This window comes from Serinus canaria, chromosome 11 (genome assembly GCF_022539315.1).
Source record: "Serinus canaria isolate serCan28SL12 chromosome 11, serCan2020, whole genome shotgun sequence".
NCBI classification, from domain to species: Eukaryota; Metazoa; Chordata; class Aves; order Passeriformes; family Fringillidae; genus Serinus; species Serinus canaria.
In genome coordinates, this window is record NC_066325.1 from 2,979,670 (window position 1) to 3,116,221 (window position 136,552).

Genomic DNA, 136,552 nt, shown 5'->3' on the forward strand with positions numbered 1-136,552 from the left:
CAAAAGGAGGAGAAATAGAAACAAGAGGTCCTTGCCTTTCCTTTGCTTTTTCCCCCATGTAGCAATGATCTCAGAGAGTACAGGTTTTCTACTGTCATTATTCAAGGTGCAGAAAAAGAGAGAAAGAGAAGCAAAGATCCACTCTCAGCTTCCAGTGACACTAGATAAAACAAGTAGCAGTATTTGCTTCATAGTCCTGAACACACCAAGCCACAGTCTGGGTTTGGTTTCTCCCAAAGTTCTTTGCATAAATATAAAATGGATCAGCCTAGTGGGACCATGGACTGGGCTTTTCTTTCCATAAGAAAGAAAAGTTTCTGAGTTTTTCTCAGTTTCCTGAAAAACTGAGAAAACTTGCTGAACTGAGTTACTGAGGTGTTTTCAAGTGTGGAAATCAAAGGTCATAGGAATGGGCTGCATTTATTGAAGATGCATTGTGTTAACAATGAGATCCAATCTCTATGCACAGAGTAGGTTCTTGTGTTCTTGATGGCCAGTTGCATCTAGTTGAAAAATTGGAATATTTAGTTCCTGTATTTGCACTGGATATTACAGTAAGCACTACTGACAAACAAATAATAGGATGCTAAGACAGCATATGTTTTAGACAGGCAAAATCCATGCCATGCATTTTTAATAGTGCTTAGTGATTAACCAAGTCATTAGGGATGTGGTATTAAAGTCTTTACATCAAGGTCAGATATCTTAGCACGTAACTGGAGGATACTGCTTTCCTGCAGGTATTGCTTGATGAAAGCCTTGGCCTTTGCCATGCAGGTCAGAGCATTCCTCCCAGCCCAAAGAATGTGCATAATAAGGGCAGTAACACAGTTCTTAAAGGACAGAACAGAGATGGCCACTGGCAAAAGCAACAATTAATAAATAATAGTTTGCAACACTTTAACGTAGCCCTTCACATGTCCAGTGTGATAACTAATTAATCATAGCAACAACTTTGTACTCCATGTGCCTTTCATCCAGCACCTCAAAGTGCCTTGCAAATGTTAATTAATACAGAAGCTGTACTTTGAGGAATAATATTATGGCACTGGCCCCAGCCAATGTTAATTCGTTCTTCAATAGCACAGCTTGTGAAATCTGGTCGACTTTCCCAATGAAACATAAAATGTGCAAATCTTCCTGGCACAAATCTGAAGCTGTGTTTCTCCATTCAAATCTAAGCCATTCCATTGTATTGCTGACAATATGGCATTCTCCACTCCTTCGTGTTTTACTCCAGTATAACCTCACATAACACAGCATGGTTTAAACGTAAGAGAAGATTAACTTTTCACAAGAAAATTGGATAACTGGTATTTTAGTCTGAACATCTGGCACATTTTTAGCTAAACTGTTTCTTTAAAAAGCTATTGGTTTGGTTTTTTTCAGTGCATTCACATATTACAAGCATTTGACTAACTTTAGCTCAACAGCTGAGATGAAAGCTAATTTCTTTGTTGCAATGATTACACTTGGGCTGCCCAAAAAGTCTGGAGGTCTGCATATTTTAGAGTTATTCAATTCCTCTATTTAGTATTGTGACTTTGCATGACATTTTGTATACATTCAATCATTTTCTGTTCATACAATCAGTCTTCTGGCTTCAGAGGGGTGTGTGCTCAAATAAGATAGACAGGATTTATCCAACATCTCCTTTTAAAAATCATAATAGATTGCTCTTTAAATTCTTTGAGTGTGCTCATACTGTTGCACACATCCTGACCACAGAGCTGCTGAATTTGGGCCCCAAAACTTTTGGGCCCCCATGAGAAGAGTTTGAAAAAGCCAGCTAGTTTCCCTCTGTTACACAGGTTAAGCAGAAAACAATTAATAGCTGGAAAGCTTTTACCAACTGTCACAACTTATTCTTTCTGGTCTTAAAATCTCATAATAGCAAATCCAGGAAACCTTAAATTTACACTAGAAAACTAAAACAATAAAGGAAGGACACCTTCTGTCATTCAGGTTTTGAATCAAAAACATCTTTGCAGAGACATTTGAAATCCACAAGCACACATTCAGTTTGGTGGGAGGAAATGCTAAGGAGAAGCAATACCAAACTAATCTAATCACTACATTAAGACATTAAGATCACAAAAAAGGACTCCCTACAGTTCTTCCTTTAAACATTTACCACATTTTTTGGGAACCACTATCCATGTTCATGCTCTAGAAAAATACTAGCTGTGCAGGACAGAAAGACAACCAGCAATCCTTACTTCTGAAATTAAAAGTGTGCACAGCAGAGCCAAGTTTCACCTTTTAGGCTGAAAAAGGGAAGAAAGAAAGAAAAGGGGGGAAAAAAGGGTGTGAAAGAGAAAAGTACAAGAGCTATCATAGAACAGGTGTCTGCATAATAACAATATGAGTAGAACTAATAAAGTTAATTTCAGTGAGCCTTGAAGCCAGTTGCAGGCTATTAAGAAAAACAGTGGGTTAGCATTTCTGGGAGCAGGTTTACTAATAGTATTACACAAATAAGAAGTAATTTCTTTACATCTTGAATGGTCATAATAAGCTAGGGCTTACAGCTTTATTTTATCAATTAAGTGATTAAGACAATCCCAACAGCAACGTAAACTGACACACTTTGTGTCTGACTCTGTGTCTATACATGTGCAGCAAGTGCTTATGAATTATGCAAAACATCTACCTGTGTTGCCCTAATTGGTCTAGAACTATAAAAGGAAGATGATGTAAACTAGAAAAAGATGAAAAACCTTTGCCTAATGACCAGTATCATGTTTCAATACATCTGAGGAATTTGAGGGGTACACTTACTGCTGAGAAAGAGGAAAGAGTTAACAAATCAAACTGGTGCTGGGATCATGAAGCAAGCAGTCTTTTCCTGCTCTTTAATCAAGCTATATTTCAACTTCTCATTATTTCTCCCATCCAGGGACCTGAGAAATAATTCCCTAGCTACCACTTGTCTTAAAAGAGATGGAGGGCAGGTTCCAAGGACACAGAGAACCTTTTGACACATTTCTCTTTTGGGAGCTCACACATGATTTTTAGTAAAAGTAAGAGCAATACTTTTAGCTTTGGGATATTAAGAAAGTTATGAATGAATGCAACTTCCATCTAAACACATTTCAGTGTGTTGGTACAGCATTTCTTTGAATTCTTAAGGGTACACCAACAGCAGCCTCCTGACTTCAGCAAAATGCCGCCTTTACTTCAATGAATTCAATGTTTCCTTCAATGACTACATCATTCAGATTCTTTTAGACTAAACATAAAGACTGTACTCTTCATAACTTAGCATATGTGGCATAGCTGGAGATAGTAGATGTTTCTGTTAAAACAACATATTCTTCCATATATCTTTCATTTCACCAGAAACCCTGAAACTTAACAAAGAACCACGATTGCATCAGTTTGTGACACACTGCTTTTCTAGCTACACTTTTTTCTTTTAAACCCATACTAGATACCCATTGTCAAGGTCAGGGATATTAAAAGTGATTTGTTAGATGTAAAATAATGTTTATTATAGTCTAAAGAGCAAGCCAGCTTGAAGTAATAAATTAGCGCCAGATGAAAAACTGCCAGAATTCTCTATTATACATACGTTTCCCTGGAAAGCATCCCAGATTTTTTTTCTTGATAGGCTCTTTTACTAAAGACTCCCTGACTTATGGAGTGTGAGCAAAAGTTATAGCTCATAAAAGGGTCAGTGAGGAGCACCAAGGGGCTCTGAAAACAACAACAACAAACAAAACTCCTGTATAAACTGAGCTGTGGTTACAGCCTAAATAGTACAAACTGATGAACTGCAATAAAATGCTAAGAAAAACTTATGGAGTTTACCCACATAATTGCACTGGGTCAGAGCATCATCAGAAATCTGAAATTTGCACAAAGGAAAAAATCCTGAATTATTCTCCTCTTCCCCACTGTTCTGTTCTGTGTTGTTTTACAGACAAGAGTCATCTCAAAGAAACAGGTAAGTTGTTGAATTATGCGTTTCATTCTTAACATGAACTGTAGTGGTTTGGGAACTTCGTAACTTGATACTATGAAAAAGAAAAGCACTATTGATACCAGCAGGAAAGCTGGACTGCAATAGAAGATTGTTTCCTGTGCCAAGGTAAATGTTGCCAGGTATACTGCAAACTGTTATCTGTTACTATTCTTCAAAGGAAAATAACATATTTCAATTTTTTTTTTTTTTTTGTGACTGTGAGAACAAGAGAAATGGAAACATCAACCTCTTTCTCACTCTCTCATACATGATTATTGATTTCACCACAATATGCTGAGAAAGCAAGGTGGGACCATTGATCACTGGAAGTGAGCATTAACAGCAGGGGCATAAGGAAGTGCTTAAACCCAAGCAGCTGGCTGTGCCTGGGAATCTGGAGAGAGAAAGGGATGACTAGAAGTTTTCATTGTACATCTTGCAAATGCCATGTAGGTCCAGGTCTGTTGGCTAGCTGCATCATCACACATAAGCCAAAAGGTGCCTTCAAAAGCAGTCTGCCAGCAATAAAGCAATAGAGAGACCCCCACCGGAATGGTCAATGCTGAAAAGAAAAGTCATGTTATAAATGTTTACATGATGTAAGTTTGGAGTGTGGAGTCCAATAATTCTCTCTGGCTCTCCTCTCTCACTTCCGTTCTTGGCAGCTAGATAACAAGTTCAGCCAAGCAACTTACTTAAAATGTACTGACATGAATCCCCATAGTGTAAATAACATATCTTACCTAGGAAGGGTGACTATGTTCCTTTTATTCTTGAAAATACTATCTTCCTAGCCTTTTCATGAAAATTGCTTGCATTCCTCATGGAGTTTATAGTCTACAATCACAATACTGACTATTGCTGTTAAGAACTAGACTGACCTGGGTGCAAATCTGAGCTATGGAGCTGACACCCCAGAGCAGAGAGGAAGTTTGAATCTGAACATTTCATCTCCCTTCTGTCTCTATGGGAAATGAATTCACAAAGCAATAATAATACCATAAACAGCACTTAACGTGTTAGGGCTGATCCTGTCAACCCCAACTCCTCCAACACAAAAACTCTTGGCAGATCTCACACGCTGCAAAAGTCTCACTGAAACTCTCCAAATGGACCTTATGTGGGATTTAAAATCACACCACTGCCAAGGGGTGACATTAACCATTGCAGGTACCCCTGAAATCAGTCATCATACTGGCATAATCAATACATGTGCTATCCAAGCAGATCTACACATCACCTCTGCAAGCACACTAGTCATCAGATTTTTGTCATCCTCACTTTTGGGATTTTATCACTAAGGCAGATAAATCTCATGAGCACAGAAGTCATGAACCAGATTTGGGTCATCTTCTGCAACAGAACAAGTGCTGTTGTTTGCCCTTTAGGATCAAGCCCTTCTCCCTGACCCTTTGTGCAGCTGACAGTCCTGCTCAGGCTGGCTGTGTGTCTGTCAGGGACTGGCCTGGAGGATGTTGTACAAACTGAGAAGGAAGCCAGCAAAGGTAAGTGCTGTGTTACTGCAGGAGGTGCAGACATGCTGAACATGTTGGAACAACACAGCTCAGCTAGCTGAGATCTGTCCCCTGTCCTCACAATGCTGGCACTGGCTGCAGCTTCATTCTCCAGCTGGCTACATGTGTGTCTTCCACAACAGAGCAGCATTATCCTCCTGAATACACATATTCTTGACCTCAGGATTTCTCTGCTGAGATTTTCTTTTCTCTTAACACATCACAGAAATTCAAGTTTTGTCTGTATCTTAATGCATTTTCAGAATATTAATTCCTGGAGCAATTCTTTACCTTTTACTCTTCTACAATCTCCAATGAAAACATCAAAAATAAGAGCATAATGTACAAATCTTCCAGACAGTGAAGAATGCTTTCTCTGCAAAGAAAAAATTGGCATATGCAAATACCACATATGGATAAGATTATCTGCAGGGACAGGTACCATAAAGGTACTTGCATAGACAAGCATACAAACACATGTACTGTACCCAATTCTGTCACACAATGTTTGCACAAGAAGTTCAGAGGTATGTCTGCTTTAATTTATTTACTGCAGCTACTATTAAACTACTGAATTTTTAATGTGTTTCTTCCCTCTATTGTTAAACTGAACTTCAGAGTTTTGCCATGAAAGGAAAATGACTGTTTAAAACTGTGGAAATTGCCTTAACGACACTTAGTTATTATCACCTTTCAATCTAGGCAAGAATTAAAAGCTTAAAAATAAAAACAAAGAAAAAATCTAAACACTGAGACACTCTTTTCAAGTTGAAGGTGAAGAATGCCAAAAAGTAATACTCAATTGCAGCTGCCCTAGGAAACTTCGTTGAAGAAAAGTCAGACTGAGTTGGTGTGGATTCTTTTCACTGCATCAAAGGAAAACCAGCAGTACAGATTGAGATCAACAGGGTGTGTGGTTCAGTAGTGTGGTTCTCAAAGGATCTTTGTCTCACACTGGTCTTCAACTGCAACTTCAATAGCTCCATGCCCTGTTGGAAGTTATCATGGACAGAGGAAGATAAAGAGCCCTCAGATGGAACCTCCCTGGCAGTCACAGGACTGATGTGACACGAGCTGCTGAGAAAGAACTGCTCTCTTTGTCATACTTACCTGCTCCCTTTGTCACACTTAGCCCCTTATCTGCTCCAGGATACCAACCAGAGAACTTGTAAGGACAACAGAGTTGACAGGAAGGAGACACAAGTTTCCATGTTTGAATAATACACAAACACCCACAGCTGATCTCTTTCCTCCTGACATACTCCCAATGGGGATTTGGAGCATATATCACAGAATTCATACAATGTGGGATGTATTTACATGCTGCCTTAAGGCTTTCCTTAAGGTAACTTGAAAATAAAAGACTTTAAAGCTAACAAACTATAGCATGAAAAAACCCAAACATCTCCAATGGGATAACCCATGTCAGCAAAGAGAGCTAACAGCTGACTGTCAAGCACAAGTAATGCATGTCATTGAGGATAATATACAGAAGATGTACTTACTAAAACATATCTTTATGCTATATACTTAATTTGAACAGTTGGAAGCCTTTCCTAGCAGAACCATAGCAGGTAGCCATTGAAACAGCTGCTGGAACACAGCAATACAGAAGATCAGCTTGGAACTCATCCTCTCACACACTGAGTGTTAAATGTGGCCTTTGCTTCCTCTATCAGACAAAATTCTCAGAAATTCTACCTTTCAAACTGGCTGCTGAGCCATTACACCCTTCCCATCCCTCAGCAAAAAAGCAACACAGCTCAGGATAAATACATAACTACTAGTTGTACCATCATATTGCCCATTACTTTTAATAATGTTACCTCCATTATTTGTAATAATGTTTTCATTTGTTTCTGCTGTCTGGCAACCTCTGGCAATTTTCAAAATTAAGTCCTGTCTTCATACAATGATGGAGAAACTGAAACATTGCAGCACTATAATATTGTTATAACTTCACTGCATCTGAAATGAATTCACCTAAACAGTGAAGAATTTTTTGGATGTATTTTCAGAGCTTATATCTGAACTCAGATGGTCCCACAGTGTGAACAGCAATTTATAAGATTTGCTTAGCTTTTCATCCACAAATGTTTTGCCTCAAAGCAGGGGCAAAACTTCTAGCTTTATTTCACAGACAAGGGAAAAGACAGCAGACAAGTACCAACTCTGCAGAAGTGCTTGTGGTGAAACCCAACACATGGAACCCTGTTCCATGACTTACTCACTGGGAATATATTCCTTCCATTCTCTGGGCATCTCTCTACCTTTTCAGTAACCTCCAGTAGCTACCATTACCTTGCCTGGAATTACTAAAAAAAGGGAAGCTGAAGGTCACCTGTGGTTTTGAGGAGATGGGCTGGAGGCCCAGGAGCAATCTGGTATCTGCTCACTGCTGGCAGGGAGCATTGCCACATGGCTCTTTCAAATCTTCTCTGGCAGCAGGAAGCTACTGAAATGCAGAATACAGCCAGGAGACATGAAGTCTAATGAAGAGGCAGAATGAATTCCTAGCCTTTTTCCACCTCAGCTCCTTTGATACAATGAAGTGATTCCCAACAAGGAGCACAATCATTCCGAGTGTCAGAGCATGAATCAGCACATCAGTCCTCTCTGACCAAGGATCTTCCAATGGTTATCACACTATTCTCTAAGGCCTTTGCTCTGCTCATGGTTTCCTTTGCCAACAAAATGAAAGCTTCCATGTTTTATTTGTAGGAACTGTCATAGCACCTCATTCAGGGCAAAGAAGTCTTGCACTAGCTTATACTGCATATTTCAGTCCTGTACAGGCTCAAATTAGTTCAGACACTACAAGAAATCCTACATAATTTATCCTAAAGCACCAGTGGAACCATGTTAATATGCTGCCAGGTACAGTAATTGAAGACATGCTCCTCTCAATTTCTGACAGTCAGTGTTCAGGGACCACACTGTCATCCCATCTTGCATTTTTTCTTGCATCCTTTTTGCCATTTTGTAACTCTACCATGAGCCTGTCACTCAAGGCTTTGCAATAACTAAGTATAAGGTATTTTGTGACCTGTGTGTATTCTAAAGGAACTGAAGTAAATTAAAGCAGTAGATACAAACATTCCAAATAAGATGCCACTTTAGTTTCCAAAGATATGTAGGGATCTAAGGATTAAGATGAGGCTTGGGCAGCCTCACCTTGAATATTGTGTGTAGTTTTGGCCACTGCAATATAAAAAAAGATTAAACTATTAGAGAGAATCAAAAGATGGAAGAGGGCCTTGAGGGGAAGCCTTATGAGGAATGGCTGAGAGCACTTGGTGTGCTAAGCTGGACAGGAGGAGACTGAGGGGAGACCTCATTGTAACCTACAACTTGTTCATGAGGAGAGCAGGAGGTGTAGACACTGATCTCTCCTTTCTGGTGACCAGTGACAGGACCAAGGGAAGAGCCTGAACTGGAGTCAAGGGAGTGGTAGGTTGGGTATTAGATTAACATTCTTCCCCCAGGGGGTGGCTGGGCTCTGGAACAGGCTCCAGGTCAATGGTCACAGCACTAAGCCTGACAGAGCTCAAGGAGCATTTAAAAAATACTCTTGGGCTCCTGCTGTGACTCATGGGGATGGTCCCCTGCAGGGCCAGGAACTGGACTTGATGGCCCTTGTAGGCCCCTTACAACTCAGCAAATTCTGTAATTCTGTGGTATGCCCTCATCCCAGAAGAACCCTTGATTTTTACAATATTGTCTTGTTCCTAGAGTTCTGCTCAGCATGTACACAACTGCTAACATGAATCAGGATGCAAGAATTCCCTGCCTGCCCATCAAAGTCTCTTGATCTGGCAGATGTTCTCACGCATGACAGCAATCAGAAGATGCCATTCTTTCAAAATGCAGTCAGAGAGCATCCTCTGTTAAAGTGTTCATGTGCAAGAGGGAATTCAGAATTCACTGGACCAGAAAAGAAAGAGAAGCCACCAGGAGCCCACCTCCCCAGCCATGTGGCCAAAGACCTCACCTGGGAACTGTTTTGAGCTGGGATGAAATCCCGACTCCTGGTGAATTCTTTGGTCACTAACTGACAGATTCATTTCTTTCCCTGCACTCACTCTCCCACACTAAGTTGTATTCTTTAGAGGCATCAACACAGCTCTCCCAGGAGAAGAAAGGTGGCTGAAGACTCTCCTACCTGAGGAGGCTCTGAATATTGGCTTCCTCACTAAACTGCTAGATTATTATATACAAAAGTGGCTAAAATCACTTTTAAAACCATATTATTTCTACTTAATTTTTAGAAAGAGTTGCATCTTTAGAAAGAAAGCAACTGTCCTTGGGAAGGTTGTTTAAACAATGAATCCACAGCTCCTGCCTCATATAGGCCCAGTGAACCACTTGCCTGCATATCCCCAGCTGAAGATTCAGTGCCCTGCACTCTTCCTGAAGGTTATTACACTGTTTTCCATGTCCAAACTAGCTTGTGCAGCCTTGGTAGCACTGTACAGCCCTGTGCTGCTCCACACAGGGCACTGAGCCCCACTGCCTAGGAACCACACCCCTGCCTGTTCTACCCTCCAAGGCTAAAAGCTGTAGACAAAGGACACCAATCAGCAGCTCCTCCCATCTCAGTAAGCACCCACATGAACACCAAACCCTCTGCATTTCCCTTCCAAACTGAGCTGGCCATGATCCTTTGCAAACTGATCAATTCCTCCATTCTGCCCACTGTCCTGAAAAGATGGCATGGCAGAATTTCAATGAGCACATGGAAGAGCTGGAAGGATCAAGCCTAGAATAAGAAACTGTCCAGCTGAAGAGTGTCTAGAGTTGACTGAGAGGAGATGGGGACAGACAAACTCATCTGTCTTTAAGGTCAAAGACAGCTTCATCACCCAGACAGACAGACAGGGAACTTCTTTACTTCCTCAGAGCTGCAGGGCAGCAGCTTGTAGAAGAACCTTGAGCCTTTCAGGGGTGCAACATCAACTCAACTAGATTAAAACACATGAAAACCTTTCTGTGTATGTCATGTGGAGCGGCCATTGTCAGCTGTTAGGAAACTAGTGTCCTTTTGCAATCACAAATCAATTCTGTACAGAACCTAGCACAAAGCTACCTGAATCCAGCTGTGACTGACCAATATGAAAACCTGACACTGCTATCTTTCCTTTTTTTCATATGTTGTGCTTCTGTGGTGAAAAGATTAGGTATATCTTTTAAAATAAGCATAAAATTTATACTAAAATTGTGTGAATGGGGTGAAAAAACTTTGACAGAGAGAGCCAGAATTCTGCAAGAGTAACTGGCAGACATTTTGCAGTTTTACAGTGGTTGTAGCCAGCACTTCTGCAACAAAGGGGAGTTTCAATTACTCTGGGGCACCAGGCACAGATTGAAACTCACATTTTCTTATCTATTTAAAGTTGCTCAAATAAGCATAAAGCAGTGGTGTAATCAGAGAAACTGTTTCCATTAATCTTTATTTAGATTTTTTTTAAATAGGCCATAAAGTTAGTTTATAGGGATGATCTTTCCTTGCACGCAATCTCACAATGCACACAATACCTGTGGGTTTACCCAGGCACTATTCCCACTGAATCTATAGGGATTTTTTTTCCTGATTGTAGAGTACAGAGTAATTTCCAGTATTTTATATTAGTTATCTCTGAGATGAGTATTGTCAGTACTGGAGCAACTTTAAACAGAGAAGCAAGACTATAGTAGCTTTTGCCTGAATTTTGCTAACTATGACATTTTAGAAGTCCAGAACCAGCTGTTATTAAGGTCCCTGGGTACATGTTAGGGCAGCACAACTTTTGATATTCTACATTTAATTAGAACTTTAGCTGAAATATATTGAGACAATAGTCAGGATAAAAGGTCTCCCTCTCCTTCATTCAAAAGAAATTATACTCTCCAGCACAGATGTTAAAGACAAAGTTATATTGTTCCAAATTTTAATTAGGAAAAAAATAGAAAAACAATTCAATTACCTCACAAGTATTCCTGTAAGTTACCCATACAGAGCACATGAATGTTGTATCTTCATTACAAATAGTACAGACATGCATTTATTCCTGCTGTACCAACAACTGCAGCAGATGATGTAATGTATATAAAGCAGGCTGCTAAGAGGAGAGACTCATTTGGGTGGTTTACCTGGAAATAGGAAAAAATGCACTAACCCAAGATACTCCCATTAACTTCAGCAGGCTTTGGATCAGGCTCTACTTGCCTGCCTAATTAGGGCTCTTCTGGCTTCCTGGCAGCCAAATTCCAGCTGGCCACCCTGCCAAGAGCTCTCCTGCTTGCTGCTGACTCCACTACTCTACCCCCCAAGGAGGTGGGGAGTTCTACAGCACAGAAACCAAATACACCCTTTACTAAACAAAAACACGTATGACTCCTCCAAACGTGCAATCCAAAATCGCTGTTCAGCTTTAACAGTATTTCCTTTGCCATATGGAAATTATTGCATGCTCCAGTCCAAGGAAAACACAGATATCCCAGAGGTTGCACCGAAGCCCAGCTTTCAGCACTTGGGAGCAGGCTGGAAAGCACTGGCGGTCCAGCCGTTTATTCCAGCGGGGTTTAATTGCCATCTAGCGGGAACCAAGTGCAACTCCCGACTTTCCTCACATTACAACCTTCCACAGGGAAGTCCTGCCCTCTCCATCCCAGAACAACTTGTATATAGGAGGACATAACTACCCAGAAGGTGTTCCAACTGGCTCGACTCACCCGGACAGACCTATTTTTTCTGGGCCAGGGGGTGTCTATGAAAACAAAGCACTGGTGATGCCCTTCTGTCCCCAGAGACAAAGCTATGCCTAATCTGAATAAGCCTCACACTTTTCTGAGGTCTGAGAATCAAGCTATTCCTGTATGCCATTCCTAATGTGAGGTTTTCAAAACTCTGGAAAGACTTAAACTAAAGTATCCAAAGCCTAGATCAAGGCACTGGTAAGAAGATACTGCAATGCTTGGGAATCATCATTAAATCTCAAGTACTTATAGGGAAAGAAAAAACACAATTTTTCACTTATGAGTTATTAAATCCTTAGGACTAACTCAACAAGTAGGCTAACGCTAATTTACAAACATATAATCAAAAATATTTTCTTATTTTCCAAGTGTAAAGCACTGAGCCTACCAGCAAACTCATTAAGCAAAAGCAATTTCCATTTATAAGAGCTTAGATTCAGCTTTCCAAATACCTCATTTCTATTCTTCCAATTAGCATGCCACATATGGAAGATATTATACCAGCTACCCTTCACCTTTTGTCCTCAAAGCTATGAGAAGGACCAAGTGTTCCTTATTTCCTGATGAATCCTTAATTACCTGCAATATGACATATTCCTCCTTTTCTCTTTTTGATCTCCTAAAATCTAAAAGGCAAAGCCAACAAGGCACAATGTCTTACTCTGACCTTCCATTTTATATATTTCCCAGTAACTGACTTTAAATAATAAACATTTGGAAGCACATATTACCCATCTGCATTTCCTTTCAGTCTGTCAGTGTCTTCACAGACCTGGTAGTCTCTTTGTTAAGGGCTCAGCTAGGTTCATGTCCATGACCTGTTATTCCTCAAAGGGCAGCAGAGATGTGCCAGAGAGCAAATTGCTGACTGCTCAGTGTGATGCCAGACCCATCAGATCCCAAATATCCAATGGCCATCAGGCACCAGAGCACAACCAGCACTTGGTTTGTTACATGACTTCAGGTCTCACATCCCATGTGCCAGCGTGGGCATCCCAGGCTGACACACACAGGAGGGGAGAAACAAGGAGTGCTGGAGTCATCAAATGTGCCTGTGCCTAATCCCTGCTCTGGGAATGTTCCAGTTCCACAACACTCCTGATAATACCAATGTCAAATGACATTTTTTATCTAACAAGCCCTACAAAACCCATATGCTTTTCATTTAGCATCCTATCCTACATCTACACGAGTTGCCAGATAAACCAAAACCAAGATGCCTACTTACAAAAGAAAAGCCAACTAGATGTGGCTTTTAGCTGTGTGCCTGGAGCTCCCATGCTAATGTACCTTAATCAGGGCTGGATTAGCATTGAAGATACACATTTTCTGTAAGTTTGGAATCTAGACGTTACTGTCTGGTTTATGCTGGTAAAGAACTTTTGCACAGAGTTGACAAAGCTCACATTTGTTTCTACATCTGTCAGGATTATCAAATGCTGCTTTATGCTTAGGTCAGTGGGGACAGTGGCACCAGTAAGACTGCCACTCTGAAGGGCTTTGCTTCACAGTGGCTTTATTAAAGCAGAATAAAAATGCAGCCTCAGTGGATGAGTTAGGTCTGTATTTTGCTTAGGTGGTATTGTGGTATGCATCTGCCTGCTAGATTTAGAAAGTGTAAGAATAGCATAAACCTATTCATTTCCTTTTGATTTTTTGCTCTAACCTACTTTGGAATAGGATGGCACCAAAGCAGCTCAAGCAGTTTTCCAGTGAGTGTTTTCCTATGGGCAAGGTGAAGACTGTCTCTCCAGACACATTTATCTGATTGCAATTAACACAGAAGTCCTGTGTGTTAAAATCATACTTTATAGTACATGGCAAGTGAGGACAAAAAGAATGTGACCTGCTGATAAAACAATAACCTTATTGAAAGAAGTTCATTATCCCCAAATGATCTGACCTTATTTGTTAATGCTGCCTTTCTACTTCAGGCTCCTGAACTCTCAGCTACAAGAAAAGCCCAATCACATGCTCAAATCCATGTTAAAGTATAAGAGCAGTTAATAGCTCAACACTTTCTGAATTATTGTGTCCTTTGGATGTGGAGCTGCTGCTTCAGTCAGTATTTTTATTTCTCATGAAGCCGTGATTACACCTGGAAACAACACAGTTATCTCATATCCACCAAGACAGCGAGAGCTTCCATGTGCTTCCTGTCACCCTCTGGTATCTCAGCTTTCCCTGCACTTCAGTGCTACAGTTGAGAAATAAAAAAAGAGAAACAGGAGTGGCCTGTTGCATAAGGTGTGCTCAGCTCCCCACAAGGCTGGCAAAGGTTAAGGCTGGCACCAGGCACCAATTGCCAGGACAATTTTCTGAACGATTGCTCCACAAGCCTGGCTGGGTCAAGCCTGACACGCTGCAAGGAAGCTCTCAGCTGAGACTCTCCAGGCTGCTATTGCTAGGCTAACTCACTTCTTTTAGAGGCAATATGACCATCCTACACCTGAGTGAATGATTTAAAGTGCTCAAAGCACTTTAAATCATTCAGCCAGACATTTTGTGACAATCTGCTAATAGTCGTTAACGTTCTCAAATAAAACCACCTCCCACCTCAATGCCAATATTAGTTTAATTATTTACTGGGCTCATAGGGACTAACTTTATACCATACAAACCAAACTGAAAAGCAGTAAGTACCGTGGTTTTGGTGTTTTTTTTTCAAAACATGGTTAATAAAATAGTAATAATGTATCAGAAAAACACAGACGCAACATAATAATTATCCTTCACGCTGGAATAGCACGTTTCATCTCAGAAACACAAGGTACTTGAAAGACTAAAATTAATTCTAATTAAACCTGGCAGCATCCTGTGTAGTTATATGACATTTACAGAGTGGTAGGTGAGACTCAGAGGTTTGGTAAGCTGCACAGGATGATACAGTTTGTCATTGGTGGAGTCAGAACAAAAATCAAGATCCTGGCTTCAAGTTCTATTTTAACTGCTGAGCTACCTTTACTCTTCTGTCCAGCACCAGATTTTCTGCTATAGTAAAATGACAGATGAGGCAAAGGGAAGAGCAACCTATTTATATTCCAAAATTTGAGATTTAATGACGAGCTAAATTGTTTTAATAACTGACTATTTTCTTCAGGCTCTATATATGCTTCTCCATTCCCCAGGTTTTAATCTCATACATAGTCTAAGCATGTTGAATCAAGCACTGTAAGGATAGAAATTACCTCTGGAAGGGAAAGAGGTTTTGTCTGTCCACACAAGATGCATTTTCCAAATCAAGAAAAATTTCAAAATACACATAATAGCAGCAGCCATCACAAGTAGTGCTTTCCATTAGAAACACTTGTTAAAACATACATATTTAACTAACTGTATTTTAATCAGATTTTTTTTCTTTTAATAATTATTCAGTTCTCAGGAAAGAAAGAGAGAAACTGAAGAATCCAGACGAGAGAAAAGATAGTGGGAGATGAAAAAGAAAGAAGGTGCCAATCAGATAATTGCTTAGACTAAAGATAAACACTTTCTAAAGCATAAGAATAACATTTCACATTACAAGAGACGTAACATCTGCAAAAGAAAAGATTTTTGTCTTCTTTTTCTTAGCTCATAGTCATTTAAACTGTAAGGTAGAAGAAAGTGCTTTTTTCAACTAGTGAATCTTGTTAAATATCCCTCAAATCTATTGTTTGAAAAATATCAGCAAACTTAATAATTACAGCGATTATTTGAAGGTCATCAAGGAAGAGATTTCATCTGCAAGAACCAACTATTCTCGATGCTTAGTTTCACCAATGTAATTCAAACTGTCATTGATTTTCATTAAGAATATCATATATAATTTGGGAAATGGGGAGAAAACTATTACTAACTTCCAAAGAAAATTCAATTTTCATGGTCCTACATCCTACATAATTCCCACTGGCCAAACAGCTGAAGCTGACAGCATTTACATGCAGTTTGACACTACTGGCCCTTTCTATATGAAGGAAAGCAGGATAGAAAATTACAAATCTGATTGGAACCACTCATAAAAGGACAAGATCAAGGAAATTACAACAGACAAGACAAATCATTATGCTTAAAATTATTAAAACACATAACACAGTCTTAAGTCTACTTAAAAGCATGTCTGCTGAATTTGCCTTTTTTCATAGAAAAATTACCTATTCCGACGAGCTGAAAACCATCTATTATTTTTGTGTCACAGTATTTAAAAATCTGGTCCATAATAAGTCATTTCTGGCACTAAGATATGCAGGATGAGATACAGATCACAGAACAGCTGAGGCTGGAAGGGATTTTTGAAGCCCCCTGGTCCAACAGCCTTGCTCAGCACAAATCTAGCCGCAGCAGGCTGGTCAAGGCTCAGCTTTTGAACAGCCCAAGAGCAGTGACTGCCATCTCTTTGGGTACCCTGTTCTAGTGTTGGACCACCACCCTAGTGAAAAAAAAAGCTAATTCTCATATCTGGTTGGAACACCTGTTGTTATAATATGTGACCATTGACCTTGTGTTTTGTTGCATCCCTCTGAGCAGAAAGAGGAATGAAACAATTCCTTGCTGAGGCTCCCTTTTCACAATGACATGATTAGTGTTTGGTATCTGAACTCCTGCATCTTGTCCATGTAACCCACAAGAGTGAGGATGTTTGGTTTTCTCTTTTTTCTTAATTTTTTTTGAGTTGAAAACTGGGTATTTTGTGTGGCTCAGGAGCAAACTGTAGCCCATTAAACTGAACAGCTGGAATCACCAACAGAAAAACCTTAGCATTCATTCTGGAATGAACAGGGAAACTAATGCACAAAAACCTAGGTGGCAAAGTACTGCACCCAGAAATGGTCACTAAACTGCTACAGAACCCCCAGCTGCCACCCAGACCATCATATAGGACTTCCCTCTTTCCTGCTATTGTTTGGGTTCCAGGTACCTGAGGTACAGAGCAAAGCTGTGACCCTGGAGGAACTCTGTGCTTGGATGGGGGAGGTGAGAGGTGAGAGCTGCTGTATTGCAGTAGCAGATCACCTTGCCTCACATCTACCAATCTTTTCCTGAGGAAAACATCTCTCAGATGAACTTCTACTTCCTAATTTAGCAATAAAACCTTCCTCTTTCTTTTACTCTACCAGCAACATTTCCTGTTGAAAATATATTTTGCAATTTTGCCGAGTCTTTACATCACAGGGGAGGGGGGTGGGGATGTATTTATTTTTTAAGTGCAGAGGTTTTATCTGAAATTGTAGTGTTAGGATGGTACAGGACACCATGAGGAGTAGGATAGGATACCATGATGGACAAAGGTGAGATAGGATACCATTCTACAAAGGTGAGAAAATTGCTTGTTTGCTGCTTGTGCTTGCTGTACCTGAACACTTGCATGACAGAGCTAATCCTATTTAATAAGCAGACACTCATTTTATGAGAGTTCTGCTTTTACAATCTTCAGTTTCTCAGAGTCTATAATCCAATTTTTATTCACTTCAGTCTACAAAATAATTGAAACTTCCACACACTGGTTTTTGGTTTGGTTTAGTTTGGTTTTTTTTAATGGAGAGACAGGGAAAAAGAAGCACAAAAATTGGATTAATTCCATTTGAAATATCCTAGTTTCACTGACCAATGTTTCTTTTTCTTTTCAGTGTCAAAACTCAGGGGATCAGAAAGGAAATTGTGTGATAAGCTTCTGTTTTGCCACAAGGGCCTGCTTTATTACTTTCCATGTAGCCATTAACCTCTGAAGCAATGGATTGGCATGTCAATCATTTAATTGGAGCAACAGGAGGAGAATGACTCTATGGTTAGCACAGAGCACTGAAAGGCAAAGAGAAAAGTTCCTGTTCATGTCTGATCAACAGTCTGTAAGAATCCTGGGTAAATTTCATCAGGGTGAGGCTAAGATCCACAGAAGTGTGGATGGTGTCCTTCATGGTATCCTGCCCAAGACATCTAAACTCTCAGAGCTACCAAGCACCAGTAGTTCCTGTGAAGAAGATTGTGTTCCTGATTGTCCATCATGGGCATCATCATCCAAAGCTAGGCGTTCAAATTTTCAAGATTTACTTTGTAAATATAAAGGCCTCAGTCTTTAGGACTCAAAATGTGTGCTTGAAATATTTACATGACTCTCAAGTTGATTTAATGCCACTGTGATGCTAGGGTGCAAAATGTGTGATAGGATCAGGATCATTGGCTAAGTTATCCAGCAATACAGGTAAATATGTTTCCTATAAACACCTGCCTGGCTCTCAGATACTTTCAAATTAAAAACAAACAAACAAACAAACCAAAACAAAAAAGCCATGATAGTGTTATGAAATAAAAATAACCAAAGGTTCACTATAATAGGCATTTACAGATTCTATTTATGAAACAATACAGTGCAAGGCCCAAGGAATGCACAGAAGAGAGCAAGGTATATATTTATATAATCACATGTGTGCAACTTACAACATTGTGCAAGAAAACATCTAGGAGGTTTTGATCTGTGTGCTGGTTTGGGCTGGGTAAAGTTAATTTTCTCCACAAGGGTACGGGGCTATGTTTCAGTGTTGACAACATAGAGATGTTTTTGTTATTGTTGAGCAGGGCTTGCACAGAGCCAAGGCCTTTTCTGATTTCTGTACTGCCACACTGGGAAGGACATTTCAGGTGCACAGGAGGAGGCACAGCTGGGACAGGTGACCCAAACTGACCAAAGGGATACTCCAGACCATCTGACATCATGCTCAGTGTATAAAGTGGGGGGAAGAAGGAGGAAAGGGGGATGTTTGGAGTGATGGAGTGTAGTAATTACATATCCTCTGAACAGAGAGAGACATGGTTCTCCCAGGAAAATCCTGGGAAGCTGTGTAGAAACTGTAGGAAGCTTAGAAGAAAGAATTCAAACAATTATTATCTCTCTTTCTGTGATCATTGTTTATAGACATGGTTCTCCAGAGTGTGCTATTCACAGGTCACCAACAGTGAGAGAGGTTTTCACTTTGAGACCAATCAGGTATCAACTTAGTGAGTCGGACTATAAAAGTCAGACTTCTTCCTAACAAAGGAATTCTATTTCACCTTCTGATGACTGGAGTCATTCACTCCATCCCTGACTCAACAATGTCTTCCCAAGTCACTGTTATGCAGGATGTGGCCCTGCTCACCTGGAGATGGCTGAACAGCTGCCTGCCCATGGGAATCTGTCAGTTAATTCCTTGTTTTGCTTTGCTTCTGTGTGCAGTTTTTGCTTTACTATTAAACTGTTTTTACCTCAATCCACAAGTGTTCCAGTTCCTACTGTTCCAATCCTCTCTCAGATCCACTGGTAGGAGAGTGAGCAAATGGCTGCACGGGCCTTGGTTGCTGGCTGGGGTTAAACCACAACCACCTTCTATTTTAACTCTTAGCATTTTGCAAACAACCACAGATCATCTGTTACCAATTGCTTTTGTACCACTTTCCACTTCCCTATTGTGTAAAACACTGTTTATTTAGTGTATTTCTTACAGCTCCACTAACCTCAGTTCGAGGAGGTCCCAAATACTCTGGTAGTATCAAACACTGAGTTGTTGCCCAACCCTCCACACACCCACACACTGCATGGCCAAGAGTGTCCCATTTCTGCTGGGGGGCACACTGGAGCAGGTGGATAGAGAGACACAGTTACTGAAAGCCTTACAAGATTTTTTTTTTCCAAGCCACCAAGGTGTTTAAAAATAACAGTCCTGCTTTGAAGAAAAAAAGCAAGAGGATGAACAGAAGCAGGCAAAGATAAAGCTCCACTAACAAAATGGTCAGGATTTGAAAAAAGAATTGCCCTGTCCAGGCTGCTTGGATAGGAGCTCTCCCATTCTTTACAGGCCTGGATTCTTACTGTTATTTTTTTAAATTCAGTGACAACGCAAAAAGACTTTTTGCTGGAGTTGAATTAGCAGAAGTAGATTTGGTTTGGAGTTTTTTTTAACATGAAAACAATTTGTTGCCCATTAAGATATCCAGCAGCTTGTTTCTTTTTCACCTTTTGTTAAAACCAGGTTTTGCAACTTAAGAGGATATCTCTGAATAAATGACACAAACCCTAGTGCAGGGTTAGAGCACCCAGACGCTGCAGCAGCACAGCACTCACTGCTGAAAAGCCTCCACTAGATTCTAAGAACTTGCTAACTAATATAACTATTTTGTTTTCAAATGGTTAGTCTCACAGATCTGCTCTCCATACTTCCCAGCATTGCAACATAGTTTCCTTCAGAAAGTTCAAGTTTCAATTTACTTCTTCCCTTATCACAAGTCTGTCCAACTCTCCACTCTTGTCAGTGTTTCACCTTAGCAAATGCACCAGACTAGAACTATTTCAACTCTGGGTTCAGAACACACCATGGTCTTTTTAGAATGCCATCTTTGCTCACACCCTCTCCACTAGAACAGAAAAATGTTAAATGCAATTTCCACACAAGATCATAAGCTCTTGCATAACTCATCAGATGACTCATTTAGAATTTATTAGAACTTTACTGATACCATATTGCAAATATGATCAAGTGGCAAGAAAAAAATTGCAAGAGCAATTGCAAAAATTGAAAAAAATTGCAAGAGCACTAGGCATTAAGCTTATTTTCACATTTAAGATATATCTGGGATTACAAACTCAGAACCATCTGGTTGATCTCATTCAGAAAGCTCATTGTCAGATCCCAGAGCAGACTTACCAGATTGGACCTTGAAGAAGACACATCTGAAAACAAACAAACCTGGTATTGTTGCTGATCCCCTTCTATCCCATCAATTCAGTGCACTGAAAATTCATCTGCAATGTAAGATATGTCACAGGTACCCCAGCCTGTGTGAGGGCCTGAGCTAGAAATACCTTTACAGGCATAAGCTCCATTACATTCCACTGGACAGTCACAATATGATGCACAAGAAACAGAGAATGAACCCTTAGCCTGTGGTTGCAGAATTAAATTGCCAAGAACAGCAAACTGAGTGACTTCAGTAAAAACCAGCAGTGACAGTGACAGCGACAGTGTGTCCCTGGCAAGCCAGGCAGGAGAGCACTGCTGAGCACACTGCCCTTGCTGAATCACCCACCCCTTTCACAGGGTGAGGGCCCCGATGTGCAGGGCAGGGTTGGGGTTTCCAACACAGTGTAGGAGGAGCTGCCCTAAATTATGGTTATGCACAGGTGTGCAGAGGGCCTTTGCCCTGCTGTCAGCACAGGTTGCACATCACATCACAGGCCAGGCACCCTGCCCCACGTCCTGCAGCAGCCCTGATTTACTGAGTGAGTAAATGTACTGAGTGAGTAAATCAGAGCTGCCATGCAGAACCAGCCACAGAATATCCCAGGCAATGGTCCCCAGTTACACATATAAAGACAGAGCCATTTTTGCAGACTTCATTCCCAGATTCTGAAACACTGTATTAGGTTCAATCTGTCTGAGATCTGAACTTTTATTCAGAAGCATTCCAGCTCTGTCTGTTCACCTGTGTAACATAAGTTCACTGGTCATGCCTTGTCACCCAAAAGCAGCTGATGGTTAGATATCTATAGCATATAGAATACCAGGATGGCTCTTGGCATTCCATAATAATATATTCCATAATAATTCTTGTTCAATAATAATAATTCTTGTCCTCTTCATCTCTGCTCTGCTGGTTGTTTTTTGTCCTAGAATAGAAGTGAACAGAAATTTAAAGAAAACCAGATAATTTGAGAATTTCATGGAGAAACCTGTCCTGTGTGGAGAATACATGTGTTTATGAGTGCCAGAGTGATCTTCTTTATCCTTGAAGGCATAGGAGAAAATGAGTCTTTATTTTCTTCTGGTGCTGGCCTCCCTGATTCATGTTACCTTTTCACCCCAGTTAACATTCTTGTTGCAAGGAGCATGCAAAAATCAAAGAAACAACCATGTACAACTAGGGCTAGTGCCCTGTTTTACAACACAAAGGAGACGGCTGTAGGCATTCTTCAGAAATTGAAAGGCTAGGAAAAATGGGTGTGTTGGGGTATATGAATTTTAACTTCATAATTACCCTGTTATTTAAAGCTAATGAATAATTACTACAGCAACCTTGCTGTCATACAGCATACACCTACTCACCCACAGCTCAAGATGAAACCAGAGAATCACATTTGGGGCCCCAATCCTCCAAGCACATCTTGTTGAGTTTAACACCTGGTTTGCCAGCGTCTCATGGCATTACTCTCCATTTACCCAATCAGGTCCTTCAGTGGCATTCATTGGTCTCACTTTCAGATCAGAAATCACAGCAGGGGTGTTATTCTTCAAAATTATTGACATTCACGTTTACATTCATCCTTCAATTCTTCCTTGGAATTACTTCTAGCTTTTTAAGTGCTGAACTTTCCCTCAGAGGTGCTGCTGACAAGGAAAGAACAAACCCAAAGCCCCTCATTTAGTACATGTGATCCACAATAACTGAGGAATCCCAAAAGTGAAAGTGAATCCAAGCAAGCTGTGATGAGAACTTTTGCAACTCTTCTAACACTAGAACTTTGAAAAATTAGGGCACCAGAGTTCTGTGTTCTCCTCTGCAAATCCTATAATAGAACCAGTCCTAAGGAAGTTAAAATAGCTCTCCCATAAGCAAGCTTTATCTACATTTGCCACTAAATAAAACAGATTTTCTGACAAGTGTGGGCTCCTGTATGGGAATCAGAGTAAAAACAATGTTTGAAGGAAAAAAAAAAAAAAAGATAGAAAATACTAACCTCAAATATGCTTTCCCCCTATTATCCCCTCTCCATGGAAAACACAGGAGAAAGGCTGATTCTGGTAAAGAGTGGTGCAAAAGCAAATGAAATGCCACTACAACTCTGGGTTACCACGAAGAAATAAATACTGTATTACCCTAATGGAAAGCAGGTAGACTTTATTCAGCTGCCTTATCAACAGTGAAATCACTCTTTCATATACCACAAAACCCGAAATAGGCCTGCTTTAGGCAAATGTTGGGTTTTGTAGGGGGAAGGGTTGGGTTTTTGTTTCAGGTTGGTTGGTTTTTTTGTTTGTTTGAAAGACAACCGTGGAAGAGTGCAGGAAAAGAATGCAAGCTGTCTCACATAGCAAAGTACTGACCCTAGCCTACTTCTGAATATTGGGAAAAGAAGGTGGGCAATGTCTCTCTTGCCAGAAGAGAGGAATAGGCCAGCCCTTCTCTTACCAGCACAGGAAGAGATGCAGAGAGATAAAGTGAGGAGCAGAACCCAGCACAGAGACTTAAATTCACCCCATCTCTTATGGTTCCTGTCTTAACAGTTCCAGAGTTCTGGCAAAATATGCCTATTTGTGCATTAGCACACAAGATTATCTGGGTGATCTAATTGTCTAAAATTGAAATGTGGATATTAACTAGGACTACTTACAGTGTAAAATAATTTAGGACTAATTTCTAATACCCACCTTAAAATCTGTGTTCAGTACTCATCCTTCTCCTCATCAATACTGTTTTGATGATGCTTTTCAGCTAGAGGAAACTGTCTGTTGGTACAATGTAAAAGAAAAATGATCAGCAGGATGTACACTGCACCAACATAAAGCAGAGTCAGTTAAAACATATGAGATTATATTGTTTTCCTAGTTAATCTCAGAAGTATTTTGATATTTCTAATGCAAGAAGCTCTACAGAAGGGTTGCAGAAAATAGCCATTATGGACATCCTAGCAACCTGCACCACCTGCAGGCCATCATTTCCAAGGTGTTTTGCCCATTTTTAGCAATCTTTCTAGAATCACCTTGACAGGGATATCAAATTTTACACAAAAAATAATTACACATGATCCCCATTTTAATGCTGAGAAAGTGACCTGAGATTTCCAGTGACCAGAAAGAGAATAAATAAAAATTGGGCAAATTTCCTGGACTACATTACTGCCATTAAAACAATTCCCTTTAACAACCAAATGTAGATCCAAACCTCCTCAGCTCTATTTCTCTAACCATGTGAAGCACAAGCTAATGCATGTAAATGTTTGCCATCTTTGGAACTAAAACACTGAGCATGATTTGCTTTGGACATTGAATTTATTTGGTTCTCATTCAACCCCAGCCATAAGAAAACTTTATCCTCAGAAGGCCTTCCTTACCTGAAAGGGAAACTTACTATTATTTTAAACATCTGAAGTATGTTTGACACTAGAGTACGTGAAGACAGGAATACATGTATAATGTTAGGTCAACTGTCTGCTGAAACCTTTCTTTTCTTAACCTCTGTATTAAGGAGTTCAAGTTCTCCACAATAACCTGACTGTTCACTGCTTTGCAGGTCTGAGCCCCAGGACAGGATTAGCCAGAATCAGCTGGACAGACACAGGCCTAAACCACTAAGGATTTATATGTATATGGTATTTCCAGAATGCACAGCAAGAATTCTGAGTGGAAACATTTGTTCTAGCTGTCCTCCCTTGACAGCTTCAGAAAGAGCATGAGCTGTACCTTGTCATCAGTTCTGTTATACAGACTAAAATGAATTAAATCCCCTCTTTGTGGATGAGAACCAAGCAAATGAAAATTCAGGAAAGGACTGAAGTCCCAGCCCCTTAACTGACATCACTTGTGATATGCTGAGGATGGCAGACAGGTGCTAGCATGGAGATAGGCAAGAAGCCAGCCTAAGCCAAGCAACTTCACATGTAGGTAGCAAAAAAGCACCAAAACTTCCAGGTAGGCATTGGACACTGCTCTAGTCAGGTTTACTGGGTCACAGGACAGAAATTCATGGTTATGAACACAGCAGAATACACAGGCCACCAAAAAAACCCACAGAAGGAGAGGTCAGGGTGTTTTCTCAGGAGAACACAGTGAGGGAAGTCTAGCACTCCAAGCTGTTTCACTTTTCAGAGAGCAAACAGTAAAATAAGTCATTATTAGGGTGGAAACTGTTCTGCTCTTGGCTTCCTTTTAGGACTGCTTTTCCCCCTAGTCTGGGCATCATGCAGATGAGCAACAGGTCCAAATAAGAGTCTATCAGACCACAGAGCTACTCTGCTGTGTTCTGTGCTACCTCTTCCCTGGGAACTGTTGCAAAAAAATGCTTGTTGGTCTTCAACAGGATGGTGGAGTAACAAAAGACAGACCCTGACAGCTGTACCACTGTGGACTTCAGAAGAGGAAATACTGTATCTCTTCACAGGCAACCTGATTTATCATGGTGTTAGTCACCCCTGGGCTTCACCACCTCCTCCTCCCTTCCTTGTCAGGAAGAGGATGGAAATTATGAAGAGAATAATGAATGTAAGTCACAAAGACAAGAAGAGAGCATTTTCCACTGAAAGGGATGGAGGAGGAGGGAGAACAGCCTGGGGATGTAAGGAGCAGTCTAGAGCTTGTTTGCAGGAAAAGAATGGTGAACTAAATGGGGAGAGTGAGCATAGCTGCCAGTGACCATCAAATGCCTCTTGGAGGTGCTGTTCCAGGAATAAAACAGCACTGGTGTTTGCCATCTCACAACACACTTTTGGCTACCTTGCTTCCATCTGTTTGGGCCCTGACACTCTTTGCATGTTTGACTCTCAGTGTTAGTTGCCTTACAGACCAGGCTCTCCTGAGATACCCTGCTGAGACATGGGGAAAGAGAGGCAAAGATCAGGCAACTGAAGACAATGATTGTGCATCACAAGCTTTGGTTCTCAATTCACTTACGAGGGAAAAAATAGACAGCTGGATAGCACAAACATTGCTGAATCTTTGCTATTAAATGAAACTAACTTTGATTATTTCTGCACCTGCCTTGTAATCGTGACAAGCAGGGTAAATGCAAATGCATTCTAGTTAATATTAGTTTTCTGAAACCACATAAAAATGAAACAAAATTCAGATTTGGAATATCCTCCATGTTGAAACAAAGCTTTATAACACCTTTTGCAACAGCTATAAAGCTGTTGCTGCAAATAAAAAGACAGCCTGGTGTGTGTTAATGTGGCAGTATTACAGTACATTACACCTCTTAGCTATTTTTATAGATTTATAAGAACTGAACTTCCCAGTTATTCTATCTTCCCACAGGCCCCATTGTCACGGATATAAGTCATTCACCCATTCACTGTATGCAAAATGTTAGATACTGAGTGCCCAGGACCAGACCAATTACTGACACAAAGAAAAGGACCATGAACAGCTTCCCTGTGGATAAACACCCAGATTCTATTATTTACTTCCCTTAATTCACTTCTTTTCAGAAAGGCAGAAGCTCTGACAAACCACAGAAACAGAAAGAATGAAGCAGCCAGCATTTCAGTTCCACAATTTATCCTACAATAACTCAGGACCAAAAGAGGTGGGCATTGGAACTTGAGTGAACAGTTTCAGAAGTGAAAGGGGCCTGTAACAAGCCTTGTGTTTGTACAGTGAGCAAATCCATTAGTCAATATCTGCCATAGAATATGCTAGATCTCATGGATTAGGAGGTTTTATGAAGTTTATGTAACGTGTTTCCCTCAGATCTATTTCTATCATTAGTTTTTGTTTCCATGGGAGCTCTCCAGACATTAGCCATAGAAAAGTCACCTGAATTACTGATAAACAGGGAATAAAATACCTGTAGGGATTTCACAACTGTGTCCAGAGATTTAAACCATCATGTACATTATTTTCAGATGACTCTCAGTTTCCAGGTATTTCGTCTACATGGGGGTATCCTGTTGATCTAATGTGTCTTTCAAGAGCCAGTTCCTTGCTCTGTTGGGTTTTTTAATTACCTGACAGGAACTTTTATTCATTTCTTAGCTGTGAAGCAGAAGACATCTCATGATTTAATGAGTCTATGGGTAAAATAATTTTAAAATACATGCAGTCCTTGGAGATCAAGTGGACTTGCCATAGTTTAAGATCCTGAAAGGTTTATTAATCAGAGAATAATATGTGTCTAAAAAGACATTAGGTATAAGAAAAATGCTATTTGAATGATTTGTGGGTGGTCCATCAGGAAACTTGTAATGTATTTCTGATGATGGAGCATTATTTAATCCACGTTCAAAAACAGACAAAAAGTAGGTATATAAAAAACCTACTGGACGTCATCCACTACCAAAAGTCCTCACCACCAGAGAATTGTTCTGTGAATGGAATGTTTGGTGGCAGCAGAATTTTAGACTAACAGAAGCCTACGTCATAAAAATATCTTTTTGAGTGGTGCCTCTATGAGAAAATTCAGGAAAAAAGCTACAGCAAATCTGTCATGAAGATTTTAGCATCCTCTCCCTATAGAGCAAATAGGAACCTCCTGACTCACCTGCTGCATCAGACCTTCAGGCTGTAGTCTCTGAAGCACCTGTTCTTTGAAAAGCCAAAAGAAATTAAGATGACCTGGATAAATGTGTGACAGGAATGGTAGAAAGTCCTGAAGCAGAGACAGATCTTGAATATCAGACTGTTCCTAGAATACAGGCGGAAGGGAAGGGAAGGGAAGGGAAGGGAAGGGAAGGGAAGGGAAGGGAAGGGCAGGGAAGGGAAGGGAAGGGAAGGGAAGGGAAGGGAAGGGACAGGGCAAGGGAAGGGAAGGGACGGGACAGGGAAGGGAAGGGAAGGGAAGGGAAGGGAAGGGAAGGGAAGGGAAGGGAAGGGAAGGAGGGAAGGGAACGGGAAGGGAAGGGAAGGGAAGGGAAGGGAAGGGAAGGAACGGGAAGGGAAGGGAAGGGAAGGGAAGGGAAGGGAAGGGAAGGGAAGGGACGGGAAGGGAAGGGAAGGCGGGAAGGGAACGGGAAGGGAAGGGAGGGAAGGGAAGGGAAGGGAAGGAAGGGAAGGGAAGGGAAGGGAAGGGAAGGGAAGGGAAGGGAAGGGAAGGGAAGGGAAGGGAAGGGAAGGGAAGGGAGCAGGGTGGGGGGAAGGAGTTGGAAACTGTAGCCAGAGGTGCACAGAGGAATTTTACTGGTATGATGCCAGGCTCCAGTGGAGTATTGGGTCAGGAATCAGTTTCTGTACATTCAGCTCCATCCTAGGGTGAGAGAAAATGGCAGATTATGTGCTGTATTTTGAGCAAGGAGTCCTGGTACTTGTGTGATCAACAAGTATAATCTAAAATTGAAGACGAAAAGGAATTTCTCAAGCTTCAGTCAAGATAAAAATACTTTAATTTAGAAAGCCCAAGAAAGAAAAGAACTCCACCTATTTCCCCAATCTACAGAGACCAAATACTTAACAAAAACATGGTCTTGTAGAAAATTCCTTTTTAAATGGAAACAACCCACTTTTCTAATTAGTAAATATAAACAAGTCTTCTGCCTTTTACTTTCTTTTTCTTTCTCCCCCTTCAATCTCTATCATCTTCTACCTCTTTGTGACTGAGTAACACTTCTCACTTTGCTGGGGCAAAGCTGAAAATTGTTTATTTGCTTGAAAAAGGACAGTAGCTGTATCAGGAGTACCTGGAAAAACAGGCCAGAAGCTAGATACAGGACTTAAAGAGAACTTTTCTGCCCCCCTCTTCTGAGTTGTCTTCTGCAAACTTGCCTCGTCAATCCTCCCTGGAACCCAGCCTGCCCCAGAAGGCTCTTGTACAGCAGCTGTGGTAAAGACTGAGGAATACTGAGGACAAGGGAATGGATGCCAGCAAGGAACTGTTCTGTCTGTGCACTCTGTTCCTTTCCCTTCAAGTTAATAGCGACTAGAGCAAACCCTTTTGTAATGAACATAACAAAAGATGATGAGTTAGCCTCAAAGCAGTAATAAAAAAAAAAAAAAGAAGAACTCTTATAATAAAAAATGCATTCATATAACTGGGTTTTATTATTTCCCACAGTTTTATTTTAATATATGACTCAGGGTGTGGAGATGAAGGTGTGATTCAGAGCAATAATGGGACTTTAAAAGCTTGTGCCACAGGGGTGGGCTAGGCCCTCTGGTTGCCATTTACAGGAAGCCTCTAGTCAAACAAAACTACTAGCCAGGTCCACTTATACTTTGTCCATGTAAGATAAAATGCACATAAGGCATGGTGGGTATACTGGGAGGAGCAGACAGGAGATATGTACATGAAGACAGAAAATAGTGTGACTAGAAACTAGCAGAAATGAAAGCACTAACCTTTAGATGTTGTTAAGTATTGGTAGCACTTAACATCAGATAGCAGAAAGAACACCCAGATGCCTGTTGGTTCTTAGACCTTGCCATGGTTTAACCATGCCAGTTAGATTTTAGGAGGTGAGCAGCCTGTAATCCTGCACCACATGGTGCCATCAGTAGGTGAAGCATGCAGGTGTTCATCTTGGCTCTGGCCTTCTGCGCACACCTGTGACTGCTCCACTGAGAATCACCAGCACAGCAGAAAATTATGCTTGCTGCCTTTGCTTCAAGAGGTCATCTTAGGAATTGTCTGTGGAGAGAAGCAGATGTTGTTGGTGAATTAAAGGAATAGATCAAGCCTCAGAAGCAAGTGCAGCATTCAGCTACAATAAGATTCTTTGACTTGTCACTGGCTTCCCCAAAGCCCCAAAGATCTGGTGTGAGCTCACTTTGAATGGCCAACAGCCCAAGTAGAAAAACATCATTTTTTCTGAGTTGTCAGCAGCTTCCTGAGCTATTCCTAAAACACTACAGGACTTGACTCAACAATTTGAGACTTTGCAGCTGAAAAGGCTCCATGTGCCACAGTATGGACCATGGTTCCAGCTCAGCAAAGCACTTAGGCACATTTCATTAACAGCACTTGCTGAACAGTCTGTTGCCCTATAGTTCCACAGGTAATACAAGGTCTAAGTTATCAATATTTCCAACCCTATGCATCATGTAGTGCCAGATTCTTGCACCTCAGTACTTTAGGACTAGCTCCTCTTGAATACTTTTGAGCAAGATTTTCCAAGAAAATGGGAATTTGCAGTTGTGCTATGTGCATGCCTGTCTGTCCACATCTTTCAAGTTTGAAAGGAGTATGAAGATGGTCAGGAGGCATGTAAACACATATGCAGGGTATCAAGAAAGGAGTACTAAAGGCAGAATACTGAAGACAGAAAGAAGCCACTGAAATTACAGTGAAAAAGCAGCAGTCTTTGCTCTGTTAACATACAGAATACTAGCAGACAGATCAGTGAGATTACCAGTGAAGGAAGATCTCCAGATTCTGGTCCCCCTTTCTGTTAGGGACACAACCTTTCATAGTTTACAAACTCCTCTTCCATTTTCTTACTCTGATGTACCAACACCCAGCCAAAACTGCATATTTCCATGAGACTGATGTGATCATGGCCAAATGCACACACACACAGAGAATAGCCCAGCTGCTTCCAACATAATCTTCTTATCTATTGGTGAGTTGCTCCAGAAATAAGAAATGTGCTGCCTTGGAGAATCTTCTGATTCTACTTGCATTTGTTCAGGCTGCTCCCTATTTGGACTGAGGACCCTCTGCACTCTCAGTAACTCTACAGAGAGGTGCAGCCAAAAAAATCTCATTGCAGCCATCCACCTCCTGAATTTCATCAAGCAATACCCAAAGAGCCTAACCTCTTCCAGAGGAAAAGGGAAAAAAGGAGAAAAATCTGATGCTATCATCAAAAATGTTTGCAATTATGAACTCCACAGCAAATCCCCTACCCCTGCAATGATGCTGTCAAAGCCTAACACAAAGAAAAACTGTCCTGTGCCTCCTCTTCTTGAAAAGGTCCACCACTGATAACACCAAAGGATAATGTAATACATACAACTCTCCAGGCAGATTGCAACAGGAAGGAAACATCTGGTTTAGAGGTAGGCAACCAAGTTCAGAGAGGTAGGAACCTAGATCACATTATGCACCAGTATCTGAGCTTCATTCACTGTTTTGTGGGCTGGTGCACATAGCAGATGTGAGTCAATGGGCTCAAAGGCAATCCTACCTACACACAACATCCCTGCTCCCATGCAAATCATTCCTACTGGGAAGCACTCACACTCAAGATTGACATCTAAAAATGGCCACCCAGAACTGACAAAAAACCAACAGTGCTGCAGCACTCTTGCAGTCCATATTCTTCAAGCACTGTGAGGGAAAAAAGGTCTGGTGGTGCTGGTCTAGTGTACTTGAACAGGACAGGTGTATCACATTATCTACATCTCACTCCAGCTTTGCTTTATGTGCTAGCAAAGAAAAAGCAACAAAAAAGCTCAAAAGCAACCCCAGTCCTTTCTGTCTGAGTGCACCTGTACCCTGCAGCAACCAGAAAGGAGGGGTAGGTGGATGACCCAATGTACTTGCGAGAGCCTGTCATCTCTGTCTCAGCAAATTTTGGGGCCTGACTTTGTCATTAGTGGGGAAGCCAAGCCCAGGTTTTAACTTCCTTGCAGCTCTGTTTTCCCTCTTTACCAGAGAAAATTATTTCATAAAAATTATTCCAGCAGGTTTACAGTGTAGTTTCTGTGAACTCATTTAAGTAAGTAAGTACTGGAGGGGACATGTGTGAACTCTAAGTACAATGCACTTGTTATGATCTGATTTAAACCCAGAGGAACAAAGAAAGCTAAGTCTCTATGTATAAACCAGAAAGAACTTTGAAGGTTCCAAATATTCCCATAAACTACATTAAAACCAAATGAGATTAAATGTTGATGCCAAAAAATTAATATATTTTTATTTAATAGCAAGGGAAGCAAAGAGAAAGAAAGAGAAAAGTAGAGAAAAGTTTAGGAAAAGCCAAGTTTACTTTAAAAAGCATAGGATAGGTCACCACCACACTCTACTACCTTTGGTGCTGCTGAGAAGGGATGCGGGGAGCAGAGCAGTTTTTCTCTTTTTTTTTTTCCCCCCCTGCTGTTTGAAGCGTCTTATCTGCCGTCTCCGATCTCTGGAGCCGTTTGGCTGGAACGGGCTGCCCGTCCTCCGAGATGCAGGAGCGATGCCAGATCGCTGCAGCGAGCCTCGGGCTGCTCTCACCGCCGGAGCAGGAGCAGGAGTTACACAGCTCGCTCATCACTCCGGGCCAGGGCTGCAGCACCGGGGGCTTCTCCTCGGGCGGGCGGCCTCGGCTCCCTGAGGCTTCAGGCGATGAGGGGGTTGAAAAGGCAAAGGTCCGGGATTCTGCCCCTCGCTTTCCCCTCCACATTTTGCACCGGTTTTGCCTTCCTTTTCATGAGCCTCAAGGCGAGATACCCACAGTCCATACCACACACAGTTTTCAGGTGTTCAGGAGTGGTGATGATAAGCAGACTTAATGACGAAGCATTTTTGGAAAAAGCACTTCTCAGAGCCTTTCTCTTATAATTAAGTTCTTACATCACTTAAACCAAATATAGATTTCTCTCTGTAAGACAACTTTTCATCTTGCAGATTTGCTCCTGGACAACAGGGGAATCTACTTTATTTTTGGTTCTCTGTGCACATACTCACCAATATTCACATTAAGTGAAGAGTGCGACACATGTTCTGTCACTTTGTTATTCTTCTCAAAAATTACAATGTTGTGCAGATAAAAAGTGTTATAAATTCCTTACTATTCCATGATCCAATAGATGCACCAGCTTATTAACAGAATTGGGAACAAACAGCATTTTTGTATTTCAGAGGCTGTTAGAAAACTTAGTGTGCCAAACTGCCTTCCCCATTCTCTGAAGTACACAGCAAAATAAGGCTCTACATTGGAGCCTCCACCACAGGCAGCCCTGTAAAGCACATTGTGTGGCTCCACTGGACACCTTGGGTACAGGATTGTCATCTGTGCTGCACAGGTAAGGAGCACACCTTTGCAGGAAAGGTACAGCTGAGACACGACAGCTTTTTATTGAACTCCTCAGGTGGAACAGGCCATGGAATCACATCTTATCTCTCCCAGGGAAAATGAACAGGCTAATAGAAAGCCTCTCACCCAGGGCACACAGTTCACAGGCCTTTTAAAAAGCTGTTCCTTTCTGTTTCTCTGCTGTTAACATCTTACAGCTGAGTCCTAGTAACTGGCTGTGTAAGCACTTCTAGTCAGTTCTAGGGCAAAATCAAACAAGTTCATTCAAACCACTGTCAGATGGCTCAGCTAACTTGTTTTATTTTGTCCTGGAAGACTCAGGACTGTTCACAGGTCAGGAAGAGTTGAGAGGGAGTTCTAAAATACTAGATGAATGAAGTTAACTTGGCATCCTAAGCATTGCCCTTTGAAGGCAAAGCCAAGACAGGGTAAGTTAAGCACCATTGACTTTGCCTTAACAAAGTCAGCTATCAGAAGACAGTATTCAAAAAGGCAGGAGACAGCAGTGTACCCCATCATGTCTCAGAGTTAAAAATCATTGAAGGAGCACTTTGGAGATTTCCTCTGGCAGCTGAGTTGCCCCCTACATACAGAGAACTGCCCTGCCCCAGCACCTTGATTACAGGCCTACAGCACAGCCACACAGCCATGCCTTGGGCCCCACAGAAAGCAGGGTCCAGACTCACCTTCCCAAACCAAAGCAGGGTCCAGACTCACCTTCCCAAACCATTGTAGGAGCCTACAGAGCACCCAGCATGAGCAGAGTCCATAGATCCAAGCTGTGGTTACATGATACTAGCAAAATGAAGCAGTAGGTATGGTTTCAGGCTACTTAATCAGACTCAGTCATTAACTACAATCAGAAACACAATTCCAGAGCTATTGCCATTAGCAAAATTAATGTTACTTAAAGTCTTAGCACAGACTATACCTTTTCTATAGACCCATGGATCATGGGTCTATAGATAATGGCTGGTCTCATCAACCTTCATGCCTTCATTCAGATTATATTCGAGCCATACTCAGACTGGGAGAACACATGGCAGAATGATCCCCTTCCTCTGCTCCTCCTATTTTGCTTCTTCATGCATCGAACATGGATACACAAGTGCACAGCCAACACTGGAACGTGTGCCAGCTGCCCTCACAGAGCTGGATTACTCCCTCAGTGGCACACATAAAATTGTGCTTTAGAAATAGATGCTGAAGGATTACTGGGGGGGAGGGGGGGAAAGTTAATGACAACATGAACCCAAACCCACGTACACAAGACTTTTACTGCTACAGTAATTTTAATCTTAAACTTAGATGCCAAACTTCAAAAAGTAAGTACTTACAAGAATCGTCAGAGGAGGCAATTGAGATCTCATTTAGTGTAAAACACAGATCCAGAGTGCCATCTAGTGCACTTCTGTGACAAGAGTTCTGTGCAGAGAGGGCATTATGTGAGTCGTGGTTTTCGTGTCTGATGGAGAACTTTCAGTAGATAAACAGGAAGTGGTAGAGATGAACTAGCTTCCTTTAAACTAGAGCTTTTAACTCTGCCAAATGTGTTATGCTCATAAGCTAGAAGATATGAAATTAGAGCCAAGTTTTAAATGTGATGCTACCTGTGTAACTAGTTTTTAAAAAATAATAATAATAAACCCTGCCCCTCTTGATTTAATCATTCAAAACTGGCAAGCCAGAAAGAAATTTCTGAGTGATTCTCCTGGGATCTATCCAGGGACCAATATAATTCACTTTGAGTGACAAAACAGAGACTAAAAATTCATGGGTTCACCAAATGCAGAAGTGAGGGATAAAATTCAGGACAATCTCAGCTGACCGGTGTAAAGTTAGGATGCTAATGTTTAGCTGAAAAAGTGGTGCAAGAAGAAAGAAAGGATTAGCATACATATGCAGAATGGGGAAGGACAGGGTAGGTAGCAATCAAGAGGAAAAGGACCTGGTGGCTCTCTTCCTTCTGTAAAGGATATTAAAAGTTCCAGTGAACCTTAAGCTAAATGCCTGAGTCAACAGGCATGATTTAGATTAGTGATTTAAGATAATCTTTTTGCTTTTTATAGTGGTGAAATGTTAAAATACTACAGTGTTGTCAGAGAGCTTTAAAAAGATGAATAAAACAAGTGCTTATTCTGAAATTGATCATCCTTTCATTCCCTTTCACCCTGCATTTCCAGATACTCTCATAACACACCAAATGAACCAACGCTTAATTCAATCTAGGTTCTTTCAATAATTCTGCCTCCAGAAACCTCATTCATCAACAACCCACAAATAACTCTACACATAATTTACTTCCATTCATCTGCTTAGGAGTTGTCATGAAATGTCTTTGAAGGGAGGATAGAATGATAGAATTTGAACATTAAATGATCCATTTCATGTAGATGGAAATTTAGAAATATCTTTTTGCACAGATATATATGTATCTAATGGTATCTAAGTATCTAGCAGTTCATACCTGATGAATTATCTACCTAAAAGACAGCAAACACTCCAGCCACCAAATATACAGATAAAAATGCTGTTCAAAGGATGCGAAGCAGCTGGCCCTGAATTTTCTCCACATTGCCAAAATACTGTCCTTTATAGAAGCTACAGAGTTATCAACACCAGGCAAGCCCCTGCTGTGTATAAGACCAACACTCCTGCTAGAGGAGCACAAAGCACAGTGATACTGCCCGTAGAATCTCCGGAGATTCCTAAATTATGGAATTAAAGTTCCCAGATCCTGCAGAGGGCTGTGGAACCATTGCATCAGTCAGTGCAAACAGTCAGCCCTACCTGTGCCCCTTCCCAATGCCCAACAAATGCAGTACACAGTAGAATTCAGAAGGTATACACCATTGCCTGCCAGAGTCCAAGCATTTGGACACTGCTCTCAGGCACGTGGTGGGATTCTTGGAGTGTTCTGTGCAAGGCCAAGAGTTGGACTCCAATGATCCTTTGGAGTCCCTTCCAACTCAGCCCAGTCTGTGATTCCATGAGCCTCTTTAACATAATGCCAGAACAGTTCCACTGTTGAGGGAACCTCTCTCCTGTTGCCCTTATTACAGACAAGAGTAGCTACCCACAATAAAAGCTACTCTGGACATTTTCCTTCTTTACTGAATTAGAGAAAAATTTCTGCTTTTCTTTTTCAAATATACATCCCTGTTTTCTTGTGTAGGTACTGGGGAGTCACACAGGAGTCACACACTCCTCTTGTGTAGGTACTGGGGAGTCACACAGCAATCACATACTCTTCGTGTAGGTACTGGAGAGTCACACAGGAGTCACACACTCCTCTTGTGTAGGTACTGGGGAGTCACACAGGAGTCACATACTCATGTGCCTTCTTCTTCTATAGCTTTCTGAAAACAGATGTACAATAGAAAACAATACCAGAAATACAAAGGTCACTGTTTTCCACCTTTGTCTTAAAGACTGAACACAACAGGGAAAGGTGATGGAGAGTAGGATGCTTTCAACAAGTAACTGATCCATCTGCACCTGGACTTGATTTAGAGTTACCTGTTGTGACTCATCCTATTAAAGTGGAAAGGCTTCCTATGAGTCCCTCCCCTGATGTCACTTTCCAGTAATGGGTGGCCTTCTCCTGTTTGTGTTCTTGGTTAATCCTAATGCTCTACAAGTTCCTGTCCTGCTACAGAAGTGTGATGGGGGTAGCAGCAATCCCATTGCAGGGGTAGCCCAAAGGCCCAAATCAGCTGCAAGGGTGGCACATCCTAACTAAGCCCTCTAACACATTGTGCAGGGCACATCCAAAGGACACCTAAGATCAGTGTCCCACATTTCGTATGAGCCTTCCACAGACACAACATTTAAAACCTCATTCACAAGTGTATTACAATTAAGAAATGCTTTACAATCCAAATATTCTCCAAATTTCCTTTTGCTAAAATAGCCAGCCCACTGTTTTATTTACCAATATACAACAAACAGGTTATTCTTGCAAGTAACTGTTTCCCAGCTGCTGTTCATGGACTTCATTAAGTTCAAAGCTGAATTATGTTTTAGTAACTCTTGTAAGTTTTGGTTTTGTAAGGTTGGTTACATTTTAGGAGAACAGAAATTTGTGCAGATAGATACAAAAATGGAGTGAGACTGGGAAAATATCTACTATCATGGAGAATCTTTATATTTCTTTAACCTTGCTTCCTTTCCATATATCAAAGATCACATTCATTTGAAAACTCAGTCACAGCATTCCTTCACAAATAGCATATTAAATTTCCTTTTTTCTTCCCAAAATACAAAACTTAAATCGCATTATTTGCTTCTCTTTTTTTAGAGCATAAGTAGCAATGAATGAAATAACTCATTCCAACAACTTTAAGAATTTCTGTACATTTCAGAACGTGAAGGTAATAAGGACAAAAATAGCAACAAAGGAGAATACATGCAAGCTTCACTGCATCCTCTCTATGCAGTTGCTATGCAGCAATTGCCTTCCGACAAAGAACTTTGGCTTTTTTGCTTTCTAACGTTTTGTCACTCAAGTAGATACAGTATGTTCAAATCCAAAACAATTTAAATGAGTTTTCTGCTCCAAGAGTTGCCTCAGATAACTACTAATGAGAACCTACACGCCCTCTCACTCATTTTGAAACTATATTAACAATAGGACAAAATACACAGCCTAAATAAGCCAACACTACCACAAACAGAGAATAGTCCTCTCTTCACCCTCATGCAAAAACCACAGTGTAGCAGGCAGGCACTCAGCCTGAAAAAAAAAAATAGGAAGAAAATAAAGAAAGAGAGTTTTTTGGCAGTTAATGTGGGCAACCTTTGTCACTGCTGTCTTTTCCAACAGGTTTCTGGCTCACTGCTGTTTTACCCTCCAGTGTTCTGCTATGGATGTGGGCATATTGAAAACTTGTGTTGTAAACAGCCACCTGCTTAATCCTTCACCAGTAGTAAAACACTTAGAACTTTGAAAAGGAAATTAAATTATTACGCACACCCTGCGAAAAGAATCAGTGAATCAGTGTTCTTTATATGGATTTATGGAAAGAATTTGTCCTGGGACAAATGAGAAAAATTAAGTTCTCTACAGTGGTCCAGGACTACAATCCTAAATTAAGTTACTAGCACAGATTTCTTGGCTGCACCCCTTGCCCTTTAATCCACAGGGCATGAAGTCAGTCTCATGTGGCAGGAAGGGACTGTGCTGCTGCTGCACAGCCACATCCTCCCTCATCACCACCACAGCTGCACCCAGAACCCTACATGCCCACCAAGCAACCAGGCCAAACTGCCCATAGGGTTCTGACCTGCATTAGGAAGGACATGCTGGCAGAGATGCCACAAAGGAGCACCTATGAAATTAATGCTAAGCTTCCTGAGAAAAAGGCAAGGGTATAGATTTAATTTCAGCTCTCAGGGCAAAGTCCTCTCAAATGGACATTTTTAAGGTCCCTGCTTGGGCAGGCAGCTGAGTGTTGGGTCTGCTGTGTCAGAAGGCCTTGGAAGCACACCCTGCCCAGCCACAAAGGCTGCCTATTCCTCCTGGGAGCAGCCCCACACAACGGCAAGGGCACAATGCTGCCCTCAGGGATCAAACCCACAAACCAGGATCTGGCACTGAAACTGTAAGGTGTAATAGACAATATCCTGCCATTCTCAGCTACAGTGAGATGTGGCAGCTCATTAATGTTTTTTGCTGCAAAAGGTTTCACTGGGATGAAGCTGAGATTTCACCCCATGGTTCTTCAGTGCCAGCTCTTTTAGCCTTGTTCAAAAGGCACCCGAGGTGAAACTGGATAGCAAGACAAGATGCTTTAAGGTTCCTCTGCTTTTCACAGCTTTAATGGTTTGTTGACTGCCTCTCCTAAGGAGAGATTTCTGGTGCCTTTCTGTTAGGTTTTTCCTTATTACCTGTTAAATAGGTATAGTCACTTAGTTGCTCCCCTTGGCTTTCAGTAAGGAAGAACAATTACAGAACAAAATATTCCTATCAGCAGGCAGAGTACACACAGGTACAAATGCCTAGCATTTTCCCTGGCAAAGCCCTATAAACTGGCCAGCATATTAAAAAAAAAATCCTGCAGCTAGTGATCAATTGATTTGAAAATTATTAGAGTTAATTGGATTCTAGTATTTATTTCCATCATCCCATAGCCAGCAGGCTCTGTTGCTCACTAATCAGTAGAAGAGGGCTGACTGGGATTTCTATCTTCCTTACAATACCACAAAGATACATATTTCAGAGCAAATAAACACTTTTACCACGGCCAAATAAAACAAGTGCAGTGTTATCCTTCTAAACATCATTCATTTAACAGATTGTGTGGTTTTTCTGTAATTAAGCCTAAATTTCATTAGGCTCTTGAAACTCAGTAGAGTTAGAAACACCATTCATTCACATATTTCTTGACTTTTGTACTTTTAAAAATGATGTTCAATCTAACTTTTTTTTAGCTTTTACAAAAGAAATAGACTTTCATAGAAAACTTTCCCAAAATATATTATAATGCCTGTATAAGGCTAGCATGTAGAGACTTTCAGAGGTACCTAATAGAATATACATGAGTTACTAAGAAACAAAGCTATGAAGCAATCAGTTGGGCACCTGGAAGAAACACCTAATACATCAGGTTACATTCGAATTCCTGAAACTTTTTTTCCAGTCTTTGCATATATTTCCTAGTCTTTAAAAGGAGAACAGTAGTACTGTTTATATAGTTCAAAAAGTAACTCTTCTTGTAGACTCTCTAATAAAAATCACATAGTCATTCAATAAAAGGACATTTTAGAAGTGGTTAGTGAGGCAGTTCATTCAGAAACAGAGCAGTAGATCAACTTAGGAAACAATCCTCAGCCTCTGAAAATCAGTAAGCCTTTCTATAAAAGCAGCAGAATAAAGCAGCAGTATAAAGTAAAATCACTTACAATTATTAGCTTTCTAAGAATAATCCACAGATTTTCTCAAAAGGCTTACCAGTTGTCAGGTCATACTTTTCATTGAGGAGACAAAGAAAATCAGATTGGTGTCACCACAGAAACCTCCCAACTTCCTTCCCTGAGGTGAAAAACCAGACCTTCCCAGTCTCACCCTGCCACAACCAGTTTCCACTGCCTCGCTGATGCACATTGTCAGTTAACTCAAAATCTTCTTAGGAAACTTTTCTAACCTGTGCACTTTCAGAATAGGTCACCTACGGGGGTCTTCTGTGAACACAGAAATGGCCTCAGGAAGGTGTTCATCTTAGAAACAAGTTACGAACAGGGCATTCCCTTGGCTGTTACAACTTGAGGGAAGAGCCCAAGCTCCCAAGCTACGATTTCGCTTTTTGATATCCTATGAGAGCAGACTTCATTCACTGATACTCTTGTGAAGGCAGTTTGTTCACAGAGCAAAAGATTTGCAGAACGCAGATCCCAACATTTAAGCTCCATCCCCTGTGTGAGGAAAGAAAACATTTCTTTCCTTACGCTCCCCGGCAGATACCCTCAGCTGGAGCCCGTCAGCAGCCGCTGCCGGCCCGGCGAGACCCGCGGGGCTGTGAGGGACAGAGCCCCGGCCACAGCCCCGGCAGCCCCTCAACACCGTGGGGCTGTGCGGGACACAGGAGGGAGCCACGGCAGCCCCTCAGCCCCTCAGGGCTGTTGGGGACACAGGAGGGAGCCACGGCAGCCCTTCAGCCCCTCAGGGCTCTGCGGGACACAGGAGGGAGCCACGGCAGCCCTTCAGCCCCTCAGGGCTCTGCGGGACACAGGAGGGAGCCATGGCAGCCCCGGCAGCCCCTCAGGGCTGTGCGGGACACAGGAGGGAGCCACAGCAGCCCCTCAGCCCCGCGGGTGCCAAGGAGCCGGTGCAGGGTTCCTTCAGAAGTGTCAAACAACGTGGGAAGAAAGAGCGGAGAAACTAAAGTAAAAAGTAGGGAAACCAGCCAATCTTGGGCATTGCGGTCACGGTTGAACCTGGCAGCACCGGCAGCAATACAGGTTGTTTGGTACGGATCGCACTACCCATCAGCCCGAGAGCGGTTCCCCAGAGCCCGCACGGGCCGGCCTGCCAGGGGCCCGACGTGGGCAGGCGGGCTCGTGGCAGACCTGGAACCTGAGCCAATCGGGCATCGCTCGGTTACCTGGCGCACGTGACAGCTATGTGTCTGGACGTGACGCACACCTCAATTAACAGCCCAAGAGGAGGCGGTCTCCCCAGAGCCCGCACGGGGCCGGCTCTGCCAGGGCCCCGGACCCGGCGCCAGGCGGGCTCGTGGCGCCGGGCAGGACCCGCTGCCCGACACGCCGAATGTCCGAGCGCAGCGCTCGGCGTTGAGCCCTCGCCGCACAGCGCTGGCTCTGCTGTCCCCGTGGCCCCTCGGGGACGCACCCGCAGGTGCGGAGGGCGACTGTGCCCCGAGTGACCGCAGCCCTCAGGAGTCCCGCGACCGCCCCGGCCCCGTCCGGCGCGGCCCCCCCGGTCCCGGCCCGCGGGGCGGCGCATGCGCGCGGGGCCGCGGGGCAGAGCAGCGCGGGCAGCGATGGCCGGCGGGGAGCAGCGCTTGCCCGGCGGCCCCGAGCGGGTGGCGCTGAAGAAGGAGATCGGGCTGGTGAGCGCCTGTGCCATCATCATCGGTAAGGGCACCGCGGGCCGCCCCGCCGCTGACAGCCCTGCCATCGGCTGTGCTGCCGCAGCGGCGGGGGCTCGGGACCGGCCGGCGCGGGGACAGGTGGCGGCGCGGCGATGCACGGCTCCGCGGGCAGGTGTGCGGCACCGGCATGCAGCGCGCGTGCAGGCGCTGGCCAGCTGCCAGCGGTCCGTGCTGAGGTGCCAGCCGGAGTGATCCCCCTCTGCCGAGTCGTTCAGCTGAACGCCAAATCCTAAGGTTTCCTCAAGTCTTTCCTGATGGCCGGTGAGCTGCTGAGGCTTCTGCAGCGCTCACTCATCAGGCTAAACCAGATTGATTCGTTTATCTCTCTGAGATCGGGGCCCTGCAAAATGCAGGTGGCAGCGTGGGCTCTCGGAAGGCGCTGCCGGACTGTCCCGGAGCCGCGGTGGCGGCAGCGCCAGCTGGCAGCGGTGCTGTCCCGCCGCAAGCAGCGGTGCTGTCCCGCAGCAGCCGTGGCTGACACAGACGTGCTGTCCCGCAGCGAGCAGCGGTGCTGTCCCGCAGCAGCCGTGGCTGACACAGAGGTGCTGTCCCGCAGCAGCCGTGGCTGACACAGCGGTGCTGTCCCGCAGCGAGCAGCGGTGCTGTCCCGCAGCAGCCGTGGCTGACACAGCGGTGCTGTCCCGCAGCGAGCAGCGGTGCTGTCCCGCAGCAGCCGTGGCTGACACAGCGGTGCTGTCCCCAACAGCCATCGCTGGCGCCGCGGTCAGCAGCGGGGCTGAGCTGCTGCTCCCGTAACAGATCAAAACTCGGAAATTGGGGCAGGGTGTGCTCAGCTCTGTCCCTCCGTGTGCTGCATCACTGCTGGGGATGGGGGCAAGAGTGAGGCAGGAAGATTCGCCCAGGTGAATAAAAGCAGCCTGTACTAACCCAGTCAGCCTCAAAACCCCGCAGGAAGACCCAGCCGTTCTGTCACCAGGACCTGGGGACAAGGCTCGCAGTGACAGCTGTGTCAAGGTGCACGGCAGCTCAGGGAGGTAACAGCGGGCACAGCAGGACCTGCCACATCCATGGGAATGCACTGCTCAGTGGCAGAACTGCTGGGACACCCCCATGTGTCTCTGTGATTGATGTCACCAAGCTTGAGGAAGAGAACTTCACTGCCTAGGTGATCATAATGCCCTGCTGCAATTTTATGCTCTTAGTCATGTATGCCTGTATGTCCAGTGTAGGTGGATATGGTCTTGCAAAAAAAAAAAAAAAAAAAAAAAAAAAAAAAAAAAAAAAAATCAATGCCATTGAACAGGATCATTGTGAACAAGGCTGTTAAATGAAAGGCAAATATTCCATTCCATAGTCCATTCCCATAGTGAAACACTGAAATCTGTATCTGCACTTTTTGGGGAGATGTGTTCTACATATCCAAAGATACCTTTATTTTGAATCCCTCAACATAATTAAGGGGAAAAATCTCGGTTCTGGATCTCAGTGGAGCTCAGATGACCTTGTGTTAGAGTGAGGTTTTGAGTGCAGAACATTGCTGTAGGTAAGGCACTTCCAGGGTTAGGTATTCCCCGAGGTGATGTTGGCCATAGGGAAGATTTATGGCATCTCTGTCATTTATTAGGTATGACAGAATGGTACCTTGAGACTGCTACCCTTCTCTCCCAGTCAACCTTCCATCAACCTTATTTGCAATATCCTGAAAGCAGAATTCATATATGTCATGCCTGTCCAGAATAAATCTTGTGAAATAGCATCTCATCTAATCAGGGACATTTGTGCAAGGAAAAGCACTGACATTTTTGATAAACTGTAGTACTCTCAAGTGGTCTAAGTGTTAGAGAAGGTTATCACATAAAGCCTGAAAATTCTTCTGCCAATTTCCCCATATTTTCATAGAAGACATTTGAAACACAACAACCAGAGGATCCTATTTTTAGTTTGATTTGTTTGTGTGTGGATGCATGAAATTACATCACGTATCAAAGTCTTCTGTAACAAAGTGGTATGTAGTAGGAATAGTCTGGCTTTGTAGGTTTCACTGCATAAAACATGACAGCCTCAAATCACAGGACACTGTGAGTTACATCAGATAGGCTTGCAAGCCATTACTGGAGCTAACTAAATGAAATCTTATTTAAGACTCCTTTATTTAAAAAATAAACTAGTTGATCCAAGTTGATATTAGGCAACCGGTTGACTCACAAATTTTCTGTTTGACAGAATTTAACAGAGGTGGAAGATTTATTTCCAAGTGATTTAATAGCATGGAAAAAACAGATGCAGTCAGTGTGTCAGAGCCTGTGGAACAGACCAAAGGACAGACCAGGACTTTTATGTCAGCCATCATATTGGATTTCGTGGTTTTTAGTGGAGGAGGAAAACCCATTTCAAGGGTTTAGACATCGGATTCTGATGCGTCCCACAGCAAAGTCATACCGAGAACACCAAGAAAACCAGAAATCACTTTTGAAAAAAACTCTTCTTGCTCTGTATGGACATAAGGCTTATGCTTTCTTATTTTTCTTTAAATGTTATTGCAGGTACGGAAAATGTATAAGCATATTTTTATATTATCAAATAGAAGTTTGATGCTGTGATCTGCCAGAATTACACTAAATGTTCTGGTTTAGCTGACTGTTCTACAATTCCAATCAGCTGCAGGATGGATATAGAGAATTATAATCTTCTAGTAATGATGAAGAGGAAACATGAGGCAGTATTTGAAAAATACTATAAATATGAATTTATAAATACATGATTAATAAGTTTGTGGGTGCCTTCTATAGACTAACTCTGCTTGTTTGAAATAAGGTATTCTATGAGTTGCAAAGCTGGGGAGCCTGGGGAGCACTCAGCAGGCAATGACATGGAGTGAAAGAGGAGGCTTGGGGGTGAGAGCATCTTTGTCACCATTACCCTGTACTTGAGAGTATTACACTAAGGGCAGGATGCAGTCTGTAGAATTTGCAGTTTGTTAGTAGTAGTCCATCAGAGTTGCAACCAAGAGAATAAAACCAGCTTCTCAAGGTACATCAGGTTAAACATGCATGGCAGTTAGAGCTCAGGAGGGCTCAGCCTGCCCTGTGGTACAGGGCACATCCTGCTCCAGGGAGCAGGGAGGGCACAGACAGACTGGATCCTGCCAGTTGTCCTGAAGCTCCTGTGCCCTGTGCTAATTCCCTGGAAAACAGGTCTTCCTTTTCAATCTTCTTGACATGTTTTGAATTGTAGGGGAATTTTCTTAATACTTTCACAACCGAGATACTTATCAACACAATAAATTGCTATGCTGTCTTAATGCACTCACAAAACTCATCCTTTCAATTCTTTATCCTCCTTTTATAGAGGTTTGAAAGGTTTTGTTGTAAGAAATACCAGTTCATCTAACAAAAAACTATGCAGAAAAAAACCCCCGATAATAAACTACATCAATTAGGAGTATGTCTTCCCTATAACCCCTACAGAACAGTCTCCTGATCTCTTCCAGCAGCCTAGCATTTGTACAACATAGGTCTGTCTTTCATTACTTCATTTATATTCTTTTACTTGTTTACAAACAAGCCTGATTAGAGAAGAAGGCTATTTCCAAAGTTTATTTCACACTGAGGCAGAAGACAGCTCTTCTGAGTGTCCTGATGTAAATACAGGTACTAAATACAAAACCTTTTAACTCTAAATAGAAACTGGTAGTTAATGACTGTAAAACTGAACAGTGTTTAGTAGTAGTAACAAATCTTTCTGGCAATTCATCTCTGTCACAGAAAGAGCACTTTTGGAAAGTGCCTGAGACATGCTGCAAAAACACCCAAACTGCTCTGTCTCAAACATGGTTATGTATAGTGAAAACAAATCTCACAGGCTCCAGATATTAATAATCCAATGCACTCACATGCACTGCAAATCAAGCTTGCCAGTACTTAAATGAAGTGATACAGCTTGAAAAGTAGTGACATACATGTGTTATTATGTCCTAGATAATAATAACATATAGATAGTATATCATTTGAAATCCACACTAGGTTTTATTTAGCAGACACAGAAATCAATGCTGTATTTAACTGAACAGTTATTTCATGCACATGCTTTCATAGGACTGTGTATGTAATTAAGATTTTTGCATGTGTATTTTCTTTGAGCACATGCATCTTAGGTATACAGTGCCTTCCTTGGAGTCTTGCCTGTGTAGATAAAAAGCTAAGTAAAAAGTTCCATGACTTGATGTAATTTCTACCACATTCCTTTGTTCTTTAGAAAAGTACATGAACTGGAAAGTGCAGGCTGATTAATGTCTTAAAGCAGCCTGGTTCTTTGGGTCTGAACAACAAGATTCACCATTCATGTACTAGAAATGTATATTTAACTGTATACACAAACTGTATATATAACATGTAAAAAGGGTTGTTTGACTGTTTAATACAGATCAAGTAACATTATTTAAAACAAACAGTTAAACATCTCTTAAAACCTTTATTTATGTGGTTGTAGAACTGCATGAAAGTAGCCATAGGGTCATACAAGCATTGTGATGAAACCTGTTGTATACTCGTGAATGATTTAATATCAGGTTATATGAGACCTACTAGAAGACTTACAAATTCGACTACGATTAAATATTTCAGCTAAAACTAAATACATCTCCTTATTTTGCTGAGCACAGGCAGGCAAGTTATCTGCATCAGCTGACTTGGTGTTGCTTAAAAAATGCTTGTGGTGCTTACTCTGCTCACACACGAAATTGATGTGAGATCCTTTATAAACTGGTTCCTGATTCAGGTCCAGTGATAGCACCAAAAGTGTTCAGCTGACCAGTGAGCAGTGTGTTCAGATTTTGCAAGTCCTGAAAGTAACTTTCTAGAATTTGTCTGTCCAATTGCCCAGATGACAGCACAGGCTTTACTTCCATCGTAGCAGACCTCAGTCAGCCACCCAGTGGATGGTCTCAGCAGAATGCCCACAAGCTGGAAAGCCTCCTTCCATCAGAGATCCTTCCTTAGGCAGAGTTGTCCTACCATGTAGTGCAACTTACTGCCCACACCATGGTAATCCATCCAGAGAACAACTGAGTTGCCTTGGTTGTCATTATATCTGCCTGTCATCATACTTACATACAAATAATTGCATATGCATGTACATGGAAGTTTTTATTTGCATAAATATCACTTCCCAGTGCAGCACTCCAGTGTGATTTTTCCTCCTTGTCAGTAACAAAAATCATTTGCCAGCATTGCTGTGTGTCAGTTAGCTGTCTCCTTCCTGCTGTGCCTCCTGCCATTCTGACATCCCTTAAGATCCCACAGATAGTCTTTGTTGGCAGAGATCTAGGCAGAAACAGGATTCAGCAAGCTGCTAGCTTAACACTGGGGAGAGAGAATATGTGGAACTGGGAATAGCCTTCATAGTCTTCTTTTTCAGGTGGAAATGGATAGGTATTAATGCACAGTGCTTGCTGTATCCTCTCTGGTCATGTTTCATGTGCCACCATTGCTTAAGGGGACTGGGTTTTGGTCATTGAATCAGATCCATCTGTTAATCAAGTAACATTTCAAATCATTAGGAGATCATTACTAGTCAGACCCAATGGACTTCACTGGAATAGTACCCAAGTTACTGCAGCAGAAAGAAAGATGTAGGAAAAAAAAGCAGAGAACCACCACCCACATTACTGGATGATTTTTCCTGATTTCTGTGATCCTGCCTGGAGTCACAGAAAACAGTGTTGTTGCAGCAAGAATTTTCTCCCTCTCTGGATCTGTGAGAGAGCATTTCACTTTTATAGCTAACTGAAGTTTCAGGACACACTTTTGTTTGGTGACTTGTGAGTGTAATACAGATTACACTTCAATGCTTCTCTCTCAAAAAAAAAAAAAAAGTTTCTAAACATTTTAGGAAGGAGTCAGCTTTCCTTATCTGTTACAAAACTTGCTAACTAATATTTTGTGCATTTAGTTCCACGTGGCACTTACTGGTGGAACACACAGAGTATTTACAAATGCACAGCTGTTTTTTGTTTTCAGGGCAATAGTTCAGGATTGAGCTCTGGACTGCAGAGAACTGTAATTCAGTGTCTTGTCCTCTCATAAATGCAAATTATGGTTTAGTAAAGCCAGCAGTCAATCTTTGTTTGAGATAAATGGCACATATTCCTTACTAGTGAGAAACCACAAAGACACTTTTGAGAGACTTGTGAATGATTTTTCCATATAGCTCAGAGGCTTAGGCTCAGATTCAAAACTACTGAAAATTACATGTCCACAATCCAGATGTACATTTAAGCTGATAAGTGTCCATAATTTGGTATGGTACCTAATAGGAAAAAAGGGTTCATACTACTGAGAAAGATCCAATCTGCAGTTGGAAAAAAAGAAAGCTGGAGAACACAGAATGTCCAGGTTGGAAGAGACTTTAAAGACCATCGAGTCCAACCCAGCCCCAGCACCTCAACTGAACCCTGGCACCCAGTGCCACATCCAGGCTTTGTTAAACACACCCAGGGATGGGGACTCCACCACCTCCCTGGGCAGCCATTCCACAACTTTATCACCTTTCTGTAAAACACTTTTTCCTTATATCCAACCTGTATTTCCCTTGGTGCAATAGATGCCCATCCAAAATGCAAGTTATTCATTTATGGCATGATATTTTACCATATTCCCACGTTCTTCAAGGCTGTCTCAACATACAGTTCTCCATCAGAATTGTTTGGGGTAGCCTTTCACTTGAGTTTAGGGAGCTGAAAACAAGCTGCAGTTTCATTTGGAATTAAAAAACATGGCAAAGTTCAGATTAAGGTTGGTGAAAATTCAGGGGGATTCTGCAGCTTCTTTGGGCTAGCAGCCTACCTCTGAGACTAAACTGATTTACAGAGGAAGTCTGAAAAGGAGTTGTAATTAGAAATTGCTGGCAGAGGAGGAGCAGGGGGAAAGAGCCCTAAAAGGCTCAACTTTCTATTTTATTTTACTGAATATTTCTGGAGAAAGGAAAGGGTTTATTTGTCCACAGATGTGCCTTTCTGCTGTAGTCTGTATCAAGGAGAATTCAGTATGTGAAGTCCCACATGTACAATATGAAGAGGGGGAAAAAAAGCTGAATTTGTATTTTTCTGCAACGATTGCCACACAATTCTATTTCTAATTCATTTTAGCTATCAAGTATTCATTGACTGGTGGTTTTGGTTTGAGTGGATTTAGTTTGGGTGAGTTTTGCTAGTTTTTGGGGGTTTTTACTTTCTTACCTTCTAAAAGCAGAAGAGAATTCTGATTGAGACAGAGTGACTGATCACAAGGCTGAAGCAGTGAGCTCTGCAGTGAATGCCAGGAGCTCAGATACAACAGAAACTCCTTCCTTGACAGATGAACTAACAAAGGTAGCATCCTTTGGTAAGTGTCTCACTCCTGATCTGGCAGTACAGTGCCTGCTTTCAGCAGTGCCATAAATCTCCACTCGTGTTCCCTTTTCCTGTGCCTTGCAGCTCATTTCCTTCTAACATAATGTAGCCTTTTCTGTTGAGAAAGTCTGCTCTGCTTTGGCAGGCTCACAACAAGCAGAAATGGTTTGGTGGAGGTTTAGCTTTTTTTTTTGTTTGCAGCTTTTCATGTGCCAAACTTTTCCTTTTGAGACCCTGTTTTTTGTTGTACTGTGGGGGGAGTTTCTACTAGCTGCCACGCTTTTTTGTCATCTTGATTGCAGCATGATAAAATGAGAAGGCATTTGTCAGTACTGAAGTGCCCCAAATATAAAACACCCTAACAGTGTTGTGTTATTCTGCTGGTCCTTAAAAACCCAGAACCCTCCCAAAGAGTTCTTTAGCAGATGTTCCATGGCAAGGAGCAGGGAGCCAGCAATCCAACATTGACTGAGCATCTCAACACCCTAATTCCTTTTAAAATGCTTGCAGCCCTCTCTGTATAGTGAGAGAGCATAGAGAATATGCAAGCCCTGTTGTCCTGCAGAGGAAAGAGATGTGCAGTGATAAATACGTTTATTCATGTCAGCCTCCACAAAATCTCTTTATGCAGTATTAGTTTATTCTCCTAATGTTTTCTTCTGGCACTGGCCTTTGCAAGGCAGGAGTGAAAAGCAAGATTTGAAGAGTGATTGTCTACAAACTGTTCCCAAATTCAGGAACTTGCAGATGCTGGTGTTGTGATTGCAGGGTAATGTACAAACCAGTGTAGTGTTTGGGTGAGCTGTTTAAATTCTTGCTTCTACACATGGTTCATCATCTCTTTCAGGCAAGAGAGACACATTCCACTGGATCCCAGAGCAAGGAAAGTGGTGAGGGCTATACTGGTAGAGTTTAAGCCTGAGGAATTTCTGTATCATTGAGTAGTGGAATAACCCCTGGAGCTGAATTGCTCTGATACATTTAATACTTTCTTTAGAATAGTACCAAAACTTACAGAAAACTAAAATCTTTTTGCAACTGAAAATCAAGTTGAATTCTTTTTTATCGTTAAATAATGGTGTAATCACACTTCACATGTGGGACCAAACTATCAATAGTGTAAAACATGCCATTTAAAAGCAGTAAAACTTCAGGAAGGTTACCTCTGACTCTAAGAAATAGGTCAGTGATCTGGATGAGTGGCAGTTTTTCTGCTGTGAAAAACAATAGCTCTTTCATGAGTTATATGAAGCTGCTTAATCTAGATCAGGCCAAACATCTTAAAATAGTATACCACAAAAAATTATGTTTGAACAACATAAGGGCCTTACTTACATCCACAAATACCAGGAGAAATCAAGTTAAGGAAGAAACTCACTCTGAGTTGAATACACTGGGTCAGAGAGCTAAAATCCACAATATTAATGTGGTCTGTGGCAATGAATGTCACAAGGCTGCCCACCACAAAATTTCTAATTCACATGTAATACTGCTCAACACACAGGAACGTTGATTATTGTTCATTAACTCTGGGTTAGAAAATCCAGGGATGAGCAGTCAGTGTGAAAAATTGCTCTCTTACATCCAGACAGAGGAAGACAAAAGCTGAGGTCTGAATATTGAAACACCTTCTCTGTAACACAAGGAGTTTTGTGAAAAGACCATTGCACTTGTGTGCACGTATATGACATTATCAGCTACAGGTGTGACAAGAAAAAACATCCTTGCTTGGCTAGTCTCCCAGTTCTTCAGTGGCTTCCACCTTTTTGCTGTTAAATTGTGTAACTATACTGAGAGGAGGAGAAAAAGCCACTAACAGGTGCCATATATTCCAGGTTTTTAATGGTATTGTGCTGTGATTGCTCCTGGTCAGGCCCCATGAAGAAGGCTGATGAATCCAGAAGAGTTTCTTGCCTCCCTGCCCAATCAATATGTGTTTCTCCATAAACCTGAAGATAATGACTGCCAAGGAATGAGGACTTACAGCTTTAAAGTGTGTGCTTTTATATCATAAAAAATCATCCTTTTGTACAAAACACACAAGGGATCATTTTTTCTTAGGGAGTTGCAAGAAAAGGACTGACAAGAATGAAAATGCAGGGTTGAGTTCCTTGTCTGGATTATTTCAAAATTCTTTAGCAGCTCTCCTGAGAGCTTAATAGGACAGGATTTACTTGTTTGTTTTAAGGGAGGTCACCTCAGACTATATTTCATTTTGATTTCCCCATGGCTTATTTTTTTCTCTGCCCAGAATTTGTCCTGTTTTGATAGCAGACCTATTCTTTGGTATCTGGGGTTTCAAGCCTTGTTTTATCACTAATTTAAAACAACTCAGACAGTTCTGATGTTCTGAAAGGGATAAGAAACTGTATCATAAATGTCATTCTAGGTCTCCATAAATACAGGCTTCTTTTTTCTGATACTTTTAAATGCAGTCTGAAAACTTGAAAAACCATATATTTGGGAAACATACATAATGAATTCTTTTTATGAGAGTCTTGAAAATAGTAATAGCCTTAGTACAAAAGAGCAGAGAGTATCCAAGCTTGTTAAGCTTGCAAACACTGTACTTTGACTCAAGTAAATTTAAAAATAGCTGAATCAGTATTTTAAAGAATAAAGGAAAGAAGTGTTTGATTCTGGTGCTGTCCTCACATGCCTAGCTTTTAGCTTGAAAGGAATTTCCATGTGTGTGATAGAATTAAAATATTTGTAATTTTAAAAGAAGCTGACAAAAAAAGCTGACAAATCACATTTTTTGTACTCCTGCTAGTAGATCTTGTTGCAATTAAGCCATTTCTTATGGTAAACTCTGCCAGAAACCAGTGGGACACAATGTCTCCATGTTTTTTGGTTGTGGACAGGGCCAGTTCCCTAGCAACACAGCAAGATTTAAGCAGACTTTAGAGAAGGTGCCCAATCCTGTACATATTACAAGTGCATGCAGAAGGAATAGCTCTCCTTCACATGCTTGTGCTCCTGACAGAAAATTAAAGACCCTTTTCTTAACTGGTCCCAAGTCCCTCAAATCCTACTGAAGGCTGCGGGAGTGGAGGACTTCATTGCCTCATGGGCTTTCAATTAACTGAAAGCAGCTAGATACAGAACTCATTAATCCTTTATTGCCCACATACCTGAGTGAGGTTGGCAGTCAGGGAATGAGCCTTGCTGTGTTCAGCTTGCACAGCAGAGAGCAAAGCCAACAAGTGGAATCTGTTCTCATTAATTGAATTTACAGGGGCCAGTCCCATTCCCTCATTTTACCACAAATCCAAAGATGAGCACACTTGTCCCTGACCCAACATAGCCAGGGGACAGGAGCAGCATCCTGGCTGCCCTTTGCAGCTGGTGGGGATTACCCTCTGTGTTTCAGACAGGGAGAGGGGCACAGAAAGGGCTAAAGGAGCAAATTCACTTTCAGCCACCATCTCCAAGAACCTCCCTGAAGAGAGCTCTGTGAATATACCATCTATTGAAATGCCTTTGTTTCCTTCTGAGGCCCTCTGAAATAGTCTGAGGAACTCTTGGCTGAGCTGCTCAGAAGCACTAGAACTGAAAAACCAAAAACCAAGGAGAAAACTTCCATAAAGTGACATTTATAAAGAACAAGCTTCAACCCTAAGTCTTCCTAAAGACTTTGGGTTGAAGCATGTTCTTTATAAATGTCACTTTAACCCTACATTAGGAAGCCAGGAAGGGAGAAAACAAGACAGATGTCCAATCTCTTGCAAAACTAGAACAGAAAAGGTGGATTATGAGCAGGGTCCCATACACTGTAGTGGCAGGGATGTTCAAGTCTGTGTTAACATTTTTTTGCAGGATTAGCTAATTTAATTCCATGTTTCTGTGTACTCAGACTGTTCTATGAACAAGTTTTTCTGTTCAGGGGGCAGGAGTGACATTCTTTTGATGAATTTTTTACACAGCTGGTCAACTGCTTAGATAAACCTGTTACATAAAGACATCAGTGAGCAACATGAAGTCTGATAATTCTGAAGATACTTAATTTCAAAAAGTAGTTGTGATATTTGCAAATACAAGATTCATACATGAATAAGAATATTTTATAGCAATGTTGCTAACTCCTGATCATATTGCAACAGGTAATATGATTCCCAGATCAAAGATATTTAAGAACTGCAAGAAAAGCTGCCATTTCTCTTGGAAATCCAGGAGTTTCTAGTTCTCTGCAGCAAAATTGTCTAAACATGTTCTTTAAAATAAATTATATATTTAAAAATAAAGTCAAGATACAAGTCAGCACTGATTCTAAACACATGAGGACAGCATCATAAGTGGTGTCTGTCAAAGTGAATACTGGGCTGATAAGTGTTTGTAAATCTCATTTAAACTCAGATTGAGCTGTTTACCAAAGTGCATTTTGAGTTTGGTGCAAGCTTTAAGTCAGGTATCATTGTGCAATAGCTGTGCACACCCCAGGAAGCATAAATACCTTTTATTTTTTTTGCTTTTAAATTCCACCTCAGTTCATTGACCACAGCCTATCTTTGTATTCCTTGATAAAACAGAGATAAAGCCACTTAGAGATGTGACTGCTGAGATTACCATGCTAAGAGGTAAAACTAACACAGATTTACAGCCAGAAGAATGTAAACTCGAGAGATTGAATGATTTCTGTTTAAGGGGTGTAAAACCTGCAACAACCCCAAGTTTTGCTAAGAAATTCCTGTCTTGTTTACATCTGCATCCAAAATAAGGTTGTGCAAGATCCTAGGCATGGCTGTAGACCTTACAGGAGACTCTGAGTCAATCTTTCTTCTCAATAACATGAACTATAACACAGCAGTTGATGTATTTGGGTGATTTGTTACTGCCATTTTCATATGGCTTTGTTTTAAATATGTATTCCCAGGTATTGCAATTCAGGAAGGCACTTGGAACATTTCAACCTTTTAATATTCAGGGTAATATTGAAGAGTAAGCTTTACCTTAAAAGTTTAGCACATTGAAGTTCCCATTACACCCCTTCAGAAATGAAGGATTAAGTGATGCTTGGTTTAGAGATGCTCTTGATGGATCCCAAGTTTGCAGAAGTGGGTTAGCACAGTCAAAAATCCACCAACTAGCCTGAGTCTGAGGACACTTCTGCAGGGCTCTTCTTTGTGGGATCAGAGCAGAAGACATAAACCCCAGTAATCTGAGAGAAAATCAGAGGCAAGAGTGGGAATAAGGTTTTGCTTTATTTGCAGTTCAGCAATCAAGTTCAAGCTGTGTTTTTTCTCCAGACCTGCTCATTCCTGTCATGCTGCCCCATAAATCCCCACAGTGTCCCTTGGCTGGTGCAGAGCACACTTGGGCTTTTGGCAGCCATAGCTGAGGGTTGCAAGAACACCAATAAGTGCAAACAAAGTTTTTAATTTGCAGGGAGGAACGTTTTTCACAGCAGAAAGCTGCAGAGGTAAGCAGGGAGTGTGGAGCAATGGGGGGGGGTCAGTGAGATGTGCCAACTTCCAGGCTGCTTTCTTCCTCCAGGGCCTGGACTTGTCTAACAAAAAATCCTTCTGTGTGCTGTGTAACTCTCCAAATTGCATCCTGATGTCTTATTTAATCTTTCTGATTTGGCCAGTGACACATCCATGAGGACTGACAGCTTTCAGGAATGGACAGCAAGAGGCTTCCACACTGGGCAGCAGCTGCTGATGGATTTTCCAAACTGAATAATCTGTTCACTGTGATCAATCACAATGAGCAAAAAGCATAGAGTTAGGGGGAGAAAAAAGGGAGAAAATCCAGCATTTTCCGTAAAACAAATTATGCTTCAAAGATGGTACAGGGGACTTTACCTTTGGCATGAGTAGTGCTGAAGAGTGGCCTGCTAAAGAGATGTAGCTGTCATATTGTCCTTGTCTGAGCCACAGCACTCCCCAGCACAGCTGAACTCTTTGGCTGTTCTCACAGCTGAGTTGGTGAGCTTTACAGCAGCATTTTGGAATTGCTTTTCTTCTTGGTAGATACCAAAAATCATTGCAGGTGTAGAGGGCCCTGTGAGAGCACTCCCAGAGATTCAGCTGTCACTTGTGGGATTTCTCAGCTGAGGGACAAACATTAAATCAGCTGAATGGGCTGACATCTGCCCCCTAAGCCACCACAAAGAGCCAATCTCCACTATCAGGTGCTTTCCTTAAAATCAGAATTTATCAGAATTTATCAGTCTCATAGTGACCTAGAGAAGACCCCCCATGTCCTCCAGCATGCTCGCAGGGCAGAGCTCTACCCACTGCCCATTTCTACATCAGGGGATTTAACAACACATTTCTGCCATTTGCAGGTAAAATTCCCAGTCAGGATATTGAGATCCAGAGAGCACAGGAAGCAGATGTGGGACAGGTACCAAGGGCCAAAGGAACATGAACCTACAGTGTTTGCAGAGCAGTCAGTGGGCAGTGCTGCACATTCCTACCAGGGCAATCCAGGCATTGTCACAGGGACCCTCCATACCCCTCCCACAACACCAAGGTAGGCTTGGCACTCAGCTTCTCTTTGGAAATCAGTAGGAGGGTTGAAGCCTCTCTCCTTTGCTTTCAGGGTCACAGTAGCTCCTTTATGTCCCACAGTCAGGGGGGAAGTTTGAGCCTCTGTTCCCCACAGAGCCAGGTGTCACTGCCAGGGGGGATGCAGTGGGAGCCACCAGAAATTACTGCTCTGCAGCTGTCTGTGGGCTTCCCTCATCCTTACGTGGCAGCACTGCCTGCAATAAACCCTGCTCCAGGCCCCTGATGCCAAGGAATAAGGCAAAAGAGGAAGGTGCAATGTGGAGCTCAGCAAAAGCAGCAGGTTGTAATCCCCTCCTGGCACAGCTGTAGTGCTGCACAGGCTGCTCTGAGTGCAGCAGTATGTGGGAGCTCACAGTGAGAATATCCCACTGGAAAAGTCACCCAGTCCCCAGGAGAAGGCTTTTCCTGATGTTTCTGCCTTATCATTGCAGCTACAGAGAAGGGCAAGGGAGGCTGAGGTTTCCTCTCCATGGTAATGAAATGCAGCCCACATACCCCAACGCTGGCAAGAGAAGAGGAGAGCAAGTCAGAAGTTAAGGAAGTAGAGAAGTCAGACCAAGTACAAGAGTCAGAACAGAGGAGCAGGAAATAAAGCAGTGGACTGTGTGCCTGAAAAGAGGAGACAGAGCCTGCAGCCTGTGAAAGGATTAGCAGAATAAAAGGAGTTTCAGTTTAGAGCAGCAACAAAATCCTATCATAGAGGCTTTAACTTCTTTGAAATAAACACACTGTAACAGTGTTACTCAAATAAAACTGAATAAAACCATGTACTAGCAGACATTTGTCATCTTTATTATTTCATGTGCTCCTAAGAGGCCTGATCCAGCACCTCCTGGCCTTTTATCTGCCTTAGTGCAGATCTGTGCTCTGCACACATCACCTGAATGTCCAGCAGGTCAGGACTGGCACTGACTGATAGGGACAACCAGCTTTCCTTCTCAGTTGTAGGCCCTGCAGTTTTGGACCAAAGGACAAAAGGATTTGTAAATTCTTCTATCATACCTAGTGTATGCCCACACACATAGAGAGCATGATGCTTGCCAGCCAGAGAACTGGATCAGAGGTGTCACTGCTGGTTTTGGTTATTGGAACATCAGCATTTGACTCAAGTACTATAATGAGAATGTCCCCACGTTGTTATCTCCTTTAGTGAGGTCTTTATGGTACAGACATGCCCTTCCTACAAGTAAACACATGCCAAAGGAACCTCCTTTGAATGCTGTTGTATTTTGTGAATACCATGTTACCAAAACAGAGGCTGAAAAGCTTTCTTGCTGAAGTTTCTCTTGGTTAACCTGCTGCTGCTGAAGAAATGTTATTGACAGATTATCACTAATTTTACAAAAAGGTAGACATTTTAAACCACGACATTTTTGTGGGTTTAAGCTGCTGGGTACTTGGGCAGAGGTTGGGTTACTAATGGTCAGTCTCCTGTGGCAAGCAGCAGGCTCCAGCTGAACAAAAAAGCACTGCAGTGGATAAATGCACCTTGCAGGATTAGAGTACTGCATTCCTTTGAGACTGCCTTCCACTACCAGTGGAAAGGGAATCCAAACAAAGCATCATCATTCAGCTGTTTATATACCTTAAACAGAGCCAAATGTGTGGCTTACTATTTTTAAAGAACCATTCAAATGGCCCTGGATATATTAAAAATCCTGTGAAGACTGAGATTAGCATGAATTTGCCTTGATTGCTCTTCTCTAGATTGTGATTTTTTCATCTGATTGCAGCACAGCTGCCTGGCACACTCCCAAAATGACAGCAATGCAGCTGCCATGCACCAGGTGTATCCCTTGCTAGTTCTGTTTATCAGTGGTCTTTGCAATTTAATAAGTGCTGTCTTTTCTTACAATAACAGATGAGAAGGCAGAGGTTGCTCTCTCGCTGGGGAAGGATACATGCCATCATCCTGCACACTGGGTGATTTTTGGGGAGAACAGCAACCCAAAAATTTGGCACCCACAGTAACACTCACTAAAATTCAGGGTAAGAATGATATTCCATCCTTGCCACAGGGTCTCCAGAGAACAGATATTTCCAGCCCATTTCCCACCAGATGGGCAAGTCTGATTTTTCCCTGTTCTTTGTGCAGCTGGGCAGGGCCCAGCTGTGCTCTGCTGAGCAGATATTGATTTTTAATATATAGAAATTTAAATTATTTACAGCTCTCCACAGTACCTCATGCAATAGCAAAATCTAACCCTAATCACTGGAACAGACTGTTGCACACCTTGTAAGGCTGCATCAGGTATCATTAGTGAAGCTATGCCTGAAATATTTACTTTCCTTAACTCAGCTTTCTGTTCTATCCACAATTTCATTGTTAGAAAATTCTGGTTGTTCAGGCCCTCATGGACTACACCTGCATATCAGTGCTCAGAAGGTAAATTATCTTCTTTATACATCTATCAGAAGTTAAGGAAAACACTTCTGTCAGTATTTGAAGCAGCCTGATTTTTAAAATCATTAAAGTTGAGTGTAGTTTAATCAGATTATAAATTCTTAACACAGTAAAATCCAGTTGGAATGCTGGAACAGCAGTTTGTAATGGCTGGTCATGTTCTGGCTTGCTAGGAATTTTTACATAAATATTTAAAGTCAGGTTTTAAGTTTAATTTTGTTAAATACTAATCCCTGTAGACATTAAATTATCACTGTTATTTTTACAGCCCTTTTTGAGGGGTTTTTTTTTGCAAGCACATTAGCAGAGCAGCCATAATTCATTTTCCACTGATACAGGAGTTCCATTTTTTTACTTGCATATGAAATTAAATGGCTATTATTTTAATTCCAAGCTTTATAGATCCTTTTATTCTTAATCTGTTTTTCATTAAGAGTTTTCTGAATGCTATTTAAAAGCAAAAAACTCCAGGAAATTGTATCAAATACCTTAACTGCCACATAGCCTAAATTCATGTTTGACTAGAGGATAAGAAAATGCACTTGAGATGTTTGATGGTTTTAATTCCTTTGAGTCCCTACAGCCTAGCAATTTTTTAGACCTGTGGTGTTGATTCAGAATTTCATTTACTCTTTGTATTTCAGTGGGGAAGGAGGGGACACTTCAGTCCTTGCACTGGATGTGCACTTGTGTGCTGCATGGCAGCCTCCTCTCCTGGCACGTGGCTGAGCCAGAGCTCCAGCTCAGCCAGGGCAGAGAGCAGCAAGTTTTATTTTCTGTGAATAAACAGAGCCATTGGGACTGCCTGTGCTGCCACAAAATTTCCAGTTTGCACCAAAATGATGAGCTGCTCATTTTACTTTTTGACTGGCTTTGTATCTGTGTCACGCCCTGAGTTCACAAAGGGCAGTGGCAGTCAAAACTGGTCACTAATGCCCTCAGCTGGGAGTGTTTAACTCCTGGGAGCCAATTAACTGCTTCATTTAGCAGATTTCTGCTAAATACAAACATAAATAAATATCCACGATGAGTTACATCGCCACCATTATTGACATAATCCACCTCATATTTAATTTGGATTGAAACAGTTTGCAAAGCACAATTCCTTTTGATTAAGCTTCTTTGTTGCTGTTGCCAAACAGGATTCTCAATTCTTTACAATATTTTCTACTGAAAAAAGATATATTTATTTATAATTCCTAGGCAGGATGCAAAGCTTCAGCATTTGTTGATAAGAGAACTTTTTTAAGCAGTGACACAGGCTGTCATCCTGTTGGCCTGGGCAATGTCCACCTGGATGTGGAAGTCCTGAGAGGATGGGAGAACTTTTTGATTATTATTCTATTCTCAGTGAAAACTGCCTGTTGAGGATACAGTATACTAAAACATCAAGAGAGAGCTGTAGCTGAAATCAGGTTGGTCACAACATTTGCTTTGAAAGAAGAACAATCCCATTTTCTACAGCTTGCACACGTTGACACCGAGTGATGGGTGTCAGACTTGCCCTTCACAGTAAACACACCCAGACACCCACTCAGACCCTCTGCCACAACTGCAGCAATGAAACACCCACTCTGCACCTGGGGATACAATCTCTGACGGTGCTCACCACTGAGATTGAGCTGTTTTACTGGTTCTTGTGTTCAATAACCACGGGCTGCACCTCCCCACCAGCGCTGGAGCAGCAGGACAGGCAGGCCTTGTGTCTGCTCACACAGCATGGCCCTGCCTGCCTCTGGGCATCCCCAGCACCTGCCCTGGTGCTGGCTGACCACCCTGAGTGGGGAGTGCCCTCTCCTGAGGACAGCCAACAGCACCCTATAAAATAGGGGTGGCTCCTGCTGGAGTCTGGCAGGATTCACACTCATGAGCCATGCCCAGTTCATGCTAGAATCCTTCACTGAACTGATTTACCTCACTCTGGCCAGAAATTAAAAGGCACAGAATGTCTTTGTTAATACTTCACTTTGAAGGGGAAAGAGCTGCTTAGACAATTTACTGATCCATCCAGAATTTCAGATGTACAACAGATCTTTAAAGAAATGTGCATGCAATAAAAATGCATGAGTGACATTTTTCTTTGCTAGCCATACAGGAAATTGCTTGGTTTTATCCAAGAAAGACTAAATATGGTCTCTACATATAATAAATCCATTTTTACAGAACTGATGGATACTTTCAACAAGCTGCAAAATCCACTGTTTTTATAGTCTGTGTTTATTGTGTGCTGTAGATAAATAAAAGATACCCTAAGGATTTTGCATACTAAGTGAATATGCCAAGTATTACCAAGTTCCTTTATTTTCTCACAAGCACAGGCATACTATTTTCCTTCAAAGTACAGTTCTTGAAGTGTTTTGGTGAGATTTCAGATTTGTTTAAGAAATCAGTTTCAGTTCTCACATTAAAAGACATCAAAAGCCCATACCTGACCCCAAATGCACTCTCATAGTTCAAAAGCCAAAGGCAAAGTGAAAACAGTGGATTTTTCAATAAGCCCAATGTCCTAATTGTCACATCATTACCACAGCTCCCAAATGGTTTAGCTCCACAGGAGGTGCTGACCTCAGAGCAAAACTGCACACTACATGTGTGTGACTGGTGTGGGAAACCCATCCCAAGGCCAGGTCACAAAAGATCCTAAACACAATTAGATAAACAACTGGGGATTTGAAAGGATGGGGGGTTTGGCATTCTCTTCTCAGAAAACCAGGTTTGGGACCCACTTCCACTGAGTCAGAGATGGAGCATGGCTGACAGGAGAGGCTGGACCACTTCACAGCCACACTGCAGCAGCTGGTTTGGGTTCACCTGACTCAGGATTCACAAGTTTGGCTGCTTGGGCTGAGCATGCAGCTCACAGAGGACAGGCTGGGCTCCTCATCTGTGACGCTTTCTGAGCTGGAAACAGCCAGAACTTTCTTTGTTTGAGGAGAATACTTTCTGGGTGCACCTATCTGAAGGAGCAGGACAAGGACCAGACACATTTCTGGATGGTTCTTCCATGCAGACATTCTACTAATTTTACTGCCAGCACTGCTGGATGTGTTACTTGACTGGAGAGATAAAAAGACACAGACATTTTTTCCTTTTTTTTTTTTCCTTTGTATTCACCTCCCCCATTTCCTATTTTTCTAGGATGTGGAAACTGCTTTCAACATTGTCCCAAAAAAAGAAAATAATCATGACACTGGATAAGATCTCAGAAGTGTATATATATATATTTCAGGATATTTTGCTTGCCTTCTGACTCATAAGGGTTGGTAGCATAATTTTTAAACAAAAGCTGAGGTTGTCATGGTATTTTTATAGCAATGATTCCATATTATTGTGAAAAGGAGGAAAAAAGGCAACAAACACCAAGAAACAAGAGATGACAAACTACCAGGCTGTGTATGGGAAAGAGTGCATATTGCATTTTCTCACCCCTAAAGGTGCTCACCAAATTCCCTCCAGTTCCTGCTGACCAAGACCTCCTGAAAACTGCTTCTATCAGGCAGTTTCTGACATCTTCATTTCTGGAGCATTTCAGTATCTCCACCATACCTATTTTTAAACATGTCCTACACCAATGTACCTTTTGGGCACATTTACCACATTCATGGCAGATTTTCATAAGAACAATTTGTTATCAGAAGGGTGCAGCACTTCCACTCCTACTGATACGGCTTTTGCACATGTTGTGAGTGCAAAGTAATACAAAATCCATAATGCCTTTGGAAGGTAATTTTGCCTTATTCTTTATTCAGTCATGAAGGATATTACATTTTTTTAAAATATGATTCACTACTTAATTTACCAAAAAAAAAAAAAAGTTAGTAGAATGTTTGTATGAAAGAACTATCCAGAAATCTGTCTGGTCCCTGTCCTGCTCCTGCAGATAGTTGCACCCAGAAAGTATTCTCCTTAAACAAAGAAAGTTCTGGCTGCTTCCAGCTCAGACAGAGTTGCAGATGAGGAGGACAGCTTTGGCAGTCTTACCATAACAGGAGCCCATCATTCTAAACCACAGACACCTCCCTGCAGCCATTTGGGTTTGGGAAAGAGCCCCAGTGCCAGTGCCCCTCAGTGCCCACCACCCAGGCTGCAGGGACCAGCCATGCCCCTTCCTGGGGGCAGAAACCTGAAACACAGAGAGCTCTGCCAGTGCTGAGTGCAAGCATTCAAAACCCACATCATGTTTGTTTAGCCTGTGTGCAAACCCAGGGCACCCCAGGGAATATTTCTGTGTCTGCTCTGGGGTGCCCTGACCCCCAGGGCAGCACTGACTCTGACCCTCACTCATGGAGAAAGTTTCCCAGACTCCAAGATAGACTGGAATCCACAAAAGTGTGCAATAGATCATAGAGAGGAGTGCAGGTGTGTCACTGGGTGAGAAATTGAGGGTTTGGGATTTTTAGTGTGCTGTGGATGAAAGCCAGATGGAGGTCACAGGGTGTCATCCTGGGCTTCTTCTTCATGCTCCTTCTTCCTCCTTCTCCATGGCTTTGGGTGGCATTTTTTAATTGGGCAGGAAAGTCCCCATTGCAGCTCTGTGGGATCAGTCATTGGGTTAAAAGGGAAAATAATCCAGGTGTCAGCTCTTCATTGGATAGTTCAGTCTTAAAAGCCCTTGGAAGAAGAGATTGTTGGGCATTTTGTGCCTTCTAATGAAAAGCTGCTGAACTCCCAGCAGTGAGACTGTTTTACTGATAAGAAATGATAAACAGCTGAGTGTGAACATGAACTGCTGTCTGGAGTGCCTTCAGTCCAGACCCAGAGAAACCCAAACTGGGACCCCCACAAGCCTGCACTGTGCCACATCACTGCCACCACCTGTCCTGCTGTTACACCTCAGCAGGAGATGCTCCTCACAGCATGGCCAGATCACACAGCTTCCCCTGCTGCTGCTGCTGCTGCTGGTCTCTGCATTCCCCACCCTTCCCACCCCACTGCAGGTCTGTCCATCCCCACAGCCAGACCCTGGCAGCACCACGAGCACAGCTCTGCAGACACCCTGGAACCTTGGATTTCTTGTCCATTACCAGTGTGAGGGATGCCAGGCTGAGTTTGGATTGCATCCTTTCCTCGTGTATGGACAGCATGGGAAGGTGACTCAGGGCACAGGGGTGGACACTGAGAGCCTGCTGAAGGGTGAGCATGTGCATCTGCTCTTTGCTGCCAAAAACAGCAACATACCTGAGCTGAGGTGAGCAAGGGCAGGAGGAGATGGCAGGAAAGGAGCCACTGGAGCCATTTATTCTGTCTTTGGGCATTTGTTCAGTACTGGAGTGGCCAGAAAGGAATATGATTCCATCCCAAAGAGACAATGGAAACATACAGGTCTGTCTTGGTAAAAAACACTATAAACACTATGTCTGAACTCCAGCATGCTCCCCAGAGTACCACCAGCTCCTCCCAGCAGTGCAGTGTGTTCAGGCACATTGCTCCGTGGAAGATGCAGGCACACAGGTATGTCTGCTGGCAGGTAGCAGGTCATTTTTAGGGGGCTTTTATCACTCAAGATCTTTCTCCATCTGCATGAGTGCAGCTGTTAAACTGTGGCGCACAACAGTACCAAGGACTCACTGAGGGCTTCCCCTGCAGACCCTTCCCCACCCTCAGGGCCTCCTTGGGCCCTCTCCAATGCCTTCCTGTCTTTCTCCTGCTCTGGTGCCCCAGAGTGCCCCCAGCACTGAAGGTGAGGCTGCCCCAGCCCAGAGCAGAGCAGAACAATCCCCCCCGGCCTGGCAGAGCTGGGGCTGATGCCCCAGGACAGGGATGTCCCTGCTGGCTGCCAGGGCACTGCTGGCTCAGCTCCAGGGCCCCCGGCCAGGAGCCCCAGGTCCCTTCCTGCAGCTGCTCTCCAGCTCTCCCTGCCCAGTGCCCCCACACAGCCAGGGCTGCCCCGGGCCAGGGCAGGGCCCAGCCCTGCCCGAGCTGAACTGCACCTGCCCGGGCACTGCCCTTCTCTGCCACTGCCTGGGGCTCTCTGCAGGGCCCCTCTGCCCTGCCAGGAGCCAACAGCTCCTCCCCATTCAGTGCCATCGGCAAACTCCCTGAGGGCTGCTCTGGGCCCCGCTCCAGAGCAGGAATGAAGGGGTTGGGCCCAGGGCTGAGGGTGGGGCCCTGCAGAGCCGCGCTGGTGACAGCCCCGCTCTGATGTCACCCAGCCACTGCCACCCCCTGTGCCCAGCCCTGAGACAGCTGCTCTCCCATCATGTAACACAGGCTGGCCCCACATGCAAACAGAGCGCCTGGAGGTTTCCAGCACTCCCTTTCTATACCCAGCACTGCTTCAGCTCACATCATCTCAATTGTCTCATGTTGTCCAATGTTTTAGCCATGCCACATTATAACTTTACATTTCATGGCTGATCACAAAGCAGCACGGATATTGCAAGAACAAAATGCTTATGGATTTTTAATATTTCAGACTTTGAGGTTACTTTTCCAAGCACAACCTTAAATCCATCCTTGGTGGCAAGCACACCTTTTGGGCCTGTCGTTATAGACAATGCTACTCTCTTCTTTTTTGACCTCCCAAACTCCCTGGAAATTTGCCTTAACTTGTTCAAATTCCTCTCAGGAGTGGATGAAAATTCTTCATTACAAAGGCACTTTAACTCCTTGCAGTGATAACCTTGGGCATGGCAGGTGAGAGCAGACACTTGTGCAGGCTGAGGAAGTTGATGCCAGAAGCGTCACGGATCCTCAGCTGAGACTTCAGCAGAGCTGAGCACACATTTACCATCTTTGGTTGCTGATAAAAGGCATCACTTCTGCCAGGGCATAATCAGAAGCAGTGCAGCCATACAAAATCTGCAAGGGGGGCACAGGGGTGGCACAGCTGTGCTTTTTGTTTGAGCAGGGACTCTGGGCTCATTTCCCTTCTTTTGAACAAATAAAAGCCCACTATTTACTTCCTTTTACCTGACTGCTGCCGTGTTGTCCTTTGCAGGTAACATCATAGGCTCTGGGATCTTTATTTCCCCCAAAGGAGTGCTGGAGCACGCTGGCTCAGTGGGACTGGCTCTCATCATCTGGGTGCTGGGGGGCGGCGTGGCCGCGCTGGGCTCGCTGTGCTACGCCGAGCTGGGAGTCACCATCCCCAAGTCAGGAGGGGACTACTCCTATGTCACCGAGATCTTTGGTGGGCTGGCTGGGTAAGTACCCTGTTGTCACAGACATGTTTTGGGAAAAATCCTTTCCTTGGGATTCCTGTGAAAAATCATTTTTCCTCCTGAGAAGCTGAGAGGCCTCAGGAACTAAATGCAAGCAATGATTATCTGCTGCTGTGCAATGCAACAGGTGGATCTGGGATTGGTCTCATCTGGTTGTTTCTAATTAATGGCCAATCACAGTCCAGCTGTGTCTCTCTCTGGTCAGACACAAGATTTTGTCATCATTCCATTCCATTCTCCTTCTTTGCAAGCCTTCTGATGAAATCCTTTCTTCTATTCTTTTAGTATAGTTTTAATATAATATATATCATAAAATAATAAATCAAGTCTTCTAAATATGGAGTCAGGTTCTCTTCTCTTCCCTCATCCTGAGACCCCTGTGAACATCACCAACCCTATCTCTAGAAACTGATTTGAAAGCCCATTCATGTTGAGTGTTTGGTGTGGGAAAGTCATCTGACTCGGAAGAGATGACATTTGTCAATAAAAAATGCTTCAGCAAAATCAGTCTTTCTGTTCTGTTAGAAGTGCCAAACTGTACCCACACAGACCCCCCCAGTGGTGATTCCCAAGGGAAGGTGACAGACCCTTTCACTTTCCATGCCAGAGGAGGGGGATGCTGTGTCTGGGTGATGTTCCTGTGTGCAGGCCATGAATGATCAGTGCTGGTGTGGAAGAGTTTTAGGCCATCCCAGGCCAGGCTGGAGCTGCTCACCACAAATAAAGCAAAGCTGCTTGACTTGCTGTCCAGAATCACCAAGTAAATACAGAGAGGGGGGAGTGCTGTTATTGAAAATAACACTGCTGGAGTGGTGTGGCCATGTGAAGAAGGGACAAGTGAGGAAGGGACAAGTGAGAGGAGGTTTTCTTTTTTTTTTGAGGGTACACTTTTTGATGGATTCAACACAATAAATTGAGCTGTCAGCCTGTACTCACAGCCTACTAGAGAAGCACCAGAATATTCTGAGCAGCTCTCTCATTGTGAGTAGAGAGGCCAGACCACATGCTGGTGGCTTAGTTAAGAAAAATAAGCACCAGTACAGAAAACTAGAGAAAGAGTAAGGAAGAAAACCCAGCAAACCAGAGTATTCCTTCTCATGTGAGATGGAAAATGAGCTTCTAGCAGTTGAGCTGGCTGCTGAGCAAGGACAAACCAGAAGAGGCACAGCACAGGCAGTGTGTCACCCTGTTCCAAAGTCTGAGCTCTCCTGCCTGCTCAGCTCAGAGCCACACAGGCACAGCCAGCCCTGCAGACATGCCTGCTCACCAGGGGCATTTCTGATCTTGCCAAGCTTCAGCCATTGCCTTCTGCTGGTCCATGCAGTCTGTGTTCTTTAGCTGGTGGGATCCCTCTCTGACTGCTGTCCTGCTTTGCACAGAACATTACACTGACATCTCAGAACTGATGGAGGCAACAGCAGCCTTGGCTTGGCTATCTCAGCTCCACTCAGGTGTGTTCTCTCCTGAGGCAGGAGCACAGCAGAGCTCTGCTTCTCCAAGGCCCTGCAGCAGCAGGCAGCAGCTTCCCCAGTGCCTGCAGACAGTGTCTGCAAGCAGGGACAGGGCACCTGGGAACACAGAACCCCACAGGCTGGCACAAGCCCCACCCCTGGAACATCACTGTGAAGGAGGCCAGCAACATGAGAGGCCTAAAAAACCAAAGGAATTGTGCTTTCTAGGGGAGAAAATGAAACTACTTAGAAATCAAGTACAACTAAAATTAAATTAAATTTAAATCATTTAAATTGTTCCTCAGCTCCTTCTGCCACACTCAGAGAACTTGCCTGGTCCCTGCAACCACCAAGCTGTGCAGCTGCTATAACAACCCACACAGCAGCTGATTGATCACTCCCCAGCATGTACCTGGGCACAGTCTCACATCGCAAGGCAGGACATTCTGCTTGGGCAGCACTTACTTGGTGTCCAGGCTTGTGATGCACAAGCAAGACCAAAAAAGCAGAGCCTACCACCTGAAGGGGAGTGGTGCTCCCATCCTGCCTGTGCAGAGATGTCAGCTCTCTCTCAAGGAAAAAATACTCCCACTATTATGACCAAGGGCAAAAGCCATCAGGCAGGTTTTGGTGTAAAAAGGGGGACTTGGGTGATCTTTTCCAGTAAAGCCAAGCTGGAAAAAGGGCAGCAGGGCACTTTGCTGAGCCACCATCTAAAGGCTGCAGCTCTGGGAGCTCCAGCACCTCCAGCTCCCCACTTGGGGGTGCCCATCCAGCCCTGGCAGTGCACAGGCAGTACAGGGGCTGCCCTGTGCCTCCCTGGCACAAAAACCTCTGCTGCTCTCTTTTATTTAATCCTTCCACAGCTGAGCACATCAAACTCAGCACACAAAGCTTTAGTGCTCCTGCCTTTCCCAGTGACCAGCTGGATGTTTTGGTCTGTTCATAAAAAAGTGTTTGTTGTGAGAGCCCACCCAGACCACCACAACTCCACTCCTGTTCTCTTGTCCCTGTCTCCCAAAATCCTCCCATTTATTATTTTTTATATATCTATGCAGGTTTTGCTGCACAGATGCAAGGCACAAAGAAATATCATGTGATTGTGACAGCCACTGGAGTACTCCATGCCCCAGCTTCTGTGTCTGGCAGTGCTGATAGCTGGGCACAGAACTGGTTGTTGAAAAAGCCACATTGCTGGCTGTGATGTGAGGAGCTGAATGTACCAACAGAGGCAGGACAGGGCCATCTCCTGAGCTGGCAGGAGCTGTGGCTGCAGAGCAGCAGCCCTGGCTGGCTCAAGGACAGCAAGGAGCACTGCTGAAGAGTGCTGGTGATAGCAAACCTTGGCTGGGGACAGCCCTGAGCAGAGACAGTCCCCAGCTCTCTGGCCAAGGGAGGAGGAGGAGGAGGTGAGGAAGGGGCTCCAGTATTACCAGGCTCTGGTCTGGTACCAGAGAAAGACTCCTGCTTTCCTCTCTATTTAGGAATTATTGTGGGTTTAAATAGCATTTGTGTGTGAGCCCAAACTGCAGGAAATGGCCACAGCCTGTGCTGCAGGAGCCCTCTGAGCACAGCATCATGAGGGCCTGCAAGTCTGAGTAAAGAGAACATTACCCCAAATGATAAATAAAGGCCTTAGCAGGTGTTCTTGCAGGAGACAATGAATAAACCCTGCAGTGAGTTTCTGATCCACAGCACTCCTTCTGACTGCTCAGCAGTGATGCTGCAGCTGCCACAGCTCTTCACCAGCAGAGCCTGCTCTCTGGACAGACATCCTCGCCCACATCAGTCAGTGCAGCTTGCAGCCAAAGCTTTCACAAGTGCCACTCCAAACTGCAAGTGTAACATGCTTCAAATATACTTCCATGTTTCTTTTTTGTTATTGCAAGATTTTGAATTTTCCAAAGGCAGTAAGTCATTCAGCAATGTAGGATGGCATTAATAGCATTCAAACTGGCCCCAGCTTAAACCAGTTCAGTTCCTCCTGAATTGTTCTGAGGTGAGCTGTACTGTAGCACCTGTTTCAAACTGGTTTCTTTTGCTAATGCACAAGTAGGGTACACTGGAATTTTATATTTCCACAGGCTGCTTTGAATCCATAACATGTCTGACTTGAGATCCTTGTGCGAGTACAGGCACATGCCAAGCAGATATTTGAAAACCAAGTCCACTAGACTATTTAGGACCCAGGTGAAACCATGTTGTTTATTTCTTTCCACAGGTGAGGGAGTTGGTATGCAGAGGTATCTGCAGAAAAATTCAGTCTTGGTCCAGGGATGGGTGGCACTCCACATGACTGCCACCCCTGCCCAGGGGTAGCAGATGGCCCCACTCACTCTGGGCTGTTTCTAGACAGGGGGATGGGCTCTGAGTAGACAGGATCTCACTCATACCCACACTGATGGACTGTGGGCCATTGACTTCTGGGAACTTTGGATCAGGCTCAACAACCAAACACAGCAGAGCCCATCCAGCCAGCAGCTAGAGTACAGGCACAGGGGTTATTTCACCTGCTCCTTCAGCACCAGCACCTGCAGGAGCTCAGATTTCTCATGCAAATTCCAGTGTTCAGAAAAAGAAAACCCAAACAAACAAACCCATGCTGTACCAACCCAGAGGAAGCCAAACCAACCAAAACCAACCAACCACTCACATCTTCCTTTTTCTTTACATTCAGCTGTCTCAAACTTGTTATAAAGATCTGATCACTTCTGAGTCAATAGCAAGAGAAGATTCAACTTCTCTTATTTTTTGTGATCCCAGCTACTGAGTAACTGTGAAAGGCTCTAGGGTGGAGCTCCATCTCCACCTCCTGCGCTGTAGCTCAGCCCTCAGGCCAATGACTCTGCCACTTTCCAGCTGAAGAACAAAGTGATTCCAGGTGTGCCATGCTGTGCCCTCTCCCCCATCCTCTCCCCACCAGCCCTTTTCCCCAGGAGCAACCATTTCCAGCTCCTGGTGCTGCCCTGGCAGCTGCTGCCACTGGGAGCACATGGCACATGCCAGCCTTGCCCCCTGGCCCCCACAGCTGGGTGTTTAGGGATGGCACTGGGATCTCAGTGACACCACCAAATAGCACAAAGCAATCACTGGAGAAAACTGCTCTGAACCACAAGGAAAAACATTAGAAATTGAGGGGAAAAAAAAAACCAGAAGGGATTCACATGACAAAAATAAAGAAAAAAACTGCTGAGTTTTTTGTAGGTACAGGTACCCAGCTCTGACATTGGTCCGGTTTACCAAATTAACTGTGGTAGCTAATTAATTGCCTCATCCTTCTCATGAGCAAGAAGGCAAAGGGAAGGATGGGACTGAGAGACATTTTCCAGCTCAGCTGAGGAGCAGCCAGCCAGCAGCACTTTCAGGCTAGAGACACATAGAGGCTCCATCCTCCCTCAGCAGTGCAGATTGCAGGGGGCACACTGGGTGGGTGCAGCCCCTAAAGAGCAGCCCATGAAATATAGAAATTATACTGTCATATTTGGAAATATCCTCTCAAATCCTCATTTGTGTCATGCATCCCTGCATTATATTTGTGCATGTATGTGAACAAATGACTGTGTGTGTGTGTGTGTGTGTGTGTGTCTGTGTGTGTGTATATATGACAATAAATCTTCACTTTCTTGCAGTGACTACTTCTCACTATAGGAATAATGATACTTCAAATACTTTTAAAAGACTAACCTAATCCACTGCTGCCTTTTTAATTTTTTTTTTCCCTTTGCACAGAATGAAAACCCAAAATATCTCACACTTTACATTTGCACAAAACCTTGTTGGGTGCAATCACCCGAAGCCACAGCTGGAGGCAGGCAGCCAGCCCAGCTGTGTGATCCATCACAAAATACTGCAGCACTGCCTGGGCCACAGAGCCAGCACCAGCAGTCACCAGAAAGCCCCCAGTGACCAGCAGGGAGCTGGTAGCAGTCCCAAAAGTGTAGCTGCAGCCAAAATCCTTCAGAGGGGTTTTGGGGCTGCTGTCTGCTGTGGTGACCTGTCAGCTCAGGAGCAGCAGAGCTCCTCTCCAGACACAGAGTTAAACCAAAACATGCCTGCTGGTCATAACCCTCACTCTAGCACACATTCCTAAGCCATGCTTGCTTCACAGTTGTCTTGGTTTTGGAAAGACAGGTGCCTGCTAAAGAAGGCAGGAGCCTGCCCTGAAATGGAGAATGCAAACCCTCCCCACCCCTCCGAATTGCTATGAATGTTAAATTAAGGGGCTCTCAGGCGAAAAATATGGGAGCAGGAAATAACAGTTCTTTAATAGGGAAGGGGAAAGAAAAATAAAATAAAAGGATGAAATAAAACAATGCAATGCACTGGAACAACCCTGACAGAGTCAGAACTCAACCTGACACCCTGTCAGGTCCAGTTGGAAAAGTGGCTGCAGTCCTCCTGAAGTGTCAGGTGTGGTTCTATTGGAGCAGGGGGGTCCTGTAGAGAAAGGGTGTATTCTTCCTCCACAGATCCGTGGAAGTAGAAGCAGCTGCTGTTCCTCTGGAGAATCCAGTGGAGAAAGCCCTGCTGGGGTGTCAGAATGCCCAGATTATATCTGTGTAGCAATGCTTGGCTCCTCCCTCTGGGCAGAGCATCTCACAATGGGATGTTACAGTTCTTATCAGTCATGCAGTGACATTCAGTAGCCTGTTATCAGCAGGTGCCCAAAGGGAGGGGTGATTGTGATCACTCAGGCAGAGAGATAAGGGGAATTGCCCACTTGACACCAGACAGCTGCCCTACAGATGGTAACAGAATACATCTTGCCTTGCAATCTGGAACAGCAGTGTTTCATTTAAAACACAGATGGTGCTGAGAACACGGGAGGAGGGCTGAGGAGGGTCCCTGGTGTGTGTGACAGGATGGAGGAGCTCAGCCCTGACCCCTGGCACAGCTGGCTCTGTGTGACCTCCTCCAGCACAGCACAGCCCCAGCACTGCTCTCTTGTGCTTTTCCTTGTCTCCCCAGGTTTCTGCTGCTGTGGAGTGCCGTGCTCATCATGTACCCAACCAGTCTGGCTGTCATTGCACTGACCTTCTCCAACTATGTCCTGCAGCCTGTCTTCCCCAACTGCATTCCCCCCTATAATGCCTCCAGGATCCTCTCCATGGTCTGTCTATGTGAGTATTTGCTTCTTGCACACACACAGACCTTGCCCTGGTTTCACAAGGGCTCACTCCAGCCAGGCTGGGGTCAGGGCCCCAGCTCCATAGACCACTGGAGAACTCCCAGGAGAGGCACCATGGCTGGTGTGGGATATTCTGCCCCTTTGCCCTTGCCTGCAGCAAGTGCAGGGGCCTGGAGGGAGGCACAAGGTCCCTGGGGGTCCAGGGAAAGTGGGGGCAGGTGAGCCTGTGGGATGGGGCAGCAGAGCCATGGGCACCTGGCACAGGTCAGCAGCACCCTGTGAGCCCTTCCTGTCCCCTCTGACACTCACACACAGGTGAGAGTGAAGGAGGCAGAGTACAGCCAGCCCTACATCAGCCTCTGCTGGGGCTGGCAGGAGCAAAGCTGAGCTGCAGGACTGGAGACTTTCACTGCTCCTGTGAGGAGGCAATGACCCTTGCACACTTGTCAGAGCCAGGACATCCCTCTGGCTGCCCTGGAGGACTCGAGACCCTGGCAGAGAGCTCAGAGACCTTGGCATGGAGTCAAAAAAACCTTTGATTTTAACCCATGGAAACAATTACCAATTTTGTGCAAAGAGTTACAAGCCACAAGAGTTTGAATAAAATGACAGTGAATTTATCACAAAGTGAAAAAGTAGAATTTTAAAGTGTTTAGAATGGGAGTTCAAGAAGCAAAATAGAAGAATCTAAGAGTGTCCTGTCTTTCTTCTTCTTGTCCTCTGTCTTCTGCTATGATAGTGACGCTCCTAAATTAGTTTAAAATAAAGACAAACTGTCTAACATAAGCAATAAGTATTTAAAAATTACTGTAAATAAAGTACATGTAGTTTTTAGAATAAAAAGCCAACACCACCCAGAGGGTGGTCAGTGTGCCTCAACCTGACCTGCTAGATGGACCTCCACAAATCCAAAAAAGAATGCATTAGATTAAAAAAAAAAAATACCTTAAAAACCAAACCCAAAAAATTCCAACTTCTTCTTCAAGTGCAGGGCTAAGAAAAAAGACTTTTAATACCTCAAGAAGCATTCAAACAACTCAAAACCCAAACACACTGGGCACTGCTCAGGCACAGGTGTTGGGCTGGGGAGAGCCCCTGTGGCAGCACCCAGGGGCTGCTGGCTGCCAGGGATGCTCCTCCTCAGCCTCAGCATTGTCACCTCATTTCTCTTCACAGAGAAAAGCAAGGCACAATTCTTCCCAAGAATATTGCTAGGATTCTCATTCTCTGAACCTCAGAGAAAGGAAACACAATTCTCATCTCATTTGCTGTGCCTGTGTTTGTGCCACAGTAGAATGCAGTATGGAGATTGTTTACCCACAGTGATGGTGTTTGGTTCCTTGGCCTGTCAGGGGCAGGTGTGTGTGTGGGACTGTTGGGTGACAGTCACAAGATTCTGTGCAGGGTGTGCTTAGCAGACTCAGTTTAGATGTAATATAGCATAAGATAATATAGTACAATAAAGTAATTAATTAGCCTTCTGATAAGATGGAGTCCTCCTGATCATTTCTCCCTGCCACAGGGCTCAGCCTTTTCCACAGAACATGAGTGTTTTCCACTATTTTGGCTGTGTGTTCTCAAATGAACACACTTTCATTGCCCTGAGCTCAGCCCTTTGCTCTGCAGTGCTCCTGACGTGGGTGAACAGCTCCAGCGTGCGATGGGCCACGCGCATCCAGGACATTTTTACAGCAGGAAAACTCCTGGCTCTGACCCTCATCATTGTTGTGGGCTTCATCCAGATCTTTAAAGGTACTCTGTGAGACACTAACATTGCTGTGGTACTGTTGATAGACTTGATTTTTCCCACTTACTGTGATGTTTCCTCCTTACAAACTGCCCTGAGGGTGTGCAGGGTTTTGCCAAGCTGTGGGACTGCACACAGACACAGCTGGGGAAAGAATGACACAAGGGAAAAATCAGCCTTGTCCCCTTAAAAACAATCCCTTTCCAATCCACCTTGTAGGATTTGACAGAATAAAGGAGAGCAGCTCACAATGTTTTAGAATGTTAGTTAACATTTTTAATCTGTTGTGCATTCTTTGAAATTGAAGTGCTCTAGATGTAAAAATGAGTAAGCAATGCTTTGCCTAGGGCAGGAAGATATCTGCTTCAGTTCAGGCACCAGTCCAATTTCCTACAAAAAGTCACTGATAGGATTAAACATAGGTGAAAAATGTCTCACTGGCTCACCAGTTATTGGAAAGCCAAAAGTGCAAAAGACTTGTAATATTTTTATCATGTATATGATGAGTCATATAAAGGAGGAAGAAATGTGACATTTACAGAGAGCAGAAAACTTGTTTTCTCAGTGGTGCTAGTCCTACAGTCTTGACAAAACTTTCAGGCCCTTAGGTATTTTATTTTCAAGGACATTTACTGAACAATACCAAACTCCTGTAAAAGAGAATGGCATTAAGGGCAGGCAGGAATTTGCAGTGCCAAGGATCCACCCTCAGCCAGTGCTGCTGCCAGAGGGTCCCAGGAGCTGCTGTGGCACAGATGTGGCGAAGGAGAGCAGGAGCTGTCCTGCAGAAAGCACTGCAACTGCTGTGTCAGCCCATGGTGGCATGAACAGCACGAAGGCTCAGTTCTAATGAAGGATAAAAAGCAAAATATTACCTATTTTAAAGTCTGTGAGGTAGGCAGGCGTGGCCTAACATCTGCCTTGCACTCTCTATGCAGGAAACTACAAAGAGCTGACCCCAAGCAATGCATTCAGATTTTGGATGACTCCATCTGTGGGGCACTTAGCATTAGCTTTTCTCCAAGGGTCCTTTGCATTCAGTGGCTGGAACTTCTTGAACTATGTGACAGAGGAGCTGGTGGATCCCCGCAGGCAAGTATCCCCTTCGTGCTGCTGAGACACTGGAGCTCTCTGGGAGCATTGCTCACTTCATGAGAGGCTGCAGTGTCATCCCATGTCTGTGGGACTGGCTTTCCAAAGGAGAGAGAGTTTTGTTCAGAACAGATAGCAGGCAAGTTACAGGAGCCCTGGAATTAGGTATGAACTGAATCAAAGCAGCCCACAGGATCTTTAGTCACTGTTCAATCATATTCCATCTTCCAGAGCAGAAAATTACCCATGGATGAGGTGCCACTCAAGTATCTACAGGGAAAAATCTCCTTTGTCACAAAATAGTTGAATTACCCTGGGAGCTGCTTTGCTTTTTCACCCAAAGCTGTCCCACAGACCCCAAAAGGGCTGATCAGCTGTGCAGTGAAAGTGGCACACTCTGCCAAGGCAGCTCACCCTGGGTCACTGCTGATCCTGCTCTAGGAAGGGATGGAAAGGATTCAGCACAAGCAGCCTGAGAAGGCTGGAGGGAAAGGGAATTTTAGCTCAGCAAAGCTCAAATGTTTCAACATTTCTGAGTTAATGAAGTGGAATGGCAAATGTCAAGAGCAGCTCTTGGAGCATTAGTTACTTCTGGGCATCCAGTGCACACAGCAATTAAACAACAAGAAATGTAAGCTGATACAGCTTGGATGGGAATGACCTGAAGCTGCAGCCTCATGAGCACCTCTGCACACCAGTCAGTGGCAAAGTGTGTGTCCAGAGATCTTGGCAGGAATAAAGAAAATGTGGCAGTGTGTTTCCTTATTAAACAACAATATTTTAATGTTTCAAAGCTGAATAATAAAAAAGTTATTACTTAAATAAGGTAAATATAGCCTTAGTTGAGAAATAGAGAATGGAGTAAATGGCCCTTTTTTTTAAATTATTGTTGCAGCCTTAGTGGAGAAATTAAAGTATTAAAAGATTGGATAACCAAAACCACTTCCTCCTTTTACTAAATCTATTCAAATTCACAAGGCCAAACAGGCTTTCTAAAACCTTTTTCTTTCCAAATCTGACACAGAGAGAAAAACACATTCTGTTAGACACAGAGCAGCTCAGGTGTGCACCTCTAGGAAGGTCTCTGGGCTGGAGATCAAGTACATCTGAACTACTGTAAGTTGTAAAACCAGACCAGGTGTAGGGTGCACAATGGGCCAGGGCAGCAGCTGAAGCACAGGACCCCCTTCCTTTTCAGAGCAGGTGAAGGTAAAGCAAAGCAAGACATTTTATTGCACCACAGTGCCTTTATTGCACAGGGCACTGTGGTGCAATAAAATGTCTTGCAATAAGCTCCCAGGGCTTTTGGGAAAGGGATGTTTCATTTTTCACTACCAGTCTGTCCCAGTCCTCATCAAGAGCCCCAAGGGAGCTGGTGGTGTCTGTCCCCTGGAGCTCCCTGCAGACCCAGCATTGCATGTCAGCCTCCTCCAGTAGTGGGGCAGAGAGCTGGGAGAGGCTCTGCATCCCCCAGGAAAACAACCAGGAAATCCACCTGCAGACCCAGCATTGCATGTCAGCCTCCTCCAGCCTGCAGTGGGGCAGAGAGCTGGGGGAGGCTCTGCATCCCCCCAGACACAGCAAGGCACCCCCAGCTCAGTGACCCCCACCCCGCCGTGCACGGTTGTGATTTCTTATCTGCCCTCCCAATTCTCTCATCAGGAACCTGCCTCGTGCCATATTCATATCCATCCCATTGGTGACATTTGTGTACACCTTCACCAACATTGCATATTTCACTGCCATGTCTCCCCAGGAGCTCTTGTCCTCCAACGCTGTGGCTGTAGTAAGTAAAACCACTCCCTGCATGTCCAAACACACTTTGATTTCAGTGCTGTGCTTTGCAGTGTGTTTCAGTTTCTCTGCCTTCTGTTGCTTTAGACATTTGGTGAAAAGTTACTGGGCTATTTTTCCTGGGTTATGCCAGTCTCAGTGGCCCTATCTACATTTGGAGGAATAAATGGATACCTTTTTACCTCATCAAGGTTAGATGGAGTACAATTTTATGAACGTTATCTAATTTGGGGAGGGGCTGTTTTAATTGCATTTGCTAGAGAAATGCTAGCTAGACATTTTGGATGTTGTAGAGCATGAGTTTGTTGCTGGGTGTGTTGGACACAATCAGTTATGAATTATTCAGTTTCAAATTGGCAAATGTAATATCGAATCATGAAATCTCTTGCAAATTAATCCTCGTGAGTTATTGAAATAATTCACAGTAAGAGCCAAACACAGCTTTAGCATGGAACCCAAGTAATTTTAAGTCAATAAAGTTCCAGTAGCTCACAGCTAAACTGTGCTTTGCTCAAGGAAGAGTTTTGGAGCTGCACTCAGCTACAGGCACTTAATGCTGGAAAATCACCTTTCAGGCAAGATGCTTTGCATGCATACTGCTGATAGCTGGGCCAGAATCTGTAAAGTCTGTAAGACTGTAATCAATAAAGTCTGTTTATAATAACTGACCTGTCTGAATTTAATTTAGAAATTACGAAGTTTTTTGAGGAAACAGCTGAAGTACCTTGGGAAAATTATTTATCCCAACCCTTTCATGGGTAGGATTAAATGCAGCAAATTGGAGTGCATATGTAACAGGCTGTACACTTAAAAGTGAAAAGCTAAGGCATGTTAAACCTTATCCAAACCCCTTTTGGCACTGTAAATACCCACACAACCTTCAGAGCCATCACCCCTCACTGGGCAGAGGCAGTGCTGGGCAGCAGATGGCCCTTGGAGGTGTTTTGGCATCTCAGAGCAGGTGGCATTAGCTGTCAAAGGCCTTGCACACGGCAGGGTTCAGTCTCAATCCCTTTCCCCAGCCTCCAGCTGTCTCTGCAGCTGCAGCCACAGCTCCTTTCCAGGAGAAAGCCAAAGCAGGTGGTTGAGATAAGAGGTGTGATGTGACTAGGGACTGGAGAGGCTGTTGCACACCCAGTGGGTTCATCATGACCTTTCTTGTTCCCAGGCTGTGTTTCTCTGGTGCTCGGGAAGGCCACTTGCCAAGTCTGCTGGCCATGATCCACGTCAAGAACTGCACACCCATCCCTGCCCTCCTCATCTGTGTAAGTTACCTTCCCTGCTCTGCCTCCTGCTTTTAGAAACTCTGAACCACGGAGAGGTGAGCTGGGAAAACCCTTCAGAGGTGGCTTTACCCCAGGAGAGGAGCAGTGGGTGGCCCTGAGTGGCAGCTGAGCAGCTCCATCTGCCCCAGAGAGAAGCAGCCTTCAGCCTCAGAAATAATTCCTCCTCCTCCCAGTCCCCTTGGCACCTGAAGGGTTTCCCCTCAGAACCTGAATTGCAGTATGAGTCATTAATTCTTGTCCTCCAGCAAGAGACAGGGACTGCCTTTTGAAACAGAGATATTTCATTTAAGAAAAGTTCCTTAGACCAGTGTTCCTGCTTCCCACCAGGATTTGGAAACCTCCATGGTCCTAACCCCACTCCAGCAGGGCTGCTTGAAGTCCTGCCTCCAAAGGCAGAGGTGTGGGGGTCCCAGGGAAAGGACAAAGTGCTCCAAGAATTACTTTCAACAACCAAGACACCTTGTGAGGGGGAGCCAGGCAGTTCTCTGAGGGCCACAGGTATTTCTTTCACAGGCCAAAAATTAAGTCTGAGAAAGCCTTTCACCTGGAGTCCTCACCACAAGGTTCAACAGCTCTTAAAACACTTCACAGAAAAAGGTGGAGTGGGAGCTTTGCCAGCCTTCCCAGCCCTGCCTGGCCATGGGCAGCAGAGACACCTGTCCAGCACCCCAGGGTGTTTTTGAACAGACCCTCTGGCCTCAGCATGCCCCACATTGCCCCAAATTTAGCCCCAGCCCTGGTGGCACAGCTCTGGCATAAGGAACAGAGCCCCAGGAAGCAGCATGTGCCCAGGAGGTGCCACAAACAAAGGGATTTTTAATGCTTTGATGGGATTTTTGCTCAGTTTTGTTGTCTTTAAGCTGCTTTCTTGAGTAATGGCTGAAGAAGGCTGTGCTCCTCTCGTTGCAGTGTTTGGCCACACTCATCATCATGCTTGTTGGAGACACCTACACGCTGATCAACTACGTGTCCTTCATTAACTACCTCTGCTATGGAGTGACCATCATTGGCCTGATTGCTTTACGCTGGAAGAAACCCAAAATCTTCAGACCTATCAAGGTGACTCTGCTAAGTCTCAGTCTCCTGCTTGCAATGGGTGGGGTGGGAACACCTCCCAGACCCCAGAGGGCCATTAGGGTAACAGAAGGACTCACAGGCAGATCTCCTGTGAGCTGGCTGGGATGGGCAGGGAGGGGAGCAGTGGTGGAGGGAAGGGGGCACAGCCTGGGGAGCTGGAGCCTGCCCTGCCTGCAGCCCCCCACCACCACCCAGCCCCTGCTGCTCTGCTCTGCTCTCTCCTGGCAGGTGAACCTCCTCATCCCCATCACTTACCTGGCCTTCTGGGCATTCCTGCTGGTCTTCAGCCTGTACTCTGAGCCCGTGGTCTGTGGGGTTGGACTCATTATCATTCTAACTGGAGTGCCAGTGTTCTTCCTTGGAGTCTACTGGAGAAACAAACCAAAGTGTGTAAATAGGCTAATAGGTAAGCCAGCCCTGTGTGCCTCCCTGCCCTCCCTGCTGGCACCAAACCACCCCTCTGTGCCACGGCAGCCCCTGGGCACAGAGTGGCACTGCTCTGCTTTGGGCAGGTATTTCCCACACTCCTGGCTACATTTAACTCCTCTCATGCCTCTGTGCCCATGCACTCAGCTTGCTGACAGCAGCCTGCCCCAGGAAATACACAGGGTGTCACTTTACACAAACACAGAGTGAATGAGCAGTCACCAAGGGACTGAGGAGATTGTGGCACCTTTGCCCTGCCTCCTCCAGCTGTGCTCCAAGCCCTGTGTGACATGATGAGCTATCTCCTACTCAAATGTTTCTTACAAAGACTTACATTACCCCTCATATAAAATTGAAACTGCAAATAATCCTCTATGTTTTGGTTGTGCTTGGTTTTTAATCACTTTGCTCCAAGGTGAGGACTTTCAAACAAGCACCCTGCAGGGCTTCTGTCAGCTGCACTTGGCTGCACTGCCAGCAGCTCCCCAGGGCCAGGGCTCACTGCAGTTGGGCTGACACAGTGCCAGGAGGGCTGGCAGCCATGCCATGCCATGCCATGCCATGCCATGCCATGCCATGCCATGCCATGCCATGCCATGCCATGCCATGCCATGCCATGCCATGCCAATACCATCCCCATCCCCACCCCATCCCCACGCCAATCCCATTCCCATCCCCACCCCATCCCCACCCCATGCCAATCCCATTCCCATCCCCACCCATCCCCACCCCATGCCAATCCCATTCCCATCCCCATCCCATCAGCCTGCCATGGGCAGCACTGGCAGCTCTGAGAGGGGCTGGGGAAGGTGTCCCTAGAGCTGTCCCACCTTTCTGCCCCTGTTCCAGGAGCACTCTTTGCAGACTGAGCTGGGGGAAGGATTGGAGGGCACTCAGGGGCAGCAGGGTATGCAGCTCCCTCCCTCGTGGCAGAGCTCCAACATCCCATTTTTGTTCAAAGAGCCCATTAGCCCCCAGTAACGCTGGTGATTTGCTCCCTGCAGAGTCCCTGACGTGCTGGGGGCAGAAGCTGTGTTTTGTGGTGTACCCTCAGTGTGGCAGTGCAGAGGAGGAGCACTCCCACTCCTCCTCCTCCCACTCCTGGAGGCTGGTGAGTGACACAGCAGTGAGGAATTCACACCAGCGTGGCCTTTGAGGCTGAAGTGGCTTCTTGTTTACATGCTGATTTTTGAAAATAAAAGTTTTTCTGAAAAAAAAAAAATTGTTTTAGAGCACCAATAGTGAAGCCCATAAAATGAACTACATCCTTGATGGCCTCTGTAGCTTTTAGTTATTCCCCAAGGAAAAAAATTAAAAAAAAAAAAAAGAAAAGAAAATAAATAAAATGTAAAATAAGGAGCTGGTTGGTTTTTTTTTTTTTTTTTTTTTTCTGGCAGTGTTCTTGCTCAGCAGGGGAAAGCAGCACAGCCACAGCTCTGGAATACTGATTTTAGTCACCATGAGGGTCCACCAGAGACACACAAATTTAGGCATTTCAAAACTAGGGCAGTTCCCAACACAAAATCTAAGTACAGAAATCAAGAGAAAGCAAGGAGAGCTCTGGCTGTCCCTGGGTGGGGTGAGTGCCCAGGAAGGTACAACCCAAAGGATCAGCCCTCCACTCACCTGGAGGAGCACAGCACCCCCAGCCCAGCTCCTCAGAGCAGCACAGCCAGAGCTGCACTGAGTGAGAGCCACAGCAGCCACAACCCCTGCACCCTCCAGCATCATTCTGTGACACAGGAAAAAGGTACAGAGTGTGATCTAAATCTCAGGTGTCTCTGCTTTGCAGTGATCTAAATCCCAAGTGTCTCAGTTTTGCAGTGATCTAAATCTCAGATATCTCAGCTTTGCAGTGATGTAATTCTCAAGTATCTGTTTTCCAGTTATGAAAATCTCAAGAATCTCAGCTTTGCAGTGATCTAAATTCTCAGATCTCAGTTTTCCAGTGATGTAAATCTTAAGTATCTCAGTTTTGCAGTGATCTAAATCCCAAATGTCTCAGTTTTGCAGTGATGTAAATCTCAGATATCTCAGTTTTGCAGTGATGTAAATCTCAGATATCTCAGTTTTGCAGTGGTGTAAATCTCAGATATCTCAGTTTTGCAATGGTGTAAATCTCAGATATCTCAGTTTTGCAATGGTGTAAATCTCAGATATTTCAGTTTTGCAGTGGTGTAAATCCCAAGTGTCTCAGTTTTGCAGTGATGTAAATCTCAGATATCTCAGTTTTGCAGTGATGTAAATCTCAGATATCTCAGTTTTGCAGTGGTGTAAATCTCAGGTGTCTCAGTTTTGCAGTGATGTAAATCTCAGGTGTCTCAGTTTTGCAGTGGTGTAAATCTCAGATGTCTCAGTTTTGCAGTGATGTAAATCTCAGATGTCTCAGTTTTGCAGTGATGTAAATCTCAGATATCTCAGTTTTGCAGTGATGTAAATCTCAGATATCTCAGTTTTGCAGTGATGTAAATCTCAGATGTCTCAGTTTTGCAGTGGTGTAAATCTCAGATATCTCAGTTTTGCAGTGGTGTAAATCTCAGATATCTCAGTTTTCCAGTGATGTAAATCTTAAGTATCTCAGTTTTGCAGTGATGTTAATCTCAGGTGTCTCAGTTTTGCAGTGGTGTAAATCTCAGGTGTCTCAGTTCTGAAGCACTGATGTAGAGGTGGAGGGGGCTCCTGCATCCCTGATGGGACAGGGCTCCTGCAGCACCCAGGAGCTCCTGCAGGGAGCTCAGCCTGGTCCAGGTGCCAGCTGGGGAGGAGGAACACGGGCAGAGGCTTGCAGCAGGCTCAGCAGGGAGCTCAGGATAAACACAGGAGAGGACCCTGATGCTCCTCCTGTCTCTTGATGTGTCAGGGGGTGTCACCTTGCTCCAATTCCCCTTTCCAGCTGGGCTCAACCAAGTATCACTCACACATCAGATGCTCCTCAGAAAGTGTTTTGCATATTTTATTTGTGCCATACACTAGGGGGAAAAAAAAATCATGCACTTAATTAATAAATAGAGATTTGCTGCTGTAGCAGTATGGCCACTTTCACACCAGGGAATCTTCTAAAAATGCAAAATGTGAGAACAGCTCTGAGCTACTGCTCTTTCACAGGATTTGAAAACAAAACCTATCACATTCAGTAGCCTTGGTAACAGCCATCTGAATGTAATTTTAAAAGTATCTTTCCATGGCCCTGGCACAAAAATTATGGATTCATTATCTTGGTTAATTATTCAGAAATACTTTTGTAATATAATAATAATCATAACATCTATATATAAAAATTCTATTCATCTCTATCTAAAAAGAAACAGCTTACCTTCTTCTCTTTATATAAAGCTGTTAACTGTAAGAGATTAAAATACATATTTAGCTAGAAAAGAAGGTGTGGTTTTGTGTGTACATATGCACACATGTAAAGAAAGATTCCACATTTTAAATAATAGCATGAATATATAGTTTGTTAATGGAAATCATAAATATTCAGCTTGCTTTTAAAAAAAGTTCAGAGCAGACCTCCCTGTGGCTAAGCAGCACCTGAACCTTTAACTAATGTCAGAGGCTCTCATGATTAAATCTCCTTTTCCATAGCTCAAAATCCACTTTCTGAGGTATAATTTCCAACAGATTAATTCTTCCAATAGCTAGTGAGAAAATGAAATGTATTACAGCATCAGAAATCCTGATTGCTTTCAGAACTGCTAAGTTTTGGCATGGGTTTATTTTTGTTTGTTTAAACAATTAAGGTATGGAAATCAGCCAGCAAGGAAACTTTGCAGCTCTTGAGACAAGTTTGTATGGTAATGAGAAAAGTAATAATATAGTAATAGTAGTAATACTGCAACAGCTACCAAGGCTTTTCTTGGCTGTTATATAGGGAAATCAAAAGCAGAATTAAAGAACAAATTCCTCCTAATTGTTAATTGAGTTTGGCTCAAGTTCTTCCTGGTTATACTGACATGCTTTAAAAGTAACAACATTTGGCCTTAAATCAGAAAGCTTAATTTAGAGCAGCATGGTTTACTAGACCTCATCTTTGAATTACATGCCAATCCCCAAAAAGTGTTCCACCATGTTTCATTTTTAGGAAGAGCTTCATCTCTGCTCCCAGCATCACACACATTAAAGGCTTAATTAGTGCCTAATGTGCAGAATTTCTAACCACAGAAGTCAATGTACAGAATCAGGAATTTAAATTCACATGCTGAATGAAATTTAGCAGCACACTCAATCCATAGAAGAGATTTTTCCTAAAGACAAAGCAGCCAGCCCCAAAGGAGACATAATTACTGGTATTTTAGAGCCCACTGAACAAACAGCCTTGAAACAGCTGACACTTCCAGCATGGTGAGGGTGCTGTGATACCTGATACAGAAAGGAGCTGCTTCCAACAGAAAGGAGTTTAAGCTTAAATAGCAATACAATACTATGTAAGCCTATATTTATGTGCTATTCTATTTATGTAGCATAAAATACTAGGGGGTGTAATGCAGAAAATACTCTGGGGAGCATCACCTGTAAGTCAGCCCAAGGTAAAGTCAGTAAAAAATGGATTGGATTGCTCTTACCTGATTTATCACAGGATTGAAAACAGTGGCAACAGATGCATCATCACTGTGCTGCAGGCTTTGTGAGAGAGAAGTGGATAAAATTAGTAGATAAAATTCCAGGAGCTGAATTTTAGACTGGGCACTGTTGGGAAGCACAGGGAGGATGAGGCAGAGCTTCTGCTGGTTTGGCCACCCTCAAGTGTTTTCAAAAGCTTGATAAAGGAATTTATTGTCTTCCATTCCCATTAGTACATAAACCAGAAGAGTTTGATCTCAGAAGGATCGAGGCTCACAGAATCACAGAATATTCTGAGTTGGAAGAGACCCAGAAGGAAGATGGAACAGGCCCACGTGGGGATTGGGCTCAGAGCTCTGCTCCAGCTCAGAGCCTTCCCTCACTTCAGGACAGATGAGTTCCTGTGTATTTAACAATGCACTTGACTTGGGAGCACCTTTCCAAAAGATGTATCCAAAACCATGCAGAGCAGATTCCATCAGCTACACTCCATCACCTGTGAAAGCACAAGCCCTGGTGCAGCTGCCAGCCTCAGGACAGGGGCTGGTGGCCCCAGGGGAGGTCACCCTTACCTGGGGAGGTGCTGGGGGCCCAGGACAGAGCCACAGCCCAGCTCCAAACAAGGTTTCTGTGAGAGAAATGTGCTGAGAGCTGAGTTAAACAAAATAACTCACCTTCAAAGGAAAGACAGCAAATGTACAACCAGCCAGCCCCCAACAGACATGCTGCCCCACACTTCATATTTGGAGGCCCTTGTCAAGGGGTTTCTCAAGTTTCACTTACTGTTAAACCTTGGGAAAAAATAATCTGGTTTCCAGCCCCTTTGTACCAAGAATCAAATCAGAAATTGCTCACAGTTATTCCCCTGCTGAGGAGTTCTATGAGAGATATTGAAAATAAAGGAAGGGTAAACTTTGCTTAGAATTTGTCTTTTCCTGAAGCTTTAGAGTTCAGAGAGTTGTGTCCCATCTCCAGCCCCAGCTGTGAGTACAGGCAAACCAAACTCTGGTTTTTAAACCTCCTGTCCTTGGTCCTGGACACCTCTCACCAGGGCTCTGTCTTCAATGAGAAACTTCTGCACTTGGAAAATGGAAATGGAAATGGAAAGTTCAAGAAGAAGGATTAGAAAGTGAGTGAAAAGATGGTGAGAGGCCAAAACCAAATTTGCCTTAAAGTCCTACATTAAGACACAGGGATAGAAGGGAGGGAGGGAGATCCAGAGGGCATCATAAAGCAGGGAACACATGGAATGAAAGGGACTAAAATTAAAACTTCCACCACTCACCTCAGCCTTGGTAACCATTTAATCCCTGCAGCCAAGAACACAAGAGGCAGCATGTGAGAGGGAGGAGCAGCTCACTGAGCTCTTTGCTGGGGTGACAGACTGACCAAGGACAGGACACGAGGTGTGCTGCCTGCAAGGCTCAGGTTCAGCTATTTGTACCAGATTTTAAATCCTGGCACTTACCTGGGAGATTAAAACTCAACTTCCAGCCAAGTCCAAAAATCTTGAATATGCAAAACCACTTTTTTCTCTCAGAGAAAGGTCTGATTTAAAAGTACTCAATTCCCTTCAGGCTTCTTAGGTTATCCCTTGGTTTGTTGTAAGACATGGCTACTGTACTGCCCAGGCTGTCAAAACACCTGAGGATCATTTACAACTCCATGGTTTGAACCAGGAATGCTTCTGCCACTGCAGCTGAACGAGCATCTCATGGCAAAACAAAACCAAAGCACAGCAAAGCCAGCCTAGGCTAGAGGGGAGCATCCCTCTGCACCAAGCTGGGTCCTTCCATCCTTCACCATCTGGGACCATCACAAAGTCTGTCCAACTCTCTTCAACACAGATCAAGATTTCCCAGTCTGTGGAACACAGTCCACACAAAATAACTCAGCCTTCACCTTCTGAAAAACAGCAGGACAGAGCCAGCAGTGGCTCAAAGATATGGGGAAGGAAAAGCATCAGCAAAACAAGCATTGGCCTCAGAAAAGGGAGAGGCTGTACTGCAGAAATTCTTTTTTTAACCACTCTAACAGTTGACACTTCAAGGCTTCTCCTTTTTTTTTTTTTTTTAAGTTGGGATATATGCATACACACACATCAAAGGCAGCTATGTACAACATGAATTCCCTAGAACCAAGATTTCACATGTATTATTTAAAAAGTGATATCCCTTTGACAGCTTCAGCTACCAGAAAAATCAGATGATAAAAAAAACCCCAGAGGCCCAAAACCAAACCAAAATACACCCTCCCCCACCAAATTCATGTCCACACATGGAGTCAGGGGTCAAGCTAAGACCATGGGAGTGGAGCTTAGGAATCCTCAAGCTTAGGTGTGAAGAGTGACAGTCAGGAACCCACAGGCTCTGGGCATGTCAAATTTTATTAAAAAATTAAGAGATCCAAAGCAAGGCAAAGCACAATGATGCCCAGCATCTTTCTGGCTCAGTATCTTGCTCAGTAGTCCAGGAAGCAGCAGCAGACACTGACAAACATGATGCCACACCTGAACCACGTGCCTGCACACACACTATGGCAAAATGTTGTAGCTAAATTGAAACATACAACCCAAATATAAAACAAACAAAAAAGCCAAAAAGCAGAGAACAGAAATAGAGAACAGGTATGTTTAAGGGATGTTGCAGAGTTATAGACAAGCAGGAAGGTACCAGAATTTCTAACAGAAATATTCCCTGCTTTAGCAGCAGTAGAGGAAACATTAAGGAAGTCACTTTTCCCCTTTATGCTGCCTATGAGCTTGCATTCTTTTTAAATCAGTAGCTATTCTCTGTTCAGAGGGGTTTTTTAGAAGGGTTGTTTGGTTTTTTTGGTTTTTTTTGGCTTGCTTGGACAGGGGAACTTTGTATCTTAAAAACCAAAACCAACCAAACAACTTAAACACTTTGTTTCCTGTCTACAACAATCTTTAAAGAATGCAGAAAAACACTGCTAAAATAACAAAAATTTTAACAAGTTTACTAGCTGATTAACTTAAGGTTGTAAAGTCTTTAAAGTGGGTTTTTTCCCCAATTTTAGGAAGTTCTGAACACAGGGAGGCAGTTGATATGAGCCAGAAGTGAAGTGCCTTCAAGGATGGTTGGTTCCCTAACACTCAGGAGATGTGGCAGAAGGGCAGACACACACCAAGGCAGACTCACACTAAGGCAGACTTTGTGACTGACACAGGTACTGACACTGCAGTGCCCCTCTTTGTGCTTTGTGCAAATGTGGAGATTTCTTCTGTAAAATCCACCCTGAATTTGTGGCTCTTCCCTTCCAGGGGATGAGCCAGGAGAGAAAACTGCCCTGCAGCACCCAGCAGTCAGGGCTTACAGAGAGCACCAGGCTTGCACTTCTCATTGATGCAAAGCTGTACACAGCCCACTGATGAGGGCTGTGAGTGCTTCTGTATGGTATTTTGATTTGAAACATCAAATTTTCATTAAGCTGGACTTTTTTAAAGTTTCTGAAAGTAAAACCTTCTCAGTAAAATTTTTCACTGAGTTACCAAATGAATCAATACACAAAACATGTGTGATACACCTAAGAAATAATGGGAAGGTACACATCTTAGCTGTCAGCAGTACTCTGAAGTGCATATTTCAATTTTATGAGCCTTATGATGGTGATGGCTTAAGGTCAGCATTATTTCATTATAGAAATATTATTCTGTAACAGAAATAAATATACATGTATTTCTAAGGTCCTTCATATTTACACAAAATAAACATTTAATCTTTCTCCTAGCTGTTTTTAACTACCTTACACATACAAGGCTATGGATTTAAAATTACCTTTAGACAAAAAAAATAAATAAAGACACTAAAACCTGTAGTCTTTGATGGAAACAACTGCTCTGGCAGTGCAATGACTACAGTACATGGCCTTGCAAATGTGGAATGTACCCAAAATGTTTACAAATGCTAGGAAAGCAAGACCTCTTTCAAAACTACATTTTCTTTGATAAAATGAGTTCTGATCACAGAAGAACCTGGAAAAAAATATTGAGCAGTATTTATTTGATGCAACTACAATTCTTGTTATGCATTTTGCCACAAGCCCTTCCTGGGATTAATGCCCTCAAGAATTTGAATCTTTTAACCCTGGAATGCACAGTATGAAACCAATTTGCAATAGAAGGGGAAAAAAGAAATCACTTCTGTTTAATTCTTCTGTATTCCATTTTAGTAGGCCAAAATCCTATTCCTTGTTTTTTCCAAGGCACTCCCCAGAGAAAGTCCTAGGGAAAAATCCAGGGCAAAATATTGCCCATTTAAAGGAAATAATCTTCGACACTTTGATGTAAATTCTTCACTGCAGAAGTCTGTTTACCTTTACAGCCAGGAAAGTCCTGTGAGCAGCAGAACTCGGGCCCACAGCTGCCAAATTTCACAGGTTCAGTTAATAACTCTGCACAGCTTGAATTCCTACAACAACAAGCAGGTTTTGGAGCACTTGGATATTTACAGAGCAGCAGCATCAACCTCCTTGTTACCTCCTTTAGAAAGCATTTTTGTGTGTCCCTGTGTCAGGGGGGAACTGAAGAGCTCTTGTCAGAGCAGGAACAGTCTGGCCACCACAAGAGGACCAAGCCATCACCCAGCAGAGTTCTGTCACTCTGCAGGGTCTCCTCATTAAGCAATGCCACCTTCTTACAGGTAAATAACTTGCTTACTTTTAATTACACTCTAAGAACCAAAAAGGCACCAGTTTACATTTAAGTGTGTACAATCTGCACAGCACCAGCTTTAAAAATGGCACTGATGTACTTCAGTTCTTCAAAGGAAAAAAAATAAAAATAAAAAAGCAAAACAATGTTCTCTAAAAAGAAAAAATAAATAATGGCTGGCTTAGACATCTGCACTTAGGTAGAAGATTTACAACCAAACATATGAGACAGGTTTTATTTCAAAATAAACCAGAATTCTGATCCTGACCAAGTGCTCAGTGGTTTCCAGTGCAGCCCCAAGGAGCTGCAAAGCCTCAGGGTCCTTCAGGCACTCAAAGGGATATCAGCATGCTCAGAGAGCCCCTGGAAACACAAGGGAGGAGAGGACAAGGGGCAGAGAAGGAGGAAACAATTCTGCAACACTCCCAACATCACCATGAAGGAAATGCAACACATGACAATGCAAGAAAGAAATATTGCTGCAACTAAGACTCAGTGCACTCCCCACTTACACTGAACACTGCTACACCCTCCTTACAAAGCCTTAGTAGCTGAGACACCTGGTTTCATTCTGGGTATTCCACACAGAAAATCCGGATTTAGTGGATGCTTTAAGGTACATATGGCCATCAAAACATTTCTGAAGGGAGCAAAAGAAGTGAGCAGTTTCCATAAGAAAGAAAGGGATTTTAATTCCTCCTAAGCATGTTTAATTAAAATTATTAAATTATTATGCCTAAAAAGACAATGTTATTTGTAGCTTAGTACTCAGAATTACAATGACTGGTGTCTGCCCCAGGTTCCAACAGAGTTCTCCAGTTCAGTGAGACCACTGAGAAGCAAAGAAACACTGAATGCAGAGGGAGTAAAAGTACAAAAGAAATACCAGATGGAGATGCCTCCAAACTGCAGTGACACATTCCTGTTCTCCCAGCCCCTAACATCACATCCTGGCCTACTTCTGCCCCACTGCAGTTTCAGAAATAGCAACAGTGACATAAACATGTCCCATTTAGCCCTGTACTGCACTCTCTGTGGCATTAAAGCACACTCATTTTTAGTGAGCAAGTTGGGAGCACAGACACACCACCTACCATCCAAGTGCACTGCCACAAAAACAATGAAGCTACAAAATTTACATGGACAAAACAAAAAATTTTATTAGCAAACAAGTAAAGATTCATCATCACTGGTATTGTTTTCAGAGAGGGAAGTAGATGACTGTAACATTGGCACTTCCACAGAATGGCAACAAGCTGCATGAACACCCAAAGGCTCCTCCTGGTATGAGTTAGGGCAACATTGGTTTTGTCCATTCACTTGGATATGAACATTCATAGGGCTGTCTGGATAACCAGACTCCCACTTTTTTAAGGGTAATCTACATGGATCTTCACTCAGTGGATGACTTCCACTTAAACTACTGTCCTCTGGGACAGTCCTCCTGGATACTGACCCTCCATGGATCGTTTCTGTGACACTTTCAGATAAAGGATCTCTGAAAGCCTTTCCTGTATCTGCTTTACTGGACTGCTTAGGCTCTCTGTCAGAGTCAGCACTTAAAGATTTATTGGTGTGTCCAGCCTCGGGCTCTGCACGTGCTGCTGTGCAAGGATTTGGCTGGCAGGTGTTGGAAGGCGATGGCTCTGTAGTCTCAGTCTCTGGCTGCAGGCTGCTACCTCCAGCTTCTTGTGGGCCCCTGGCTTGGCCACCGGCCTCTGACCCGGCTCCTGCTGGGGAAGGGGGAGGGCTCCGAGCAGCCCCACCAGCGCTGCTGATGATGCCATCGCCCAGGGTGGTCTGTGAGGTGCGGGCAGGTGTCAGCAGGGGGATCTGTCCTCTCACCCGAGGTCTGTGGAAGAGGCGGCTCCAGAGCCGGCCCAGGCGCCGCCGGGACGAGCTGCGCCGCGAGGAGTGCCGCCGCATCTGCCGGCGCATGGCCGTGCGGATGTTCTGCAGCACAGAGGCCTGCAACACACAGGGAGCAAACCAGCGTTTCACACACACTCCAAAGACTGCTAAACCCCCCTCTCCCCATGGACTGCCCTCCCACTTTGCCACAATACTCAGACTCGATCCCTGTGCTCGCTTCTTAAATGTGTATTATCCAACAAACTATCTGAGAACATCAAATGTGGCATTCACATTCTCTCAACAGAGAGAGTGATCATTCTCTGCCCCAGGTTTTGTCCTGAAGAAGCTCAGAGAGAAGAAGAGAAAACAATCCTTATCTCTACTTGCTGCTCCTTTTGTTTTTGCACATGTGGAATGTGTTAGGAAGATTGTTTACCTGAAGGGATTTGGTAATTGGATTCTGGTGATGGTTGTTTATATTAATTAACCATAACCAATCACTCAAAGCTGTGTTCTGGCTGTCTTGAGACAGTCACAGGTTTTTCTTTAATATTCTTTGTATATAGTATCTCTTTAATATAATATAGTATTAATGCAATATAACATAGTTTAATAAAGCAATTGTTCAGCCTTTTGAATCAATGGAGTCAGGTGCCAATCATTCCCTGCATACTATAACCAAAGACAGCTCTGCCTGTACCAAGAGACTCTCATAGATTCATAGACTGGTTTATCTTGCAAGGGACCTTAAAGATCATCTAATTCCAAATTCCCTGCTGTGAATACCTCCCACTAGACCAGGTTGGTCAATGCCCCATCCCACCTGGCCTTGAACATTGCCAGGGAAGGGCAGCACAGCTTCTGTCCCTTACAGTGTTTCCTCTGTGAGTTTCAGCTCTGCTTGTCTGCCCAGAGAGTTAATTTTCCACTGGAGTAACAAATTACAAGTGTTTTATCACATTAGGAATTGTATCTCAGATGGATACTTCTGACACCATAAAGGAGTTTTCTGAGTACTTAGCAATAAAAGAGAATGACTTAGTGGCTTGCCAGTGTAATTTACCTATAAATGAGAAACAATCATTTTGGAAAATAAAGAATTTTCCAAAAATCCTGCTGGAGATTTTATTTTCTTATCATTTCAGGGGTATTTACAGTTTCAGCTTGAAAAGCCTTTTTCTTCCTTTTTGTGACCTTTCTCTCTGTCTCTATTCATTCTGTCTTGATGTACAGCGTTTATCTCACTACTGTTTGTTCCCCAACAAATATATTAAATGTGTTCAGAACTACCCAGAGCAGGAACTGCGGCTCTTCAGCTCCATGTAACACATACACATTTTTATATTACTTCCATATAATTAGCCACTGAAATACAGTTCCAGATTGATTGTATCTAATTTGTAGCAGTTTGGCTGCTGAAATATTGATTGGCACGTGTCTGCATACTTGTGATGCATTGTAGACAGGGAAGTCCTCCACTGGGGGGATGAGTCCTTGTGCAATCAGCTGCCCATAGGAAGGTGGAGCTTCCCTCCGCACGAACTCTGCCTCCAGCCGAGTCATCTGAGTCTCGAAGGCTCTGGGAACAGAAGCACACAGAAAACATGGAACACAAGTAACACAAGTAACAGCTGGTCCTGCCTCCTTGACACTATTGTAGAAAAGTGTTGCCACGTTTCTCTTCACAGAGAAAAGCCAGGCACAATTCTACCCAAGAATATTTCTGGGTTTCATATTCTCTGAGCCTCAGAGAAAGAAAAAACAAAATTCTTATCTCATTTACTGCTCCTGTGTTGTTCACAAGTGGAATGCATTGTGGAAGATTGTTTACCTGAAGGGAATTGATGACTGGATTCTGGTGTGTTTTGATTCACTGACCAGTTGGATCCAGGTGTGTGTCAGGACTGTGGGCTGACAGTCACAGGGGCTGTGCAGTTGGAGTTGAGTTGAGTGCTTGGCAGGTTCAGTTTAGATGTAATGTAATACAGTATAGAATAATACAGTATAATAAAGTAATTAATTAGCCTTCTGATAAGATGGAGTCTTCCTCATCATTCCTCTCCTTCATCAGGGGCAAAAATATCTACTATATAAAATCACAGCATAAGGGCTCATGCTAGGAGTAAAACCACAGACCTTCCACTAAGCTCCATGAAAATCTTATCAGGATGCAAAAATAAACAAAAGGACTAAGAGTACAGGGTATGAACACAAATTAATCAAACCAGCAAACTGTCCAACTCAGCAGTCTCAGGTTGGACACTGTACCAACTGAAGTTTTTCAACTGGCCAGTAATTGTTGTGCCAGTAACAGCAGTAACTTGTTCAGCAAGGGCCCAAAGGTTATTTTTGGAAAAGACATTAAGAACTGGAAACAATCACACAACAGGGCAGCTTGCAGCTGCAGAGAGGTTTGCCAGTCCTGCCAGAACAGAGGCACTGAAGTTCCCACCTTAGCACAGCAGCTCTTTTGCAGGTCCTTAATCTGGCGGATTTGATCAGGAGAGAATGTAAAAGCACACTGGTTAAAACACAATGTCAGCAGCATAGCACAGAGCTGGTGCATGTGAGATGGGAACCAGAAAGTCCCTTAAAACTCCTACAAGGCAGAACCCCTCTTCTCACAGGCAAAGAAACACACTCACACTACACCTAAAATGAGGCATTCAGAACCAGAGCAAAGGGGCACAGCTTATACCATGGACAACTGCCACTGAGAATAGGCCCCACCACAGCAGGACTTCACTAAGCAGAACTGAGAACTGGAGTATTTGGGGAGGGATGAAGGGTTGGTAGAGTCACATTCAGTGAAGACTTCACTGTAGCAGTTCAGCACCCAGTTTTTGGCAGGGGCATGGGGTTTGTTGCAAGGGGATGAGAAGGAAAAGGCAGATTAAGTTACAAACAGATTCTGCCATTCTGCACAATAACCAAGTACTTCTCACAGACCACAGAAGAGCTGCTATTTCTGCTCATGACTCCCAGAAACCTTCTCTAAGCCTAATGCAGTGACTATTATTTAGCTGTCATCAGGTCCTTGGATTTGATTTCACAGTATTTTGCAAATTCTCTGGTTAACACTCAACTCTCTTTTCCTTTTAACAAGACAGAAAACAACCACCACAGCTATAAAAACATCAACAAAGCAAAACACTTACCTGTACTCCCTGGTCCTCAGAGAATATAATTTAAATGCACAACCCAGTGCTATCACTAGCAGCAAGCCACAGACGAGACTCCCAATGAGAGCAGCTGTGATGACCTTCCTGGGGACAATCACCAGGCAGTTACGTTCATCACTTCCATCCTGGCAGTCTTCTTGGCCATCACAGCGCCACGTCTCGAAGATGCACAGATTTGTCCCACAATGGAAATTTCCTGGCTGGCAAGTAAAGCAGTTTTTTTCATCTGAGCCATCTGGACAGTTCTTCTGGTTATTACAGCGGTCAAGTATTGAGTAGCAAAGCCCACTGTTTCCTTCACATGGGTATTCATTCTTCTGGCAAGCAGGACAGTTCTCCTCATCCTTGCCATTTGGACAATGCCACCAGCCATCACAATGCTGCTTATCTGTGAAACACTCCTCATCACTTCCACAAGGGTGCTCCCAAGGAAGGCAGTAGCCTTTCACCTGATACGTTGCATTGAATCCATGGCCAGTGCTCTTGGAGCGGGCATGGTACGAGACAGTGAGCTGGCCCTTGGATGACTCCACACTCACAGAGTGCCTGTTGTTGTGGTGGGAAAATGTCTGCATTAATTTATCACCTCGCTCCCCAATGCCATCATACACCTTCACATAGTCATTGTAGCCTAACTGCAGGTCGAGCTGCAGCAGAACGTGCCGATTGTCCTGCGTGTCCACATACCACGTGCAACGAAGGTCTGACCTGCTGTGGTCAGCACGGAATAAGTCTGGGGAAGCAAAAGACCCATAAAAATTACCCAGCCTTTTGCCACAGGAAAGATCAGGACAATTATCTTCATCAGAACCATCCCCACAGTCTTTAACTGAATTACACCTCAGCTCGTTCAGCAAGCATTTGGTGGAGTGCCCTGTGCTGCACTGGAACATTCCTGAGGGACAGATGCTGGATGGAGGGTCTGTTGGAGGGACAGTGCAATTCTTCTCATCTGAGTTATCCCCACACTCATCCATGGAATTACACTTCCAGGTACTGGGGATACACTTCCCATTTGCACAGTGGAATTCATCTGACTGGCACACAGACTGACCTATCTTTCCTGTGAAAGAGGATAAGGAGAAAAAAAAAATCAGTATCAAAACTTCTGGAACTATCTGATATCACTTTTCACATCTACCACCACGCAGGTCACTAGCTAATTAGTCAGGCCAGCACACTTCAGCAACACAGTTAAAAAGCCACATGCAAATAATATCAGTGTTACCACCAATACTTCACAGTTATCAACAGCCCAAGATGCTGTCAAAAAAAAGTACTCCTGTCTTCCAAGTTTTGCCAGAGAGTATGAAGTGAAGCCAACAAACCCACAAGATTTTACCTCTAATATAAGAAAGGCGAAATCCCTGAGCCTGTCCTGAGCTTGATGCATCTGAGTGAAAAAATATCCACACATGGTCCCTTGCAGAGATGAAAGATGGAGGTATGGAAGATCCACACACTTTGTACTCCTCCCTCTTGGAAGATGGGCCAATCATCAACCAGTCTACTGCACACTTCTGAGAGTCTTCCAAATCAAAGTTCTTAAAACTGTTCAGAACAAAAGAAAGCACGAGTTAGAAAGAGGACATGTATCTGGAACAAAACCTAACAGAGAAAGAACAGACTCTAATGGTTGACTTTCTGCATCAAGCAGTGCTGACATAAAGGGATCAATTCAAAGATAATGCAACATCTACCTTCTATATAGCACCTTGAGTACACAGAAACAAAGCACATCCCCAATTGGAAAAGCACCCATCCCACAAGCATAAACATCATACCAAAGTAGCTCCAGAAGCTGAAAGAATGAGTCCTCTTTTACTCAGTCCTTAAACAAAACTGCTTCCTAAAATACAGATACGAGGAAAAGCAAAATTCCAGAACACATTATACAGAAAGTAGATTAATTTCAGCAGCCATTTCCAAGAGTTAAAACTATGAAACTAGGGATGAGAGGGTTGACTACTGTCTTGGAAAAAGAACAATAGGAAGCAGTACAAAGAATCCTAAAGGGCTAAGTATGAGAGACAAATCCATTCTCTGAGCTATGGATAGGAAGGAGAGACCAAGAAGAGAATAGGGGTGGAAAGGGAACGTAAAATCTAACACCATTATCTTTTAATTCAAATATTAAAATATTCCCTTTCTGGGAATGCAAATGCAGAGCAAACAAGACTATAACACAGTCAAATTTCTAGCCCTTCTGCTGACACAACCCAAGTGATTATTCAATAGCAGCTGATCTGGTGCAAAGAGGAGCCCTGACTGTTTGTAGAGCACTGAACACAACTGGATAATAATCCCTAGCTGTGGCTCAGGAACCATATGTGGTATTTGTTCTCTGATGAAACAGATTGCATTTCTATTCAGCAATCAGCAATGACAATAGCAGATTGCAGACTGCACAGAAAAGCATACTCATTAGGAAAGGGCACACTGTTCAGAACACTTAGAAATGAATTTTGGTCCTTTTTTATGTAACTCAGCTACACCAAATTAACTTGGTAGATGTTGTGCATACTCCATGCAAATATCTAGACAGAATTTTCAGAAAGGCAGAAAAGTTGTTGCAAAATACAGATCTCCTTCCCTAAATAATTTTTCACAAAGATGAAAGACAAATTCTTTGAAAAAGACAATGGAAAGATAATTTTCTGAGATCAATGTGTATTTACAAAGGGCTGCCAATGCCTGCCAGATCTTGACCTTTGATACTGAAAGGGAAAGAACAGCAACTATATAAACTAGCTAATTCATTGGGGCAGGAGACTCAGCCTACCCACACTTCTAGGTCCTGCCAAACAAATTGGCTTAACAACTCTTAAAAAAATGTTATCAGCAAGAGCATGAGAAGTAAGAGAACACTGAATGTGATAAGTTCAAATGGAAATTAAGAGATGACAAACAACATATGTGCAAGGACATTCCACCTAGAAATGTCCTTCCTCTTCTAACTCTTTCTCCCACCAACCTCTGTGTGTCTTCCCAGCTCTGAAGAAATATTCCCAGAGCACTTAATTCTTTGCTATAAGCAATCCCATCAAGCTTCTGAAACCAGCATATATTGCAAGGAAGTTTTAGATGACTGTGCAGCCAAAATAAAAAGATTTAAGTACTCAGCCATTCAAAGATAAACCAGAGTATTTCTGTTACAGGTGTTCTGCATAAAATGTTCTTAATGACCAAGAAATGAACAGCCACTGCATCATGAAAAGGAATTATCCAAAGCATCAGGGAAGCCATAGGTACTCACATCAAGTTTGTTTGTTATGTGAGATGTGAGACAGCATTGCTGAGCTACCACACCAGTTTTGCTCTCTGTAACTCATTTTGGCACCACACATCATGGAGGGTTTCTATCATCTACTTGGAGGATTGTTCATAGGATTTTTTAAATGAAAACTTTTTGACTAAGTGTTAGAAATACCCATCTGCCCAACAACAGAAGTTTTGAAGAAAAGGGAACAGTCACTAAATCAAGAAATGGAAACTCACAACTGGGAAAGTGGGGGGCAGGGGGAATGACTAAAACTTTTTTTTCCTGTATGTTACAAACAAGTTCATTTACTACATCTTTTGGTGCTTTACTTCTGTAGTTATTTCAGATGTACCATGGTGAACCTTAGAGATGCAAACAAATTCTTCTCCTGTGTTACCCAGCTCCCAGCACTCCAACTGGGTCCCACAGCCACCCATTTTCCTTGCTCTGCTGAAAAGAGCTACTTGTGTCTATCAAGTAAATAATTCAGCCACAGCATGGCTACACAACACAGACTTCACAACCCAAGGGGAGAATCTGCCTATACAATAAGCTGTCTATAACCTACTTTAAAAAGCATTTCTTTCTAGGAAGAAAAATATTTAACATTTTCAAGATTCATACATAGTAAGAGTACAGAAAAGTCAGCTACATGCACATACCTTGTTCACAAACTCCTTTGCAGATGACAGCAATACCTCTCAAGAGCCTGCATTTGTGTGCAATTCCTATCTTTTATTTGCACCTTGGAAGTCCAGTCTTGTACATTGCTAATAAACAGCTTTTTTTGGTTGTGGAAAGGAACAACCTTTAGTTCCAGCTTCCAATGCAGAAGCCCAGGCATACAGAGGATAACTGATTTTCCTCAGTGTCACCTGTGGATCTCAGATTCAGAGCAGAATCCCACATTTCTTCACTGACAAATCCAAACTTCAGCCACAGAGTACAAGAGTGATGAGGCAGAACAGACTTGCAAGGAAACACTGTGTTTAACAGATTCCCTAAGAACACCATGCCTCTCAGAGATACACAAGCTACTGGAAAAAATGCCTTGGTGTTCAAAAAGGGGAATACAGAATGTTCACAAGAACAAACTCTTTTACAAAAACAAACACCTTAATCCCAAGTGCTCAGAAGTTTCAAACACAATTTCTCTGTGTATGTTCTAGCTCTAATGTGAAGTTTTATGTGTAATAGATACCACAGCAGTTATAAAATTTCTTCTGCTAAGAGACAAAGCAAAGTCAAAGCACTTTTGTTCTCCCTTATGCAAACTAATCAACAGATGTATTGTCAACAAACTTTCCTTTGATTAAGGAATTGTCACTATTTCAGCACCCTTTTAAGTTATATTGCCCCTACTAGAAGCATATTTTTCGTCATTTACATTGGTGGTGATTTTACAAGACCAAAAGCAATATATACTTGAACAAGCCCTCAGCACAAAAACACTACCTTCTAAAAAATATGAAAACAATATAAATACATATGTTTGCAATTGTAAGTATAAAAAATTTGGCTTCATAATGCATTTGTGACAAGGTTTTGTGTTAGAGGTTTCTGCCATTCTTCTCTGACATTAAGTAGCCAACTGATTTATTTTAGCCAAGACTCCTGAGTACTGCACTCAGCCTCTACTGCTTTACTTCTTTCATCATCTCTAATCAGATCTAGAGCTGCTCTGTTCTAGTCCTCTGAAGAATAACTTAATCTTGCTACCCACAAAACATTTATTTATTCAGCTGAGCTTTCTCAAACTGGAATGCAAATTTTTCTATCAAAAGGGTTGAATGAATATTGGTAACATTGGAAGTCAGGACAAAGACTTGTGCTTGTACTGCTTGTAGGACTACACAGACACTGTACAGTCTTTGGAAAAGTACTCAAGGCTGTAATTACTGATCTTGAGGGAAGTCTCAGACCTTTTGTATCAAAAAGCTACATTTTTGTGACTGAAACAAGAAGAAAAAGCCACACTGAAACAGAGAGTACTCATGAGTAACATCATCTGGATCTCATGCAGCACCAGCCAGTGCCACGGTATTTTTAAACACCCTGGGCAGGGAAGCACAGGACTTGAGAGGAAAAGCAGTTCTGCTCAGTCACTAATCCTCTCCAGCAAAGCCCTCTGACAGTTCTGCAGGACTGGAACAGGGACCAGGGTCCATCCTACCACGCAAGCTGCAGGGCACAGGGTGTTAAACTCCAGCCCTGGCACTCCTCAAACACAGCCTTACCCCGCAGACACCCCCTCCACCCTAGAGCTTCACTTCCAGAGCAATGCCCCCTGCCTTGGCATCCTGGCACCTGGTGATAAAGGAAAGAGAATCTGGCTTTCCTCCAGGCTTTTTTTCCTCTCCACAAGCAGAGCACACAGCCCTAGTCCACAGGGCAGGGAGAGGAAAAGCAGTAAAACATTGGAATTTCCAGCACCAGAACTACAATGTAAACAAAATACAACACCCATCACAGAACATCCTTCAAAATGGCCTGGCCTTAGGCTCTCTCACTGCTACCTGTGGATCACCAAAACAGTAACAAAACAGGAATATAGCAGGAGATTGGTGTACAAGGTCAAAATTATTGGACCAAAATTTGCAGGTTTTGTTTCTCTTGAAAGATGCTGTTGTCTTGCTCTTGCAATGTCTCTTCCACATTTTTATAGAGAAGTACAACAATAGCCAATTAAACACTGAAAATATTCAGAATTTGAGGATCAGAAGTGAACTGAGAAATGCAGCACTAAGTCTTGTTTTTACTGAATTCTGCAGAATTCAGTTATCTCATCTGATTCTTTTTCTAGTGGCATGATACTGAAATAGAAGTTACCTCCAACAGTGAGCAGACCTCCAGAAGTTTACAGGAAATTACAGTATTAGTCATATATATCAGTTTTGGCCTATGTACTCACATGAAGTAACAGCCTACAATGGTATCTTCCTATTATCTATTTTTACATTGCTGGAAAGTACTTAATTAAACCAGACTACCATAAACACACATTAATAATCTATATAATATATGAGAAAAATGTGCTCCCTGCAAAACTAATGCTTAGCAGAGCTTAGTTTTTTGCCATCTGCACTGAAAGAAACAGTAGCAGCTAAGAAAAAAAAAGTACTTCTATAAATAATGTAGGGAATTCTCCACAACCCTTTCAGTAATTTAAGCACGAGGGACTACAGAGTAAAGAAAAAGAAAGCTTTCTTAGTAACTCGGAAAGGACAAACATGAGATGCAAAATCTGAATGAAAACAATTAGTAAATAAATAAAAAAATAAATGTTCAATTTGGCCCTCTAAACTAATTTTAAAATTGGAGAATAAATATTATGGATAGGGCAGTAAAGCACAGTCCCAAAATAAAACCAATTAAGCAAGAAAAGTTACTTCTATTTGCCAGCTTCTCACAGAAAGTGGAGACTGTGAACAACTGATGACTCAATTGGCTCATTAAAAGCTTCTGCTTAACCACTGAAGCACAAGGACCTGAAGTCAGGAAAGCTCTGTTCTACTCCCAGCTCCCAAGCAGCAGCTAACTGCAGAACCTTAGACAAGAGACACTGCCTAGTAGGGGCTGTTTCTTCAAAGGCTGAGCAAGTAAATGGCTTTTGTGAGGTTTTCTCCAATTAATGTCATGTTCTGAAACACTATGAATTTGGTAAACAGACTGTGAAGCAGTCCCTTTAACTCTTCACACAATTACAGACCAGCAAGAATACATGAACAGACCTCCATTTTATGCAGAAATTAAAACTCAAATGGTATCTGACAATTTCCTTTTTTCAAAGCCACTGAAGTGAAAGCCAATGAAGATGATCCCCTCACCTCAATTAATAAGAGACAGCTTGAGTGGGTCACTTAGTAGATTGCTTTTCAATACTCTTATCTTGAATTCTGAACATGGAGAACATTTTACTTGCAGTCCCCTAAATTCCAGTAATAAAATAATAAATTTATACTCCACCCACACCAGGGTTAATTACAACCATCAAGTAACAGCAACTGCTAAACAATTTTTTTTTTTCATAGATATGAGGAAACATAAACCTATAAAGCCTGCAAAAGATAGCAGAGAGGCAGTTACTGCATATGACACCTTTATATGATCTTACATGGCTTCTCTGAGAAAAGAAGCATAAAAATAGAGAAAATGGGTGCAAAAACCAAGTAGTTTCCAAAACAATAACTAGCAACTGATCACCTGAATTTAAAGAGACATAACATAGTCCTGGAAAACAGTGGCTACAGGCTTGTTCACAGTCTCAATAGAACCATTCCATCAGAGACACAAACCTGAAAGAAAGTACTGAAATATGCATACAGAGTGGTATAAGCACAAAGAACATATACTTCCTTTTCATGGGAAAGCTCCCTCAAGGATTTATAAAAATTAAACTATAAAGCAAAACAATAGGCATGGAAATGTGAGGATATGAAGGAAATCAATATACACATGAAAGACAGACATTAAGATATAGCTTCTAAAGGAGATGGCCCCAGAAGGCAGCATCTTACATACACATGTACATCTGGTCACTGTTCTACTGAAAGCTGCTGAAAAAATAGGTTTATAAAAAATAACCAGCAAGTGCAAACAGTTTAGAAATAAAAAATACTTTCAATTGCAATTTTATCCCTTAATGACTCCTGCTGTATCTCATTATATATATCTCTTACATAACACTGCTGTCTTGCAGTCAACAAGAATTCAAGATCAAAGGAAGTGCACACTGTGTAACACAACACAAAGGAGATGGGCTTTTCTGAAACCTTTCAAAATGCAGATGTTAGCACAAGAAGTGTGTTTGATTTTCCTAGGAAAAGCTAAAAAGCTACTCTTATGCCCTTACCAATACATTGTTAGACTAAGAAGCATATCCAACTGGAAAGCAGCAAACATGCTTGCATTTGAAATCTCCTAGCCCAGGCAAGTCAGCTCCTTCTTTTACATCCTTGCCATTGCAAGGGCAACAGCCTTGTAAAGCAATCCTCAGATGCTGTAACATTTTGCATTTCATACACTGGAGTGAGTCATTCCAAGCACATTTACAGTCACAAAGACAACACCCCAACACTAATCCCTGGGATGTAAACACGTAGTTCCTATTGTTTGCATGTGCAGAGGAGGGCAGGATATGGCTGTGCAGTCAGTGAGAGAAAACAAACCCATTCAGAAATCTTGCAGGTCATATTGCTGTGCATGCATCTAAACTGCACACACATTATTACCAGTTGCCACACCTCATATGGTGTTTCTCCAGCCTCTGTTACACTCACACTTGCAGAAGAGAGTCCTAACTCTAACTGGAGCTCTGGGACATTTTCATAGCCTAAACTGCAGCATTACTCTCCAGTCAAGTCCTGTGTCTCATTTGTCTGCTTTTTCAGCTTCCAACAATCTCTGCTTTGAAACAAATTCCCCACATCCAATGTAATGTAATGGGGTTTAAAAGCATGTTTCTATTTATGAATTTCAAATGCTGGCAGCCACTTCATTACTTTTGGTGAGTATTTCCTATTTTGAACTATGGATGGTGGAGCCTTCCTATTATTCCATCTGTGGCAGATTTGTTTTCCATTTCTGAGCACCTGCAGTTGAAGAGGTTTTTCAACCCTTCAAAGCACCTGAGCATATAATGAGCAGATGGAGTCAAATGTAACAGTGCTAAAATCCCCCAAAAAAACTTTTCCTAGGTTTTAATTTTAAAGTAAGAAATTGTTGGCTCATGATGGATCCCACCATGAGCCTAGAGAAACTAGGCACATTCAAAGTATGCTCATATTATACCCTAAACATTCTTAACAAACCATTTGCAGTTCATTTTAGTCTTCATTAAATAGCATTTTTTCTAGAATTGAGCTGAAATTGTACCACAAATGCTAACTATTACTTGATTTGTTGGAAATAAATATTAAGCAGAAAAGCATGTGTCTTTTGGTAAACAAGTAACAATAAGCAATAATTATCCTTTTGGTAAACAAGTAACAATAAGCAATAATTATCTTCAACTGTCTATTAAGCATAGCACCATTTCAAGACATTGGTGAAAATGCTATTTTTTCTCTAAGAATTTTACATGCCCACTGAAGCTGTTGCAGGTTTTATAGCCTTCACCTACTCCTATTTATAAGCAACGAAGGGAAAGGGGACTTTATAATGTGACTAAATATATTGCTGTTTCCCATTCCCTCAAATGTCAGGGGTATATGAAATCTCACACAGGCACTGTGAAGATAAATACATTAAAAGACCACAAGTGACCTCTGTAATCACAGATGTCAGAAGAACCCTACAGAAACAAGCCACAGAGAAGCATTTTTTAATAGAGGTGTCCAACCTGGAACCATGTTCCAGTGTAACCAATTTCAGCTCTCTCTGATCATCCAGTGGCTCTGAAGACAGCCTCACACTGGTGTATCAGGTAAACTCACATTTGTTTTGTTTCAGCAAAGCAATCCTTTACCTCCACAAATATCCAAGCATACCTAATTGTTATCATATCTCCATGATCTCCCTGGATGTACCAGCTGCAGTTTATGGCTGGAGGATAGTTGGATGGCCAGGAAGGACTGTAGATGACTCCCCGTCTCTCTGTGTGCTGTTCCAGCTCTCCACTGCAAGCAGCTGTTAATAAGAGGAGAAAAATAATATTGTTAATGCTTTGCCTAATCAACAATTCATATCAGCTTCAAGAGCTTTCATCAGTTTCTGGAGACTGCAGACATATGAGAGTCCAAAGTTTTATCCTCTTACTGCTTTTTCCCTGCCCTGCTTTTTAATTAAGACACACCAAGTGCAGGTAAGCATAACCTGAATTTCAATGCAGGACCAATCAATAATCTTGTATGAATCTACCACAGGCTACAATCAATATTACTGCACGGATCTGCCAAGAGGATGTAATACAGAAATCCTTCTTACCAGCTTCCCAAAGCCCAGGTAGGTCACCCAGCAAGGGAAGAACATTCATATTAACTGCAAAGTAACTAGCAGCTCGTTTTGTTGTGACATGCTCCTGGACATGCTGTTTATTCCCTTAACCACATGAAGAGTTTGTAAGGGTTAAAAAAACACTACCACCCACCATATCCCCACTCCTCCCACGGAAAAGTAAACTGCAGACCAATGTTAAATGTTTTCACTGAACATTACTAAAGTACTCTAAATTCCTTCTGAACCCACAGAGATGGGAAAAAATTTCAAGACAGGGAAAGGAGCAAACAAGGCCAAATAAAGCTCAGCATTTTCAAAGCACATTTAGTTCTTCCCATGGAAAAGAGCAGGCTATATAAAACACTTATAATCGTAATTAAGCAATTCAAAAATGAAAATTAAATGTTCTGAGGACAAGTTGAAAAGCTGTTCTGATAAGAAAACATACTCCAAACAGACTACAAGAGGGAAAATTCTCTGCAATGCAATAGCTATTCTGAACACTCTCCAAAAATACTATTTAAACTATTTTTAAAACACATTACTATCTAGAGCATGACTTGTGGACTGCAGCTGAATATTTCAGTTTTGGAAAGAAGCTTACATTCTTGTAGCTGAAAAATGTAGGAAGGGGAAAATAAAGGTTGCCTATACCTTGTCACCTCATATATATACACATCCAAATACACTGCATAATAAATGAGAGATTTACAGTATTGCTTGAAATCCAGCCACAAAAATACACCACTTTCAATTCCCAGCTGGGATCAGATTTAGCTGCACTGGAGGGAGGGAAGGAAGGAGTACCAGCAAAGCTACTTGGCTGCAGTCAGGTCAGGTGGCAAGGCTGCCTGCAGAGCTCCTGCTTGAGGCTGGGCTGCAGCACATCCCTCCAGAAAACCCAGGCCTGGCACTATTCTGTGTGTTCACAGTAAGCACTTTTGAAGTGAGAGCCACAGGAATACAAAAAGCATCAGGTGAGTAACTTGCCTGAGGCAAAACATAAAAATGCTATTATTTTTACTCTCCAGGTGGAACATTCCACTGAAATACAAGTATATAACTCCTACTAGTTTCAAAAGCCACAAAAACATACAGAATACATAAATAAATGAAAACATTTATCTCCAAACAAATATTTTGCAGTAGTGAAGTCACAAGAACAAGAATTTTGTTATCACATTTCTAAAACCAGAGCAGCTCCATGCCAGATGCTGGCAAATACTGAGATGCAGTTGCAATTACAGAAACATAAAAGCAAATGTAAGATCCACAGGACTTTTCAACTGCAGTTCTCAGTTTCTTTAGGTCTATAATTGTGTTTCTCCACATACTCGTTACTGCATCAACATATCACAGAAGCAGAAGAGGACCAAGAGGTAGCAAACACATGAAGAAGCTGGAAAGGCTGCATCTCCTAACTGCCAGGTTAATAACACTTCAAAATGGGAAGGAAACAAATCCACAAAGTGAAAGAACAAATATAAGCAGACAGCACTATCGAGAAGCTTCCAGTAACAGCAAATATTTCTGCTGCCCTTGTATCATATCAAGGGATTAATATCCCTTATTCATAGCACTTGCAATAAAACAGAGTTAAAATTACACAAAACTTATTTCGTTTCCATTCTGAGGAAGTCCCACTGACAGGCTGATGGCTCTGCATGAGCACTTCCATTCACACATCCATCAGTGTAGTTAGGGAAGCTATTATTCTCCCAAAGACTTGTTTCTCAGTTTTAGGGAGTAATTACAAAGACTCTGAGCAATAGTTACTTTAGTATCCCAGCTTTTTTCAAGTATTATCACTACATATTTTTCTTTTAGAATAACATCGTTTCCTTATGTAGAGGATCTGCTGTAACATCACAGTTCAGGTCTTCAGTGAGAAATGCTTTTTCTTACTAACACTGCACATCTGATATAAATGTGAGGCAAGAAAAACACAAGTGACAAAATAAACAGATTTTTCCTTTCAACAGAAGAACTGTAGCTGTGCAAATCTAAGGACATAGCGAGGAAGGGGCTGCACTGACACTATATGCCATTTTTGGCAGTTCATCTGACAATGGCTATTGCTGCCAATTCTTTACTACGGCCTTATCCTCTCTGACACATACCAAGCTTTTCAGACTTGTCCTACTGAAAATCAAAAGGACAATTGCTTGGCTCTTGCAAAGGGTCCTGATTTGAACAGACCACAAATCTGAATTAATATCTGTTTTGGTTTAAGATGATTTAAAGGAGAAGCCTCTGGGTCTAGCTATCTCCTTCAGGGGTCTAAATAAGTAATGAATATAAGTAGATTAAGTGAAAAAAATAACCCTTTACTAAAAAGCAGAATAGCAACAGTCAGAAACTGTGGATGTGACAGTTTAGTCAGAGAGAGAGAAACAGACAACTTTCCCAGGCATCGTCCTGGGGAAGTTGTGGGAAGCTCAAAGAAAAGAATTAAAACAATTCTTTTCTCAAATCTGTACCCCTGGTATTTGTGACCATGTGGAATGTTGTACGTGATGTTTATGGACAAAAAGGTTGGTTCCTAATTAAACCAACTGTGTGAGGGGTGTTGTTTGAGAAAAAGAAGGTGTTGTTCCTAATTAAACCAACTGTGTGAAGGGTGTTGTTTGAAAACCAGTCAGGTTTTGGGGGAATGATCCTGCCTATAAATATCTGAAGTTCCTAATAAAGTTTCACTTCATGCCTCCTGTGTTTTAGCGTCAATGTCATTGTTTCTCACCGTTCATAATCCAACGACGACAAGAAACAACGGCAAATAACGACTAAATACAAAACTGCTCAACCCTGTGGACTGCCCAAAACAAAAAAAGACCCCAAACAAAAATTGCCGGGCAGAGCCCCCAAGGCGGTGCATGGATTTCGAGCATGCGGGTCAAAGGACAAAGGGGGAAATGGTGTCAGTCTTTTCTCCACCACCCCACTCCGTTCTCCTGTCTCTCCCTTGGCTTATCTGCTGTCGGCTGGAGCCCTGCTGAAGTTCTGTGATCCAGGGGCTGCCAGCTCACGGAGGGCACTTGACTCGCTGGAGGCAGGGGCAGTGGGAGGGCGGCCGGGCAGGAGGCTCTCGGCTGGGAGCGGCTGGAACCGGAGCGGTCGGCAGCGCCCTTCTCTCCCGCTGTCCGCGGCTCCCGAAACCGCGGGGAGGGGACAGACCCACACTAGGGCTGAAATGGCTGATCGCTGCTGCTTCCTCTCGAACGGCCGGAGGAGGAGACACCGAGCCTGGGGCTGGAAACGGCCTCGCTGCAGCTTCCCTTATCTCCGAGCCTGCCACCACGAGGGGCAGAGAGGCTGCTCGGGCAGCTTGTGAACGACCCGCGCCAAAGCAAACTCACACACACCGCTCACGGATACACACACCGCTCACAGACACAGAAACTCACACACACCGCTCACAGACACACACACCGCTCACAGACACAGAAACTCACACACACCGCTCACAGACACAGAAACTCACAGAAACTCACACACACCGCTCACAGACACAGAAACTCACACACACCGCTCACAGACACAGAAACTCACACACACCGCTCACAGACACACACACCGCTCACAGACACAGAAACTCACACACACCGCTCACAGACACAGAAACTCACACACACCGCTCACAGACACAGAAACTCACACACACCGCTCACAGACACAGAAACTCACACACACCGCTCACAGACACAGAACTGCTCACACACACACTGCTCACAGACACAGAAACTCACGCACACCTCTCAGAAACTCGCACACACCACACTCACAGACACACAAACTTGCACACAGCACTCACACACACAAACACGCATACAGCACTCACAGACACAAACTCACACCACACTCACAGACACACGCACTGCTCATTGACACACAAACTAGCACACACCACTCACAGACACACACACCACACGACACACAAACTCACACCACACTCACAGACACACAAATTCACAGGCACACACACACACACCACTCACATGCACACAAACTAGCACACATCACTCACACACACATCACTCACACACACAAACTCACAGACACACCACTCCTGGCCAGGAAACCTCTGAGATACAGGAACAAATTTTGGGCACACATGATTACTGTCATTATGAATGACACCAAGACAGTATTGCCAAAACTTAATTACACTGTTTTAACTGTATGTCCACAGTCCCTAAACGTGTTGGAGCAAACTGGGGACACACACATACACCCCTCCCAAAACTACTGTAGTGCTTACCCGAACCTCACTTAATTGCCTGGTGTTTTTGATGCCTCTTTTGCCACCAACGCTCATTACTATAGGCTTTGCAAACATCAATCGACCTCCTCCCTAAAGCAGTCGCCTGCCCCTCCACTCCTTCTGCACTGACGGCTGCAAGGAAGGAAAGGTCAAGTACCCAGCACAGCTTTCAGCAGCTCTTTTTTCACACACACAAATCTTGAAAGAAATACCTTTACTAAACACAGCCTTCAGTGCTGACAACAAAATGGTAAAACTACACAAGGGCAGAATTTTATACTGTTGGGGCTTCATTATTAATAAAAGGGTCCCAATTCCCTCCTCAGCTCCTGGCCATGAAGTCTGCAAAATCACACACATGCCTAAGTATTGTGTTAATAAGTACTTAAGGCTTCAGCATGACACTGTGATTCCTTAAGGAAAACAAACAAAAGCCTGTTCAAATTGCCAAAACATCTAAAGGAAAGGGAAGTTCCTAAATAGAAAGGCACCGTCCTGGATTCTGAAGACCTTATCATCAGTTACAACACAAAAGAATAGTGATAACACTTTTTCAACAATTCGGTGTCTTTCCACAGCCTTTCTGCACAAACCTAGAAGTGAAACCCAATTCACTAAAAACTCCCAACTGCTTAAATTTCCCACATTTAGCATTACTGAAGAAACATAAAAATACCAATTCCTGAATTGTCCAACCAACGCACCAAAAATCTTACTAAGATTGTGCTTTTAAAGAAAAGATAAATTATGAAAACAGACAATAATTAATCTTCCACAGTTAAAAAAAGCCCTAAACAACAACAAAAACTAAAAAAGCAAAGAAAAAGGAAACTCCAAACTTTAAACAGATGCCAGAAGAGATTTGAGTTCAGAGAGTTTCTGTCAAGAGGGCATAAATCTTAATGAGGCTTTCTGTAACAATCAAATGGATTTCTTCTACTGTAAACAGCAGTAGATTCCCTCTGCCAGTTAATTATGCCACAAATACATGGAATGACATTTCCAAAACTTTTACATTAATAATAATACTCTTATTTTTGCAAGAGTAACTGTAACAAAACATACATTAAGCTTCACCAAAGGACAGAGCTAGGGTACTATGCTGTGCTGGAATACATTTTCAGACAATCCCAGACAAAAATAAATCCTGCAGCTTCACATTCTTCTGCACCAGTCACAAGGAGCACATCCCAACCATCTGCTCCAAGATAAAAGATGTTTTGCACTTGCTACAAGGAACCTCCTCTCAAACCCAAATGCTTGGCAATACACATTTCCTCAAGTAGCTCTCTCAGTGTCAGCAGGAAACTCTCCCCAAGTTCTCACAACACTCCCTCAAGGAGGGCTTGCACACATGGTTTAATGCAGATCCCTTATGCCTGTGGGAAAATAAGACTTCAGGCTCCCCTTTGCTTTGCCCAGTCTCCTGCTGGCTTCTTCTGCCCCTGATCAGAGCCAGTGAAGGCAGAGTCCAAGGGTTCCACCTACAGATGTGACAAAATCTGATCTCACCTGCTCCATCAACAGGCCCACCTGGCCTTGTGTGAGCACAGGTAAGAGAAGCTACACATGGATGGATCCCTCTGTTGCAATGACCTTTGATGATCATTTTCATCCCAACTCCAGTTATACCATCAGGAGACAAGGTAACTCAAAACTGTATAAAGACAAGAAAACATGGAGGCTACATTGCTCTGAGGTTTTCAGCATGCTTTCAGAATAAATGCCAGGTGTTACAACTCTATTTCTAGTGAAAAAAAAAGTGTTAAAAAGCAACAGAGCCAACTGGAAGAAGTTCTATGTATTTTAGGCTGGGGCAGTATCACCAGTCTAAGTAAGGAACTGTGTAATTACTTAATTTACATTCTGTAAACTCATGCATCATACACCAAACAGATGCCAAACTCCATCAAAAGCTAAAGAACCATCCAGGCAGAACATACTAGGACATAAATGACACTCTGTACTTTTTCCAGTGAAAGAATGGAAAATACTGTCTTGCAAACAATACGTGCTGCATGGTTTGTCCACACTTCCTCTAAGCTTAATTTAAACAGGTTACCTAATCATAAATTACTACCTTCTCCTGATTTAAACCTTCTCTCAACCCCCAACTTTGACTTCAACACTCAAGCTCCCACACTGTTCAATCTACTGTCCTAGAATTATTTTTGAGTTATTTTTCTGTTTTCCAATATCCTTTCCTTCCATCTCCCTTATTTGCCATTTTCAGTTTTAATTGAAGTTGCAGCCTCTTTGGGAATAAAGTACATCTACACGTATGATGGTGGATTTACAGTCACAAGAAAGTTATTATCACTAAGAAGACCCTGCCTGCAATATTCCCATAATGCCAGTAAGTCACAGCACTGCTAGAGAGAAGGAAATTGCACCAAGTGCTGCGATTCTGGTTAGATTTCCACACTGACATTCATAAGACATTTTTAATATTCTTGTTTTAGCTTCTTCAGGAATGAGCCACTCTCTCTGACTTGGTACTCCAATACCCAGCACTACTGTGACCTTAGCCTCAAGCTCACAATTGTTATCTATCACTGACAATGATGCAGTCTGTAATCCTGTTGTGGTTTAAGCCCAACTGGAAAATAAACCCCACGCAGCCACTCCTGTCCCTCAACCCCCAGGTGAGAGATGAAATGCAGATCAGGGCTGAGATAACAATTTACTGTTACTGGAACAATTGCCAATTTAACAGCAACCAGATGAGAAAACAATCAGTGACAGTGACACCACCAGTGATAGCAGTGTGTGACAGAGGGCGATGGCCAAAGCACTCGGAGCCTGACAGGGACAGGACCAGGAGTGACCAGAACACAGAGACAGGGACAGGAATGACTGGACCACAGGGACAGGGACAGGGCCAGGAGTGACCAGAACACAGGGACAGGGACAGGAGTGACCAGAACACAGGGACAGGAATGACTGGACCACAGGGACAGGAACAGGGCCAGGAGTGACCAGAACACAGGGACAGGGACAGGAATGACTGGACCACTGGGACAGGGACAGGGCCAGGAGTGACCAGAACACAGGGACAGGGACAGCGCCAGGAGTGACCAGAACACAGGGACAGGGCCAGGAATGACTGGACCACTGGGACAGGGACAGGGCCAGGAGTGACCAAAACACAGGGACAGGGCCAGGAGTGACCAGAACACAGGGCTGGGGCCAGGAGTGACCGGAATGGCAGTGCAGCCTCCACATGGGACCTTGGCTTTGTCCCCCTGCCGGGCACACACAGGGACAGCCCTGGCACAGGGACAGCAATCCTGGCCTTGGGGACAGCGGGACAAAGCCCAGGAAGAGTTCAAAGTCCTAAACTTCCTAAGATGTCATTGTTAGTCTGTCTTAAGCAAATGTCACTTAAAAAGTCACTCCTTCATTAGAACATCTCTCTGCATGGGGAAGAAACAGCAATAGCTCAAATAAACAGTAAACAGAGGTAAGAAGTATGTCTTACCTAATGAGGTAACAGCACTTTCTATTTTCCCAGTCAGGAAGAGATTCACTGTGTAAAGACAGAAAAACAACGTTCAGACAAATTCTAGCAGTACAGGGCGGCAGTCAGTAGTTAACCATTCCTAGGTGTTTGCTGGGGTGTTAGCACAAATGCATTGCAGTTTCCCAACAAGAACTTTGCTTATCTGCACAGGCAAGTCGTGTAATCAGCTATTATCCTTCACTGTAGCTAAAACAAGTCAATACACAATGGAAGTTTAGTATCTCTGGAACAGTCAGCAAAAGAAACAACTGCCAATCTATTTTAAATTATCTTCCACAGGATTAATTTTAATTGCAGAACACAGAAGAACAATCACACTAAAATGCGATTATTATCCTTAAATACTTCTCTGAATAAAGCAAAGTTTGCTCCCCCCAGGTAAATGTCACCTTGAAAATCAGCTGCTAAAGCTAACATGATTGCCTTGACTAAGCAAAAGCAATGAAGTTTTCAACAAGGTCCACTAATACAATCAAAACAGGATGAGGCAGTACTTGCAATACATATCTGACTTGCAAATTAAGTTCCAAAGACTCTTCACTTTCTCAAGTCTCCTCTCACAGTGTATACCATTAAAGTGATCTGGAAAGGGTAGTTATTGCCAAAGAAAATTTGTCCTGTGTCATTGTTGCTCCAGAAGACAGCATTAACATGTAGCTCCCTATTAGCTTCCCCAAACATTCTTTAAAAATTACAGCGTGTCCCACTGACTGCTCTGATTTCAACAGTAATCTGTAATCTACAAAAATAGCCTATTAGCAAAATGACAAATGCTTAAAAAAATTAGAAAGGTTTAAAATGTTACCAAAAACTTAATTTACAACATCCCAGCCCAAGCACTCACTTGGCTTTATTTTGCATATGTTAAGTCCTAAATCTTTTAATTGGTAATCTCTTGGCAAGAATTTAGTTCAAAACATCATTTAAAAAATCAACAATAGGAGAAGAGAGGAAGAGAAACCGTCCCTGTTCCCAACGGTCACTTAGGAAGCAGCTGACAATTAACACTATTTATGGCTCAGAGTGTGGGCCCCCATTGTCTTCTACACTGTCTAAACACATCCCAAAACAATGACCCTTGCCCTGACTACCTTCTGTTATAACTTAAACCAGCACAAGAGGTATAAAAAGTACTAAAGGAGTGGAAATAAAAAACAATCCCTCAGCTTCCCAATTCAGGCCCAGTCTTATTTTTCAGTCACCACACTGCAGCAGCCCAGGTGCCTACAGCTGTCCTTCTATGGCTTATATCTGCTATCCAGTTTGGATTTTCTCCTTTTGGGAGGAATGCTACAGACCTCAGGCTGAGGCCAGGCCCTGCAAAACAGAGAGAAAGACTGCTCCTGGGTCACTCATCACAGAGAGTGACTTCCCCCTCCTTCTAACCAGCCTTGGGACTGAGCTTTTAGGAATACACAAAACAAGGAGGGCAACTAAATGGCAGTGTGAGTAATGCTACAGGAGAAACTCACCTGAGCCATAGACTTGTGTTAATAAGCATTATTATGATGTTCAAAGGACCCTAACAACACTGGTTTTATTACATAATTAGCTAACATCTGTAACATTTGTTATGTGACAATAACAACGTGCCATGTAATTATTTCTTCTTTCTGTTAGGTGAGTAAGAGTACCTAGGAGCAAAACCACTATCCTGTACCAGGAAACAACACAGCCCTGTTAACTCTGGCAAACAGCACATCCGTTAGTGACAAACTCAGGATCACACCAGTAACAGCAACACAACATTTCCTCATCCAGGACTGAAGTGCCACTATTTCTGTAACCATAGTAATATCGTCCTAAAGACTGAGATGAAATTAATCCATGATTATGTCACAAATTTATATTCATGAGAAGTAGAATACTTGGTTTTGCTCTAAAGAAAGTACATGAATATACTCTGCATAACTAGTATCAGCACAACTGAATCAGGGTTTGAAGATACAATGTATGGAAGAGTCTGGGTCGGTACTACCACTGTAATCTTTCTTTGTGTTTCCTACCTGAACACTCCCAACAGCCCTAAGAGGAACAAGCTCTGAAGCAAAGGTTTCCTCACATGGCTTAAAAGAGGCCCCTACTCCCTTTAAATGGAAATAAGTAGGATAAAGACAAGGGGCATAATAGAGTGGAATTAGCCAACTCAGAGCTGCATTACTGAGGACAGTTAAACAGAGAGCCCTAGCTTATTAACACAAATGAAGCTATGGGCAGCCTTGCACACCACACCTGGCAGATACCTAAGAAAGAGAACCCCCAAAAATACTCATTTATCTCTGAAGAAAACTTTTATTGGCTGCACTTGCAAGTTCTTCACTCTCATTTTCAAACCCTTTTATACCAAGAAGTCAGCAAAAATAGCTCTTTAAAATAAAATCTAAGTCACCAGATATTTTCCCAAGCAACTGAATAAGCTTACAGTTTCCAATACCCATTTTGCTCACTCAAGACCATCAAATCAAACCACAAGAGCACTGTTAAACCAGCACCCAGCTCTCAAAACTGGCAGAGGCCCATAAGAATGAACAGCATTCCCTCCTGATCTTCTTGTTTCTTGTCAAAATAAAAACAGGTAGGAGACTCAAGTATTAGAAAGTTTCCTAGATGCCCTTTTTCTTAACTGTTGAGCAGTTATGGGAAAGGCAGAAAAAATCCCTGAAGTGGTTCAGTAGGCTTGAACTCCATGCAGGAAGTTTACTGTGCCATTCATCTGGATTGCTAAATAATTCTCAGGGTGAGGTTTTTAGTTTGGAAAGTGGCTGTTTGGATCAAAAGGGAAATTTACATCTTGGCACCTCCAAACCAAAGGACAGCTACCAGGCTTTCCCCACCGCCAGAAGGGTGGGGAAAGCCACCCTTCTGGGAAAGGGGAAAGAATCAGTTTCACTGATTCCTTCTTATTTGATAACTTTCTATGTCCTCCAGAATTTCTCAAGAACGATAAACAAAATGGCTTCACAAAAGAACAGTTGAAACAAACCCAATTCCAGCCTTTGGAGCAGCAGTTTACAGATGAGGTCACACAGCAATGGTCAGTGGCAGTGCATTGATACAGACACCAAACACCCACACACAGGCCATGGGAAAACAAGGGAAGGATGGGATGGCAGGAAGCAAGAACCAAAAACAAGGATGAAAGGAAAGGACAGACAAGCAGGAAGTAAAACACAAAAATAGTTAAGGTAGCAGCATTAAGTTCTTATGTGTTCACTGAAGCAAAATACCTTACAAGCTTCCCACCTCTCATGTTTCTCAACTTCCACTACTGTCAGTTGTGCAAGGAATAGGAATAAAACATTCCAGCTGAAAAGAAGAGCCAGACAGTGAAATTCTAGAAGTCATAGAAAGCAGAAATCTACTAAACTTTCAGCCTGACATCACCCACACCTAAACACAAGAAGTGTTCTCACTTCAGCTTTGGAGTTTACATAACCTTTTATTATCTCATTGGTCATTTTAACAATAACCATGCTATTTATGTCAACTAATAACAGGTTTAACAAAGGTCTGACTGGGCCACAAAAAAAAAAAAAAAAAAAATCCAAACAAAATTTTAAGTAACCCAAAACACAATAAAACCCCAGAAAAACAATAAGAAATTCAGAGATACAGGGAAAATATGTATCTTTCTGTAACTTTAAATAAGCAATGCAGCAGACATAATGCTCATGCTGTGCACATCTCTGAAATCCTGTTAAGACTCTGCAAAAAAGAAGAGTTGTAGGACCTGGATGTTCAAACTGTTTTGTAGTTTAGCTAGCTTTTTACATTGTACTTCCATTAATTAAAATAGATACATTTGAAATAACCACAGCAACCTTTAAACTTCAACTTCCTACATTTTTCTAGGTAAGCACTGATGTTAAGGAAGCACTTTTACAAAAACAAGCAGGCTGGTTTACAGAACAAGCAGTCTGGCCACAAGATATCTCTTTCTGATCGTTTGCACAACGAATAGTAACTGTCACTCAGGATTATTAAAAATTAACTCTAATCCACTTCATTAGCAAAGAGATGTGGGTTAAAGCATCCTGGATGAAGGAGCTGTGACAGTTTACCAAGTGAGTGCCTGGAGGGCTCAGCACAGCGCTGCTCAGCTGCTCCTGACTGCGCTGCCCCACCAGGATCCCCTGGCAGAGCGGAGCACTCAGCTCTAGCAGCTCCTAACTTCACGTGTCCCTGTGAAACACGCGGGGCCTGTCGCTCGCTCCTTCCAGTCACAGCCAGGCGCCAGCGCTTCTGCCGAACAAAAACCATCCCCTGACTGAACGGGCTGACAGACTGGAAAGCAGTAATACGCTTCATCACGTTGCCATAAATTAACACCTGCTGAGAAGCAGAGCGGAAAGCAACAGCTTCAAGCAGAAGGGAGGGAAAAGAGCAGAATATGGCAGAGACACGGAGGGAGAGGAAATGTTTCTTCCCGTTGCCACTCAAGAGAAGGGCCGGGCAGTCCCTGACCGAGCCCGCACCGCACTCCGCACAAGCTCACAACCCACGAAGAACCGCTGATGCCTCCTAAACTTTTTTTTTTTTTTTTCCCAGAGCTGTGCGAGGTTATGGCAGCGCTTCCAGAGCCAAGGGCAAGGCGATGGGCTCCGCTGGATCCGGCAGCGCTCTGCACGGCCCCACACCGCCGGGCAGCGGCCGGGCACGGCAGCCCGAGCGGTGCCGGAGAGAGCCGTGGCCGCGCCGGCCCTCGGTCCGTTCGGAAGCGGGGTGACGGGAGGGGGCTCCGCCAGCACGATTCGGTGCGGTGCAGCCTCGTCCCATCCCGCGTCCCCCGCCCACGGTCACTTCCCGCAGGGGAGGAGGGGGCCCGGCAGTCCCCAGAGCCGGTGCCCGCCGTGCCCGGACGTGCCCCGCCGCCAGGGAGCGGCCGGGCCGCACTCACCCAGGCAGATGGCAGTGAGCGGCGCCAGCGCGCCCTGACGGAGCTGCGCGGCCGCTGCCTTCTCCATGGCGGGTCGCTGTCGCCTGCCCTTCAGCGCGGGGGGAACCGTGGCGGCTCCGCACCCGCCGAGCCGCTACGCCGAGCCGCAGGAGTCGTCGGCGGCGCCGCCGGCCCGCGGTGCCCCCGCCCGCCGGGGAGCCGGGAGTGGAGCGGGCGCCCGGCGCGGCGGCGGCCCCATGGCCGGCCCGCGCTGCCGCTCCGGGGCAGGTGGCAGAAAACAGACCGCAGCGCCGCCGCCGCCGCTGCCCCACGTGACAGGCCCGCCGAGCGGCTGCGGCGGCCGGGCCAGACAGCGAGGGGAGCGCAGCGCCGCCCCGCTCCGCTCCGCGCACACCTGAGGGGCCGCCGCCAGCGGCCGGGCGGCGCGGGCGGAGAGCGGCCGGGGGCGGAAGGGACGGCGAGGGCCGAGCCCGCCCGCGCAGCGCCGGCCGCCGCGCTTCCTGTCAGGCACGGCTCTCCCCGCTCCCGCCTCGCCCCTGCGCCCGCGGCCATGGTGCAGGCAGCCCGCGGGCCGGGCCGGGCCCAGCGCTGCGCCCCGCGGGGCCGCGGGCCCATGCCGGGAGGCCGCGCCCAGTGCCGCCGCCGCCGGCCCCCCAGCCGGGAGCCGCCTGGCCCAGCGGCTCACCCGGATGCCTTTTCCCGGCAGTTTCCTCCGGAGCTACGCTGAGTTGGCTCCGCGGCAGCTCCCGAGAGTGAACGCTGTGATCGGTGATGGGCGCATGGAGAAAAGCCTTCTCGGGAGCCCGGCTGTCCTTGGAGCTCACCGTGCCTTCAGCCGTACCGGGTGCTGGGACCCAACCCGAACCCTTCCAGGCCCTGCCGACCGTGGAACAAGTCATCTGTCATCACACAGGTAATGTTTCCACAGCACAGGCAGCCAATTCGGATTACTATAAACGACGTACTAACCCATCCTCTCCCACTGAAAATGGACAAGGCTTAATGTGTTTACAAGCAGCAAGACGACAGAAGTTAACTGGGAACTTCATGAGGAGAATTGCAAAACAGTGCAAGGGGACAGGTACCCCTGCCCAGGTTGCTGTGACAGCTACAGTGAACCAGCTGTACCTGTATGTACCTGTATGTATGTTCACATAAACGTGTTTGCTAAGCTTTTCCTTGTTTTCCCATTTGCAGATGCTCACATATTGCCCCTGAGAACCAGTACCAGTGCTTTAGGCCTTTTTATTTCAGCAATATAAAGTGTGGCTACAGTAGTGCATCGGGTTGAGATCCTTACCATTGCTGAGCTACAGACCTGTGCCTTACCTTTTCCTTATCAACTCCTTTCTTGGAATTGTTGGATTTGTAATTTGCATTTGCTATTACTCTGGCTCTTAATGAATGCCTAATGGATGATTGGCCTGAGGATCAACAGTATCATGTCGGGTGTACCTGCAAGGAAAGAAATGGATGTCATAATAAATATTTCTGCTGGGCTAAAGACGCACAAATCGTAAGTGGGTCAGTACAAACAAAGTTTACCTGTAGGTGAGAAGGCCCCACACTCAGCATAGCAGTATCTGTCTGTTCTGCAGACACGGCCTATTTCACATGTGTCTGTGCAATTTTACACAGCATAATAAATCACACATTTCTTTCACATCTAAATTCTTTGTAATCTAACCAGACAATTCTTAAACCTTTAATGGACCCATGATTGTAAAATCATTTCTTCTGGGTTTTTGAGCAGTAATCCTCAAATTATGGGTCTGTAAAAGCAATAATGGAACGTTTCATAAAAGAATTTTTCCTTGGTGAGTCTATTATTGTAATTCAAACAACACATACAGTCACTTCTACATCTTGCATTAACCCTTTTTATGATAATTATGAGTAAATTATATCTCTCATTTCCATTAAATGACACCCTTGCATCTCACCAAAACAGTACACTGTATAAGACTGAAACCAAAATGATGGAGGCAAACTCCTTTTTTAACAGATTGTGTCGATGCCACTAACTTGTTAAGATAAAATCCACTCTGTTTAGAGTTATACTTTGATGTTTACATAGGACTAATTTAAAATTTTGAGACCTGTCACACACTTTAAGGTTCACATAAATATATGTATATCTTAGAAAACTTATATATGAAGGTACATATGTGTATGCTCCAGCATCTGCTGGCCTAGGGGAATTAATTATCACATCACAACATCCACCTTGTAAACACAACCAGCAGAACCCATCCTAGGTGCTCTACTTCAGGGTGATTTGCAGATTATTTTAAAATCCCTTTAAAAGAGTTGTGCCAAAATGAATCATTGCTCAAGCCACATGTCAAGCCTTCATATCCCATTTCAAAACATGATACCGAGATGGCTCTAGGAGCAGATGTTATACATTATGCATGCTGGAGCATCATTTTAATGCTTTTGACAGAACTGGATCACAAAGAAGTCATGTAACACCACTAAAATAAAGTTTTAATAAAGGTTTACTGAGTGTAATCAAAAGATATTACAATTTTTCAAAATATGCAGTAGAAAAATGGACATATAGAATAATAAAAAGATTATGGATTCTATCAATGTTAGTACTAAAAACGTGAAAATAACTTGGAGCCTAGCCTATCCATGTGTGTAATACCTGTCTTATGCTGATTACATGTCATTTTATTACTTTATTCACATCAGTTCCCCCTGTATCTAGTTTTTGTAACTAGTAAAAGCTTATGCTTCTTTTATAAGCATCTCTATCTGTGGATTAATTTGGTTGATATTTCTTTAAACTAAGGCTATAATTTTACCAGTTCCACAAGTAATTTATATGCATTTATCTCCTTTTCAGCATCAGTTTCAATGCATGTACAGATTTGTGCAGATCAGCAAGACTGTGATCCCATAATAATCACCACTATTCTCTTCTGACAGCTGGCATTAAAGAAAAGTTGGGTAGAAAACATTAGGTGTGGTGAGAAATTATTTGTCTCAGCCTCACACTGTTCATCTCTGGGTTTATTGCATCACTGCACAACACTCTCTAGCTGCATTTAATAAGGTTTACATTTAGTGACAACGGCGCTCTCCCCAAAAGAGAAGGAAATTCTCAAGGGTACTTTGCTGCACCAACTTTAACACTATTTCTGCTTTGATCCATTATAGATCATTACTAAACTTCACAGTGATCTGTTTTCCTTCCTCTTCTCTTGGAATTTGTAATTCATGAATTCTGTGTAGAGCTGAAAAAGCCCTGTTATAATTCACATTCATTTTATGAAATGTGATGGGAATAAATATGAGCAATTTGGTATCACAGGAAGGCAAATACAAATTGTTTGATGGAGAATTAGTGTAAGAACATCACCAATGTATAGGCATTTTTCCAAAGAGAGTGCAAAGCTGTGATATTCTTCTATGACACTCTGTACATTCTGTGAAATTCTGAGCTTGTATCAAGCAGACCAGATTATGAGCAGCAATTACATTAGGGTAATTGCTTGAAAAACAAAATAAAATTATTCTCTCTTGAAAGGGTTCATTTGTCTTTGTAACTACTATCAAGGCAGCATTAATTGCATATTAGGGTTTTTTTATACTTGTAACTTAGCTCTCTTAACAAAACTGAAGGTCCACACAACCTCTCCATTAAGTAAATTATGTCTCATTTGTGTTTAATTGTATTACTAAGATCAGATTTTTGAAACATGCAGCATAATTACAGAGGAGGATTAGAATTGTCTGTGTTTCAAATACTTACAGAAATAATTAGAGGAAGTTTGTCAGGGTTCCTTAACAAATTTTTTAAGCTGCACTTTATCAATAATCTCCACTGGACAACAAGTCATTCCCGACACCTGAAAGAAAAAGCCAGGCCACACCAGCACTCTTTTATTTCTCTGTTCTTTGTGGCTTTAAATATTTTCAGTGTGATAGGGTTTTTAAAGTAAGTTGCTGCCTTTTGTCAGGAATTGTGCCAGCTGTTTCAGGAGGCTGCCATCCATCACAGGCCAGCACACCACACTCATTCCCTGCAGCACTCTCAGCCCTGTGCCCTGGAATCTTCTGAGCTCCTGCCCAGTACCCTGCACAGCACAGGCATTCTGCAGGTGTCACAAGGACAGGGAGCTCCTACACAGGGATTTCACTTGTGATGCCACACTGAAAGGCTCTTTCAACATCACACCACATCTCCCACCTCCCTGCTGACTTTGTCTTTTAATAGCTGGATCTGGATTGATTTAAACTGTGATCATGCTGGGGTTTATTATCTACTCAGTAGGAAAGCACTGCAAGACAATAGTGAGACCTCATATCAACTAAGATGCTAAACTGATTTCTCTCTTCTGCCAGTTCCTTCATATCTACTGATGAGATTAGTTTGGATGATTTAGTTTAGTTTATGATAAATCATTTTGTGCTTTGGTTATATTAGGGGCTTACTCTCTCTGGTAGCTGGAGTCTTAAAGGATTTACTGTTTTCCTTGACATACAAAATGTTTAGTAAATGAGGGCTAAAGTAACTCAAGAAGTCTCTTCTGCTTGTAAATGATAGAAGAGCAGTACCAAAATAAGGCTGAATCACATTTTAGGTGAATTAATGTGTTTTCAGATTCCCCTTTACCTGCAAAATTCACAGAAATAACAGGTTCAGCGGGGCCTGAGGTTGCCTTTATTACTTTATTTCTTTTCTACAGAAGGAAATGGAACAAGCTATCAATACATTCTTAGCCAACATATACTAGCTGCATGAGTTACTAGACTTATTTTAGACTTTAAGTAGGAGATCAAACAGATTGGAATTAGAACCATGAAAGCTCCTCTTAACTCACAGAATGAATGCACATTAAAGCTATCTCCTAGGGAGAGAACAAATATCTTTGCTCAGAATAAATGTTGTTATCAGAGCAGATGAAAATAGCCACCTGAGGTTGCTCAGCAATGTGCTCCCAGCCTCCAGTTCTGTTAAAACTAAAGAAAAAAAATTAGAAATTAATTAAAGTGTTACATACAATCAGGCTTATCTAAAATGGAGCATGTACAGAAAAGCAAAACATATAATTAGGACTGAACAGACACTTCAGATCAGTTCAGTGACTGGATTTTGTACTGTGGAGAAGGGTTGTAAACTACTGCAGTGCAGATGCAGAGGCTGCTGAGCAGCTCCCCTGTCACAGCACCCTGTAGTATTCCCCCTACCAGCCCAGAAAATGCCCTCTGGTGTAATGTTACCCATTAGCTGGGAACACCAATAATTTTTAGACCTGTCTTCCACCCATTCTTACAGCTGGGACACTTGTGCAAAGAGTTACAAGTTAGTCAGAGCATGCTGTTCAGCAAGCTGCTGTCTGAGGAGTGGTGCAGCAAGAAACTCAGAGCTGGTGCTCTGCCATTTCACCAAGCTCTGGGTTTAACAATCACAGCAAAACTGACAGAACAGTTCTGAACCAGACTACAAGCACTGCAGCAATTCCACTGTAAACTGAACAATAGCTGCAGTCTATACCACACAGTGTACTTATTTCAGACTGCCATTTTACTCTCACCCAGTTACCAGTTCAACAGGAAAGGCACAATAGAGGGAATGATAACCAGGCTTCTCCTGTTTCATCAACAATTAAATACTTTTTTTATTTCCTACTGCTTGTGTTACCAATAACTAAAATTTAGTGTCTCTGGCTAGTCTTCATCAAAATTTGGCCCAGATACTTCTTAAAGGTTTTATTTGGGCCTAGAAAATGCAATTTGTGTTTCAGCTGTCTCAGCGGTTGTCACTAAGTGTAGAGGGTGATCTTGTCCCCCAATGAGTTGCAGCTGGGTCAGTTGCTGAAGATTGGAGGTGGGCCTGATCTTAACAGGCCACTCCTGCAATCAATAAGAACTAGTGCTAGATAAGAGTAAGGAAAGAGGAGCGTCAGGTTACTGCGAGGATCTGGAGAAGTCAGTGTGTAGAGGAGCTGCCTGTGAGGAACATCAAGAAGGTATGAAGCTCTGATAATATGAAATCCTCGTACTATGATGATGCTAAGACCCTTGCTATCTAAGACAACAACTAAGAATTATGTATGGCTTTGTTTTTCTTATTTGTCTACTATAATTATATTTTTCAAGTTCCAGTGGTATATTTTGGAGTATAAATTTCTCTTACACCCCTTCTGTGTGAATGGTTGCACTTCTTATTCACTGCAATACCCCAGATAGTTTTAAAAGTCCTAATGATTTTACAGTATGAAAGTATCCTTGGAATCAACTAGAATAATTATTACTGACAATTCTCAATTTTCTTCTCAATACATATTCATAGCACAGTGGTTTTGGTGTTCATAAAAAAGCAAGTTACATCTTATTTCCTAAAGCTTTTCTTAAAATCAGTAGGCTGAGTTTAGAACTGTGCCTCAGTGAAACTGTTCCACAGAGAGAGTGAAAAAGGATATAAATGGAAATGTAAGAAAATAAAAGGAAAGACAATGTATTAGTGTATCAGGACAATCATCTGTTTAGCTAATTTCACTAAAAGATAAATTAAGTTTAAAGCAGTAGGAAAGAAGAAATGCCAGCCTGTGCTAAAGTGTGGATGTCTGATCTTTACCCAGGCTGAGCCAACACCTACCAGGAAGAGGACACAGAACATGTCAAGTCAATAGCTACTAAGTCATGAGGTGGATTTCCATGACACGAACTGCTCTGCTCTCTTTGGTTTGTCCACTGGATCAACAAACACTTTCTGTCTTTCTGGATCCTCAGTGATCCTGCCAGCTATTGACAGTAACAGCTAGAGTGGTAAAAAACTGGTAGCATGTCACCAAGGATGGTGGGCTCGCAGCTGGGGATAGGAAATTGCACCTGCCCTGAAGGTGTAATGTTTTCATCTCTGTTCCATGCTGCTTAGGCTGTTTTTATTATTGCACATTGTACAAAACTTCTAAAAAGTAAAATCTATCTGAAGCGTACAAGTGAAATCTGATTAATATAAAACCCAGTAATGTTTTCACAAATCAGCATGATAATTCTGATCAGATTACAGAGAGGAGGAAAAAAAAAGGGATAATCATAAACCATGGAACAAAACTACTGTCAGAGATTTGTAGAATAATCAAAGCTGCTTCAACATTCAATGGAGTTTAAAAGCATGAAAAGTCAGATTTTCTTGTGCATACAGAAAACCCTGTAATCCAATATTTCCTTTAAGTATGACACAGTCTGTGCAGCAGAGCTGTGGATCCTAGTTGTATGTTCCAACCAAAGCATGGAAGTAAAAGGAGAGCCTGTGATAAATGGGTTGAAGAACAAGAAGGGAAAATCATTTCAACAAGGAAACAATGAGTGAACAAGACTGGCACCCCTATGGATTCATACACACATGGGCTGTAAGTATCACTGGAGAGAAGAAAAAAAAAAAGACAGTGAGTATAAAGATAATCAGATGATCAAAATTGTTCTAAGAGAGTATTGGTACTTGTTTTCACAAAGCTTTAACCATACCTTTGTTAGGACACAACATCATCTGTGAACCCGATGCCTGAGGCAGTGAGATATTTGTCAAAAACTGGAAAACAGTATCCAGAAAATTTCTGCTCTTGCACTTCCACGTTGGTGAAGGTTGAGTCATGTGAGATTCCCTTTCATACACATCAGCCTCTGGCAGGGGATCAGTGGTGCTCCCCTGAGCTGGCATTCATTCATTTATCCCCAGGGGCAGCAGTGACATGGCTGCATGCAGAGCTCCCCAAGAGGCCATCCCCTCCCCAATATCCACGTGGCTGTCAAACAGTCCAGCTGTTTCCTCAGCTGAAGATAAAGGTGCTAGAAAGGGCAGCCAAGTAAATTAATGAAAAATATTTTAATAAAAATTAGGAAATAAAATCAAAGAAATCTGCACTGAAACCACTTAGGATAGCATCCATAAGTGCCTGTAGTGGCAGATGAACAGGAATGTTGCAAAAGGGTACCTACTTAAAATCAGAATTAAGTGAAGGTAACTGCAACTATACTAAATAAATAATTTCTGTACAGAGTTGTCACTCTGGCAAATCCCAGAACCACTCATATTTCAGAGGGCATAGGGGAGAATCCTGCAGCAGGCAACAATAATAAAATCAATTTATACATATGTTGTTCCACATGTTGCTTTATATATTGCACATTTATGAATTCTTTTAAACAGGAAGCAATCACGCTGATAGAACCACTGGGGTCACAAATCCTAAATTAAAAGTAGCTAACAGAAAAGTTCTTTGATTTTGTACAGATTTGAGAGGACTCCAGGGTAGCACAGTACACACAGCACAGAAAATCCTATGATCCCCAGATTGGTGTACACAATCATCTACAGTGATCAGTGTTCAAACACCCTTCATTAGGGCACTTCTTCCCATAGTGATTGTTCTGCCCATGTCAGGAAGGTGTTGTAAAGATTAAACCAGCTTTAAAACCTGTTTGAATAAAATACCCAAGTATTCATTTACACTTAAATTTGTATTCACATTGTCAGACTCACAGACTTTTGAGATGTTTATAGATTTTTCAGTTACTATCTCACACAACCAGTTGTTTTGGGAGTTAACTGTAATTAGCTATCATGAATCTATCATTATTCACAGACCCCCTTGGAACAAATGAACAAAAATATGTGGATGCATTTGTTTTGTTGACTACAAAAAATATGGCAGCTCACATATAATTGTAATGTAATTTAGGAAAACCTACTCCTTTTAAACTATTCCTTTACTATAGTAATTTGCCAGCTCTCATAAATGACAGTAATTACAATAATTGTTGTTTTTTAATCTTACTTATTCCATGCTCTTCTGCTCTAAGTATGAAAAAATAGTAGTAGTTATGTCCATAAAAATGGCATTGTACTAGCTTGAACAAAGATATTGATTCAGAGATAATATTTAATAGCATTTTTTCATTAGCCAACATGGCATTGATCCTTTTCCATGGCCACAGGTGCAGCAATCACAAATTCAACTCTTCTTGCCTCCCCTACTATACAGAACTGGTGTATAGTGATGAGTTAATTTGTTCTCAATCCTACATTTGCTGAACTTAATGGCAAAGCAGTGTCCATTGATTACAGTGACACAGAAGGAAAAATCACAAGAGCTTCCTACTTCTCAAAGGCAAGGCACACTAGCAAATATTTAACTGTCAATTAATGTCAAGCAATTTTAAATATTTCATCCTGTGTCTATACATCTACTAAAAGTACATTAATCCCAGTTGGAAACACAAATATTCAATGCAGTGCCCACATTTAGCTTGGCACCAATCTCACTGCTTTTGCTGGTAATTTACTTGATGCATCCCAGCACAGAAGGGCTCAGATTTCTGCAAAGCCTCTCAAGGGCACAAAAAGTTAACACAAACCCCATCAGTGATATGTAAATCTTGATGTGCAAGCATTCACCATCTCAATAGTCCCACAATGTAACTTTGTTTCAGAAATATTTGTATTTACTGCATAACATATGCTCCTCTTTCTTATGGGCAATTTTCACTCCCATGGTCATTACTAATATTCTTCCTGAAGTTCTTCACAGGGAAGAGCAGATGCAGAGCAAATATATGGATCAATTTCAAATTGTTCAGTACCAACCAAGAGCTCTGCAGCTGCATTAGCTGTGATCACTGCCAGGCAGGCCTAAAACCAATCATGCCAAGGCAGCCCCAAATCTATTTTTATGCTCTCCTAAGGGCCCCACATTTAGAGTTGCTGAAACACAGAAACCAGCAGCAGCTGCATAATCAGTTTATGTGAAAACATTTGGAAACTATTAAGTCAGAGATTCAACAAGATAGCATCAAAAGAAGTGACTAAATTAGAGTCACTTCTTAGAGTCATGAGACACTGAATTTGGACCACAATACTACAGTGTTATGTGTCCAAGTGATGCCTTGGGTTTTAGCACCTTTTTTGAGAGATGTGCTCTCTCATAACAGCCTTGGCCTCTAAGAATTCCAAATTTGTGTTTGCAACTACTAATTCATCAAGTCTCCCTTAATCTTCTGGGTTTGTTCCCACAGACACAGCCAGAGAGAATGCCAGAAGAAATCACAATTGACATCATGGGAATCAATATTAAGGAGCACATGAAATTCACCCAGTTCTTAGAAGGGCAGCATGTTCTGGCCATGGCAGCCAAGGGAGTTTATTCCTTTTCACCAGGTGTCCCAAGTTAACTGTTCACCCAATGCTTTAGTTTTTAAAGACAGAAGTCAAAGAACTGCAGGCAGAGACCTGCATATCTTTTCAGCTGATTAGAGCTCAGAAGTTAGTCTTGAGGGTTTTTTCCATTCAATATGCAAACTTTAAAACTCAGCCAGTATAGATAATATGGAATAAGGATTGGGTTTGGTTTGCTTTGAGGGTAGAGAAATAATAGGATATTGGTACCCTGATCAATTAAGATAGGGCAATACATATTTATTACATAAAGATAACTCAAATTACCTTGAGAAGCACATAATAAAAGAGCATAACCCATAAGAAGAAAAAAAAAAAAAAGTGATTCTGTTCTGCCTGAAAATGACATGCAAATTAAAATGTTAATTAAAAAAATTTAAGTCTAGTACTGAAAAAATAGCCACTCAGGGCTGGCCAAACAGACCTGAGTTAGCATACTATTTGACAATTTTTGTTACTGACAGTAAGTATTTATTTTAATAGAGAAGCTCTATATATAGTATAATTAATCAGAAATATACATGCAGAGTTAATTGAATAGTTTATATCAGTAATTGTTTTAAATATTAAGCCATACTCATAGTAATTAGGGACACTATAACAAATTGTTTCTAAGCTATGACCCTCTAGCATGTTCATTCAGCAAGACATGTCAAATGAAATAATATGTATAAATGGTCATATTATTTGCTCTTATGATATTTATAACTCTTACAGTATTTTTAACTAATATTTTATCACTGGACAAAAAGACAGATTTCTGATGGATATAGTATACATACTAAAAAACACATTGTTTAAAAAAAGTCTCCATACAAACATCCCTTGGTCAACCCTTACATAATTTTTAAAAAGCTGTAATTCAGACAATTTCAAAATATTTCTCATGTTAAAGTATTAAAAAGAGGTTTTTCAGAAAAAGCCATCACTCAACAGTTTCCATAGACAACAACAGCCAATTATAGGGGCTATTGTGTTTAGTCATTTGTAAGTAAAGAATAACCATCAATACTACAGGAGATAAGGACAGACCTTGTTGTTTTGATGGCATTGCACAGTTAACAGCACAGGAAAGAATCTGCCCACACAGCCTGAATTGATTCATGTTTTCCTCCCTTCATTATGAATCAGATTCTTTATTGCCTTTGTGTTGAATGAAAACCTCACTGTGGCACAGTCAGTGGGAGTTGTGCCATAAGCGTCAAGTGAGGTCACTGCTTGACTACCTCTCCAAATAATATTAAAAATAACCTTGTATATTTAAACCTTAATCATAGCTTAACAACAGTTTTCTGAAAGAAAGAAGTCCTGTTGCAAATGCTTCCCCCTGGTGTCATCTTTGAAATGATGTAAAAGAGAGAAGTTGCTGGCTTTCTGATAGTTGCTGAATGCATGGTAACATGCATGCATGCCCTACAGGATGTGAAACAGAGCTTCCCACAACCCCTCACACCTGTATGCTCATGCAACCTGTGCAATCTCACATCTCCAGGAGGGGAAGAAAGCCCTGAACCTGCAACAGTTGTGCTGCAAGTTCCACAAACCTGTCTGCACCTCTTGACCTTTATCATAATGAAAGAGATGTACAGAGACTGCAGAGAGACCACAGCCATTAATAAATGCCTTCAAAATATACTAAATTTGAACTCTTTTGTGCATTGAAAGGTTCTTTGGCCAAACAGGAATGCTACATGTAGGAGGCCCTAGTCATGTTTAGGAATGATTTAGTGCTCCCCATGAAACAGCCCAGACCACATGCCACTTCTCCCTCCCACAGCAGTGGGACAGAGAGGAAAATTGCAGGCACAGAAAAATGATGAGTTGAGATAAGAACTATTTACTAGAAAGAGCAATGAAATGAGAAAATGAACAGTGACAAGAACACCAATAAGAGCACGTTCAAAACAGAGGAACTATTGACACTCAGTCACCATGTGGAACCTTGTGCCACCCAACCACACACTCCAGAAAACCAGAGAGACACATCACCACTGAGGTGGTGTGAGGTGGTACTGGATAACCCCAGGGTCCTGGCCATGCCCCTCCTGGCTGCTGCAAAAGTTAAGCCATCCTGGCTGGAACCAAGACATTTTCTACAGCATCTACATCCTGCCCAGATGCTACACCTTCCAACTGTGTGTGTGTGCAGTTGAATATTTATATGCATATGGATGTGGGGGGAAAGAGAGAGGGAGGAAGAGAGGGAGACATGTGCTGTCTAGTGGTTGCAAGTTGTACCAGGAGCTCACAGCTGGTATCGGAGCAATCCATGCTCACTGTCCATGGTACCAATGGCACACAGTGACAGTGTCATTCAACCTATATTATACAATTCAACATTACAAACTGCTCTCACCCAAAAACCAAATCCCTCTTCATCACCCACCAAGTGCACCAGGTCCTTGAGCAAAAGCAATCCCACTCATGGGTTTGCCTTGGCCTGAGGCAGGACAAATCCACACTGCCTTCCCTGACACATTTCTCACATGCATCACGGGGACTTTATTCCTGCTAAGGTACCTGGAGCTTCTGACTGAGCAGGGCCAGCTCCACTGGCAGAGCCTCCAGTGAAAACTACCCAGGTGGCCACTGCTGAATGTGGATCCCAATGTCCAAAGGTCCCCCCACCCACTGCTGTCAGTGGTTTTGAACATTCCACTGCAGCATTTGACTTTCCCAGAGGCAGGTCTGTGACAGGGAACATGAAACACCCACCCAGTGCTGGGCTCTCTGGCCAAGGTGTCCATGAGGCCATTTCAGAAACGAGCCCCACTGCCTGACTCAGCTCTTTCTGGGGTGCCCTGTCTCCACAGGACTTGTTTTCCAGGACTGTGCTCAGGCAGTGGTGTGAGGCAAAGGATGAATCTCCAGCCATGCAGTGGTTGTTCCACCACTGTCAGCACACAGGGCTTGCCTTGGTGGGTCTGGCAGGAGCACGATGTCACCACTTTGCCAGGCCCCCCATTATTTATATTTCCCCCATTGTCCCTCACACACAATGTGGATTTACCCCTCTGGCCCTGCTTGGCTGCAGTGCACGTTTCAGTCATGGATAACCTGGAGATGGAGTCTGTGGTAAAGCCACCCCTCCATCACAAACCCATCTGGATTTTGCATCTTTTCCCTGATGACCTGAGGTGTCATGGGCCCACCAAGCCAGAAATAACTCAGCCTTGCCAGTCCAGATCCACCTGAGCCCTTTGATCTGGCAGCCCAATCCACCTCTCTGCTGTTGTGATCTCCTTTGGCAGCCCTGCAGGAAGGACTTGGCCAGCCATGGTCTCTGCCCAGGCACTGATGCTCTGCCCCAGCTCAGCAGCCCTGATGGTTTCCCCTCTCTGCTGCCAACTGCTCTTCTCCCACCAGTCCAGCCACCCCCAAGGGCATTTGCCACCACCCACGAGCCAGTGTAGAGGCAGTGTTGGCCATTTCTCTCTTTCAGTGATATCCAAGGCCAGCTGGAGGCTTCCAGCTCTGCAACCTGACTTGATCCACCTCATCCCTCAGGAGCTTTTGTGACTCCTTGTGTAGGACTCCCTGCAGCAGCTTTCCATTTTCAGCTCTCTCTGTGGTACAGCAGTGCAGAGAGAGCATTGCTTTTCCTTTTCTGGAGTTGATTACATGCTGGGGCCTTCTCAGCACATCACCTTCTCCTCTGAGCATGGTGACCTGCAATTTTCACCTTCAGGCCTGTTCCTGGTAACCTTTGAGATCCCTGGGCAATTGGGGTTTCCTGCTCAAGGTGTGATCAGAGCCATCCACTCACTGCACACGGGATCAGGGCCAGGATGTGTGGAAGGGACTTCTCTGAGCATCCAGCCCAGCACTGGCACTCGGGGTGCCAGGGGAGCTGTGCTGCAGCTTTAGGATGAACCAGGGTGCAGGGCTGGAGCCGGAGAGCCCCGGGCTGGGTCTGTGCCAACCCTCTCACCCCGGGTGCTCCGGCGGCGCAGGCTGGGACACTACATCCTTCCTTCTGTTGGATTAGATTATTTGCTACCTTGAAGCACAAAGTTTTTTTCCTTTCCTTCCCCTTCCATACTGGGAATCCTCTCAGAGGCTTTTGTTTTGTTTTGTTTTGGGTTTGTTTTTCCCCTTGAACTGTTTCAGCTTGGCTTGCTTTTCCTTTCGGCCCATCCGGGGAGCCGATGGAGGATCGCCCTGAAGCAGTCCCAGAGCAGCTGAGCCAGCAGGAGGAAGGGCAGTAAAGCCCGGCAGTCTGCTTTGCCTGCTGCGAGGCAGAGACCAACACCAGACCAGCTCCATCCCTCTGCCCCGGCGGCTCCGGGAGCTCCTCCGGCTCCTGCCGTCCCCTCACACAAGGGGGCAGCCGCCATCTTCTCCTCCCCGCCACGCAGCCAGGTGGGGGTGCACTGTAAGGTTCAATTTTTTTTTTTTTTTTTTTTTTTTTCTGTGATTTGTGGGTATCCTGCTTTGTTAATAAACGGTTTTACTTTTTTTCTCTCTTTCATCCATGGTTATTCATTCCTCTTGTTGGCAAAAAGGAATTATTGGAGCCCTAGGGCATTTTCTCCTAAAATTTAAGAAAACTTTGTCTAATTTTATTTTTAATTTTGTCTAAAATTTGTCTCTAAACTGAGACACCCCTCTCTCTCGAGCAGGGCAGTGCTTGCTCCCTGTACCAGGACTGGTCTGTACTGGCAGGCGTGGGACACTTCTTTAAATTTCTGGACATCCTTGGACAAGTTTTCAGAGCTGAGATACAGGCCCATGGGGAAAAGAAACTTTCTTTATCTCACTGGAGGTGGGCAACCAAATTATCTACTGCTGGTTCTCTTTCTGTGCACACCATCACTGCCAGTGAGTTGGCATTTGGCAATGGTGCACTCTATAGAGACTGTATGCCACAGTATAGAAACTATATGGTACATGAGTTGTGTACACTGGACTCCATCTGGATCTGCAGGGGACTGCTTGTTATTTGAATCCCTACAGACTACTTCCCTGTTGGAACAACAGTAGAACAGTAAACTGAAAATAAACTGAAGTGTAATGGCTTCACTATCTAAAAAATGCTAAGCACAATTTGCCAAGATGGGCAAATAGACATTTAAAATATAAGAAGGGAAAACACCTGCACAAAGACAAAATTCTGCACATGAGCCAAGCACAGCTAATGAAAAAACATTTTTCAAAGAGGTCAAGGAACACTTTCAAAACTGCCTTACTTCTCCCATCAGTCCCACAGAACCTCATGTTTTAGGGCTATGGGTTTTAGCCTTTTGGATGAAAAATTCTGCTGCAGGAAGGCACACAACTTGCAATTTATTAGCTAGCTACACTCACAGCTTGAACAAACTTGTGTTTCATTATGAACCAAAATACAGTGAAGCATTCAAAAACTCTTTCTTTTATTCTGGTGTACTTATGAGCTAGGCTGCCTGGAGAATGGAGCAGCACAAGTCCTAAAGAATCTAAATTGCTCAGTGTCCTCTTGTTCTCTCTCCTCCTGGCCTCTGTTGAATTTTTTGTCTTTTAAGTGACACTATGGGATATCTCCCATATCTATCTCCAAGTTCATAGGCCAGTTTCATCTCTGTAAATAGCCAGGCTGTAAGCATTAACAGCAAAATGCATCAGGGACTTCTCTGCTGGGTGATGGAGGCAAGTAATTTTTTTCTCAGTAAGACAATCTGATGTCATTGCTTACTTTGTAAGAACAGACATTAAAAACCTTAAAACAAGCCTACAAGCAACAGGTATAAGTTCTGCAAATTACTTACGAATTAAACAATCCATATCATTGTTTTCTACAAGGAATAACTGGGAAACGTCTTTGTTTTCCAATATGCAGACTGCAGTATCCCAAACAGTTCTCCCCCTCCCTCTCCCCCAAAATCCAGAGCTGACACTGTGGCAAATCCTTCCAGGATACAGACATCACATTGTACATGACACATGTAGCTGAACATGCCTGCTGAAGAATGACACATCACAGCACAGCACATCAGGAAAGACAAAAAAGCAGTCCTACAAACGGGGGTTAACAGGCAGTGTGGCTTCACTTGATGTTTTTGTCAAATGTTTTCACCCAAGTCTTTGAGAATAACGTGCAGGCAGCAATGGCAGCTCCCAGGCAGAGTGGAGATCTCTTCCCCCAAGTCTATAGTCAGTGTTGCAATAAACAGCCACTAAATATTTGGCAGCCTCTAACTTCCCTTCTTGAGGCAACTGCCACTTTGATAAAATATATCTCCAATAAGCAAATCTGCCTGCAGGAGTCACTTCACTTTTCCCTATTCACAGACATGGAGGAATGAAAAATTAAATTTGATCAGATCTGCATTTGAAAGTTCAGGACCCCGAGCTGGAAATCACCAGAGGCTGGCAGGGTATTCTGGCAAAATGTGGCTGCCTGTTTGCCCTGTGCTTACGTTCTGCCCTAGACATGTGCTGTTGGCCATGGTTATGAGAGAGGACACTGGGCCAGATACACTGTCACTCTGATTCAATTTGAGTCTAGATATTATGTTAAGTAATATTTAACTATTATTGTCATAAGTTCTGGATACAATTTCACAGACCAAGCTATGAAATGCCTAAGAAAATTATTAATCACAACAGCACATGAGTTAAAGATCTTCTGCAGCAATTCTGGCACTTTAAGAATTCTTTAAATTTCCAGATACTGGCTTTCTATTTCACCACTTCATATTTTTATATAAATACTAAGCTGCTAATGTATTATTGAACATGCTATTCTTCCACAGCAGCTTGAAAGAATCCCAGGGGCTGATTCTCAAGAAAAGGTTAGTTTTGTGTTTCTAATTCAGCTATTAATCAGTAACAGATACAGATCAAATTCTGGCAACCGTCTAGCAGGTTGCTGATACAGGCCAGGTGCCACTGGCCTCTTGCCCACCTGGGCACACCTGGGCTCAGGTTCAGCTGCTCTCAATCAGCTTCCCAGCCACTCTCCACAGCTGGGAGCTGCAGGGGATTAGTGTGGCCAAAGTGTACGACCAGGCACTTGGTCCTGCTTAACCTCCTGCCAGTGCTCTCAGCCCATGGATCCAGCCTGCTTAACCTCCTGACAGTGCTCTCAGCCCATGGATCCAGCCTGCTTAACCTCCTGCCAGTGCTCTAAGCCCATGGATCCAGCCTGCTTAACCTCCTGCCAGTGCTCTCAGCCCATGGATCCAGCCTGCTTAACCTCCTGCCAGTGCTCTCAGCCCATGGATCCAGCCTGCTTAACCTCCTGCCAGTGCTCTCAGCCCATGGATCCAGCCTGCTTAACCTCCTGCCAGTGCTCTCAGCCCATGGATCCAGCCTGCTTAACCTCCTGCCAGTGCTCTTAGCCCATGGATCCAGCCTGTTTAACCTCATGCTAGTGCTCTCAGCCCATGGATCCAGCCTGCTTAACCTCCTGCCAGTGCTCTTAGCCCATGGATCCAGCCTGTTTAACCTCACACCAGTGCTCTCAGCCCATGGATCCAGCCTGTTTACCATCACACCAGGGCTGTCAGCTCATGGATCCAGCCTGTTTAACCTCATGCTAGTGCTCTCAGCCCATGGATCCAGACTTTCCAGGGCCCTCTGCAGCCTTCCTGCCCTCCAGCAGATCCATCCTCTGACCAGCTTGGCACCATCCATGGGTGCACTTAGTTCCCTCATCCACATCATCAATAAATATATTAAACAGCACTGCCCCCAATACTGAGCCCTGGTACTGACCAGCTACCAACTGTATTTAACTCCATCCACCACCACTCCACTGGCCAGGCCATCTGCCAGTTTTTAACTTTTTAAGTGAAGATGTCCCTGTCCAAGCCATGAGCTGCCAGCTTCTCCAGGAGAATGCAGTGAGACAGTGCCAAAGGCTTTGCTGAAGTCCAGGCAGACACATCCACAGTCTCTCTCTCATCTACTGGCAGGTCCCCTGGCCATAAAAGAAGATCAGATTGGTCAGGAAGGACTTGCCCTTCCTAAACCTGTGCCAGCTGTTTCTGATCCCCTGTAGGTTCTGTGTGATAGCACTCAGGATAATGTGTTCCATAACCTTGCCAGGCATTGAGGTCAGGCTGACAGACCTGAAGTTTCCTGGAGCCTCCTTCATGTTCTTCTTGGATTGGCATCACATTGGCACTTTCAGTCCTCTGGGACCTCCCTGCTGAGCCAGGGCTGAAGGATAATGGAGAGCATTTTAAGCTTCCATTTGAAGGAGGTAATCGTAATGGGAACATAAATTGGGTATTCACCTACTTTCTTACAGACTGTGGCCATTTGGTTTACATTTGGCATCAATAAATGTTACAATTGGGAAGATTCTAAAGTGTTTCTTAAATATTCATCATAACCTACATGTTACACTTAACTCTTTTCAGGTAATACTTATCATATACTGATATCATAATCACACACCTTCATGTAAAATGTTGCAATATTTTGAGAGATTAAAGTAGAAGTATCTTGTCAGGAAAATACTGGCCTGTAAAAACATGTATTCCATATATTTCTGTGGATAAACATAAAACAATCTTAACAGTTAATAAGCACCTAAAACAAGAAGGCTAAAACAGTCCTACATGCTAAATTTTAAATGAACTCCCCAATTTAATAATAACAAAAGTTTTATTTGCAAGTTGTTTTTCTGTCTCATCAATGGATGAAGTCAGTCAGGCCCCTTTTCTCAGAAACAGTCTAAATGCATCTGTGAATGCTGCCAGCATTACTGAAAAAGCTTGGTCCCAGCATGACCTGAACTCACTGAGGAGAAAAACAAAAACATTTGATTTTAATAACATTGATTTTATCTGAGAGCTCAGAGTGCTTCATCCTACATTCATTGACTCCCCAGCAACTCTGAGAGCAGTAAGTATTATGGTAATTCTGCAGATGGCAAAAGAGATGAAAAGTTAAGAGCAGTGTGTGCAGAGCCAAAGAGCTCTGAGGGACAAGGGTAGGTCTCATGGTGCACTGGGCTACTCTGACCAGGTGCTCCTGCTCATTGGAAGCAGGAAGGGACAAGCCCCTTCCAGTGCCCTCTTGGCTAGCTCATCATACCATTCCTGCTGATGCATTACAAAAGAGCATCAACCATTTTTATACCAATGCCTAGAACTCTTTATATTGGTGGTTCTCATCTGCAAGCCAAAGAACAGAACCTAGCTGGAAACTAGCAGAGTAAGAGCAGATACACATATTCAAAGCAAAGCATGCCTGTGCATGCTTTCTCCTGTGCCAGAGCTGAGAACAAGTCTGTTTCATTGGCTGCATTCACTGCAGATTCTTTTCCCAAATCTTCCTTAATTTGCACTTTCCAGTTGTCTAGTTCTTCTTGTTTTCTTTTGGATAATATCAATCTATGGGAGGTTAGTCCAAAGCTACATCTAAATTTTAAGAAATATATCACAGTTTGCAATTATGGTTTACTTATATTTATGACATACCAAATACTATCTAGCCTGGATTTTTATAGTAAGTGCCACTCAAAGAAATCTTTCTTCCTTTCTTTTCTTTATTTCCTGCAGGTAAACATTATAACCAAAATGTTCATCCTAGACATTAAGTCTTATGCATTATATTTGAGGCTACTGACAACTGATTTGGGTGCTGATCTGAGTCCTAAAAATTCTGATCTCCAAATGTGGCTGTGAATCCCTTTACTCCCATCACTGCTGTGTGAGTGCAAAATAAACACCTGAAGAATATGGTTGCTAGGCTGGAACTTGTACTAATGGATTTTAAGCCTTTTATGTTTAGATTTAGGGATGGATTCTGCCTTTCTTTAAAGTAAATTTGGAATATTCTCGCTGAACCTAATTCCCATGCCTAACAGAGCAAGGTTTGGCTTTTGATTATTCAAGGTTTCTAGGAAAACTCCTTTGTCCCTCTGCTGTGTCACTGATGACGTGGTAGCACAGAGTGCTTATTGCAGCTCTCACTTGGAAAAGCCAGACCCGATGTGACAGTAGCAGGTAAGAGGCGAAAGGCAGGGCTCAGTGCTGATGGACAAAAAACCTCAGCAGCAACCACGGAGTCAGCAGCACTCCGGCTGCAAGGGCAGGAGAACCCGGCAATCATAGCTTGGTTTGCTCTAGGGCTACTGAAGATGTGGCAATTAGAAGAAAAAATGGTGAGAGGCATTTTCCTGACTCTGTGTGTACAAACACTCCTGGAAAACAGCTTCCCCATAAAGCCAACAGGAGACAGCCTGAATGTCCAGCTGATCCTGTGTGTCCATATGTACACACACCCAGCGGGCTGTTGTACTTACACACACACAGAGTGCGGTGTTGTACTTACATACACACCCACTGGGTGTTTGTTGTATTTACACACACACACACATTAGGCTCTTGTATTTGCACACACACACACAC

The 136,552-nt window shown here is 43.2% G+C and overlaps 2 protein-coding genes across 4 annotated transcripts; one reads left to right on the top strand and one right to left on the bottom strand.

Moving 5' to 3' along the window:
• The first annotated feature begins 41,323 nt into the window (after nucleotides 1-41,323).
• SLC7A10 (solute carrier family 7 member 10) lies at nucleotides 41,324-80,221 on the top strand. The gene is made up of 11 exons (XM_050978904.1): nucleotides 41,324-41,422; nucleotides 64,647-64,851; nucleotides 71,289-71,440; nucleotides 73,075-73,200; nucleotides 74,134-74,287; nucleotides 75,950-76,073; nucleotides 76,169-76,272; nucleotides 77,250-77,346; nucleotides 78,277-78,426; nucleotides 78,673-78,850; nucleotides 79,875-80,221. The coding sequence occupies exons 1-11, from the start codon at nucleotides 41,329-41,331 to the stop codon at nucleotides 80,024-80,026; spliced, it is 1,536 nt and encodes a 511-aa protein (XP_050834861.1). The 5' UTR covers nucleotides 41,324-41,328; the 3' UTR covers nucleotides 80,027-80,221.
• Nucleotides 80,222-89,236: 9,015 nt separating this feature from the next.
• LRP3 (LDL receptor related protein 3) lies at nucleotides 89,237-119,505 on the bottom strand. 3 transcript variants are annotated; one of them, XM_050978897.1, is made up of 7 exons: nucleotides 116,703-119,505; nucleotides 111,079-111,126; nucleotides 102,889-103,027; nucleotides 94,481-94,689; nucleotides 93,115-94,201; nucleotides 91,403-91,535; nucleotides 89,237-90,070 (listed from the first exon to the last, which is right to left on the bottom strand). In XM_050978897.1, exons 1-7 carry the CDS (start codon nucleotides 116,914-116,916, stop codon nucleotides 89,264-89,266), a joined length of 2,637 nt encoding a protein of 878 aa, XP_050834854.1. In that variant the 5' UTR covers nucleotides 116,917-119,505; the 3' UTR covers nucleotides 89,237-89,263. The 3 variants fall into 3 exon arrangements, with proteins under 3 accessions (XP_050834854.1, XP_050834855.1, XP_050834856.1); XM_050978898.1 differs by lacking the exon at nucleotides 116,703-119,505 and adding an exon at nucleotides 116,018-116,299; XM_050978899.1 differs by lacking the exons at nucleotides 111,079-111,126; nucleotides 116,703-119,505 and adding an exon at nucleotides 116,018-116,299.
• Nucleotides 119,506-136,552: the final 17,047 nt, after the last annotated feature.

What these genes read in the sequence shown, in the direction of transcription:
- SLC7A10 (XM_050978904.1), top strand. Translation starts at nt 41,329, where the DNA reads ATGGCCGGCGGGGAGCAGCGCTTGCCCGGCGGCCCCGAGCGGGTGGCG. An exon ending in CTTCATCCAGATCTTTAAAG is followed by an intron (nt 73,201 to 74,133) that starts GTACTCTGTGAG and finishes CTCTCTATGCAG; the next exon opens with GAAACTACAAAGAGCTGACC. An exon ending in TCCCTGCCCTCCTCATCTGT is followed by an intron (nt 77,347 to 78,276) that starts GTAAGTTACCTT and finishes CTCTCGTTGCAG; the next exon opens with TGTTTGGCCACACTCATCAT.
- LRP3 (XM_050978897.1), bottom strand. Translation starts at nt 116,916, where the DNA reads ATGACTTGTTCCACGGTCGGCAGGGCCTGGAAGGGTTCGGGTTGGGTC. An exon ending in TCGCCTTTCTTATATTAGAG is followed by an intron (nt 94,202 to 94,480) that starts GTAAAATCTTGT and finishes CCTCTTTCACAG; the next exon opens with GAAAGATAGGTCAGTCTGTG. An exon ending in CTGAGGACCAGGGAGTACAG is followed by an intron (nt 91,536 to 93,114) that starts GTAAGTGTTTTG and finishes TTCTGTTCCCAG; the next exon opens with AGCCTTCGAGACTCAGATGA.